At 52.5% G+C, this 103,363-nt stretch overlaps 4 protein-coding genes across 6 annotated transcripts in view; 2 read left to right on the top strand and 2 right to left on the bottom strand.

The window, feature by feature from the left end:
- Positions 1–10,637: 10,637 nt before the first annotated feature.
- LOC121443594 (MORN repeat-containing protein 1-like) lies at positions 10,638–64,987 on the bottom strand. The gene is made up of 14 exons (XM_041645411.1): positions 64,912–64,987; positions 64,104–64,175; positions 59,339–59,437; positions 57,932–58,042; positions 56,899–56,989; positions 56,360–56,447; positions 48,734–48,830; positions 48,007–48,117; positions 43,133–43,256; positions 42,514–42,686; positions 24,614–24,747; positions 24,448–24,527; positions 13,576–13,619; positions 10,638–10,786 (listed from the first exon to the last, which is right to left on the bottom strand). Exons 1-14 carry the CDS (start codon positions 64,985–64,987, stop codon positions 10,638–10,640), a joined length of 1,449 nt encoding a protein of 482 aa, XP_041501345.1.
- A 250-nt stretch (positions 64,988–65,237) lies between these two features.
- LOC121443550 (protein RER1) lies at positions 65,238–78,446 on the top strand. Its single transcript, XM_041645327.1, has 7 exons — positions 65,238–65,403; positions 68,593–68,680; positions 71,245–71,349; positions 73,276–73,375; positions 75,356–75,434; positions 76,882–77,017; positions 77,547–78,446. Exons 2-7 carry the CDS (start codon positions 68,600–68,602, stop codon positions 77,634–77,636), a joined length of 591 nt encoding a protein of 196 aa, XP_041501261.1. The 5' UTR covers positions 65,238–65,403; positions 68,593–68,599; the 3' UTR covers positions 77,637–78,446.
- Positions 78,447–79,763: 1,317 nt separating this feature from the next.
- LOC121443549 (peroxisome biogenesis factor 10) lies at positions 79,764–85,211 on the bottom strand. Its single transcript, XM_041645326.1, has 6 exons — positions 85,106–85,211; positions 84,442–84,522; positions 82,714–83,105; positions 81,433–81,608; positions 81,214–81,349; positions 79,764–80,413 (listed from the first exon to the last, which is right to left on the bottom strand). Exons 1-6 carry the CDS (start codon positions 85,209–85,211, stop codon positions 80,345–80,347), a joined length of 960 nt encoding a protein of 319 aa, XP_041501260.1. The 3' UTR covers positions 79,764–80,344.
- A 4,145-nt stretch (positions 85,212–89,356) lies between these two features.
- LOC121443544 (1-phosphatidylinositol 4,5-bisphosphate phosphodiesterase eta-2) overlaps positions 89,357–103,363 on the top strand; it is a 77,262-nt gene continuing 63,255 nt past the window's right edge. For all 3 annotated transcript variants that reach the window (XM_041645315.1, XM_041645319.1, XM_041645318.1), the window contains exons 1-2: positions 89,357–89,427; positions 98,671–98,937. In XM_041645315.1, the coding sequence (XP_041501249.1) occupies positions 98,829–98,937 (109 nt within the window). In that variant the 5' untranslated portion in view covers positions 89,357–89,427; positions 98,671–98,828. The remainder of the gene's footprint in view (positions 89,428–98,670; positions 98,938–103,363) is intronic.

Raw genomic sequence — 103,363 nt, 5'->3', positions numbered from 1 at the left:
GAGACTGGGTCATCCGGCTGCTTCTGTCCTGGGTGAAGCTGGCGAAGCACTGGGTACTTTTTGCTGCTGCCATGGAAGGCAGCCCTGCTCTCTGCAGGACCTGCTGTGGACTGAGGGCGACCAGGCACTGCACGCCTGGCTCCCTACTAGGAAGGCTGCAAATTTCTTTTCAGAGAAAGGGAGGAGAGGTTTCCATCATCTTGGCTGTCGACTCTCCCTGTGTGTTAAACCCTTTATCAGTTTACTCATCATTTCCATCCTGAAAGATTTTTAACGAAGGGAAAAACCAACAGCAATAACTCACTGGTGAGCAGCTAACTCCTACCCACGACACCCTGCTTTTCATACAGAACTAGCCAATGTTAAACAACTCACATGTAAATACTTTCCCATTTCACACCGCTGTATTATACGTGTAAACTTTTCTTACCTGCTGGTTGTCTTGCTTTCTGGGTTGTTTTTAACTAAGGACAAAGTGCTCATCTGCCAGAGGGGACAGAGCGTCTTGTGGCATTTCCCATGTGGTGTCCTCTGTGGCACTCATTAACCCCAATTGCTATGCAGAGTATCCTCTGTGGTCCCTCCCCACGTGCCCACCCTGGGGCTGGGGAGGGGGCTCTTGCGTTAAAGTCAGGATTCTCAAATGACATTTTCATCAATTAAAGAAAAATAAGCCCACCTCTCCCTTCATAACTGCCCAAGCCCTTGCACCCTCTAGTCCTGCGCTGCTGCTAATGACAATATGATGGCTTACTCTGCTACTCGAGAACTATTTTTATGTAATTAATGTATGCTTTCTTGTTTATAAATGCCTGATTTTCAAAAGGAAAAAAGAAAAAGCTTGGCATATTTATCTATTTCTCTGTGTACCTGTTAGTCCTTTTGCCCCCCTCCCCCCCAAACAGATGACATTGTACAATAAAGGACTTTGAGAGTACTGTGGGCGCTGGCAGCCCCCATAGGAAATGGGGGAGGGCATCTCTACAGGTTAGACCTGGGGCTGTGGTCAATGCTTCCAGGAACTCTGGACTGAGAACCTTGACCAGGTTTGGACAGGACTCACAGTGGGCAGTGCTGGGCAGATGGACCGGACATGACCCTTCCTAGCAGGGCTTCCACAAAGATACACTGGCTCAAAACTCCCTGGAGCCAAATAAGAGTACAGCTCCCCAGGGGCATTACCCACACCTGTACTGTGGGGAACGCTTGGCCGTCCCTGCCTCTTGTTCATAGAGCCAGAATCTTGCCCCAAGGTCTGCAGCCTTCATCACAGGAGCCTGTCCCTGTGCCTCCATGGTGGGGGGAGGGGTCCCCTCCATCTGACTTGGCCTCCTGTCCTGCTTCAGGTTCTCCTGGGAACTGCAGAAGCATGCTTAGCTTGGAAAAGGCCACCATCCTAGCTGGACTTCTTATCCACCAGACCCAGGGGTTCAGAAGAATACAGTTGGACCCTGGTGTGGTGGCTCACATCTAATTCCAGCACTGGAGAGGCCAATGGAGTTGAATTACCAGAGGTTCAAGACCAGACAGGTCTACATACTTCCAGAACAGCCCGGTCTGTCTGCCTTTTGAACTTTGTCTCGCAGGGCGGGGAGGGGGGGCAGTTAGCTCATCTGTCACTGAGGCCCTGGCAGCTTAGCCATGTACTGGAGGGAGGGCCCACTCAGCCTGGGGTCTGACTTGTGTTCTTACCAGTGACTATGGATGGCTGTTTGGAGCCATCTTTATAGCCGGTGGCAGCCTGAGAGAAGGAATACGGCCAGAGGGAGGCCTGGTTGTGAACAACCTTGGCACCAGGAGGCAGGGGAAAGGCTTTCTCCAAGGCTCCAAACCCGGTCTCCTGCCTCCAGGGTTGCCCTAGACTTCATCTCTAGGTATGAACTTAAGAGGATTATAGGTACTCATGGCCCAGAATCCAAAAGGAACCAGGACCCCTGGAAGTGTTCAGAAAGGGGAGGCCCGGGTGGAAAACCACCATCCCAGGTTTGGCTGAGGTCTCCTTTATCAGCCAAGGCCTCTGGACATGGCTGCCCCTTCAGACTCAGCTGCAGCTCTTGATCACCCTTCTTGGCTGGTACCTGTTTCCAACTTTCCCAAGACCAGGGGAACCCCTGAGTAGAACTGGCAACTCCCAGGTGGCCCTAGTTCCTATCTGTGTTCTGTGCCTTGCTCACCCTCATTTCAATTGTACCTCTTTGTCTCCTGACTCCTACCTGTCGCCCTAGAATTCAGGAGGCCAGCCCCAGGCCAAGCCATCATGCTGTTATCTGGAAAGACCGATCCCAGGCTTCTTCATGGAAAACCTAAGCCAATGGCCTGTTACCATGAAAGTCAGTCACCGTGCCCATTCCCACTGTGGTGAGAGCCTGTACCTTCTAGATGTCCTCCCTCGGGCCATCCAGCCTAGACTGTGGCCTAGGTCTGCCACCCCTATCTATCCCTGCCTGGTACCTTCTCTGAAGCCCCTCTGACCATTTTGGGGTAACAGACTTCTCCCTGGCCAGGATGAGGTAGAACCAGGCCCCACCATGGAGGCCTGAGTTGGAGGAGGACTCTGCCTGCTCGGCAAGAATTTTGGTTCTGTTTTTGGTGGCCTGGGTGTTGGAATCCTTGGAGTCCAGTCCATACAAGTTCTCCAAAAGCAAAGGGTAGATTTGGGCATGGAAGCCCTCCCCACAGACACCCAACATGTGTTCAGAACTCACCCCACCCCAGCCAGGCGACCCTGGGGAGGGAGTGAGGATGGGGAGATTTGAGATCTGGATGCCTGTCCACCCCTACCACCCCATGTTCTTGGTTGGTGACGCATACAGCCATCTGCGATCATGCCTGTGCCAGGTTGGTAGGAGTCTTGGCGTCAGGGGCACTAAGCCCTGGGACAGGTGGCCCACTGCAGGTGGGCACAGGCAGGAGGACTTGGCTAGCCTCGCTTGTCTTCACGGCATCCTGTGCTGAGCCAGGTGTCCAGCCAGTCTGGGATGGGCCTTCCTCTCCCTGAGATGGACCTGGCAGCCCTCCCTGGTAGGAAGCTGAGCCCAGGCTCTGGTCCACATTGATTTTTATACATAGAGGCCTATTTGGGAAACCAGGGAAGCCGGGGGGAACTCAAGGTGGGGACCCTTTCTAAAGTCTCGAGCAAGGACCTACCTGAGGGTGCCCCCTCAGCCCTCCCTGTAGCTGTTTGGTGGCAGCTCTCAAATGTCAGGGGCCATGTGTTCAACTCCATAGCTAAAAAGGGAGCTGCCTTGCTTAGCCAGACCCAGGCCACTAGCCCAGCCTGACTTAGGCAAGCCAGGTTTCTCATCCATGGCTAGCTGACCGTCTGTCCCAAACACTCAAGTTTTACCCTCTTTCTTTTCTAGTCTCCAATTCTGACTCCCTCCTCATCTTGGCTCCTCCTGGGTGTGGACCCTGATCCAGCAGCAGCTGCTCCTCACAAGGGACCATTCCACACTGGTGGCACTCTGCCTGCCTGTTGAACTGGGAGGGAGCTAGTTGTCCCAGGCTTTTGAGAAACCAGAGGAAGTGGTGGCTGACCCTAGAACGGGGAAACAAGGGGTATCTTCACCCCAGTCCTGTCCCGTGCAGCTGCTACTGCCAAACTGAGACTGACCAGGAACACTGCTGTGGGGACATCCAAACCTACATAGCTTGTCTATGTTAGGATGCAGAGGTTTCTTGATCTTGGACACCTGTCTGTGCTCTGGTATGTGTATGTGTGTGCACTGTGTGCAGGGCAGTGGATTGGAGAAGGGACCAAGGATATCTGCAGATCCTGGGACAGTCTTTTGTGCCCACCCCCTACCCCTGGGGAGAGAACCGGAGCCAGATGGATTTGTCAGACAGGGCAATAGGGCCTCGAGCATCTGGGAAGGCCAGGCCACAAAATTCAGAGGGAGGTCTTGTGTGCTGTACCCGCCTCTGGCTTTGGGAACATGGGGTTTCTGCTTGAGCCATGGTTCATGGATCACTGCAGCAAGAACCTCCTCACCCTGCCGTCTTTATGGGATGGACATGTGGTCCGCATCGCGATTTCCTGTTTCTATGGAATAATGGCTCCAATAGAAGGCTCTGGTGGGCTGGGCAGCGGTGACGCACACCTTTAATCCCAGCACTAGAGAAGCAGAGACAGGCGACTCTCGGAGTTCGAGGCCAGCCTAGTCTATAGAGCTAGTTCCAGGACAACCAGGGCTACACAGAGAAACCCTGAATGGGGTTGCGGGGAGCTCTGGTGGTTGTTGAGGAAGTTGCTCCCTCGATTACTGGAAGCACCATCGTCCTTCCCCATAGGGTTGGTTCCCCTGCGGTCCAATTTACCGAGGCCCCAATGGTAGCCCGGCTATAACTAATAGTGCTTGGTGTCCTGAGCTGGACAGACAAGGGGTCGTCTTCCACCCCGGCATCAAAGGACGGAAAGCCCCGTAGTTCACAACCTCTCCAGTGCGGTGTTCACCTACAAAACAGGTTTCTGGCTTCGTGCGGCCGCCTCCAACACCGCCCCCCCCCCCGGAGGGAACCATCGCGCCCTTCAACTTCCCACGTTCCCCGCTCTCCTTGGGACACGCGGGGACGGCCGTGGGCTGTACGGCTCCCGCTGGCCCAGGATGAACGGGCCCGGGAGGCGCCTGCTGCGGGGAAGCGCGATCGCGCCGGACTTCCTGCTGTCCGACCGCGGTCTCAGACTGCGGGATCATTTCTGGACTGTCCCCAAGTCCCGGCAGCTCCCGAAGCCTGAGGCCAGCAGCCCGGGCAGGGCAGGCACCGCCCACCAGCCGCGCGGCCTCCGCCCCGCCCCGCCTGCGCTTCCCTTCCCCCGCCCGCCTCGGATTCCGACGGGCTGGGCCTGGGGCTTCCGGCTGCAATGAGGGAACCCGGCCCTGCGGGACCAGTCCGGCGCCGCCCGGCGCGCAACCCGACTTCCTGCAGCGTCGAGCCCTAGGCACCCCCGACCAGAGTCCAGGCCGGCAGTCGGACGTTCATGATCGGCCTCGGGCAGAGAGGGTCGCGCCCTTTCCGGAAAGTTCCCTCCAACCGTGCCATGGAGTGTAGCCTATATGTTACCTAAGATGGGGTCTGGTCGCTTTTAGCGACTCGCTTCTGCCGTCCCGGGTCTCATCACTGCAGCCCCATTGAGGCTCCTTCCCAAAGCCTCCCGTCCAAGCCAGCAGGATCCCACTGCTGGCGCCCATAGAGGTTTTGTTGCCTCCTTGCCGTCGGAATCCTCCCAGCACATGACCAGTGTACACCCCACCCTGGGATCCTTGATGCCTTCCCACTCCTCAAAGGGAGCCTGTAGTGCTCTACCCAGCGTAGAGCCAGATCCCTGTCTCCAGCTCCGGGTCTCTCCTTTCAAAACCACTGCCCTGTACTGTCCGTTCCCCCACCCAGAAGCGGAGAGCACTTGCCGAAAGTGGTCTCCGAGGTCCCAGGCCGGGGGCGCAGGGCTTCTTCTGCCAGCACCTGCTTCCACAGAAACTGATCCTCTGCAGGTTCTCACAAAGAATTGTCTCGTGAAACTCTTGGAAGATCGAGTATGCCTCGAGTTGCTGAGGGCCCTCGGAGGTGGCCCTGGGTGTCTGGCCGGGAGTGGGGAACAACAGCTGACTTAAGGTGTGATTCTTAAAGTTTATCCTTGGAGGGCCTCTGGCTGCTGACAGCTGGGAACAGGACACCCCGAACTGGTTCAACCCTACCCCTAATCCCACCTCCACCCAGCACAAAGACACCTATAGCCCAGGATCCCCCTTCCAGTAGGGGTGGTATGGCCGCTCCATGCTTGGGCCCCGCACTGGGTTTAGGAGCCTGGAGTGGGTCTGTCCACCCGTGTCCCCTAGCTTGCCATTGTACTAAGTCACTCCACCAGGGAGGACCTCTCAGACTCAGGCTGTCCTACTGGGGGTCCAGCGGCAAACCTGAGGCCTCCAGTCATCACTGTGTAAAGGACAAAGTTGGGGAAGTGGCACCATCGCTATCTATGGGGATGGATACAGCGGGCAGCAGGGCCTGCGGCTAAGGGGCCTTACGACTGAGGTCTAACAAGGTTGGCCAAATCCTCCCAAAGCTGTGGTGGGCATAGGCAGACTTGGTGAGAGTCTTCATGTATCTGGCGTGGCAACAGGGCAGCCTGTCTGCTCCTTAGAGAGACAGGCTTCATTTTATGTCAAAAGGGACCTGGGCAGGGTCACCCATACACTCTGCTGTTCCCCCACTGCACTGCCTGGTTCCTGAGTCCCTCAGTCCCTTCCTCACCTTGCCTCCTTAGGACACTTGAACCTCCCCAAACTTCCCAGGGTCTCTTCCCTCTGACTCAGAGGCTGTTTGAGGCTGTCTTGCCCTGAGGAAATCTAAGCAGAAAGGAGCAGGCTTGCCAGCCGCCACCGCTGAAAATTATCTCCTGGGTCAAGGGTCTTGTTGGGATAGGCCTGGGGGCTACCATCACACTATCCAGGATCAAGGGCTCCCAATGAACTGGCAGGACTAGCCAGGCTGTGTAGGAACCGGTCTGGCAGGCTTGGCCTTGGAACCTCCAGGAAGCCTTAGCTGGGAGGGGCCCAAGTTGAGCACAGCTGGCCTCACACCCGTCTGGCACTGGCACCAAGACCAGGCAACCTGCCCGGGCTGTAGACAGGGCTTGGGGAGGCCTCCTCACAGTGTCCTGAGTGACCAGTCTGGCCAGTGAAAGAGGCTGGGAGGAGCTGGGAGATGGCAGCACAGACCAGGCAGGCCAGCCTCGTTCCAGGCTATGTCCCGATCATGCTGTCCTCTGCTGACCCCAGATGTGTCCCAGGTGGCTTGGAGAGCCAGCTCTCTGAGGTGCCTCTGCATGCTTGGAGAGCCAGCTCTCTGAGGTGCCTCTGCATGCTTGGAGAGCCGGCTCTCTGAGGTGCCTCTGCATGCTTGGAGAGCCAGCTCTCTGAGGTGCCTCTGCATGCTTGGGCCTCAGGGACAGGGAGTTCTCTGTCCCCAGTCTTCTCCTTCCTCTTTTTTCTCAGACCCTGTCTCCTTGCCCCCTTTCCTTCCTTGAATGTCTCCTTCCTCTCCTACTTCCCATCCCTGTCTCTCTCTGTGTCTTACACAAGCACACGCATGACAGTGCCTGCCTTGATGCTCTCCTTATCTGCCAAGTGAATGAGGAGCAGACTATAGTCTCCTCCCTTGAGGGTCAGGGATTTGAAGGTATTACAGGGGAGAAAGACCTTGTCTGTGTTGGGGTAGGGAGGGTGGTTCATGCCCTCTAACTTGTCATGCCCCCCGAGTCTCCAAGTGAGGACAGCATGTTTGAAGAGTTCACAGGGAGGAACCCAGAGGATCTGTCCCACTCCCACAGGGTCTCCGGCCAGTCCGAAGATTTCTGACTGGATCCTCACCTTTGTCAGTCAGAGAGGGAGCTGACTCAGCACGGTTCCTGCCAGGCAGTGCACAGGAACGCACAGATCACAAAGCTGTGGAGACCACCCACCTGGTCCCTCCCACCCTAGAAGGGAGCCTACCCAGGAAGGACAGAAGCTGTAGCTGCTACTGGACTAGGCATCAGGCCTCTGGATAGACCTGAGGCCACCATATTCAGAGTTAGGGTATAGAGCCACCCTCTGGACATGTGCTCCTGCTGGGCTGCCACCCCAGTCTGGGTATCAGAAGAAGGGATCTCACAGGGGTTAGTGGCTGGCAGAGCCTGAGTCATGGGAGCTGCACCCTTAGCCACCCCGGGATAGTGAGGGACCCTCAGGATGGAATCCCCAGGCTTCAATACTGCCCAAGAAGTCAGCTTGACCATGTTGCTGCCAGTGAAGTCCTGGGGCCTGAATGACCTGTGGGCTGGAGGTCAGTCTTTCACGTGGCAGGCACTAAAGGGTTGCAAGCTGGGTCGCCTGCAGTTCTTGCACAGGACTGGGCTGGCTGCCCAGTCCCCTCAAGCAGATGTCCATCTCTAAGACCTGGCCCACTGAACTCGTTTTTATGTATGCTTATCTGTGTGGGTGCACATGTGTGCATGTGTGTGTGTGTGTGTGTGTGAGTGTGTGCATGTGCATGCATGCGTGTGCATGTGTGTGCGTGTGCGTGCTTGTGTGTGTGTGTGTGTGTGTGTGTAGGTCAGAGGACAATCCTGAGTGTCATTGCTAAGGTGCTGGCCCTCAGGCGCCATCCACATTATTTGTTTATTTAGAGGCATGATCTCTCACTGGGCTGGAGTGTGCCAAGTAGGCAAGCCTAGCTGGGCATGGAGTCCCAGGAATCCACCCACCTCCACCTCCCAGAGCTGGCTGGGATTATACGTGTGTACCACTACACACTGGCTTTTTTTTTTTTTTAGGGGGGTGGCATTTCTATAGTTTTGATTTTTTTGAGACAGGGTTTCTTTATGTAACCTTGGCTGTCCTGGAACAAGCTCTGTAGACCAGGCTGGTCAAACTCAGAGATCTGGCTGCCTTCGCCTTCCTGGTGCTGGGATTAAAGATGTGTGCCATAACAGCCCAGTGGGGGCTTTTTATTTTTTGTGAGTTCTGGAGAACAAACTCAGGTCTTCTCCATCCTGAATTTGGTTTTTGCTATTCTCGTTTAGAGATAGGGTTTGTCTGTCTGTCTGTATAGCCGAGGCTGGGCTTAAGTGCACGATGATCCTCCAAGGGCTAGGATTTCATACCACAGGCCTGGCTCTAGAGCTTGTCTTGGGTATTCAAATTTCATATGCTTGGACCACTCAGCAGGGGGGAGGAAGGGGTGGAGCGATAGACAAAAGCATCTGCTCCTGTTCCTGTCCTGTCCAGGCCAGTGCCAGGGACCACAGTTCTCAGGAGACCAGCCTTTGCTGATGCAGATGCTCTTGGCCAGAAGAGGCAGTGTCATGGCTATCTCTGACGTCCGGATCCTCAGTGGTCCCATTGGGAAGCTAGAGCAGGGCAGGCAGGGGTCTTGCTGATGACTGTGTAGGTGGGCAGGCCAGAGCTGTTTCTGTTTGCAGAGGTGATGTGAGGGGAAGCAGTCCCGCCTGGCACCCTTGCTGGGACAGGCCTGCTGTCTGCGGAGACGCCACTGTGGCACAAGCCCTGTCTGCCATAGCCCACACGGGGTAGTGACTGCAAGTTTCCTGACAAGGGTTTTGTGACTTTAAAAGCTGAGCATGCTTTTGGGGAATTAAATGCTGAAGGACGCCTGACGATGGGCTGGAAAACGGCCCCTGCTTCAGTTGGTTCCCGGCGATTTGCCTTCCTAAATTGAAACATCATTTTCTTTGTTTTTCTTTTGACAGACATGTGGTTTCCTCTTGAGGAGGAGGAAGGAGCTACAGAATGTTGTGCTGTGTCTGAAGGGCACTCAGGAAGAGATGCTCAGAAGCAGGTTGGGAGGTAGGCTGTCAGGGTCTGCCCCATGGGAAGGAGGACAGAGGGTGACGGGTGCTTGTGGCTGATCCAGGGGGCTGGGATGGAGTCAGAACTGGGGCACCTTTGGGTCACTGGTCACCTCAGTCTCTGGCTCTAGACGGTGGACAGCAGGGCGGAGAACGGTGGCTTCAGCTCTGAGGCCCATAGCTGCATCCAAGCCTAGGCCACTGACTTTGACTGGTGCCCTGGCGAAGCAGAGAGTGAAGTCACCTTGCTCCTACGACTCCCTGGAGAGTCGCTGGCTTGGTGTCCCGCATCCCAGGGCTTTAGAGACACAGGTCTCTCTAGCCAGGCTGTAGTGTCACAGGGGCAGGGCAAAGGAGGGCATGGGGGGGGGGGTCTGTGGAGCAGTGATCTGCTTACTGTATCCAGTAAATCACTGGGCAGCGTGCAGCGGCGGTTTCTGTGGGTGTTGCTGGTGTACTGGGCACAGACTTGGCATGCGTCGTCAGGGCAGGAGTTGAGCTCTGATGCCCCTTCCTGTGGCTTGATTTCTTCAGGAAAGAGGGAGCAGTTGGCCAGGTGAGAAGGTAGGCTGTGCTAGCAAAGGACTGGGGTAACCCAGGAGGAGACAGACCAGGATGAGGCCGTGCCATGTTCCACATACGGAGCCGGGGGCCCAGCCGCTAAGGACGGACAGCCACAGTTCTGAAGCCAGGAGGTGGGGGTTTCTGTAATGGAGTAATCCCTCCTAGGGATGCCTTCCTTCCATGTGAGCCAATGGTCAGCTGCTCTGGGCCTCCTCAGCAGCCAGTGTACCCCTTAGTGGCAATTGTGAAATTCCCTCCAACTACCCTACCTTTCCAATGCTGGGGAGGACTAGACAAGAAGGCCCTCTTCACTTTGCAATGCCATGAGAATCTGACCTGAGGTTGGCCATGCTGGGTGACATAGTTGCCCCCAGTTCCTGCCTTCACAGAAATCTAACTCAGGCTTCCATGGGCCTGAGAATAGTATGGACAGAGCAGAGGGTTCTCGAAGAGCATTTGAGCACTGAGTCCCTTCCTGGGTCCCACAGGACTCCACCTCAACTCAGGGCTAAGTCCCAGGGCCTGCTGGGAGGGGCCCCATGAACAAGCTACTCAGAGTTGGCATGGAGAGTTTTATTGATGTCAGTAGCTATAGGGCTCACACAGACCGTTCCCAGCTCCAGGCTGTCTAGGAACAGAGGATGTGGTCCCTAGGTGAGGCAGCGTGAACTTCCATTCAGGGGAGGGTGGCCTTCCCTCCTTTATGTCCACCGGCCAGGAGTGGCCTCTAGCTTAGAGCTTCTGGGTGAGCTTCAGGAACATGGGGCCATTGGCTGTCCCCCTTCGCCAAGACTCGCAGGTGTTTGAAGGTGGTGGGCAACCTGTGGCCCAGGAATGGAGGCGTGGTCACGTCACAGATCATGGCCACATACTCCCCTGTGAGAGACAGGGAAGATTGTCCTCAGGAGAGTGTGGCCACTGTGTCCTCACTGTCCCCTGGGCATCTCAGCCCCGTCATCTCTTACTGCCACTGTTCTCTTCGGGTCCCTACACTAGGCCGCTAGGCTGGACTGCCGTCCTGAGGGTGGGTATTTGGAGCAGGGCAGCCAACTTTTCAGACCCAGGCATCCCGGAGAGTGAACTAAGTGGTGGTGTTGGGAGAGACCAGATGTGTGGACAGCCCTGGGGGGAGGGTGTGTGTCAAACCACAGAGACCCCAGCTCCCAACTGCTAATTAGGCCACGTGGCTGATTTTTGTAAATCCTGGCTGACATTGTTTGTGGAGAAAACACATTGACTTTTCTCTAAATGTTTAAGAAATAGCTGGACCTCTAAAGGTTTGAGGTGCCTGGTGGGGTCCTGAGGCCCTGGGTGGAGGCTGGGGGAGGGAAAGTCTGGGGGGAACCAGAGGAGGGAAAGGCTGGGGGGCTGGGGGAGGGAAAGGCTGGGGGAAACCAGAGAAGGGAAAGTCTGGGGGATGGAGGGGGGGGAGGAAAGACTTGGGGCTGGGAGAGGGAAAGGCTGGGGGGCTGGGGGAGGGAAAGGCTGGGAGGAACCAGAGGAGGGAAAGGCTGGGGGGCTGGGGGAGGGAAAGTCTAGGGGGCTGGGGGAGGGAAAGGCTGGGGGGCTGGGGGAGGGAAAGTCTAGGGGGCTGGGGGAGGGAAAGGCTGGGGGGCTGGGGGAGGGAAAGGCTGGGGGGCTGGGGGAGGGAAAGGCTGGGTGGCTGGGGGAGGGAAAGGCTGGGGGGCTGGGGAGGAAAAGCACTTTTCCTTTCCATAGTCTGTAAACTGTCTGGAGAGCTTCAAAGTTGGAGAAACCATAAAAAAGAAAATAAGAAATAACAAAAAAGGAAGTTGCCATAGAAACGGCCCTCTCTCCTTCCCCTGAGCCCGCTGGGGCTGGCACCAGAGTGTGGAAAAAGCTCCTTGGCTGGCCCAGGCTCACACCAGGAATGTGGCCGCAGCTGAAACCAGGCTGGAGCAGGCTCCCACCACCGGGTACAGCAGAGCCCAGCCGAGTGACATTCCAGCCACTGAGCAGAGTAGTTTCCCCTCCATTCCGGCTAGGCTGAGGCTGTGCCTTCCTGGACAGGATGAGATTGGGCCTGGGGGCTGGAGGAATTTGCTTGACCGTGGGTCAGTTTCTTTAGAGAAACTGGCTCTAAGAGGCCCACGAGCTGGGGCTAGGGTACTTGGGGAGGGGGACGCACATCCTACCAGTAAAGCACCGGCAGCGGGCCAGGCTCTCTGGCAGCTGGAAGAAAAGCCCTGCATAGCGACGCCAGAGTGTTCCCAAGCAGCCCATCTCTAGGCGTTCCCAGGAACACACAGCTGCACCAGCCTCGGCCAAGGGTGCTGGCCTGGGGAGCCAGTGTGAGCTCACGGCCGTGGCTGCAGAACCAGGCCACAGGCCTGATCTGACCCTGTTCCTGGGGCCTGTCCCCATCAGATGCAAGAGACTGGCCTGAGAATTGCTGGCCGGTGCGTGCGCTGAAGGCCTGGCCCTGACCCCACATTGTTCATCTGTGGGCTCTTGCTGAGGGGCTTGGCTCTCACCTGGCCTTACCCAGTGTGGAACCCTCAGTCCCCAGAGCTACCACACAACTACAAATCAGGCCTGGAGTTCTGCTGGCAGAGGCCCTGGAACTAAAAGGTTCTTCTCACTCACTGTCCAGAGATGAGGAGATGGGGGTGGGGGCTTACCCCAGGGGTCAACCTACAGGCTCCGCAGGGGCTGCATGAGTGAGGGTGCTCAATTCACTCCTCCCCGTTCCAGACTCTTTTTTTGAGACAAGGTTTCTCTGTGTATTTCTAACTGTCTTGGAACTCGGTCTGTTGACCAGGCTAGCCTTGAACTCAAGAGGTCCACCTGCCTCTGCCTTCCAAGTGCTGGGATTAAAAGCATGCACCGCCACCACCACCAGTCATCACCGCCACCACCGCCGCCCAACTCGAGGCTCTTTTTAGTAGCGCCCACCAGCAGAGCTGCAAGCCCAGGCTCACTGTGACCTCAAGGCCCTGCCAGAGCTGTGAGTGCCGGATTTCTTAGGTTTCCCATGACCCTCTGTGAGATGGGTCTGGACCACGCAGCCTATTGGCTTCCCACCAGGATCCCAGAGATGCTGGAACAAGGGTAAGTTTTGGGGGCAGGCAGACAAGCATGCATGTCGGCTGCAAGAGCCTGGGCAGTTTTAGGGGATGGAACTTGTCTAGAGAAGTCACCTCTGTCCTATGTTCTGATGAAGTAAAGGCCTTGGCTTCTCTGGCTCTCTGGCATGGAAAGGAGGATCCAGGTTTGACTGCTTCCCCAAGGCTGAGAGCAACTTTACAAGAGGGGCCCTGGTCCAAAGGCCTCCTACCCAGGCCCAGCTTCGGTACTGCCTGGTCCCTGGGAATCACAACTCTTAAGAAGCCCTGGACCAATGACCCTTTTCCCAAGCCTTGGGCTCTGCTGGCTGAGACCCTAGAGTCACAGATTCCTCTTGCTGTCCTAAGAGGATGCTGGGTAGACCAACAGGCAGGGATTCTGTGCTAGGACACATGAGGGCCTGGAAGAGGCTTGTCATTTTCCCCCTTCCGGTCCACACACCTCCACCCACCTCTGGGATGCCTGGGCATATGCCTTCCCTGGACCCCCCATACACAAGGCCTGTCTGTCCCCCAGTTTGCCTCTGCCTTTGTAAGTACAGTGATGGGCTTCTTTGAGGGTCACATCAAAATGCCTACCTAGATACGCAGCTGTCGATGGCTCTACTGTGGTCCCGTCAGGCCTGTGGGGAGAAGAGGAGGAGCCCTTGAGTGTTCTGCCCAGGCCTCTCTGTGTGTTCATTTCACCCCAACCAAAGCCAGCAGTTCTGGGGCAGAAGCTGGGCCCCAGGTCATCAGAGCCTCTGGTGCCTACCCATGGGTGTCATGCCTTCTCTGAGGCTCCCCTCTATCTTCCACAGCTGTGTCTGGCTATGGTGTCTACTCTTGGAGGGCTATCCCAAGCAGCCCGTTCCTGACTCTTTGCCCTGTAGGTCCCCACTGATAGAGCTCTGTCTGATGCCTCATAATCCCAGAATTGCTGGGCAGGTGTGTAGCAACCACCCTGTGACCCTGGCCAGTCTTGCCTCCTCAGAACCATGGTCTGGCTCTTGGGATGCGAGAGGCTCCTATACTCAGCCGAGCACAGGATGGAGGAGTTAGGAGCTGGTCGGAGAACAGCTGGAGGTTGCGGAGGAACACACCCATCTTTCAGGGAGAAGTGACTCAAGGGGCTGGGGAGGAGATGGCTCAGGTAGTAAAGCCCTTGCTTTGTAAACACAAGGACCCGAGTTCAATCCCCAGGACCCATGTAAAAATATCAGACATGGTGGCCTGTGTTTGTAACCCCAGCTCTGGTGAGGTGGAAGCAGAAGAATCCTGGGGGCCATCCAGTCTGGCCTGATTGGTGAGCTCCAGACCAACGTTGTCCTCTGGTTTACACATACTTACATACACACACACACACACACACACACGCACGCACGCACGCACGCACACACGCACACACACACACACACACGCACGCACACACGCACACACACACACACACACGGGGGTGGGGGGTAACAAGGCTGAGGCACCCATGTGATTCCTCAGGGTGGGAGAAAAAGGGACAGACCAAGACAAAGGTAGGAAAGAGGTCCCAGTCTGGAGCCCCTTTCCCAGAGACTCTGCTCTGGCTCCTGTGTCTGGGAGATGGAGACCTTCACGGCTATCCACGGGATCCATGAGAACCCTGTGGGATTCCCAGTAGGTGCGGCCCATATGACATATGCTTCAAGCTTAAGTTCAAGTCCTGCATGGGGCCCAGGGCCCACACCCTCAGGATCCGAACACGGCCAACCAGCTTCCCCGGGTGGGTCATCTGAGGAGGACCTCGCAAGGCCCTGCTGAATGTGGCCAGTACATGCGGGAAAATGGGTCCCTCTGGCAATCCTGGTTTGGGGTCTCTGAATGAACTGGGTTTTCAGCCTCTTCTCTTTCCTGATGAGAGGATGAGGATGCTGGCTCCGTGTAGACACCTGGCCTCAATCCCAGATGTGTTGAGCTAGGCTGCATGCTGAATGATGGGTCCCCATGGACGGGGAGGAGCCTCAAAACTCCAGCCGCTTGGGGCTCCTCCCTGACCCTGGCCCTCCATCCGGGGCAGTCTGTTTCCTGTTGCTAGTGGCGCAGGGTGGCCCACGGCCAGTGCAGACCCAGGGACAGCGTGGACAGTCCCTGTCCAGGTGAGGCTGAAGGGACCGGCAGGTTCTGATCCCTTGACAAACTTAAAGACCACATGCCTGGTTTGGGTAATAAAAAATTAAAGACAAAAGATTTTAAAATGACTTCATTTTAAGTAGGGAAAACAGGCCTGGGCTAGGCCCCAAGAGTACCTTAAAGGGGAAGAGATAAATAATTTAGCAGCAGGAATAACTAGAGGCTGTCAGGCTGCCAGCTTTAAGAGAAATAAAGGGGGGTTACAAGAATCTCGAGAGTTCTGAGAGTTTTTAGAGAGCCCTGGGGCTTTAAGGAGGCCAGACAGAGCCAGGCAGGAGCTGGCGTCAGAGCTGGTGGTTCACTGGGCAGTGGAAGACATTTGGTGGTCAGGCCGGAGGCCAAGTCTTAGAGAGACCTGAGAAATGGTCTGAGAGAAGTGGGCCACTGAGCCCGGTGGTGGTGGTGCACACCTTTAATCCCAGCACTCGGGAGGCAGGAAGCAGACAGATAGGATCTCTGTGAGTTAGAGGCCAGCCTGCTCTACAGAGCGGATTTCGGGACAGCCAAGACTACACACACACACACACACACACACACACACACACAAATCCTGTCTTGAAAAACAAAAGAACAAACAAAAAGAATTGGGCCAGTCTATGGTTCCTGGTGGCTATGAGGGAGAGGGCCCACTGGCCCCAAAGTCATGGGTTAGGTAGGATCAGAGTGCACATTGTGGACTCAGCAGGAGGTTTAGACCAGAGATCTGGTAGACATTTCGAGACTTGTGTTGCCAACCTTGGGCAGAGAGGGACCAGAAGCTGGGCTTGCATCCTTGAGTAAACTCACAAGACCCTCCATTCTGCATGACCTACTTAAGAGTTTTTTCCAATTTTCCTTTTACTCTTTTGAGACAGAGTCTCATGTATCCTGGGCTAGCTTCGAACTGGCTATATAGACAGGGATGGTTTTGAACTCCTCATCCTCCTTCCTCCACCTCCAGAGTGCTGGGATTATATGTGTACACCAGCCCAGTTTGTGGGGTAGCAAGCATTGAACCCAGGACTGGGCAAACATGCTACCAACTACATCTCCAGTCCTCTGTTTTGAAATGAGGTCTGTGAAGCCCAAGCTGACCTGGACTACTGAGTGTTGGGATCTTAGCAAAGCATCAGCATACTTGGCTTCTTCGTGTTTTTTTTTTAAATATTTATTTATTTATTTATTTATTATGTATACAATGTTCTGTCTGTGTGTATGTCTTCAGGCCAGAAGAGGGCACCATACCTCATTCCAGATGGTTGTGAGCCACCATGTGGTTGCTGGGAATTGAACTCAGGACCTTTGGAAGAGCAGGCAATGCTCTTAACCACTGAGCCATCTCTCCAGCCCTTCTTCGTGTTTTTGATTGGGACTCCTGGTGTGAATTTTTTATTTCCATTTAAATTTTTTAAATTTTGCTTTAATTAAAAAGTTTGGTGGTGAAGGGAGGGGCGGGGGAAAAAAAAAAAGTTTGGTGGTGGTGGTTCACGCCTTTAATCCCAGCCCTTGGGAAGCAGAGACAGGCAGATCTCAATGAGTTTGAGGCCAGCCTGGTCTACAGAGTGAGTTCCAGGACCGCCAGAAATACACACAGAGAAACCTCTGTCTCGAAAAACCAAAACCAAAAAAAGAAAAAAAAAAGTTTGAATCCCAGCATTTAGAAGGTGAAGGCAAGAGAATTAGGAGTTCAAGCAGCCTGGGCAATCTGAAGCCCTGTCTAAAACAGACAAGGCTGGCAGTGGGCGAAAGCATTTGATCCTGCACAGCCTGACTGACAACCCTTGGACCCCATGATGGAAAGAGAATTGACTGATGGCTACGACTTGTCCCCCACACTCTCACACCACACAACACAATAATAATAATAGTAGTAATGATAACTTTTTTGTTTTTCGGGACAGGGTTTCTCTTTGTAACAGCCCTAGCTGTCCTGGAACTAACTGGCTGTGTAGATCAGGCTGGCCTTGAATTCACAGAGATCCACCTGCCTCTGCCTTCTGAGTGCTGGGATGAAAGCTGTGCACCACCACTGTCCGGCAATAATACATTTTTTTTTAAAGCACAACACAAGAAGCTTGGCCATCACTTCCTGTTCCCGCCCACTCTCTCCTCCTTTGAGGTCCAGCTCCCCGTGTGCTCTCATCTCTCGACTCTCGGGATGATCTGAAGGCCAGCTCTTGGTTGGCACAGCTTCTCTTTTTCAAGGTTCTTCAGCTCCTCTGGAAGGTTTTCACTTTGGATGGGTCAGCTTTATCCCTGCCAGCTTCTGGAGATGAGTGTGGTATCCAGGGCGCCACACGTACGGGGTCTGTGTTCCTGACCGAACTAAGCCCCACTGGTCCCTGCAAATTTGACTTGACATCTTAACACCTGCCAGGACTCTGCCTGGCCTTTAACCTTTCCTAGAGAGCATGGAGTCCCTGTCAGTGACGCTCCTCTTTCCCACCTCATTTCTTTGGTTTTGATTGAATTTGAAGTTTCTTTTCTTTTTTTCTCTTATGAGACAAGGTTTCTCTGTGCAGCCCTGGCTGTCCTGGAACTTGTGCTGTAGACCAGACTGGCCTCAAACACAGAGATCCACCTACCTCTGCCTCCCAAGTGCTGGTATTAACAGCATTCAACACCGAAACCCAGCTGACCATTTTCCTCATTATGGGCTGTATCCCCATACCCTTTGCTTGGCTGCTGACTTATTTGGTAGCGTGGGGGCAGAGCAGAGAGCCTCCAGAGTGCTAATGCTCCTTGCTGAGCTGCACCCTCAGCTCTTCCCAATCTTTCCTCAGACTCCAGACACTGAATTATGCCCTGTTGAGGTCTTCATGTTGTGTCCATTGAAATGTTTTTGACGGTTACTTGCTTAGAGAAGGTGCCTTCCATCTGAGTTTTGCTTTCAGGACATCTTGGGCGTGGTTTAAGCTCAGGTTAACTATTCTGAACTACTAAGGGAACTCTGCCAGTACCCTGTGTATTTCAAGGTCTCCAGGTGGGAGTCGCTATCCCGCATACGGGTGGCCCTTTCTTGCCCTGCATATACTGACCTTGGCTCAACGGACTGACTCTGAAACTTACTTTTTCTTTCTAGTTTTTCGAGACAGGGTTTCTCTGTGTAGCCCTGGCTGTCCTAGAACTTTCTGTAGACCAGGCTGGCTTCAAATGCAGAGATCCTCCTGCTTCTGCCTCCCTTGTTGTTGGGATTAAAGGTGTGCACCACCAAGCCCAGCTGTGGGGTTCACTCTTTACCCTTCCCAGGCTCTCAGCTCCATCTCCTCCCCCCAGGAGACTCCCACACTTGCCAGGGTTTCCTTCCCAACACCACAGCCGCGAGGCTCACCCTGATCATTTTCCCTCTACCCTTCTATGACTGACTTCCAGTAGCTCTCGTATCTTTTCTGGTTTTCAGCTGCCGCTTCTTTATTTCTGAGGGGACAAGTCCCATCCCACATATTCTGTCTTGGCTGGAAGCAGAATCTGTTCCCAGAGGGATGAGGGAGCCCAGCTAGTACCAATTCATGTTCTGAGAGTTGAGCAGATGGGATGCGTGCCAGCTCCCAGTGAAGCCCAGGCTTGGGAAGCGCCCCAAATACCTGGTATGGTCCAAGGATGAGGATGTATGTCTGAAGGCAGGTGCTTCTCAGCAGAGAGGAGAGCTCTGATGCTTGCTCCCAGAGGGCATTTGGTGGAGACGCTCATGCTTGCCCAGAATTCTACTGCCAGTCAAGCCTGCGAAGCCTGCTACAAGCTACAGGTCACAGATCCAGGGGCCACGGGGTGTCTATGGAGCAGGGTGACTAGTAAGTATTCCTCTGTCTTTCCTCTCAAGACCACGTGGGCTCTGCTGGAGAGCAAAGGCATCACAGGTGCATGGAGGGAGGCTGGTCCCAGGCTGAGCAGACAGACGCATAGCAGAGCCTCCTTCATATTCCTGCTGTCACCTAAGCAGCCTGAGACTCGGCGGGGTCTCTCACAGGCTCCTAGTCCTAGCTACTGCTGAATGCAGGGGACGCGCCCCTGCTACCTACACCATCCTTCACATGTAGCACCGGTCCTGACTGCTCAGGGTGTATTTGTGAAAGGCACTGTAAGAACTAAGGAGCCACAGGTTTGTGTGTTGGACTTGTATGACCAGATCTCACAAAGGAGCAGAGACAGCAGAACACAGTGCAGGTCACACAGCTTCTGATAGCATGCCTCTCTGCCCACTGCTGCATGGGCTTAGCCCTCTGAGGCCACACATCAGGTTTGGCCGGCCCTGCACCTACAGGAGCTCTGGCGGTGCTAGCGTGGGTCTTGCCCTATTGGCCTGTGGTGGTCCAGCTTATGAAACAGATACCTACCACCATCTTTGCTCCTAGCTGGCCTCGTCAGGGGAACTGAAGTAGGGCCTGAACCTAGTGAGCCCCAGGTGCTCCTGATTCCAGGCTAGAGGGAAAGTTGCAGGGGGTGCAAGATGCAGGTTCCTACATCTCTGAGGAACCTATTTGAACCTCAGGGTCAAGGCCAGGTTAAGGCCCGGAACCGGAGTAGATGCTTCATCTTAGGATTCTCAGGGGTTAAGTGCAGCCAAGCCCCTATACTAACTGACCGTGCTGGTTTAAAGAGCTTCAGAGTCAAGAGCCAACCAAGACACAAACTGGGAAAAATTGCCACCCCAGGGCAGCTCTCCAAAAAACCAGGCCAGGCCACCCTTAGCATGAGCCCCCAGTGCTTCTGTAACCCCCTGGGACTCCAAACCAAAGTTCCAAAATTAGAACCATCAGCCAGAGCAGTGTATGTGTGTGTGTGTGTGTACATGCGCACTGACCTGGCCAGTGACATTTGTGCTCCCACAGCCAGGGTGCTGACTCCGGTCCTGTGATCCCTTCTCCTGGACACAGGCCAGGGCAGGAACCTCAGCACATAGGCTAGACTGGCTCTGGGGTCACATTGCCATATGCCACTCCCATGAGGCCCCAAACAGAGGCTCAGCCAGGCTTCTGGGCAGCCATGGGTGGCTGTGGCTGCCCCAGGTGGGAAGCCAAGCTCTTTGACCCTGTTTGGAGAGGGAAGGGTTAAGGTTGCTGTCCTGGGTCTCCTTTCCCCAGCGCTGGCAGGCAGGAAGCAGCCTGCTGTGAGCGGGAGGTTAGGCCTCCAGGACAGGCAAGTCCAGGGCCAGCTGCTCCCTCCAGGCCCTCACACCTGCTCCAGTCTGTTACTCCTGCTAGACAGACAGGGCTCAGTTTTCAGTCCTTGAAACTTTCTAGAGGAAGCTGGAAAGGTGGCTCGGTAGTTAAGAGTAGTTGTGCTGCTCTTTCCTGGGGCTGGAGTCTGGTTCTCAGCATCCACATCAGGTGCCCCACACCTGCCTATAACTCAGCTCCAGAGGATGTGACCCCTTTTCTGGACTATGCTGGCAACCTCACACATGTTCATAGACAGACACACGCGTGTGCGCGCATGCACACACACACACACACACAAATATTTAATCTCCTAATTATTCCTCGCTCTCCTAGAAGGGCTTTCCGCACTCCCTGCTCGGGGTAACAGAAGTCCATAATGGCCCGGCAGCAAGGGCCTTGGGATCCCAGGACACAACTCCTGCTCCATCTTGTCCTTTCACTCTGGTGCCTACACAAGGGTCTAACCATCCTCCAGGCTGCTCAGTCCCTGTCTCTGGAGTTCTGATCTTCCTCCCTGGGGCAGACCTAGCCACAGCACACCCGTGTTTCCTGGAGCTATGCTATGGGGGCCTCAACCCGGTGCTCTGCTCTTGCTGCTCGGCTATGCCCTGTGGTCAGGAGGGAGCTCAGCCCCTAGGAGGGCACAGATGAGCTGCAGCAGAGCTGGGGGAGGGACCAGGTGGTGCCTGTGCTGTTACAACCACAACTTGTGAGTCTCTGAGTCTATTAGAGACTGTTCAAAGTCATTTGCCCCAGAGGCAGGCGTATTTCTGTGAGTTTGAGGCCACCCTGGTTTATGGAGCAAATTCCAGGACAGACAGACAGATAGCCAGGTCTACACAGAGGGAAGCAAAAAGCATTTGCTCGAGGAGTCTCCCAGCATGGCTTGGAAGGGAAGCAGAGGGGAGAAAGGCACCCCCGGAATGAGCCAGGCACGTGGCATTATGGCATCAAGAGGCTGGGGGTGGGGGTGGAGGGGTGGCAAGGTGGGACCGAGGTGGGGAGCGAGGAGATTCCTTGTGTCACCCCGCACCCCACAGCCTGATGTCTCATTGGCTGATGTGAGTCTATGGGCTACAGGCCTGGGGTGTGATGTGTCTCTGTCGGGTGCATGGCTGCCTCACTGGCTTAGACCTTCCTCAGTCTGTCACATGTGCAGGGCTCATGCTACTCTGCCCCATGTTGTTTCGGGCTCCAAGCCAGCGGTTGGCTGGGTTCTTGCCCAAAATATCTCGGTACTCTAGTGGGCTACAGCCAGAAGCTACTCACAGGGTCGCTCTCCTGAGGCAGCTTTGCCTGTGACGTCATTTGGAGCCCCAGGTTCAGGACAGGTGGGAACCTTGGGAGCTGGCATCTCCTTACCACCAGTGGTTGCTGCTTCCTTCAAGTCCAGTGTTAAGGGCACCGTGGCCACCTACCGTCAGCTCAGGAGGCTGGAGGCTGCCAAACAACTCTCTTTTCAAGTATATAAAGAAATTAATTGACTCCATCTGTGTTGGCCTAATGACTGATTAAATGACTAATCATGGAAGTCTTAATTAAAACCGTTTTCCTCGGAATTGAGGAGGGAGGAGAGGCTCTGACAGTCCCCAGCATGTGTCAGGCTTTGGGTGAGCGGGCGAGAGACACCAGTGTGCAGTTAGGCCCAAGGTCATCTGCCGGAACTTTCCACCTCCATCACTGGGTGATGGGACGTGTCGATGTGTCTCGGCACCTTCACTGATGGAGTTTCAGGCAGTTGCGTGCCGTTAGGGATTCTGGGGGAGATGTAACCAGAGTCATTTTCCTATGGCTGGACAAATTCACAGCCACACTTATATAAATCAAGTCCATTTTTCTTTCTTTCTTTCTTTTTTTTTTTTTTGCAGCTGACGCGATTTCACATCGTCCAGGACTGACAGGGCCCTTTGTCATGTAGTGAAATTCCATAACATGCGTGGAATGTCTCTGCAGGAATGCAGCAAGGGGCCCAGGACAGAAGCATGTTCAGTCCCAGGAACGCTGGCAGGAGGAGCCTGCCCAACTGTTCCCACTACTGCCTACCTCTCTCTGCTGCTGGGGTGTACCTATCCATGATCGTGTCCCTCCTTGGAAGAGTGTTAGTCTGGCTTTGGGTATTAAGACAGAGATCAGGCTCTGAGAACATGAAAAGCCTACTTACAGACTAAGAAGGACCCCTTTCCTAGAGCACGGGAACCCTGCCCGGGATCCACCTCTCCCTGTCATTCATCCCTTCCAGGCCTGGACCCCAACCTCTTCTGTGCCACTAGCAGCCTCACTGGAGTCTGGAGGTCAAGGGCTCCTTGCACTCAAAGACTGGACTCTGAAGTTGTCTATCCATGCAGGGCCCTGGGATGTGGGTGCTCTCCTCCCTTACTGCTATGCCTGGTGAGTATCCCACAGGCCCCGTGTCTACCGGAGGGCGGAGGAGTGAGGCGGGCACCAACCTGTGCCCACAGGACCTTGCTCATGCAGAGCCTCCCTTCCCTACCAAAGCAGCTGCTTTGAGGCAGCACAAAGGGACATTTTTGTAGCCAGAGGAGATGTTCCCGCACGATGCCTGCAAACAGGCCCTCCAAGTGCTGTGCTCTTATGTCAATTAGACCCCATGCACCCATGCACTGCTCTGAACTCTCAGTCTTTGCCGGGGTGGAGGAGCGTGTCGTTATTCAGTCCTTTTGTCTGAAGCCTCCGGATGACAATACTGACTGCTGGCTCTGACTCGAGCCAACCTAATCAATGTCAGGTTTCAGGAGTCACCAGCTGATGGCCAGAGTCCGTCTCTCTCCAGAACCTAGAAGCCCAGAGTATTTTCTGCAGGCCGTAGGGATAAGGGTACTGGTCCGGTGTGTGCGGGACAGTTTTACGTCAACTGGCAACAAGCTAGAGTCATCTGGAAAGGTGGGAACTGAGATTGAGAAAACACCTCCATAAGATCCAGTTGTAGGGCATTTTCTTTTTTCTTTTGTCTTTTCAAGACAGGGTTTCTCTGTGTAACCCTGTCTGTCCTGAAACTCACTCTGTAGACCAGGCTGGCCTCGAACTCACAGAGATCCGCCTGCCTCTGCCTCTCAAGTCCTGGTAGTAAAAGTGTGCACCATCACCGCCCAGTGGACACTTTGTAAATTAGTGATTGATAGGGGAGAGCCCAGCCCATTGTGAATTCTATCAGAAAGCAGGTTGAGCAAGCTGTAGGGAGCAAGCCAGGAAACAGCACCCTTCCCTGGCCTCTGCAGTGCCCTCAGGGTGCTCCTGGGCTCCCGCCTTCTACTGAGACCTGGCTGGTAGTGTGTAGGCGCCCTTCACCCGTCCCTCAGGCTTTCTTCTGGCTATCTCAGGGGCAAGGCTCTCCTGTCCTCAGGCTTCCCAGGCCCTTCCCTGCCCTGACTGTCAGGACTTCCTGATCCAGTTAGGTCGAGCGAAGGCCCACACCCCACATGTTCCCCCAGTCAAGCGCCTGGCACGTGGGTGCTGGTTTCTCTGCGAGGCACCTACCATGTCTCCTTGGCTCACAGCTGCTAGAGGAGTGGGGATGGAACTGGCTGCCACATCCTCCTGAGTCAGCAGACAGTGCTGTCTCTTTACCTCCCACCGTACCAACCTTCTGATTTGTCAGACAGAAATCCAGACTTGATTTAGGGGACTCATGGCTGAATGGGTAAGTCCCCGTGCCTCAGTTTCCTCTCCTGAGAAATGGGACTAGTCACAGCACCTGACGGGGTGTGTCTACAGCACAACCTGGCACAGAGTGTTGAGAAACATGTCCATTCTGAGTGCCCCACCCCCACCAGTAATCCCTACCCAACATGGAACTTCTCCCACTGTATCCATTGTTGATGGCTGTCTACCTCTGAGGAGCCCACAGTGCCTCTGTCGCTGCTACCAGGCCTCCTGGGGTTCTACCTGGTGTGTGTGGGGGGGGTGCAGGGTTTGCAGTAAGAGCAGCAGCTGCTCACCTTGGGCCTTGCTGGATAAGCAGGGGTCATCAGCCACAGAGACATGGATGCTGTGCTCAGCGGCTCCTTCTCCGGCGAAAGGCTGTGCACCAGCGTGCTGCCTTCCCAGATGCCCTACGACTCTTTCTGCCCTCACAGACCCCTCGCCATGGTGACATGTATGTGACAGAGGCCGGGGCTTTACTGCAGCAGACCCCATCGGGTGCACTTTTTACCTGGTGTCTCCTGGAGGCTCCTGGACGGTGGACACCACCTCTGGGGGATTCTGGACACCTTTGGGCCTGTTGCCAGTCTTCTAGGTGTCAGGCAGAAGGAGAAAAGAGGTTCAGAGGGGGACACGGTGGTAGTAAGGAAGAGCCCATCCATGGCCTCAGGGCTTACCTCAAGCATGCCGGGGAGGAACAGAAAAGGCTGCATCCCAGGCGGAGGAGGTCCCAGGAAGATGTCCGCAAACTCAGCATGGCCTTGCTCCACTCGCTGACAGGCCGCAGGAGAGCAGGAGTCATGTCTCCTCGCTGAGCAGGTTTGCCCAGGAAAACAAAGCAGAGAGAGGCCCCATGAACTCTGAGCGAAGGGAAGGGTGTCCCTGTCGTCAAAGTGGAGCCTGGCTGGGGATGGACCTTTGTCCTGGGTATTCTGAACCAGTCTGAGAGAGACGAGTACGGACAGGGACATACGGAGAAAGGGTGTGGATAGAGCAGTGGACTGGATCAGGGCAGGGCAGATAGGACGGTGTATGCAAGGGAGTGTGGACACAGCAGTGTGGGAAGGCCACAGTGGACAGTGTGGTCCGAGCGCTATAGACAGTCCACAGGGAGTGTGGATGGAAGAGTATGGCCAGGCAATGTGAACAGAACCACCTAGACATAGCAGTGTAGACAAGGCCACAGACCAAGTGGTATGGACGGGGCAAGCGCAGAGAGGGCCGTGTGAACGCAGCACTGTGGGCGGGGCTGTGTGTCCAGTATAGCGGTTTGTAGCATGGACTCGGGCTTGTCTGGGGTTTACACAGAGTCAGCAGACCTTGCCTGATGACGGGGGGGGGGGGGGGGGGGGGGGGGGGGGGCGCTGGCTCCTTCAGCCAGACCAGCAGAGGCACTTGGCTCTCCAGACCACAGAGACCACACTTTGGCCTCTTTTCAGCTCAGTACAATCTGGGAAACTTCCCATCAGGCCCCAACCACAGCAGGTCGGGATACAGGAACTTCTGGTAACCGTCAGCCCCTGCCTGGGCAACAGCACCAAGAGGCTCAGAGGATGGGCCCCAAAAGATCCTTGTCCACGATGGCTCCTTCTCCTTCCTCTTTCAGGATCCCAAGGTATGGGAGGGGCATTTTCCTCTGCCTCTACTCCACCCACACAGAGCTGCAATCCCAGAACCTTGTCTCTTTTACAGTTAAATGGTTTAGCCCAAATGGTGAGTTCAGGCGCTAGTTGGTTCAGGGTTCCTGGTTCCTATCAAATACAAGCACGCACCACAGTCTACTTTCCTGTAGGACCGAGTTTCAGGGTCCTTCCAATGGCCTTTGACCTGAGGGTCGCTCCTTGGGGAAGAGACACAGCCCCTTGAGAGCCAGAGGATGGGAAGCTCTAAAGGGGGAAGGTCTGACTAGAGCTGCAGAGGGGGTGGGGTGTTCACGGGAGAGCAACACGGCAGAGGGTTGTAGTCGGTGGGGTCCCGAAAGAGGAGGTACAGTCTGGGCCAGCATCATTGGGGATGGTGAGATGTCCCAGGGCAATGCCTCTTCAGGGAAGAGGGGTTTTCAGGTGGGACCACCCCCCATGCTCAGATTTTGGGGCTGGCTCCCTTGGGACTGGGGTGGGTGCAGAAGTTGTTTTTCATCTGTGTGCTAGACAGGGCCCTGGGGCCAGAGGCTTTAATGTCCCTTCCCCAGAGCCCAGGTTTGCAGCAGCTGGGCCTCTGACCTACCTCCAAATTACAGGTGGGAGAATTATTTCTCTCGGAGGTGTATTAATTTTGTCTTATGGTGCATTAATAAAAACCTTTTTCTTATGCAAGGACATTCCTTAGCTAATGTCCTTCCCTGAAGCTCTGCCCTGCACCACTGGCGTCCTGGGCAACGACTGGGAACAGCAATGCTGACAACACGGTTTCCAGCTCTCCGCACACTAACGGCCATGCAGTCCATGGGCACCGGCTCCGCCACCTCCTTTAAGGACAACGTTTGGCATTAAGATGCCAGCTCTGTCTTCGTATCTCAGAGACGTGTGCCAGTCAGGGTGACTGCTGGGTGGCCCCTACCTGGGGACACTGACAACTCGTACTTCAGGCCATGACTTCCCATGTACCAATTCCGGGAAGTGGAGTAGGTAAAGGATCCGGCAGGGATTTCTAATGGGCAAATAAACATATCTAGACCCAGGCTATGGGTGTCTGCCTCCCTCGGGCTGGGAGGTTCTGGCCACGCTGTTAAAGGCCTTCTCCAGACATCACCACAGCTGGCTTCAGTGGAGCATCTGCTTGATGCCACTCCTCTGTGGTCCTATCTGGTGACCCCATCTAATAAAAACGGTCACTGTTACCATGTGGTTGCTGAAAAATGGACGTTCAGACAAGATAAGTGGGAGGCACAGTGACACTGTATGACATTACACCACTTATGTGAACCTCGCCACTTCATGGGGAAAGAAACACAGAACAGTGGGAACCTGGCAGCCTGGTTCCTCGGCCCACACAGAACTGACACTTGAGGCCATCTGGATATGGACCTTCCTCCAGCCCAAGAGTGAGGCTGTAGGGCTGACCACAACCCTTGTCATCTCAAGTAAGAGAAGTCTTCACTTCTCACCTTTGCCTCTTCAATCCCTGTGGCCCAGCAGACTGTTCACCCGGCAGGCTTTCCTCCCTGCAGGCGTAGTGTCCAGACAGGCCACGCAAGGTCGCCAGCTGCCTCTCCTATGCTAACCCTGTGTGTATCTGGACAGAGAGCTTGGGGGAGGGGGGACTCCTGGGGACAGTCTAGAGGCACCCACAGCATGTGGCTTCTCTAGAGGAAAAGGGCCACTTGGAAGGCTCACCAGCTGTCCTGTCCACCACTTCTCCATAGTGGATGAGGATCAGGCTCCACGAGAAGACGGTTAGGACCCTCTAGACCCCAGCTCCAGAGCAACTGTCACATCTTCAACCCCATCATCAGTGGTGATCGCCCACGCCCACACCATGCCAGGTCCTTCTTCTGGTGCCTTGGTGTAGGCTGGCTTCTGTTCTGCTCATACGCCCTCACTTCTCATGGGAGTAGGTAGGTGTCATGTTCATCCAGAGGAGCCCCAGTGTCCGGCTCCTAGGAGAACAGATGCACGGCTTCCTGCTCTACCCATGTGCTGTCCCCAGGATGTCCACACGCTGCAGTCACAATTCCCCTTCTCCTCCGTACAGACAGAAACCCTTTCTCCAACTAGTTACCCGCAGTCCTCTCATTTTTCTACCCTGTCCTTGAGTCCAGGCCACTACTGTCTACAGTGGGATAGCCATGATGCTCCCAGACGTCACCAATCTGTCCTGCAACCTATTCCTCACCCCCAGCATAAAACTGGTTCAGAGCATGGATGGGGCCCCCGTGACGGTTGCCCTAAACTTCCCAGGGCTTTGCCTGCCTTGTGGGGCACGAGTGAAACCTCCAGGCAGAGGACATGGATGGGATCACACCCTGTGTCTCATGCTCTCAGCTCTGCTAGAGTGTCAGAGGGCGAGCCCCTCTGCTCCACACTCTCCGTACTCTGTCTGAGCCCCCTGCACCCTGCTCATCCTTCAGCCACCTCAGAGCCTCCCTCACCAGCTGCCTCCCCTGCCCCAAGGGCTGTTTGTTCCCTTTCTGCAGTCCTGTGTGCTTTGCTGCGGTAGCACCTGGAGATGTCAGGACTAATTTCTGCTCCTGCTGCCATGGATCTCCATGGCTGTGCTTCTGACCTCCTGCTCCACTCACCCTGGGGCACTGTTCTCACTGTGCCCACCCTGTCTGCAAACTTGGTCCTATTAGGACAAACCTAATAGGCAAAAGACTGCCAGAGCTTCCTAAAGGCTTAAGATCTCTCTGCCTCGAAGAGATAAGCCGCAGTGTGGCTATCAGATAGGGCAGCAATGCTGTCAGGAGAAGTGTCTGTCTTCCAGCCACTGCCAGCCAGGGGGTCACTTCCAAAGCTTGAAGAGACACAAGGAAGAGGTATTCCAGCACTACACACGAGCCCACACCATCCCCAGAGGGGGAACCACCCTTGACTGCAGTTCTAGGGCAGGAACTTTGCAGCAGGCAGTTTCTGCGGTAGATACCGAGTGCTCTGTGACGATGCCTGGTGCATTTTTTGGAGGCTCTCCTGCCCAGTAGCTACTTCCCCCCAACCAAGAGGCCCAGGAACGGGATTCTTAATCTCTGGGAACCAACCCTAAGGCCTCTGCCTGTGCTGATGGCAATTATGGCTTTATCAGCAAGATAAAGGTTGCTGGGCCACCTCAGGGAAGGAGGCTCTGGAGAGCTGAGGTTCTGCTAGGGATCAGGACGGGCAGCTTGACCTCCCTGTGAAGGAAATATCAATTAATTATCTTTTTACAGGCAAACCAATTAGACTCCCTAATCGCCTGTGTAGGACATGGAGGCAGAAGGCAGAGAAACTGCAGGAACAAACAACACTGAGAGGGCTTGCCTCACCGTGAAACGGCCGCCCTGGGCCCGGGACTTGCCACGGGGAGCACAGGCTGTGGGCTCAAATATTTTCTTTGTTTAAGTGAATTCAAAAAAAAAAATTAAATGTTACTAGCCCTGAGGGGACAGAATGGACTCGCCTGGAGGTGACCAGACACAGGGCATTAGTCTTCAGTGTGCACTCCATTAGCTAAGGAACGGCACAGTGCCTGGGTAAGTTAGCAGTACAGTTCCCATCAGAAGGACATCCAGGCGTCCAGGTGAGGCTTTCCGTGCTGTCAGTGTGTCTGCCCTGCTCATCTAGGGGTGCTCTTGTTCTTTTGGCCCTGCTGTGGCTAGGACTAACGGGGAAGGTCTGCCATCAGCCGACAGAGGTTCCACCCTATGGCTAAGGGGTGGCAGTGCCTGATCTGTCTCCAGTCTCTGCACAGGCCTCCCCAGCATGTAGCCCTCTAGCTCCGACTCTGCCGTTACAGCCCAGAAGAAATGAGTCAATCGTGTGCAGCTCCCCGAGGCTCCCAGGACCAGAGCCTTGCTAAGCGCTTCAGACACAGCTTGCACACACCCAGTGACCGCCCATTGCCCCCTTCACAAGTAAGGGAATAGACACAGCTATACAGGGTTCTGCAGGTGCCCAGGCCTGGGGGCTGTTCCTGCTTGGTTTGAAATGACTCCCATAAGTCTCTTGGCCTCCAGCTGGTGTGGCACAGTATTTTGGGAGGTTGAAGAAACTTTGAAAGGAATCAGATCACTGGGCTTAGATTTAAAGGTTAAACCAGGTCTTTAATCTTCAGTAGAAGACAGAAGCCAATGAGAGGGTGCAGTGGGGGAAACATCTGCTGAGCAGGCTTGAACCCTGAGTTTGGATCCCCGGTGCATGCACAAAAGCAGGGCACAAAAGCCTCTGGCTCCCCTGCCACTGCACACACCAATATATGTATGTATTGGCTGTGAGTCTAGCCTTTAATGGCTGAGCCATCTGCCCAGCCCATATCACTGTATATAAAGACCCTCCTCCATGTTCTTGTTGCTATGACATCTTGCCCAAGTGCATGGGGTCAAGTGACCATAGATGGAAACCCTGAAAACCTTGAGCCAAAATAAACTCTTGCTCCAGAGCTGGAGAGATGGCTCAGCAATTAAGAGCACTGGCTGTTCTTCCAGAGGACCTGGGTTCAATTCCCAGCACCCGCATGGCAGCTCACAACTGTCTGTAACTCCAATTCCAGGGGATCTGACACCTTCACATCAATGCACATAATATAAGGTTAAATAAATTGGAAACAAAACAAAGACCCTTGCTCCTCTGAGTTGCTGATGGTCAGCGTTCTGTCATAACGCGCCATAGGTAAATAAAACATCGCAAGGGTGGAAAGGCACTGGCCTGCACGCCAGTGACCCCTCTCAGAGAATCAGTTGTGTAAATGGGTTTTTATTGTGCAGGAAAACTGCACAGAGCCTTCAACTTCAGCCTTGTCCTGCTACCCTCCCCTACAGGCCAATTTTTTGGTGTTTCTTTTTTTATTTCTTTGTTTTGAGATTTTTTTTAATTTTTATTTTATGCATTACGGTATTTTGCCTGCATGTATGCCTATGTACTACATGCATGCCAGGTGCTAGAGGAAGGCAGGAGAGGACATTTGATTGATTCCCTGGAACTAGAGGTACAGACAGTTGTGAGCTGCCCTATGGGCGCTAGGTATTGAACCTGAGACCTCTGGAAAAGCAGACAGAGCTCTAAACTGCTGAGCCATCTCTCCAAAAGCTCCACCTCCCCTGATCTAACTCTCTCCGCAGGCCAGGCTGGCCTTGAACTCAGAGATTCACCTGCCTCTAGCCTCTGCTTCTTAGTGTGGAGTGTGTCCCTGGAATCCCAGAACTCAGGAGGTGCAGGTAGGAAAATCAGAAGTTCAAGGTCATCCCTGGCTCCGCCTGTGAAGCCAGCCCAGGTTACAGGAGGCCTTGCCAAAAACTAAAAAAAAAAAAAAAAAGAAAGAAAAAGAAAAAACTCGTTTCCAAATGTTGATTTCTACAACCCTGGACAGGGGTGGCCTGATGAGAAAGGTAACTAACTGTGCCTTCTGTTTTCTGAGCCAAGCTCAGTGACAGGCAGTCTTGGCTGCTGAGCAGAGCCACAAGGTTCTGTGGCAGTGCAAAGCCTGCCGGGGCCCAGTGAGGTCTGCCCTGCTTTCCTGAAACACAGAAAATGGACCTTATGCAAACACTCTTGAGTGTTTTATGGGAGCTTGTCTTGGGATCCAGAGTGAACACCAGAGTGCCATTTCTGTTCGGGTTCCACTGAGTGGCTATTTTAAAATAGAATTTAAGGCGGGGTCTCATTATTTATTTCAGGCTGGTCTAGAACTACGTTGCCCCAGCCAGCCTTGAACTCATGATAATCCTCCTGCTTCACCCTTCTAAGTGCTGAGGTAGCAGGCAAGAGATACTGCTTGCCCCACGTGATTTCTGTAGAGCCCACGCTCTGTGCCACACCTAAGCTGGCTGGAAACTCCTTTGTGAAACTCTGCAGCCTCAGGCACGCGGCTGCTCCATGCCTGCCTTCTGGAGCTCTGTGTCAGAACTGCTTTGGAACAGGGAAGCCAGCTAGCTGCTGCTGGCAGGCTTCCAAGACTGGGCTAATTCGAGGCTCTTTCTGAGTCTGTTTCTGACACCCCCACCCACTCCTCGCCTTCAGGAGGCTCTCCCCAGCCAAGCTGTTTGTGTACAGCAAAACAGCAAGGCTGGGCCACTGGGACAGCCCCAGGCTCTGTAGGGATGCTGGAAGGGCCCCAGGCCAAGGGGAATTGGTATGGAGTCCCTAGGTGTCCTGCTTATGTGGGGTTCCTGATTGCTTTCAGCCTTGAAGGCACCTCTGCTCAGGGGCAACAGCTGTCCAGGGCAAGTCAGGGAGTGAGAGCCAAATAGCAAGCAGCAAAGCCACTCCAGGGACAAGTCTGGGTATCCACCAAGCCTGTAGCCCTTCTGAAATCCTGCCCCGCTCTGAATGGGTGTGGCCTGGAACCTAAGACTCTTGTGTCCTTGGGGAAGGATGGACACACAGTCCTCCAGATTAGGGTACCTCAAGGGAGCAGAAACCCAGGAGAGGAGAGAGCCCTGGGTCAAGGCCACAAGTGGGCAGAGCTAATCATAGACGATCGTGAATGGTTGGGGTTCCCACACGGGCTAAACTCATGCCAGCAAAAAGGCTGGCTGACTGATGGGGTCCTGAGTACAGACAGCAGGGGTCCTGGGTGGGGAGGGCAGGGGTCCTGGGTGGGGAGGGCAGGGGCCCTGGGTGGGGACGGCAGGGATCCTGGGTGGGGAGGGTAGGGGTCCTGGGTGGGGAGGGCAGAGGTCCTGGGTGGGGAGGGCAGAGGTCCTGGGTGGGGACGGCAGGTGAGGTGGGAGATGCCAAGGCTGATTCTTGTTAATGTGGCTTCTCTTTTTCACTTCTGTCCTCAGGGTCCCTGAAGCTGGGTGCGGTGGCGCACACCTTTGATGTCAGCACGGGGGAGGGAGATACAGGAGGATCTCGGTGAGTTCCAGGCCAGCCTGGTCTACATCAGTGAGTCTAGGACAGCCAGGACTTCATGAAGCCTGTTTTTATTTATTTGTTTATTTGTTTTTTTTAGACAGAATTTCTCCGTGTAGACCCCGGCTGTCCTGGAATTCACTCTGTAGACCAGGCTGGCCTTGAACTCACAGAGATCCACCTGCCTCTGCCTCCTGAGTGCTGGGATTTAAGGCGTGCACCACCGCCACCTGGCTCATGGACACAAAATGAAAGAAACAGTAACAACAAAGCTGTCCTCGAGGCTGCTGGTCAAGATGCAGGCAACCTCGCTGCTTGTCTGGCAGAAGGTCTTTAGAATGGCCCAAAGTCACAGGAGAGGTGACCTCAGCATTGAGGGTAACCTGTGAAAGCAGGGGGGACCCTGCAGACCCTAAGGTCTGAGGCACCAGGGAGCTAGTGTTTCCATGGAGGCAGGCCCTAGTCTGGGGATCCGCCTGTCCCTGCTGCCTCTACCAAGGTCCTCCTTAGAGTGCGCCTTGCTTCCTCTCTCTATGCCCCTGAATGGTTTCAGCATTGGCGCCATCCGCACAGAATGACAGCAGAGGAGGCAGAGCCACCAGGCAGTGATGGCACATGTCACCTGCCATTTACGACGCAGTGCATCCTGTGTTGCTCCTGTAGAGCCTGCTGCCACCTCCTTCCTAGCAGTGACAGGGAGGCCTCCTGGTTCTCAGAGCTGGGGGGGACTTAGATGTCCAGCTCCAAAGAGAACAGTGGGGCTGACAGGACAACCATCTATGTTCCGCTGAAGACTGTAGCTGTGGAGGCCAGAGGGGTTGCTGGTACTTGGGAGGATGGGCGCAGAAGGGTGCAAAGGCTGTAGGCTCCATCCTGACATCAGGGTGCTGCTCAAACCTGCCCAGCAACCGCAAACTCTTAGGAAACATCAGGGCAGGAAGGTCTTTTCTTTCTTTACTCATAAAAGCTGTTGGGGAACTAGGGGTGTGGCTCAGTGGTATCTGTGAGCGAGCTGGTATTCGCAAGGCCCTGGCTTCCATCCCTAGGGCTGCCAAGTCCACAGAATAAAACGTCTCAGACCTACGGACACTCAGACACAGTCGGCAGCAGGGCTTGCAGTTCAGACAGACCCAGGGTTTCCTACCAAGTCCCTCTTCACCACAGTTTACAAAACACCTGTCCGTGGCAGGCACACAAGGGCGGAGACCCAGGCTGTTCCCTGGCTGCTGTGACCCTGGGGCCTATGGACCATCCAGACCTCTCTGCCACAGGCCCTACTGTAGTCCTACAGGGTCCACTTGGAGGCCTGGTTACAGTGGCAGCTTCCGGTCCCCCTGAGCACTTCCCCTTGAACTCTGGTGGAATTTATGGGGCTTCAAGGCCACCTAAAATGTCACCTGCCATCAGACTTACAGGACATCCCAGACCTGCTTCTCTGGGTTTTAGGCACACACTCTCAGTGGTCTCTGGTTCAGGGTCATTATTCTTTATTTAAATGCCCCATGTTGTCTAAGGTTGCTGCTGGAGATCCTACCTCCATCAGACACTCTTAGCGGGTCCCCTCCCACCCAGCTCTGCGGGTCCTCATTGCCACACTCTGGTTCTCATGAGGGCAGGGTTGGAGATCCAGCACCAGGTGCTATGCTTGCTCTCTGCTGCAGGGGGGAAGGGGGTGCTCACACCCCTAGCTGTTTGTACACAGGTGTACAGGCACACAGCTTTTATCATTGTCTGTAATACCACACTCAGACACCCTTTCGCTTCTGAGGGTCTTGTTTTCCATATCTGACCTCCTGCCTCGGGGTTCTCAAGGCAGGGACTCACTGGACCTACCCTAGTGTCTGGACTCTTAGCGCTGTGGTCCTCACAGAGCCTCCCCCAACCTCTCAGGCTCAGACCACTCCTTGCCGTGAACCCTCCTCATGCCACTTAGGGCCCCTCTTCCACGCCCTTAGCATCCCTCATGGGCCCCAAGCTACACCCTCATTGTTAAGATGTAATAACTTTAGGATTGATGTTTTTTCAGGACAGGAAGGGAGGAAATAGCAAGACAGAAGCTCAGGACTGGTGGGATTACTCAGTGGGTAGAGATGCTTCGTGTCAAACCTGACCAAAGTTTGATCCCCAGGAACCACAGAGTGGAAGCAGAGAACCGAACTCAGGAGAGCTGGCCTTTGGCGTCCACACAGATGCCACGGCAGGCACATGTCCTCCTCCCATGAGTAAAGTCAAAAATAGAATTAGACCTCTTTTTAATGTATGAAAAGAGAGGACCTGTGGAAATCCAGAAACCTCGAGGGGAAGGGAGGCAGTGAGAGACCCAACTTTACTCAAAGACAAAAGAGCTGAGCCCTGAGGATGGGAGGGGTCCTCTCCCTCGTCCTCCACCCCTTGCTGAGGGCTAATGTGTGGGGACCCCATGGGCACCTCGCAAGACCTCTGTGTGTCTCTGCACAGATACCGACCATCTGAGCCAACTTCTACTCCTATTGCTGTTTTGGCATGGGAAGGAATACATCTTTTCATGCTATATTTTTCTGGGACATTCCCTCTAATAATTCCGCCAAAAGGAAATCATAGAACGAACTTCGCCTTAGAAATATAGCTCTCTCAGGCTATCCTGCCGTAATTAACCACAGAGAATTAATATTAGAATGTAGTGTCACCCCATGAGGCAATGAAATTTCCAGAAATTCTCGCTACACATTCCGCCACTTTATTGGCAAGATTGAATTAGCAGCAAAGGGCACCTTGGTTTTTAAAACTGTCATACAATAACGGTTGATTCTTCATAGATAGAACACGGTGAATACTCAAAACCATTTGTCCGAAACATAAAAAAGAAAACTCATTCGTACCAATTGAAAACATTCACTAGGAGGTTTTGTGTATTACGGGGGTGGGGGTGGGGGAAGAGAAAGAAAGAAAAGAAAAAACCGACCTTCTCTCTCATGGCACTGGCTCCTCTAGGTTCCCAAAGCTAATTTGCAAGGGATTGTCTGAGCCACGGGCCCGGAGCCCACCTTGTCCCTCCTGCAATCACCAGCCGGCGCCCACAGCGTCCACCCGCAATCACCCGCACCTGCCGCATGAGTCAATGGGCCCAAATTGCGGGGCGCGGCAGACGCCCCACCGAGAACAAGGAACACAAAGGACTCTGCTCTTCAAGCTGTGGGTGGGAATTACAAAAGGTTAAGAGACTAAATATAAAAAGCCCTTTGAATATAAAATCAATGTGCTTTGTTGCTAAAATCTGGGTGCTGTAATTTATCCAAAATAGGACTTGCAATATCTGGCAATAGTCCACGCCTAGGAATTGTCGGTGATGCTCATCGAAATGCAAATAGTCTACTGGAAACTTAAAAACAATTAAAACAACTGAAATATTTCATATCAACAGAATAATGAAATACCACACTTCGCAGTTACCTATTACTGACATTAGGCCTCCAGAAACAGAATACATTTTCTCTTTTCTCTTTAGTTCTTTGTGTAAGTAGAAACACAAGTTTTTGAAGGGCTTGTTTTTTGAATTTGAAGGAATCCCAGACCAAGGAAGCCTGAGACCCTAAGTCCCAGTTGAAGGCGAGGTGGGCTGAGGCCAGGGATGCTTGGGAAGAGGGGCAGTATCCTGAGTTGCCTCAATGACCTGGTGGCTGGTACCTGGTGAGCAAACCTCAAGCCATTTCCCTATAGGTGAGGGTAGGGGAGCTGGACTTGGGCAGCAGGCTCTCAGGGGGGTCGGTGGCCTTCAACCAGCAGACAGTGCCTCCTGCAGCCTCTGCTGCCGGCAGTGCCGAGCTCCCCTCACAAGGCTGCTGTGCCACATTCCGGTCCAGAGACACCGGGGTAGGCTGGGGATGCTGAGGATCTGCAGAGGGCAGCGCTGTTTCTATCTTGGGGATGGAGCTCCCTTTGCCTTGGCTATTGGCCGCAAGCTTCAAGAACACGTTGAAACACTGCTGATTAAAGTGTGTCCCACCTCCAGTGCTGCTTTAATTTCAGGTCTGACTCACGAGCACTCCAGAGTCTCCTTTCCACCTCCTCCTCGGGGCAACCTGACTTCTGAGCTGGGTTGTCCAAACGGAAACCCCTCAGTGCTCAAAGGGGCGAAACAGGCTGGGTGAACATGTTGTCCTCTAGTGAGCATACGGTAGGAGTCGGCCTAGGTGGCGCGTCCCCCTCGCTCTCACGTGGCCCTCTCCATACTCCCTGTCGGTCTGGCAGAGGCAGCAGCCTCACTGTTACAGCTGGGAAGCCCCCCACCATAGCCCCACAGGTCTGGGGTGCTAGAGGCTGGGTTGCATGGCTTTGGGGGTCACGGTGGGACAGTCTTTGTCACAGATGTGAAGTGGAGGCGTGATCTGTGCCTGAAGAGGTGCTGGGGACCCTGTCTGATGTCTGTGTGTGGATGGTGTGCCTTGATGGGATTTCTACTTGGCAAAGATGCTTACAGTCCAGTTTCCCCTTCATCGCTGATAATGGAGCTTAATCTTTGTTGGCACATTACACTTATCTCCTCGTGGCCTGGTATGAAGCGGTGTGACCAACTTCTGCCCCTCATATTTTCTTCCTTCCCAGTAAGCACGATATCTGAAGCTTGTTTAGCCTTCTAGGACATGGCTTGGTAAATGCACATCACTAAGGAAGAGACTAAGAGGCAGAAATGGGGATCCCACAACTGGATGTGGATCTGCCCCGCCCCTGGGCGATGTACGGGGGAGAAGCAAACATCAATGGAGCTGAAGTTATTATTGGGTCATTAGCTAAAACCAGTCGTATCTCATCTTCTCACAGTAAAGCCGCAGTTTTCAGGAGCTCAGGTCAGTCCCATCCTTGGCTCTGGCTGTGCTTGGTGACTGGTATGCAAGAGACTCGGCTTCTGGTGGAACCTTCATGCCCCTGCACAGAAGCACCATCCTAGCCGGGCGGTGGTGGCGCACGCCTTTAATCCCAGCACTTGGGAGGCAGAGGAAGGTGGATCTCTGTGAGTTCAAGGCCAGCCTGGTATACAAGAGCTAGTTCCAGGACAGGCTGCAAAGCTACAGAAAAACCAAAAAAGCTACGGAGAAACCCTGTCTCGAAATTAAAAAAAAAAAAAAAGAAGCACCATCCTAAGGTGCCTCAGCAGGAACAAGACCCATGCACCTTTTGGTCCCCGTCATCTCAGGCCTTCTGCTGAGTTAACAGCCATTGATGTGAGCCCCTTGGGCTCTTGTCCCTGCTTTACTCTTTGGTGGCCTGTCTGGATGGTGAGATGAGTGTGCAGTTTCTGAGGTGACCAGACGCCTAATCAGGACGTCCTTGACCTGGCTCCTCCCACCCTGCCAGCCCTCAATTCTTCACCTTCAGAACCACAGACCTGAGAAAGCCTCACAGCCTCGTTAGATCTGCCTAAAAGGGAGGGATGTTGGCACCAGGGACACAGTGAGACAGCAGAGGGACCCTGCCAGGGACAAGAGCAAGATGACCAGGGTTTCTGTCTGTCTGTCTGAAATACTGAAGTCCACTCTAAGGACATACTCCCTGTTCCACTTTCCCCTTACGCAATGAGACTGTTTCGGATTTGTACCCGTCGTTGCTGTCTCTAAGGGACCCAGGACTCCACTCTGGCTGCAGTCTCCAGGCACAGCCTGGCATTTCTTCTGTGCAGGACTTGACTTTTAACTCCTTGTCACAGGTTGAAGCATGCCTCCCCAGGTACCTCCTTCCTGCCGACCCAGAGAGGGACTCCAGGCACAGTCTCAGATGTGGGGAAGCCTCAGCCAGGCTCTTGACAGGGTTGTGTCCTAAGCTGTAGCAGTCAGGCTTCCTAGCTGCAGGGGGTTCATCGCTCTTTGGTTGAGGGTCTTTTTTTTTTATCAGATGTTGCTCTTGCTCAGGACAGAGTTAAGCTTCCTTAGTGACTTAAGGACTCTGCAGAATGCCTAGGGAGGAAAGGCACATGGCCAAGGGCCCCTCCATCCTGCAGAATGAAGGCCAGTGTGAAAACCTGGAGGTGCTGGGTGGGGCCCCTGCGGGCACTGCTGGGATCCCTGGGGCAGAGGAGTCAGGGGTCTTTGTCCTGGGTACAAGGCAGACTAACAGGAGAGAGGAACTAGAAAGGAAAGGCAGCCAGCGTTGGAAGCTGTGCTGAGAGAAGGAAAACTAGTTTAACTGGATCGTGGTTGACAATTAGTAGTACAATAAATCTATCCTAAGTGGGACCACAGCAAGCAAGGGTAAGACAGAGAAATGAGAGAGCTGTAGAAGCATTCATAAGCGTGCTCGCCTTGCCTGCCACTGGCTTGGGCCTTTGCCCGTTCCTGCCAGGGATCTGGGTCTGAAGTGCACTGAATGGAGCAGGAGAGTTACTTCAGGTGGAAGTCATTCTAGGGGCATGTTCCAGTCCTGGAGCCCTGGGGGCTGAAGGCCCTGGAGAAGGAGGGGAATCCGTGTGTCTCTTGCTCAGTGAACAGCTCCCAGTGTGGTCCAAGGGCCTGAAACTGCCTACCCAGAGGTCACTCCTGGGCCCTTCAGTCCACCTGGTAAGACAGATGGGCAGACAGAGCCAATTTTTACTCATTCCCTTGGGCAGGGAAGTTTTAAGAAAGGTAGAAATAGGCAGAAAGCCATTTCTCTGACTGTTGGTCTGCCACCTTGGTTCAGTCTAGATTTAAGTGGGTCCACCCTCACCAGCCCTCCTGCACAGGGAGGGGGATGGGTGGGGTGATCATACATGTGGCCTGCCAGCTCTTAGTTTACAGTCTGGCTAGAAACAACAGGGAAATGGGAGTCCAGGCTCCCACAGTTGGGTTCAGGGGTGCTGGCCAGCCCTCGAGGAGCTCCCAACAAGGATTGATGACCCTGATATAGGTTAGTGATAGTGATATAGAATTTGCCTAGAATGACCAAGGTCAGTGTCAGACTTGAGGTGTCAGACACAAAGCCTCGTGGTTTTTCTGAAAGGAGGGCCATGCTCCTTATGGCCTCCTAAGTGTCCGAGACCCCAAGGTGACACTTCCTAACAGGTCCCAGAAGGAACCTGGGCCTGGCTCCTATGTTAACCACTCGGTGTACTGGGGACCCCTGGGGGCCCTGTGCCCCCTCAGTGACCTCTTCTTGGGCTGTCCTGTGATAAAATCACAAGGACCAGGCTCTGGGCGGCACAGGAGACAGGGCAGGCACCTTCCAGCAGCACAGTGCAGAGCAAGCTCTGAATTCTGGGGCCTGGTTTTCATTGAGACCGCAGCACTTGGCTCGGAAAGTCTCTCAGAGCGGAAGGCGTGGCGCCCAGCGAGTATTTTTATGCAGAAATATGAGAACTATTCTGCCGAGGCAGCATGAAATTACTCCTGTAGCCGAGGTGGAGTCAGACAAAGGGGGAGATGGGCCAGGCTGGCTCCCGGGGTCCTAGGGAGGTGCTGCCCCCCAGGCCAGATCAGCATGGCTTCTGCTCATGGGTGCACGGGGTCTGGTTGTCCTCTGGAGACTACAGCTTGCCCATAAGGAAAGAATATGAGCCCCACCCCAGCCTTTGTGTTCACACTGAAGGACCTGCAGCCTTCGCTGCTCTTATCGAGATGGCTGTTTGGACAGTCATCTTCCTGTCAGAAATGTTGCTGCCCTGGCAAAGACAAGCCTATCACACTCTGGGCTCTGGGCATCTCTGGCCCCTACTGTCAGGATTTCTGGGGCGTCAACAGGCAAGCACCCCAAAGACCTGGGCTGCTGAGACTTGGAACTGCCACCTTTCCACTGTCATTTTTGTCCCTCTTCTGTCATGTGACTAACACAACCACAGAGAGGACAAGTCGGGTGACTGCTGGGAGGGTCTCAGAAGGCTCAGGAGAGCTTAGGCACCACCATCAGGAGAGAGAGCCTGTGAAGAGCCTGAGCTGGAGTCAGAGCGAGACTTGCTGGAAGCCACAGGCTGTACAGCCAGGAGGGGCAGGAGGAGCAGGGTCTATGGAGAGGTTGGGCCATCTGAGGAAAAGAGGAGCCAGGGAGGAGGAACTGTCTCTCCCTAAGGCCAGCCGGAAGGTTTCTGGGTGGAAAGGCTGAGACAGGCAAAAGGGCTCTGGGATGGAGTTGTGTCAGGGCTGCGGAGAATTCCTAAATGGAAGTTTCAGTGTTTTCCTGACTGTACAGACACCTGGTCCTCACTGATGGACTAGCTGCAAGGAAGGGACTCTACCTAGGGCTGTGTGTGGTTTGCAAGGACAAAAGGCATCAAGGTAGGACCCTGGCTCCCACCGGCAGCCACAGTGAAGCAACAGGTGGGACAGACATGTCTGAGGCACATGTGTGATGATCAGGAATGTTCTCTCAAATGCTGGCCTTTGCCAGGAATGGTGGTATAGATCCATAATCCCAGGAGTGGTGGTATAGATCCATAATCCCAGGAATGGTGGTAATATGTCCATAATCCCAGGGATGGTGGCATAGATCCATAATCCCAGAAATGGTGGTAATATATCCATAATCCCAGGAGTGATAGTATAGATCCATAATCCCAGGGATGGTGGTAATATGTCCATAATCCCAGGGATGGTGGCATAGATCCATAATCCCAGAAATGGTGGTAATATATCCATAATCCCAGGAGTGGTAGTATAGATCCATAATCCCAGGAGTGGTAGTATATATCCATATTCCCAGGAATGGTGGTATAGATCCAAACTCCCAGCGCTGGGAAAGGTGAGGCAGGAGGAAGATGACTGTATAAGCTACATAGCAAGACTCTGTCTCAAAAATCTAAGAAATCAACTAAGCAACTGCCTGCCACTATCTAATCCAGGCTTATATACAGGTTGTGCAGAGCTAGGACTTTTACCTCCACGCCACGTCTGCCTTGGTGTCAGGTCTGGGATGTGCACAGCTTCCTACTCCACTTTGCCTTTCTAATCACCTAGAGCAGGGGTTCTCAGAAATCCTGTGGGTCACGACCCTTGAGAGAAGAACCACCCTTTCACAGGACCACCCATAGCGGTAGCCAGATTACAGTTACAAAGGAGCAATGAAAGTAACTTTCGGTTGGTGTCACCACAGCGAGTCGCGGCATCAGGAAGGTGCAGAACCACTGGCCTGGTGCCTGTATCTGTGCCTGGCAGCCAGAAAGCTAGGATCCCAGTCCCAGGGGCCACAGAGTCCACAAAGAACCCCACACATAACATGTGCGGTTTTGCAGGAAGACACCCCCAAACTGAACCTTCTCACTCCAGAAGAACTGACCGGATGCAGGCCCAGAGCAGGGAGGCCACAACAAGGCACATGAGACCATGAGATCCCGAGTGGCCCCTCACCTCCTGCTGGCCTCCAGAGCCCACCTCCATGAGATCCCGAGTGGCCCCTCACCTCCTGCTGGCCTCCAGAGCCCACCCCCATGAGATCCCGAGTGGCCCCTCACCTCCAGTCAGGTGCCTGTATTGATGCACATGCACGGCCAAGACTGCCCCTGTTGCCGTATTAAGATGCAAGCTGAGCCCGGCACGGCAGTGCACACCTTTAGTCCCAGCACCCAAGCAGAGGTAGGCAGATCTCTGTGAGTTTGAGGCCATTCTGTTCTACAGAGTGAGTCCTAGGACAGCCAGAGATATGTAGAAAGACCCTGTCTCAAAGAAAAGATGTGAGCTGAGGATTTATGATGCATCAAAGTATAAGAGAACTTAATATCACCAGACACAACGAACCGCAGTGATTAAACTTCAATTGCATGAATAATTCTCAAATGACTCAAAGTAAATCTGGCTCTGAATTCTTCCAGGATGAAGTTCCACCTGCCTGGCACAGAAATAGGGACCACAACTTTGTGAAATGTGAACCAAACACACATGCGGTAAAATGGCCTGGAGAGCCAGGCAGCTGGTGACCAAATAGGGCCATGGGCCCACTGACCAACCATCTGTACCACTCAGCCTAGGTTGGGTCCTCCAGCTTTGGCTGGGTTTGTGTGGTAAGGATACAGGCCACACAGTCACCCACGATAGGAAGCCCCATTTCCCGGTACATCTGCTCTGTGCTGACAGCGCTTCAGGCCTGGGCCCAGTCCCCACTAGGGTTTTAGGCACTGTCACCTTGCATGCCCTTGGGCTGCTGTGTGGCCCACTCACCTGGAAGGATGCTGGGGGTGTCTCCCTGGCCATGGAAGGCTCCTGAGTCCATCACTGACTCTGAGTCTCTCTTGGGGAGCAGGGTGTCAGCTCTGGCACTTTCCATAGTCGCCCCAGACTCCGGTACCCAGGCCTTGGGGATGGACAGAGGGTAGGAGATACACTGAAACCCACTAGGAGAGAGATGACAGATACCACAGTGTGGGTCAAAGGGGCAGGGCTGGGAATAAAGGGGTAAGGGTGAGGAGCTGGGGCACCCACGCTCTGCGAATGTCCTGGCCCTGACCCTGGGACACTACTTAGTCATACTTGGAAGGTGTGGGGGTCACCCTGAAATGCTTGTGGAGCTAGGCCAACTAAGGTCAAAGGAGAACCAATCAGTGGGTTCCCTCCTGCTCCCTGTGTCTGGTGATCACTAGGCACGTGGCTTCCTCCAGCCCTCCACCCCCTGTCATTTCACCTGTTTCTGTTTCTACCTTTCAAAATCGAGCTGGTCGGCACTGCATCCGGGACTGCACCAGTTAGAGTGCATGGGAAGGCATGGGCAAGGGAACCATGGGGCCATCCCTCTAGTCTTATCTCCTCAGAGGTGCCCCCAGGGAAGATGCGGCATCCTTACAACGGTGTCTGGATGGGTGTCTCCATGTGATCTTCGTCCATCTTGAAGAAGCTGACCTCAGAGTACGCTGGGAGTTGTACATATCTGACCCCTGCTGAGATCTTCAGCATCCGGCCACTTTCGCCTTCCAAAGGAAGAAATGAAGAGACATACCGTTTATACCACGTGAGGAATGAAAGATCCAGGCCAGGGTGGGCTCAGGTGAAGGACGTCTGTGCTGCCCCATCCTAACTGACCATGACTACATTCGTCTTTGGCTAGTCATGCAGAAGGTCCCTGATTTGACGTCCTTGGATGAACGCCTGGCAGGAGTCTCCTGTTGGCCTTGCCCCCTCTAGGCTTCCTCTTTCACCTTGAACCTCTGTCCCTTTCCCTTGAGCCCTGGACACTGGCGCTTCAGCTCTGGATCTATCTCATCCCCCTGAAGGCCATCTTGCCCTGGCCAACTGCCTTCATACTCCGGCAGGGTCTCCTCCTAACCATGTGTGGGTCAACATGCTGCAACTCGCCCTAGGTTGGCCGGCTGCTCGTTCTGCTCATTTACCAGCCTGACCGTGGGAAACAGGCTCAGCCTCCATCACCCACCTCCCCAGTCACTAATACAGGGCCAGGTACAAAACTGATACCTAGAAAGCATTTTCTGAGTGGGCACACATACTGGCAGGCCCGGGGCCCTAGAGCGCAGGGTCTGAGGAGTAGACAGTATCTACTCTGAGCCATAGAGCACAGATCCACTGGGCCCTCCTGGGCAGGCAGAGGTAATGAAGCTAGGCATGTGGCCATATCTGGAGGAATCAGCGAAGAGAAGCGATGGCTAACATATGGGGCGCACCTTGAGTGCTGTGGATGAGGCAAGATGGCTGTGAGGGTGACAGGCAGGGGTGATGGAACAGAGCCACAGTCTTGAGCTCCGGGCCCTGACACAACTCTGAGATGAACCTCCATACTTACAGGGGACTTAAGAAGTGGCCAGATTCTACAAACCGAGGAAAAACCTTAGACCAAGTGGCAGACCCCAGTGGGCTCTGACTTTAGGTGGCAGTGGAGGGGGGCAGCTTAGACCCCTGGTGCTTTCCAGCAAATGCTCTCAACTAAAGAAAAGGGGCTGGAAATCTGGGGAAGGATGGAGGAGAGCCTCCGGAGTCACATGGGGTTCAGGGACATCAGAACACAGCCTTGGGCACACAAGCAAGAAGAGTCCATGAGGCTAAGAGAGAACTAAGGAAAACTAAGGGGTCTGGGGCTCACGAGGCTGGGGATGGCCCACACTCACTAGCCTAGACAGAAAGACTCAGAAGTCACAGGAGACTGGTTGGGGAGGTGCCCAGAAGGCCTTACTCCAGTCCTGGGAACAAGCTGGTACTAGATGGTACTTGCTCCTTCAGCTCTGTTGGACAAATCTTGAAAACAAGGCCAAGAGCATTAAGCCTTTTCCATATAACTTAACTCTGCTTCAGAACACAAGCTCAAGAATATTTATAGGAATGCAAAAATATCTGGCAACCAACAAAGTAAAATTTATAATGCCTGGCATTCACTCAGAGATTACCAGGCATGCAAGGAATGCAGGAAAGTATGGTGTGTAATGAGGAGAAAAATAAGTTAGCTGCGAATGGCCCAGGTGCTAGAATTAACAGCTAGGGACCGAGTTATTCCAGTCCAGGCTATGATGCCAGCACTACAGCGGTGGAGGGAGGAAGAGCAGGAGTTCGGGGCCACCCTCAATTACAGAGTGAGGTAGAGGTAGGGAGGGTCTGCTGCAAGGTCAAGGCCAGCTATGGCGACGTGGAGAGAATCTGTAAACTACGGGTCCTCTGTATGCGATCCACCACAAGGTGTGAGCCTGAAAAACAGCTAGAGAAGTCATCCAAAAAAAAAAAAACCAAACACGGGGGGTGGAGGAAGAAGGAAGAAGGGACCCTGCAAACAGTGGGACCATCTCTGGCAATCTGGAAAGAAGGAAGGAGGGACCCTGCAAACGGTGGGACCATCTCTGGCAATCTGGAAAGAAGGAAGGAGGGACCCTGCAAACGGTGGGACCACCTCTGGCAATCTGGAAAGAAGGAAGGAGGGACCCTGCAAACGGCACCTTTGGCAATCTCCACGTGGGAAATAAAACAGAGCGGGAGAGAAATGGCTGAAGATTTTCCTACTGTGAGGAAACCGGAAGTCCGTGGACGCAAGAAGCTCCAGGCAAGTGGAGGAGATGGAGCAGCAATTCTGTAACATGGAGGGCGAGCCAGCATCCTAAAGCTGGGGGACACTCGAGGTAGCCCTCAGAGGGGAAGGAAATCAAGGTGTTTCTAGACATCAACAGTCAGCCTTTATTACAGGAACTGCGGAGGCCCTGGGAAGACGACACTTGTTAGAGACTCCATCTATAGGAGGCAGGAGAACCAGGAGAGAGTTAATGAGAATTACAACTAATGAGGCAAGGGGTCAGCAGGGTGTATGCAACTGTGGGTGTACGCGACTGTGGGTGTGCGCGGCTGTGGGTGTGTGCGGCTGTGGGTGTGTGCGGCTGTGGGTATACACGACTGTGGGTGTGCGCGACTGTGGGTGTACGCGACTGTGGGTATACACGACTGTGGGTGTGTGCGACTGTGGGTATACACGACTGTGGGTGTGTGCGGCTGTGGGTATACACGACTGTGGGTGTGTGCGACTGTGGGTGTACGCGACTGTGGGTTGTGCAGCTGTGGGTATACGCGACTGTGGGTGTGCGCGGCTGTGGGTATACACGACTGTGGGTTGTGCAGCTGTGGGTATACGCGACTGTGGGTGTGTGCAGCTGTGGGCGTACACGACTGTGGGTGTGTGCGACTGTGGGTGTATGTGACTGTGGGTGTGCGCGACTGTGGGTGTATGCGACTGTGGGTTGTGCGGCTGTGGGTTGCGCGGCTGTGGGTGTGCGCGGCTGTGGGTATACGCAACTGTAGGTGTGCGCGGCTGTGGGTGTACGCGACTGTGGGTGTGCGCGGCTGTGGGTGTACGCGACTGTGGGTGTATGCGACTGTGGGTTGTGCAGCTGTGGGTTGCGCGGCTGTGGGTGTGCGCGGCTGTGGGTATACGCAACTGTAGGTGTGCGCGGCTGTGGGTGTACGCGACTGTGGGTGTGCGCGGCTGTGGGTGTACGCGACTGTGGGTGTGCGCGGCTGTGGGTGTGCGCGGCTGTGGGTGTGCGCGGCTGTGGGTGTGCGCGGCTGTGGGTGTGCGCAGCTGTGGGTGTGCGCGGCTGTGGGTGTGCGCGGCTGTGGGTTGCGCGGCTGTGGGTGTGCGCGGCTGTGGGTGTGCGCGGCTGTGGGTGTGCGCGGCTGTGGGTGTGCGCGGCTGTGGGTGTGCGCGACTGTGGGTGTGCGCGGCTGTTGGTGTATACAACTATAACTGCAGCACCAGAAGGTAGAGAAAGGAGGATTTCAGGAGTTCAAAATCACCTTCAGCTATATATGGAGTTTGGAGACAGCCGGAGCTACATGGGATCCTGTTCTACCTCCATACTCGTCCAAAAAATCTCCAAAAGATATCACAAAATCAACAGTAAATATTAATCATATTGATAAAGCAATTATAGTCGAATATCATGGGAAACATTTATTAATAGGCTTTAAAAAAATTGTAAGACTTATGCATGGAAAATGAACATTGTCAAGAGAAATCAAAGTGTTTTCTGTCTATGAACTGTAGGCTCAGTGCTAAGAGATGGCTCGCTGTGATCCCATTACAATCCCAGCAGGTTTCTGTTGTTAGAGAAATTTATAGGGAAATGTAAGGGACCCAAAGAGCCACACAGTTTTGGGAAAGAGCAAGGCTGGAGAGTAAAGACTAAGATCAAGATGGCAAGGTGTGGCATAGATGAGAGTTACCTGACAAGAGCGGGCATACAGTCAGCTGGCGGAACTGAGACTACACAGAAGCCTAGGTCAATGGGGAAATGACAGTCAGCCTAACAGTCATGGCTGGGGGATGCCCCAGACACTTGTCTTAGTCATGGAAGTTAGCTCAAAATGGAACAACAATCTAAATATGAATGCTAAAATAACATAAAACTTTTAAAATGAGATCATGGAATCATTTAATACTGAAGTTAACGGTATGTAAACAATACCTTCATAAAGTTGCTAAGCCAACTTAATACATATAGTAAAGATTTTATTTTTAATTATATGTTTGAGTGTCTGTGTGCACACAAGGACACGTGGCCATGGAGGCTGGTGGTATCAGACCCCCTAAGCCATCAGCCCTGAGCTGTTACCGGTGGATCTGAGACACCTAGTGTGGGTACTACAAATTGAACTTGGATCTTCTGCAGAAGCAGTCTGCAATCTTAATTGCTGAGCCATCTCTCCTGTCCATGTATGTATTATGACTTTCTCACTGAAGCACTGAACTTGGGTGAATTAATAAATACTAGGAACTAACATGGTAGGAAGGGCTTCATGAAGTCAGTGGCTCATACCTTGTCTTGGTATGAGGTTCAGTTACCTAAAAAAAGAAATCCGATTCCCAAGAGAGGAAATGAGGGGGTGCCTTTGGCCTAGCTGGGTGATGGTCTATGCTGATCTGCTCAGCCAAGCTGACTGTATATTTTCTATCTTCTATGCACAAGTCAGCGAGTCTGCATGTGTCAAAACACACACTCACGTGCGCAATGCACACTCTCAAGGCACACATATATACATGTGCGCGCACACACAAGACTACCCCTACCTGTGTGTCTTACAGGCCTCCCGAGCCTTCTGCTGGCACCAGGCTGCAGGGACTTCTGTAATATTATCTCAGGAGCAACCTGACCACCTTGCCCAGGTTTGCTCTACTTGAAAGCCTGCAGCCCATTCCTCCTGGAAGAGTAGGGTCAGCACCCTGAAGACACTTACTCTTGGCGATTTCCCCATCATCTTGCTGCAGCTGTACACTCAACGTGAAGGGACAGCCTTGGAACACTTCCAGGACCTCTGGGCCCAGGACCACAATCTTCTGAGCCTGTGCTGGGGGCAGAACAGAGCTTTAGTGTTTGTAACAGCTGCACCCAAGGGCTCCAGCCCTTTCTCACCCTGTTGGAGGGTCTGCTGAGATGTCGCTGCTGGGGCTGAGGCAGGCTGATTGAAGGTTTAGATGAAGGACTCACGTCTTGGCTAGGCTCACCCTGGGACAGCGTCTCTGTCCTAAGTCTCAGGAGACGCCACTAGGAACAACACAGGAGCCAATGATGGCCAGGAGGGTACCAAGCCGAGGTAGACATGGGTCACTCTGCAGTCAGGTCAGAGTGTAGAGGTCTCAAGGGAGCCTGATAGAAGCCACACAGGGAGGCAGGGGTGGGGGTGTCAAACCAGCATGGTTTGACCAGGTAACTCCAAAATCCTGTGGCCAAGAGGCCCTATGTCTGGGAGGTATCTGTGGCCGAGAGGTTCTGTGGCTAGGGGGAGCCCGAGGTGTATAGATGGAGCTGGGAGAGCCCGTAAGTGGGAGACCCACCTGGGTCTGCGCAGCCACAAGTCCCTTTGAAATCAACTAGAACATGCTTTTTCTGAAAAGGGGTGGCATGGATCTTATGCTCCCCAGCAGACCCCACCAGGAGACGACGGGAAGCCTGGGAACACCTACCTGCTGGGTGGCCGTTGATAAACATCCCGCAGTAAGTGACTCCCGAGCAGTGCGACAATCTGCCCAGTCCACTGAAGACATCGCTGTGCCACTGTCCCTGCACAGAGGATAAGGTGGCCTTAGAGGATGGCTCCAAGGAGTCCCAGGACCCTTTGTTATAGGAACATCCAAGGCTGTGAGGTTCCTGCAGCCTTTACTTTGGTGGTGAAGCACCGCATTTCGTTAGGAGGGATCCGATTTGCTTTGCTAAGTGTTTTCCCCTTGAATTTTAATGACGCCAGGAAAGAGGGGAACAAAGGCCCAGCGTACACCATGCAAACAAAACACCACCGAACAACAGGCGCACTTGGTGCACAAAGGCCTCCCAATACAAAGATGTGGCACTTAGTTGATCGCGAGGGAACCTGAACCCGCGACTACAATGGGCCAGGACCAAGGTGGGCTGCTCTGATGCCCGGAGCTTTTAAATGAAAAGGCAATTACAACACACAACTTGAGCACACACACCTCGGAGTGGGGCAAGGTGCCGCTCGCCGTGCCCCATTCGCGTTCTCTATAGTACACCTGGGTTCCCAAGCAATTGTGTGAAGCAGCAGGAGGATTACGCCATAGAAAGATTTGAGATCAGAATGGTGCTCTATTTGGTTATGAATTACTCGTATTGGGGAAGTCAACAAAAGGCCTGGTTTGAGACGTTCTTTTGCTGAGGTTAATTGGGCACCAGCTGCCCCACTCTGTCCCGGACTCCTGCAGCCTGGGCTCCTGATGGAGGGGAACACTGCCTAGTGTCTGAGAATGCAGACAGAACAGGAAAGTGGGTGGTAGGGTTCACTCAGGCCTAGAAGGTGGTGAGAAGGTTGAAGCCCTCAGTAGGGTCAGAGTCCCAAGAACCTGTGAGGAAAGCTTTTCATGGGCAGCCGAGAGGAGAGGGCAGCCACCACAAGATGGGCAGCTGGATCTCCCGAGATGAGTACAAAGACAGGCCTCAGGCTAGGTGCTGAGAGTAGGTGCCCACGGGTGCCGACCTTGAGACCCCCATGCCTCTAGGCCTTATTCATAAACAATGTGCTAGGGGCCCCCTTCAGTTCTGGAGAGGTCGGGAGCCAGCTATGGAACATGTGGTTGGGGCCTGGTTGCTCACCCAGGTACAAGTCCCTCTGGGATGTGGATGGGCCTTCATCCTGAGAGTTGCCAAGTTACTCCTGAGCGAGGCTCCATTCCTCCAATCCTGAAATCCCAAACTCTGATCCCAAGGCTATAAATCAGCTGCATTCCTGGAGCGGCTGATGGTGGATGCGCAGTTGACAATGTCCTGACCCTGCAGATGTCACTCACCCTGCCATTTCACTTGATCCACATCTTGTGCTATGAAGAGCGTCTGCTCCGCACTGACCGTGACACTGATCCATGGTCTTGTGCTATGAAGAGTGTCCGCTCTGCACTGACCATGACAGTCCTTTCTCGTCACTGCAGACATGGATGCGCCGGGGTTGGGGAGGAAGGTGTCAGGTCGGCTCTGGAGAGCTCAGGGAGTCTCGGGAGCCCTGCTCGGAGGCCTGGCAGGTGACCCACAGCACAGGGCCTTCCCCTAGCCTGGCTTTCTTCACCGTGAGAATTCGGGTGTCCCATCAAGCAGGCCAGCCTAGCGGCTTTCCCATCCCCTCCTGTCCTTCCTGGTCTGAGTCTCTCAAGGGTGACAACAGCACACAGATGGCTGGCGATTCTGCAGGAGGGACCACTTGGCTCTGGCTGGACTTGCTAATGTCCTGGGCTCTGAGCTCTAGGATAAGGATCAGCAGTTTCTCTTCTCTCTTCACCACTGGACCCACTTGGGCTTCCTGGAAAGCACCAGTGCGGACCTTCAGAAGGAAAGGAGGCCGGGCCTTGGGCGGGCCAGGGCGGGTGGCCAGAAAGGAGTTCCCGGGCACCGACAGAGATAAACACAACGATGTGGAGGTGCCTCCTGGCATGGCCGATGGGCCGGGCAGTGGTGGGTGAGGAGCTGTGGGCGGCACTAGTCTGCCACGGGAGTATCTCAGCCAGTCGCTCCCTGGCATCTCCAGCGCAGCTAACAGTGCTTACCACCCATAACGGTTGCCATTGTCCCCGATGTGGGTGGCCAGTGGGCTGCATGCTAGAATCAGAGCCCACATGGTAAGAGCTGGAGCTTGGTGTTCCTGGCTTCAGGTCAGCACCTATGGACTTGCCTGACTGACATTATAGATTCTATACTGGACATTTGCATCCAAACCACGAACAGACACTGAAACAACTCTGAGAGCGTCAGGCAGCTTCCTGCAGATAACAACACCCTTCCACGGTCTGCCTGTGACACAGCCCAAGGAGGCAGCTGGGCAGGTACTGGTCTGGACTTGAGAGCCAAGAGTTGTGAGCGTCCAGAGAGGCAATACTCAGTCTGCGAGTCTCAGCCATTGGGAGGTGGAGCCGGGCACCACACTGTCACCACAGAACCCCAGGGTATTAGAGACACCTGCTCTCCTCCTCTCTGCCCAGCTGCTGCCTGACATGCAGGGAAGGATGGATACATATGATAGGACCGAAGAGGGTGAAGACAATGACATAGCAAGTTATACAAGTCATTTAGGGCTCAGGTTTGCACCCCAAATCAGGCAAGCACACAGAAAACAGGGAAAGGACACGCGGATAAGAGTCTAGCAGTCTGTTCTGTGACTGCCACAGTGACCCCAGAGAATGGAGCTCAGTCCTCCTCCTGCCCTGGTCTGCCACAGCTGTGGACCACATTTATGACAGTGAGCTGCAGGAAACAAACGCTCGGCCCCTCTCGGTGTGGGAAACATTTTCCAGTTAACTCAAGCTGCTTTCTTCCTACACTTTTACTAGAAGTGGCTCTGTGGTGTCCATACCATAGATGTGGATCTGGGTGCAAGTCCAACCTGGGCACAAGTTCACCTCTTTGTTCTTGCACATCTTGGTCCTTCCTGGGTGAACACGCTGCAGACCTTTTGTGAGTTGGCCTCCACAATGTTATGGCATGGAGGAGACAATTATTACTGATTGCTGCTAAGCCTTGGGACTTCTGCTCCCCTTGGCTGATGTCACCTATGAAGGGTTGGCTCGGCTCTCCTCCTGGGGTTGTGACTGTCGTGGAGCTCGGTTTCCAGCTTGCAGAGATGGCAGGTCCAGTAACAGGAGGCCTGCAGGATGTTGGATTTGACTGGTCTGGACTGCATCCTCCTAGGGTCTCGGCATGTGGAGTGGGAATATTTGTCGGACACGGACTGGCGCTAGTGCACTGCCTGTGGCTGTGATGGTTCCAGGAGGGGCCACTGTGGGGAGCAGCTAACTCCTGAGGAGCTACCCCCGGACATGAGTGTTCCATTGTCCCACATTCCCGGGATCTTCAGTGGTAGAGACGGGCCTGGGTCAATGGTTTTTCCATCCTGGCCTGGAGCTTCTTGGCCCCAGGAAGGCAGGCAAGTGATACAGGAGGTAGCCACAGGCCCTGCCTTCATCTGCCTGGTGACATGCAGGCTCCTGAGACACTCCAGACGTGCCGGCAAAGGGGGAAGCTGGGAACTGCAGCAGATGAAGACACCCATAAGGCTAGCCACCTGTTTCATATGTGCACAGGTGTGCCAAACAGCAGGCTGCCCTCTGGGAAAACCCCTATGGGAAATGCTGATTTTCAGGAAGCCAGAGCTTTAGGTGACATCCACGTCCACGCTGTGGGAGAGGATGGACGGACTCACGTTACCACGACTGCCTTACCAGCTGCCTGACCGTCTCTAGACCCAAGCCCTTTCTCCTAGAACATCTGCTCAGGTCTGGATTTCTGTTCTCTAAGTGGGAATACTGGCTAAAGGTGTAAGTGACTAGGGAACTCTGACGGGCACTAGGAAATGCAGAAATGGAAGCCTCCGTTTGTTTTTGTTGGGAACTTCAAACAGTACAACCACTGTGGAAAAATCTGGCAGCTCCATAAAAACTTAAAAATGCAATTACCACACGATGCAGCTATCCCACTGCTAGGTCTCCTACCCACAGGCTCGCACACAAATGCTCAGAGAAGGGGCAGTTCGAGGGTCTGTTGAGATGAATGAGCAAGGGAAATGGAACATGCATACATATGGCCCCTCGGCCTTCAAAATGAGGCTCCTGTACATGCTTCAGAGAGAATGGGCTTGAGCCATGATGCTCAGTGAAAAATGCCGGTCAGGAAAGGAGTCAAACTAACTGAGACAGAAGAAAGGTGGGGGCCGGGGCTCCAGGGCAATGGGGAGTTGGGTTTAATGGGACAGAATCTGATTACATAGATGAGTTTTGAATAGACAGTGGCAAAGGCCACACAATAATTTAAGCATTTAATGCCACTGAACTATTTTAAATACTTAAAAATGGACAAGCCGGTATACTTCCTGTTTGCGTCTGACTAATGGCAACACAAAGAACACTGTGCCTGCGGGAAGCAAGTCTCATGAGCCCTCCCGCCTCGTGGCCTCTCCTGGTTGACATCTCTGTCCTCCACTCCATGCAGATGGTGGCCCCTAGTGAGGAAAAACCCAGTGCAGAGATGGTCATCAGCTGGAGAGCCTAGTGAAACCCTCTGCCTCTGGCTAACGAGGCTGAAGGACTGGGTAATCACCTTCTCTCACTTAGGCATCATGGGAAACCTTTTTTCCCCTAAGAAGTGCAGGTCAGGGAAGTTGTTTCAGGCTGGCAGTCAGTTCTGAGTTCCAGATGGCACTGGATAGAATGTCCACCTTTCCTCTTGGCCTTGGGTGTCCTCTTCTGGTCAGTGTCCACAAGATCCTTGAAGGTACTTTTCTTTAGCCTTACCAAGGCCACTGGAAAAACGTGGAATTTAGGGCCTGTATGCCCAGACGTGGCTCCTCTGATCACTCCTGAGGACTTGATGGTGGCTGCTTTAGCCCATGTGATTGCCGTTGGTGCAGCCTGTGAGTCAAAGCCAAAGGCCTATATATCCCTTCCTCCAAACACTGTCCAGGTCTCCTGCTGACCAGCCCAGAGTGCTGGGGATGGGGGGGTGGGGTGGGACAATGCTGAGGATTAAGCTGAGGGAGGAAGGCTTTGTGAAGGGTTTTGTGGAGTTCGAAGTCCTGGGCCCGGGAGGAAACGCCACGGCAGTTTCAACAGTTTTAGCCTGTGTGGCAGTCTCAGGGCCTGTGCTCACTGTTTAGGCATTTAGGCCTCTCAACTGCTTGCCTTAAGGCCCAGAGCATTTCCACCCAAACTTGGAACAAGGACCCAAGGCTGGGCTGCCGCTGGTGAGCAGATCTGGGCTGCCCCCTGGTGGACATACTGCACTGTTGGTTGAAAAGTAGGCATTCATGTCTCTTGGCCAAGGCCACACATTTTCAGGTTTCAGAAAGGAAAGGCCTGGGGCTGGGCCCCACAGATCCCAGCCACCGATGGTCAGTGGCCATCAGGGAAGTAGTCATGACTAGCAGTGAAGCCGGGCTGGAGGTCTGAGTACTTGTGGGACAGAACGTTTTCTGGAAAGAGGGCTGGAGGGAGTTCGTAGCCGCCTCTCAACTCCGGCGCAGGTGGCGGTGTGAAGGGGACTTTCTGGGCTGCCCGTGGAAGCTTATCCATTATACCTGAGCAGTGGGGTGGGTTCTGGAGGGACCCAGTGGCACAAGGCCTTTCCCAAATCCCAGGGAGGGAAGGGTCAGGTATATGGACTGGGAAGCAAAGTCTGGGCCCCAGTTTCCCGTTTACAAAATGTAGCAAACAGCTCCTTCGGAGAGATGTAGGGAGTTTCCGTGAACCCTTCAGAGAGGTGTGGGGGGTTTATGTGAACCCACAGGTGGAGGGGTTGGAATAGGGTCTGGCAGGTCTCACTCACTGGAAACTAGACACTGTGTAGTGTGGACTTAGTCATGATGGACTCTGCCGGGATGCAGGACAAGCAGGAGAGAAGTGACCTCTTTGGGTCCTCACTACCACTGCACACTGATCCTGCTTGGGACATATTATAAAAGTCAGGTCCTTTGAGGATGACCCCCTAAAGGGGGAGGGCCCAGACTGGTGACTGGTCATAGCAGCACACACAGTGATGTGCACTGTCTCAGGTCCAGATCAGAGGCAGCTTCTAGGCCAGCAGTGTCCACAGACTCCAACAGCACTGACCAGACCGGTCCTGCTGGCTCGTTTTATGTCAACTTGAGACAAGATAGAATCATCTGAGAGGGAATCTTAATTGAGAAAACGCCTCCGTAGGATCAGCCTGAAGACAAGTCTGTAGGACATTTTCTTGGTTAATGATTGATGTGGGAGGGGCCAGCTCACTGTGGACAGTGGTCCTGGGTGCTGTAAGAAAGCTGAGCAAGCCTTGGGGAACAAGCCAGTAAGTAGCGTTCTTTTAAGACCTTTGCTTCAGCTCCTGCCTCCAGGTTCCTACCCTGACCTTTCTTCAGTGATGGGCTACTACCAGGAAGTACAATATTAAACAAGTCCTTTTCCTTCCCAAGCTGCCTTTGCTCATTGTGTTTTATCACAGCAATAGGAACCCTACTAAGTCATGGGCTGAGATTTACCCAAGCGGAACTCTTCTGTTCTGTAAACAGACATGGGCACCCATGCCAGGCTTCTGTGGCCCCGCAGTTCTGTGGGAGCTGCCCTACACCGTTCCATTTCCATCAGGGAGTCGGGCCCCAAACATTTCTCCCTAGCCAGTGGGCACAATGCCAGCATCGGCAGAGGGAGTGGCGGGCTCTGTGGTAGGAGGGTTTTGTTCCCTAGGGCCAAAGGCCTCTAGGAGTCAGCAGGGACCACTCTGAGAGTCCTGCATCTGGGCAATCTCCTATAGGAGTCCCCCCCCCCCCCCCCCCGCCCCGTAGACCTTCTTCCCTTCTTCCCCGTTCTGTATGAACTGGGTGGGGCTCTTCCTACTTTCAGGGGCCTGTTCCTTCCAGTTGTTACTCTAACTGCCACTTGAAAAATCTGGAAAAAATATGAATCACACTATCCTGGTTCCTGTGACGCAACAAGAAATTAGCAGCTGAAGCAGTTCTGACACTTCGGAGTCTAGAGGCCTAAGCGTGTCCTTCCTTCCTGTTGGAAACCCCCAATAGAGCTCGCCACTATCACAGCAAGCAGCAACACCTGGGCTTTTCGCCTTGGATCCCTCCCGCTGGGGCCTCACCTGTGACAACTGCAGTAGCCAAAAAGCCCGCTTCCAGGGGCCCTAAGCTCCTGCATCCTGCTAGGAGTTGGCATGCAGTCAGCGCAGAGATGGTGGAGCTAGCCCGGCCCTGTCTCAGGACCTCCCTGCGCTGTAATCCGTGTTTCTTCTTGTGCCCCTCCTGGTAGCGTGCCAGTTTTCCTGGCCAATAATTTCACACTTCTCATTAATGGCACTAGTGCAGTCTTGTCTTCTGCCCACAAAACTCACAGTATCTCATTCCTCACATGTGGACAGAGCTCAGGCTTCCTTGTCACCCTGACTCACAGCACAGGGCTCATTCCACACGAGGACTTAATAAACAAGGAAAGACAGCACCCCGGGTGGGGTGTGAGGATGAGCTGAATGTGAGCTCAGTACCTCCACGGCATGGCCAGATGAAGTACAGGCAAACACCACCAAGACTTCCAGTCCTTCCCCCATGGCAGTAAGCGCAGTACCTCGTAAATGGAGCCGTCGGCACAGCACAGCACCCCATGTCCTTGACGCTGGTCTCGAACCCAGTCACCTTCGTACTTGTCTCCATTCCTGAGGGCACAGCACAGGACCCTCAGGTGGGCGCCAGGTGGCTTCAGTGACTCAAACTGACTCCGCTGACCAGGCACAGCAAGCGCACCGGGGCCAAGGCAAAAATAGGCCCTGAGCAGATGGTCTGTGAGCTCCTGACTTGCCAGAGCTGGCTCAGAAGGATTGGTGACAGGCGGGGACATGTCTGCATGTACCCCATCTCCCCTATGACAGGCCCCACTTTCCAGAACATGCTGGGCCCTGTGCAGGAAGGACATGTTTGGCTTCTGCTATTCAAAATAGAAAATGACAGAAAGAAGTGGGAGAGGCGACTTTCTGTTTCAAGGGCAGGTGTGGGGTAACTTCTACAGAATCTACCTACCCAGAGCCCTAAGGCCATCAGTACTCTAGGAGTTATGGGGGCTACTCCCGTTCCCAAGCACCAGCTTGTACCTCCCAGACCCATACTCACTTAAAAATCATCTGCCCACGGCCATGTCTCTTGTTGTCATGGAAGGAACCCTGGTACACCTGCCCATCCTGGTCCTCCAGAAACCCCTGTCCTAATGAAGGAACCAAAACATACCAACTTCACTCCACACTCCCTGCTGGTGATGACCCTTCTGCTTTCCTCCCTTAGCCTCCTGGAGTTAGCTCTGCCTGCTCCGAATCCAGGAAGAAGGCTGAGTACCAGGGTCCCCTGTAGCGGCCAGGCTGCCTCCTAGGCCTGCTGATTAAGCCTGCTCAAACAAGAGAGGTAGATGCATTTAGGGACAGGTAGTGCCAGTGCCCCAGTTAGCAAGGCTGATAAAATTGATCCAGACCAGCTGAGTTCCCCCCGAAAGGCTTGACAACCCAAAAGAGCAGGGAATCATCAATGAAGATGTGGCCTTGTTGAACTGTCAATAGGCTCAGGTTCTGGACAATTCAGAAACTAAGAGATATTTGTTTTTTTGTTTTTGTTTTGGCTTTTTTCGAGACAGGGTTTCTCTGTGGTTTTGGAGCCTGTCCTGGAACTAGCTCTTGTAGACCAGGCTGGTCTCAAACTCACAGAGATCCGCCTGCCTCTGCCTCCCAAGTGCTGGGATTAAAGGTGTGCGCCACCACAGCCCGGCTAAGAGATATTTCTGTTCCCTAACTCAAGCAAACCTGGAGAAAAAAAAAGGAAGTTCCCTCTACACTCATGCACACTGGAGCCTGCGAGGTTTATTTACATGGTATGGCTAACAGGAGGGGCAGGGCACTTGCCACAGTGCCCAAAGGGACAGGTACCCCTTCAATCTGCCTCTTATCCCCCTTAGCTTGCAGACCACAGAGGAAGTGACTGACTCAGGCCCTTGGAGTCACTGGGACCTTGGGAGAGTGGATCTGGACAAACCATGGCTGTAGCACTCTGAAACGGGGAGACCTGTCTTGATGGGGTGCCAATTCCTGTCTTTCTCTAGCCTCTAAATTCAGACAGACTACGTTAGTGGTTCTACCACCCAAGCCCCAGGGCACCAGACCTTCCCTCAGGCCGTGGAGGAGCTCCCCTTCATAGTGACCTCCGGCTTTGTACTTCATGATGCCATGTCCTTGTGGCTCTCCCAAGACAAACTGTCCAGAGTAGGTGTTTCCTGGTGCAGATAGAGGGAGAAGCAGCTGCTTTCTGTTTCTCTGCTATGCCCTAGCCAGTGGCAGTGGAGAAGCCACTTTCTTTTCTTTCCTTCTTCTTCTTCTTCTTCTTCTTTTTAAAGTTATTTTGACACAGGGCTTCTCTGTGTAGCGCTGGCTATCATAGAATTCAATCTATAAACCAGGCTGGCCTCAAACTCAGAAATCTGTCTACCTCTACCCTCCTAGGTGTTGGGATTAAAGGTGTGCACCACCACCACTTGCCTTGAGGTGCCATTTTTTTTTCTTTTCTTTCTTTCTTTCTTTTTTTTTTTTTAAAGATTTATTATGTATACAACATTCTGCCTCCATGTATGCCTGCAGGCCAGAAGAGGGCGCCAGATCTCATTACAGATGGCTGTGAGCCATCATGTGGTTGCTGGGACTCAGGACCTCTGGAAGAACAGTCAGTGCTCTTAACCTCTGAGCCATCTCTCCAGCCCTTGAGGTGCCATTTTCAAATGGAGGATTCTGTCTTTATGTGTAGCTGGCCTCAAACTCACAGAGCTCAGTCTGCCTTTGCCTTGTGAGTGGGGTATTAAAGGTATAGCTACTACACCTGCTTGGTGTCTGTCTCTACCTTAGTCTTTGGACTGTGAGGAAGAAAACGACGCAGTGGGCTAGTTTCCTGTCCTGGCTGAGGTGGCAGACTGTCCTGGGAAACTCCCTGTGGCACTGATGGTTCAGAGTGAAGGATGAGCCTTCTTTCTCAGCTCTTTAAAAACAACTCAGTGCTAAGCCCAAGAGAAAAGTTCCCCTGAGCATCAACAACCCGCTTACTGTGAGGCCTGAAACTAGGAAATCCCCCGGCCACTGGCAAGGAAGCCATGGAGCAGCTTTCCCATCCAAGGGTGCAGCGTGGCCGAAATATCTTTTGTTTGTTTGTTTTGACTGTCGGGATGAAAGGCATGTGTCACCACATCTGGCCTAAAATATCTTTAACACGGAAGAAAATTGTAACTTTGGGATGATAATTCTTTATTCCACTTAGGTGTTAAGGAGAAGACCAAGTTGTCTTTGAGGTAAGTGCAGAGCCCCAGCGAGGAGACCCCAGGGCGCCTTTCACTAGGTGGGCCTTCCACAGGTATGGAGGTCATCCAGGCTGTAGGCTCACACTGCCTTGTCCCCAGCCTGCAGGCTGTTATTCTCTCATTGGTGGAACCTGAGGCGCCCTGTTTACACACAGCACTTTGTGTGTTCATAAACTCTGAGAGCGTTTATGGGAACACAGTCAATGCCCACCTATGTTCAATGCTAACCTGACCAGGCCCAGTGTTGGTAGCCTTCCCCAGTGATTTCTCCATCCACAAATTCACCTTCATAATAACTTCCATCTTTAAACAAGAGCTTCCCGTGACCTGGTAAGAGAAATCAACGTGCAGTCAGCTGGGGAGTGGGAATGACCATAGAGCAACCCAGCCAGTTGGGCTTGTTTTTCAGAGTGAAAACCTCAGTTGCTATGGTAGTGCATATCTGTAACCGGGCTACTCAGGAGTCTGAGCCAACCTGGGCAACATACTGGAAACTCATATAAACAAAACAACCCACCGAAACATTTCTGAATGCCAGCTTCTCAGTTGAAATGACCACAGAGGCATGAGCTGTGCAGATGAGACCTTGCCTCTATCCACACGAGGAGACAGGACGTGTGTGTGTGTGTGTGTGTGTGTGTGCGCGCGCGCGCACGCCGCCATGCATAAGAGTGCCCATGGAGACTGGAGTGGGTGTCAGGTCCCCTGGAGCCAGAGCTATGGGCTGTTATAAGCTACCTGAGATGTAGGTGCTAGGAATTCAACTCAGGTCCTCTGCAAGAGCAGTAAGCACTCTTAACTTTTGAGCCATCTTTCTTAAAATTGGGTGCTTGGGGCTGGAAAGATGGCTCAGTAGTTAAGAGCACTAGCTGCTCTTCCAGAGGACCTAGGTTCAATTCCCAGCACCCAAATGGCAACTCATAATTATCTGTAACTCCAGTTCCAGGGAATCTGGCGCCCTCATACATGCAGGCAAAACACCAATGCGTATAAAGAAAAGTAAATCTTAGGGGGGAAATGTAGATGCTCTTCGGATAGCTCTGACAATAGCTCTAGATGTCTGCTTACCGGAAGGTAATCCTTCGTGGTGGTGCGGGGGTGGGGGTGTCTCCCAACTCCCAAGATTAAAGATGTGCACCACCATTGCCACTGCTGATTATTTCCTTTTTCTTTTCGTTTTTTGTTTGTTTTGAGATAGGGTTTCTTTGTATAGATAGCTTTGAACTCAGAGATCTGCCTGCCTCTGCCTCCTGAGGGCTGGGATTAAAGGCATGCACCACTGTTTCCTGGTGATATGGGATGGCCTTCTGTATATGTGTTGCTTTTATTGGTTAATGAATAAAGCTACTTTGGCCTATGGCAGGGCAGAATATAGCCAGGCTGGAAGAGGTATCTATAGAGAGTAGCTGTGGAAGGAGGAAGACACCAGAACTTTACCTGGTAAGCCACAGCCTCGTGGTGATACACAGTTTAACAGAAATGGGTTAATTCAAGATGTAAGAGCTAGCTAGAAATAGACCTGAGCTATTGGTCAAGCAGTGTTATAAGTGATATAGTTTCATGTGATTATTTGGGTCTGGGCGGCTGGGAAATAAATGAGCAGTCTCTGTTTATAAATGGTGCACCAACGTGGGGCAACCACGTCCACATAAAACCTGAGAGCTTGGGAAGGAATTCTAGACACAAAAGAACAGAGTTAAGCACAGCTTCTTGATAGCAGCATTTTCTTGGGTGGGCTGTTTGCTAGAGGCAAGCACAAACAGCTCTGACTCTTGTAGGAGGCTTGCATTTAAATGGGGTCCATAGACCCGCTGAGTCCCTGGAGCTGGGGTGGTGAGTATGGTCCGCAGAGGCGGTGAACATACCTCTGCCATGTTGGACTGGGTGGAGCGAACAGGCAGGGTAGAGGAGTTGGTCCTGGCCACACCTTCTTAGCATTTAAAATAAAAAAGGTGCTCCTGGTTAGAAAATGATTACAGATATGCAATAAAGACAGACTCAGACAAAAATGAACTTCTGAATGGGTCACAGTGTGTTTAAAAAATATACATAGGCTTGGGAGAGAGAAGAAAAAGAATATAGACAAGAGTATAGGCAGTCATAGATTAAAGGAGAAAAGACAATAAAATAAAATAAATATTAAAAAGTAAGAGTTAAAAAATAAGCCACATAAAGATGGAATATACACAGAGAGTCTGGATTATGTATATTATTGTATTTTCTTTGAACTTTTTACTGTTAATGGGCTAATTGCAGAGAGACATTTGATTGTGGGGGCTGTTAAGCTAAACCAACAAAAAGGGATCTTGACTTCAAAATTTGAGTCTAAGGATATATTGCTTCGCAAAACAGGTTCTGCTTTTGTTTCCAGAGGATGGAACCTGTGGATTCCTTCCAGGCTAATGTGATTTGATGGAACAAGAAGACCCCCATGAAAAGTCTCTGTGAACCCTAAAAATACTTCACCCAACAAACAGCAGGAAGTGGTTTGGAGAAACTATGCACAAATTCCCAAAAGTAATTTTTTATTTTTTTGGTTTTTTGAGACAGGATTTCTCTGTGTTCCTTTGGAGCCTGTCTTGGAACTAGTTCTTGTAGACCAGGCTGGCCTCAAACTCACAGAGATCCGCCTCTCTCTGCCTCCCGAGTGCTGGGATTAAAGGTGTGTGCCACCACCGCCCAGCCCCCAAAATAATTGTTTATAAATGTTTATTTTCATTTTAAAAGGGCTGGTTATAAATGATTAATGGTCAAAGTTAATTTATAAAAATATAAGGGAATATGATACAGAGATGAATACTTTGCATTGGTATTGATCTTGGTCTATTGATACAAATTTAAGGTCAATTTTGCTACATTGTGTATAAGGTATTGTGTTTGAGCAGCTCATTTTAAAATATATAATATATATATATATATAATAAGAAATACAGATTAGTAGTCATCTATGATAATCAAACTTTTAATTGTTAGGTAGGTTTTCTAGATATATAGAGATATATTTCAGTTAGATAGATAATCTTCAACACTTCAAAGACCTACAGAATATGGCATTTAAAGTGTTTTAAGAACTTAGACTTTTCTTGACAGTGAGACACGTCTGCTTCTGGCAGCACTAATTACTTCAAGAGGAAGATGGGCATCAAAGAGTCTTCTTGTGGAGTTTGCTAGCCATTTGGGCCGAAACTGCTCTTGCCTGGACTGCTTAATTGTATGTTTTATGAACTGGACATGCAGGACCTGTAGAAAAATGACTGCTGAACTTGCCAAAAGAGGTGAGAGAGGTAAGACAAGCTGGGCGGTGGTGGCGCATGCCTTTAATCCCAGCACTCAGGAGGCAGAGGCAGGCGGATCTCTGTGAGTTTGAGGCCATCCTGGTCTACAAGAACTAGTTTCTGGACAGGCTCCAAAAAAAAAAAAAAAAAAAAAAAGAAAGAAAGGGAAGGAAGGAATAAAAAAGAAAGAAAGAAAGGAAAGGTGAGACAGTATTTTAGGGTTCTTGCTTCATGAGTCTGCCAGACATTCTGCAGGACACAGAAGAAAGTGACTGACAAACTGCCAAAATAGGCAAAAGTCTTTCAAATTTCCTGCTTCATGGAAAAGTCTGCCAGATACTAAGGGCCTATAGGCTGAATATGGATGCCTCAACATTACAAAAGAACTTTGGATGACTGTCCAGGCAGCAAGATGTCTCTGTCAATTCTAGAACTTTGGAAGTTGCTTACAATGCACTTCCTGTTTACTTAGGTAATATTATATCCTTCTGGAGTCTTTGATGGAGTTGAAGTCAAAGAGTTATTATAGTTTTCCTTAGTTATGATAAAGGACAAATTAGAGATGAAACTTTAAACTCACAAAGATAAAATAGATAGAACATTTTCTTTAATTTTGCCAGAGATACAAATAGACCTAATATTGTAACTGTAATTCTTGCTTGATACAGGTTTGTTATATGTAATTTTACTATGTTAAAGTTAAAACCTTTTTTTATTTAGACAGAAAAGGGGGGATGATGTGGGATGGCCTTCTGTATATGTGTTGCTTTTATTGGTTAATGAATAAAGCTACTATGGCCTATGGCAGGGCGAAATATAGCCAGGCTGGAAGAGATATATATATAGAGAGTAGGTGAAGTCAAGGAGATGCCATATAACTGTTGAAGGAGGAAAATGCCAGAACCTTACCAGTAAGCCACAGCCTCATGGTGACACAGTTTATTAGAAATGGGTTAATTCAAGATGTAAGAGCTAGCTAGAAATACACCTGAGTCATTGGTCAAGCAGTGTTGTAATTGATATAGTTTCCGCATAATTATTCGGATCTGGGGCGATGGGAAATGAATGAGCAGTCTCTGTTTACAACCTGGCCATTTTTATGATCAGAAACAAACCATAATGCCTTGCCTGTATGTAACTCTACTTAGGAAATTATAACAGACCACCCATGCTGCTAAGAGAGGCAACGGGAGGCAGCCTGCTGAGAACACAGTTGCCTTTCCCCAGGAGCCAAGCGATTCAGTCTCATAGCAAAATCTACATATCCTCTGACTTTTGTCTGGTGGTTTTCTATAAACTGTAATGCTGCCACACACATGGTAGAGAGAAAAGGGTTCTTGCTTGCTTACCAATTTTGTTTCTCAATTTCTTTTGGAATACAGAGAAACTCAGGCTGAAAATTAGGAGCCTGGATGTCCAATAACAAACACATAGAATGCCATGATGGCGTGTGTGTGTACTCGTATGGGTGTGCACGACAGAGAGAGAGAGAGAGAGAGAGAGAGAGAGAGAGAGAGAGAGAGAAGCATGTGATCAGCTCCAAGCTTACAGGAACTGGTCTTACACCGACTCCAGCATGATTGGGGCAAAGTGATACCGGCGTGCAGGCACAGTACTATTCTGTGCTTGGTACGAGAACACTGGCCTCCCCAAGCTTCTCAGAAGACTGGCTCCGAATTGCAAGGGTATGTCCTCTGGAATGACTAGAAGCTTCTTACCATGTTTCTTCCCTCCCTTCCATTCTCCTTCATAACGGAAGAAAGAATTTGGGTATACATATACGCCGTAGCCTGTATGTGGAAAAAAGATGAACATAGTGACCGTTTGACAGCAATAAGAGACACTGATGGAGCAGCTCAGAGTCCGGAGTAGCCTGCAGGTCATTTCTAGACTCTCAACCCTTTCAACATGACAGTGTGCTTCACCTTGATTAATTGCTCTAGATGTGCGGGGCTCAATTCTGCTTATCGTTGGCCCAGCCGCTTCTTCTTTGGGTTTTGAACATGTGTTAACGAAAAGGTACGCTCACCAAGAGGAGGGCTAGGACAAGAACTGATTACAGGCTCTCAGGAGGGATTCAAAGGGCGGCGGTGAGGGCGGGGAAACAGTGGAACAGCCTCGGAGAGAATACGGCAAGGAGCCCATCCTGCCAGGCCCTTCACCATCCTCTCGTCCACACGGAACAAAAATCCACACTCACCCCTAAGGACTCCGGGCTAGCATTGCAGCCTGGGGTAGAGAGATAGCGGCACTAGTATGGACTCTGGCCTCACAGTGACCCTATTTCTCCGGTTTTAGGACAATTTCCCATCAGACCGCATGCTCACCCTGCCCAGTCTGACCTCGCCTCTACCCACCCACCTAACAGGGCGGGCTGGCCAAGAGCCTGCAGCCTCGATCCCGCCTGCGGAGTCACCGACCGCGGCCGAGGCCTGTCTGCAGAACAGGCTTCCGCCCTGGGCGGCCCCAAGTACCAGCGCTGCCCTCCAGAGCGACCGAGCTCCAGACGGGGTACGCGGCTCGTACCGTCTCGCGGCGGCCGTCTCGGCAAGTGCCGGTGCTGCTGGAGCGAAGCTGGAGTCTGCTCGCCAGTCGCCGCCATCTTGCCGCCACTGGTTGCCGAGCAACCGTAAAGACGCTTGCCATTGGCCCCCGGTTGCCGCGGGGCGGGGTCAGGCGCTGTCTTGGCGACCATAACATCCGCAGCGCCGGCGTCCGCTCCGGAGCCCCAGAACACTAATGCGCCTGTGCAGCACGGCGCACTTCCTCCGGCCCCGTCCTTCCGGCGGGAAGCACTCCCGCTAACGGCCTCGGCGTCCGTACAGGAAGCGGAAATGGTTGGAGCTTGGGCCCCGCCCCGCGGCCATCTTGGCGGCTGGAGGCGGCGCCGCAGGACGGAACGGAAGTGCTTGGTGCAGCTTCCCGGATCCCGAGCCGAGCTCTGGCGGCCGCCCTGCCCGCCATCCTCCTTCCGCAGCCGTGAGGGAGACCGCGGCTCGGCTGCAGCAGAGCTGCGAGGTGCTGGGGGTGGGCTGGTGGCGCGAACCTGGCCGGGCGGCGCAGCACCGCCTTCCTCTGGACTGTCAAGGCCACGAGCGGGCGGGCGGGGCCGGGCAGTGCCTTTGAGGCTGGCAAGGGCTTGCCAGGGGGCCGGCCGATCCCCGGGAGGGATCCTCGAGGGAGCTGGCGAGCGCTGCCCTCCCCGGCCGTGGGACATTGGAGGAAGGTGGCCTGTTGCTGCCCGCACAGCTCGGAGAGTCTGGGGCGGGCATGTGTTAGGAGTCCTCTTCCTACCCCACCACCGTGTTCGGTTTCGGGGCACACGTGTAGGAATTGAGCCTGAGGGCGAAGACACTACTGAGTGGATTGAAGGGGTGCTGGTTAAATGACTCTAGATTATATGGTGACATTAAGGAAGTAAAACCCCCGGCTGTCTAGGCTGTGAACCTTCGGCATCGCGCTGATAAGACTATATTGTCTTCCTTGGCAAGGATATCAATGCAAGAGGGCTACCCTCCTTCACACTAAGAACTCCCAGTGGCGTTTCTTCCTTGACTCCTAAGAACAGAAAATAATTGAAACTGCCTTTTTGGGTTAAGTTTCAACTCGCAATAATATGGAATTTCCTAAAAAGTCCTCAAAGGAACATCAGTAATCCAGACTCCGTCCCTTGCTTGGATCCTGGTGTGTGTGTTGGGGGATTGATAGAGTGCGAAGGCCTGAGGGAGATCCAAGATGATCATCCTCAAAGGTGGGAGGGGCCCAGCCTTGGAAGAACTCAGACCCGGCCTGGAAGGGCTGTCAAAGAAGGAAAGACTCTTGAAACCTGCAGGTGCTATTCCTTGGCCAGGAGGTAGTGACCACCGATGCTATGCGGAGAACTTTTCTCCTCTCTGCTATATTCCTAACTTCGGAGTGATGGAGTGCAGAAACTAACCAGATAGTAGGCTCTAGAACAAGGCACGGGGAGAATGTTCTGTATGGGTAGTACTTGTCCACTTTAGAACAATTTTTGTGTGTTTGTTGTTTTTTTAGAGTCAGGGTTTCTCTGTATAGCCCTGGCTGTTCTGGAACTCGCTCTGTAGACCAGGCTGGCCTCGAACTCACAGAGATCTGCCTGCCTCTGCCTCCCGAGTGCTGGGATTAAAGGCGACTGCCACCACCACCCAGATCTTAGAACAGTAATTAATCTGGCTTTTGTCGTGACTGAACATAGAGCATTTTCAGTAGGTATGTGGGAAGCACTGCAGGTTGTGAGACCCATCCTGAAAAACCAGACAAGCTCCCCCAAGAAGCTTGCCTTCTAGTGGGAGAAAGTTGAGAGATTACCTGAAAGGAATTGGAAAGCAATTGTTAAAGGAAATAGTAATTGATGTGACCTGGAACTGATGTCAGTTTGGATAGCTTGGAGGGCCTCTCTGACCTTTGAGGGAAGGGATGAGGACTGCAGATAGAACAGCTGGGACAAAGGCCTCCCTTAATCCAGGAACACGTCTGACGTGGTGAATGGCTGGCACTTGCTTGGAGCCAGGCTCTGAGGCTTCAGCACAGGCTGCCACTAGATCCTCATAAGAACCCTTTGAGACAGGCAGAGGGGATCTCATCTCATTTTCCAGATCCAAGCCCCACACATTCTGCAGTAGGAAGTGCAGTGCTGGGATCCGGAGCAGGCAGTGGGACTCCAAAGGTCACATTATTAATCTTGTTATGCTGCCTCTCAGGTTGTTGTTGGCAGTGAGTTTAATCTGATGCAGATCAATGTTTGTTCAATAATCAAAACTTGACTAATGTGTTTTCGGTAGGTTTTCTGCATATCATCTGAACCAGAGTTTTAAGCAGTCAGCTCAGCTTAGAGTACATACTTTAAAGGAATAACCATGTCTTTTTTTCTTTGAAATGGTCTCACTGTATAGATAGGCTGGTCTGGAACTCATTGTGCAGACCAGGTGGACCCCAAACTTACCTGCCTCTGCCTCCTGAGTGCTGGGATTAAAGATGCGCACTACCAGGCCTAGTATTTTCTTTTCGGCATTACTCTCACTTTAAGCAGATGTGTTTTGGTGGTAAACACTTGCATGTACATAGCACAGGGTGAAGAAGATGCTAAGACAGCTCTCTATAGGCTGGGTTTGGCCTAAGTGGGATGGGCATGTACACTCTAGGGAGTGCATTTTCTAATGTGCCTTCTATTAGATGTGGAATCCCCCGTAAAGTGTAAAAATGTACCCCCAGAAAGGGAGAGCCATAACTAGGTTTTTCAGTTAAATTGTGTATGTGTAGTTTATGCAACATACCAGAGACCAAAGGGCATTCTCAGTCTCTTGGATGGCTCTGAGCACTGTGCTTAGTGGATCCAGGAAATGGAGGCTTGAGTTGACTATAGGATTACCTATTTGCCATCCGAGGTCACATTATGAGGCCACTGACGTCTTCCAAAGGATCTCCCCAATGTTCACATAGAGGATAGGCTGGAAGAGTTGGACTTACAGCCTTACTGCCCTACTCTAGCTTTTGTGAACCTGATTTCTTACCTACTTTGGGAGCTGAGACCAAGCTCAAGACTTGCGGAAGACTGAAGTCTGCTTGCATGTCTAGATTTTAAAAGAGCTTCCCTGTGCAAGTGATGCACTTGAGGCCGACTGCAGCCAGGGCGCGACTCTCAGCTGCTCAGCACGGGCACCAGCCATCCTTGAGTCAGTTTCTTCCTGCACTGCACTCTTCATAGCAGAAGGAACTAGGACAGGTTCCACACACAGATGTGAGGACCAGGACCGTACGCTTTTCCCTTCACTGCCAGTTTCCCTGAGTCCATATCTGAAGAGCTGGATATTAGGCTGGGCCCAAGCCACTGCCTGGCCTTGGTCTGCTGGAGATTTGTCCCCTCTGAAATCGAGGGTAATGATGTTCTTCTTAGTTGTGCCTAACTTCTGTAGTGAATTCTACCTGGGATCCCAGCAGCGTGTTGAAACGGACAGGGCAGATAGGGTTACCTTTAGTTGCCAGATAAGAAATGGCCAGGGATAGCGGGACACCTGCTGGTGTAGTTGATAGCGAGGGGACTTGGCTCTGGGAGTATAGATCCAGGGCAGATCCTGGAAAAGACAAATGCTCTGGATCAAGTCTTACATCTTACAGACTGGTCAGTAGAGGGGAATAGTTTCACACCCCCTGAAGACTTATTTTTAAAGTATCTTATGTTTATCTCAGTTACAGAATGTCTGAAGGGGACAGTGTCGGAGACTCTGTCCATGGGAAGCCATCAGTGGTGTACAGATTTTTCACACGGCTTGGACAGGTGAGTGGATTTGTAGATCATTAATAGAAATATTTGGAAGAGAAACTGTGACTCCTGATGAATCCCGAAGGGTGAGCTTGTTGTTTCACAGGGAGGAGCTAAGCTACAGCTTGTACCCCTGTGGAAATTTTCGCTTTCAGGGTTTGGCTCTTTTCTTCACCATGCATGCCTGCATACACGTTCCTCACCGTGTGTGCCTGCGTACACGTTCCTCACCGTGTGTGCCTGCGTACACGTTCCTCACCGTGTGTGCCTGCGTACACGTTCCTCACCGTGTGTGCCTGCGTACACGTTCCTCATTGTGTGTGCCTGCGTACACGTTCCTCACCGCGTGTGCCTGCTTACACGTTCCTCACTGCGTGTGCCTGCCTACACGTTCCTCACCGCGTGTGCCTGCGTACACGTTCCTCACCGCGTGTGCCTGCTTACACGTTCCTCACCGCGTGTGCCTGCGTACACGTTCCTCACCGCGTGTGCCTGCGTACACGTTCCTCACCGCGTGTGCCTGCGTACACGTTCCTCACCGCGTGTGCCTGCGTACACGTTCCTCACCGTGTGTGCCTGCGTACACGTTCCTCACCGTGTGCGTGCGTACACGTTCCTCACCGTGTGTGCCTGCGTACACGTTCCTCACCGTGTGTGCCTGCGTACACGTTCCTCACCGTGTGTGCCTGCGTACACGTTCCTCACCACGAATGCCTGTGTACATGTTTCTCACCGTGAGTACCTGCATACACGTTCCTCACCGTGAGTGCCTGCATACATGTTCCTCACCATGAGTACCTGCGTACATGTTTCTCACCGTGAGTGCCTGCATACGTGTTCCTGGAAAAGGTCAAGTAAAGAGGTCTGGACAGTGGGGACCCCATCCTGTTTTTGTTTTGCTGCTGCTTTGTTGTTTGGTTTTTTGATTTTCTAAGACATGGTTTCTCTGTGTACCTTTGGGGCCTGTCCCAAAACTTGCTTTGTAGACCAGGTTAGTGGTAGTCCTTTATCTCTTTCCACCCTTTTCCTTTAACCTGCCACCTGCATCTGTACACGGAGACACGGAAACTGCCCTTTTGTTTTCTAGCCATCCTAACCTGAATAATCACACAAAAACTATATTAATGATTAATTATAACACTGTTTGGCCGATGGCTCAGATGTATTTCTAGCTAGCTCTTACATCTTAAATTAACCCATTTCTTTTAATCTATCCCCACTGTCTCTTTGACTCTGCCTACTCCTCTCTATATATATCTTTTCAGATCCTGCCTGGCTATAGTCTGCCCTACCATAGGCCAGAGCAGCTTCTTGACTAACCAATGGCAATAAAATATATTCACAGTATACAGAGGGGAATCCCACATCATGCATCCATACATCCTGGCACACCTCATCCTGCCCGAGCGTGTGAGCCTTCCATGTTGGCTCAGGTAGATACAGTTCACTCCATGACTGTCTGAGGCAGCCTCACACTGTATCTGAAAGTCTGACTTAGCTGGGCGGTGGTGGCACACGCCTCAATCCCAGCACTCGCAAGGCAGAGGCAGGCGGATCTCTGTGAGTTCGTGGCCAGCCTGGTCTACAGAGCTAGTGCCAGGACAGGCTCCAAAACTACACAGAGAAACCTTGTCCCGATAAACCAAAAATAAATAAATGAATGAATGAATGAATGTCTGACTCAGTGAGCTGATATGACTCAATTAAAAACTTCAAATTTTTGCTGGGCGGTGGTGGCGCACACCTTTAATCCCATCGCTCGGGAGGCAGAGGCAGGCAGATCTCTGATTTCAAAGCCATCCTGTTCTACAAAGTAAGTTCCAGGATGGCCAGGGCTAGGTACACACATATACGTGTGTGTGTGTGTGTGTGTGTGTGTGTGTGTGTATGTGTGTACATATGTATATGTAACGAATGTTTTAAATGCTATAATTAAAATTTAAAGTTATATTTCAAAATTAAATGTAAGACATATCTATGTATGCATGAAATGTCTGTTGATAGAAAACCCAGAATTTCCTTAGTAATGACTGTAGCTGTTTTGGTATGTCTACTCGCACACTCTGGCTGCCAGCAGTCACGCTATGACCAACCACTTAGCAGTGGGTGCAGGTAGGACCAGGCAGGCCTGCTGGGCAAGTGAGAGGTCCTGGAGTCTGGAGAGCACATCGGGGGCAGCGAGAGACCCTCGGGAAAACAGGTTTTGGGGTAGGGTTTGAGCCATGAGTCTTACAGTGTGGGATGGTGGATTTAAGATGTGTGCTTTTCCCTTTGCAGCCCAAGTCCTCTCTGTGGGGTGAAGTTAGTTTTCCCTGTAATGATGTTTCTGGGCTAATGCTGTAGCACAGTATTTTATACTTGATTATTTTATAATTTTCTTATGAAGTGGTTCTGTTTCAGGAATTATTGTAGGTAAATTTTGGATTAATCGTAGTCAGTGCTTCATGCTGGTGTATATTATATAACCTCTTACATTTTAAACATCTCTTTAAACTGAAGCCCAGCTATACCAGAAAGTGCACTTTGTAGTGTAGTGGGAGTTGTGGGCTGATGTTTTGTCTTTAATTCTTGTCTTACAGATTTATCAGTCCTGGCTGGACAAGTCTACCCCCTACACAGCTGTCCGGTGGGTCGTGACACTGGGCCTGAGTTTTGTGTACATGATTAGAGTTTACCTGTTACAGGTAAGCGTTTGCACATTGTCTAACTGTGCTATTGGTTGGGGTGTGGATTGGATGTATATTAGAGGTGTGGTCTGTAATAATTACTTTCAGAAGTTTCAGGGTAAGCACCTGTCTAAAGAGGATTGGTCACAGTCTGTCCTCACTTTATCATATCCTCTACCTAGAGTTCCGAGCATGCCCAGGCTAGCCTTGCCCTGAGTCCTTTAAACAGACCTGTGGAATCCTTCCGACCTTGCTGTGTCTCTCCATTCTCGAAAGGAGTGTTACAAACTCAGGGTGCCATGAATGACTTTGGCACTCACCTGGGATTAGCAGTTTCTGAGCTGCTACTTTGTGGCTAAGGAACATTAAGAGGGCAATATAATGGATAGGGTAGCTTAGGCAGTCCTGTAGATCCGTAGGCTGGCGGTGGATGCCTTGAACAGGTGGCTTCTCCTCAGACTTGTCTGGAGTTTGTTGCTTCCTAGTTAGACATGTGGTTTCCAAGAAGTCCTTGCAGACCTGTGTTGGATGCTTTTCCAGAAGACGGCAGCTCAGAGACCTCGTCTAGAGTGTATCTCCTCTGCAACCCTGAAAGCTTTACTTCCTCATTTAGAGCTCCTTCCTTTTATTCATCCATGTATTCATCCAGTCTGTAGAAGGACATTAGGACAAGAGGCAACACAGTGATTTACTGGATTCATTGATGCATTCACTACTGTGTGAAATTCATAAAGTGTAGAACTTGTCCTTTATTGTTTTCATTTTTAATTTATCCCTGTGAGCAGACACAGTGTTGGCTTAGCACGACATGATGATGGTAGGCTACTCTCTGGTTTATTCTGGAAGGACTGGATCTGTGCCGCATGTCTGAAATTAGTGTTGAGTTTCTGTTTATTGGAACTTGGTCGATTCACTAGTGGAAAGACTGGACTGGCAGCCTTGGGGTGGGGGTGGGGCACAGCACACAGGTTGGTTGTACTCTGTTCTGGATCAGATTTGTGCCTGACTTGGCATTCCTCATAGCTTGGCTTTTCAACATGATAGCATGCGTGCATAAAACTGACTTTTACATCCAGTTTTTAGTTGTCTGACTTGAAAATTTTTTAGGCAGAAAATTTCTTTTTGTTTTAAAAGTACAGGCCTTTAAGGTGTATGGTTTAGTTCTGGAAATCAACTAGGGAAGCTTGATGCCCTAGTGTGCTAATGTTGGGACTACAGGGATTCCCAGTTCTTTGTCTTCTCTGGAAGCCTGGGGTGGTAGTGCAGGCCTTTAATCCCAGCACTCCTGAGGCAGAAGTAGGCGGATCTCAGTGAGTTCAAGACCACTGGTCTGCAGAGTGAGGTCCAGGACAGCCAGGGCTGTACAGAGAAATTCTGCCTTGAAAAACCAAAAAAGAAAGGAAGGAAAGAATGAATGCATACACTTTTTCTCTTGATTCCTGGTTCTAGTTCTTTTTTTTTTTTTCTGTGAGGCTAGCATTCCAAGTGAAGTATTTTGGTGCTGTCTGCAGAGGACTGCCCCCTCTCGAGTGTGCAGTAACATGGACGTTCTGTTGTAGATGCCTTGTGAACCTGTGTGCTCACAGCAGGTTTTGAGGCCAGGTGCCCAGCCCAGCTAGCCCTATGGGGCAAGAGTGTCTATTGAGGAAAGCTTTCTCTTCTGCTGTAACCAGTTCTGGTAAGGACTGTGCCTGACTGTCATGCACATTTCGCTGAACCCTTAAAGAAGTTTGTTTTCTGGGCCACAGGTTGCCATGGTCATATCAAACCGACAAGGTAAGTTGAGGTAAATGGTCACCGTGGAGCATTCCTCAGTCCTTACCACTTCATCTGGAGTAAACCATGTTCCTAGTGCAGCAGAGCTTTATGGGTATGGGCTCGTGAACTGGTTCCAGCTGGTGGTGGCTGGGCTGCTCATTGATGATGGCTTTCCTTCTCTTCCAGGGTTGGTACATTGTGACCTATGCCTTGGGGATTTACCACCTAAACCTTTTCATAGCGTTCCTTTCTCCCAAAGTGGATCCTTCCTTGATGGAAGACTCAGGTACAGCAGGGGCTGCTGGGGCGCTGTCCAGGCTACTCTATGCATCTGCATTCTTCTGGGATAATCTATGGGTCTGGGAACACTTGGACCTGGGCTTGTGATATTTATATGTGCTGTAATGTCTGCATCAGAATGAGTTTGTCTGTAGGATTACCCCGTAAACCCTGTGCAGCTGTGAAAAGGATCATTCTTTAATCCCCATGTTGTTTAGGAGGAAACTGAAGCCCTGGGGTTAAATAACTAACTCATCCGAGCCACACTGGGGGCAACTCCTCTGCTTTCTGTAATAACTCATCCAAGCCACAAGCATGGACAACACACGCAGGGCAGCTCCTCTGCTTTCTGTCTCAGAATTCACGGTTGACCAGAGGGACCAGGAGCAGTACACAGCAGGAATGCAGTACAGATCAGTGGGACCCTGGTCGCCAGCAGCTGGTCCAGACTGGGGCATTGGGTGCTCCCTGGGTTCTGAGTTGAAATGTTCTTGGTGTGTTTTTGTGCCCAAGTGAGGCCAGCTTTGGGTTGTGGCTGACAGATAGTGAACAGTGGCCTTTGCTTTCTCGGGGGAAATGCTCAGTGCTGATTTCAGATTGGATGATTAGAAGCTTTGATAACCAGGGGCATTTCCTGTGGATTTTAGCTTCTCTGTCTGTCAGTAGGATAGATGAGAAGAGGCCTTGTATCTGGTAGTCCTGGTTGGCCCATTTTATTGGTTAGAGGATAGGTGGGAGGAGTAAACAGAACAAAATGCTGGGAGGAAGAGGAAGTGAGGTCAGAGTCTCGACAGCTCTCCTCTCGAGCAGACGCCTGAGAGAGACACCATGCCCCGCTCCCGGGATGAAGCTCTGACCCAGGATGGACATAGGCTAGAATCTTCCTGGTAAGCGCACCTTGGGGTGCCATACACAGATGATTAGAAATGGGCTAAATTAATATGTGAGAATTAGCCTAGAAGAGAATGGGCCAAGCAGTGTTTAAATGAATACAGTTTGTGTGTTGTTATTTCGGGCATAAGCTAGCCGGGCAGGCGGCTGGGGTGCTGGGGACGCAGCCCCATCGCCCTTATTACTACACTGGTGCATACATACATGGGCTCTCCTCCATAGGTTTGTAGACAAGGATAGGCTTGCCTACATTTCTCCCTTACCCTCTTGTTTTTCCTTTTTGGTTTTTAGAGACAGGATTTCTCTGTGTAGTCCTGGCTGTCCTACAACTTGCTCTGGCCTTGCACTCAGAGAGCCGCCTGCCTTTGCCTCCTGAGTCCTGGGATTAAAGGTGTGCACCACCACTGCCCATCTTTTTATTTATTAAGTGTGTATGTCACATGTGGAAGTCAGAGGACTTGCAGGATTTGTTTTTTTTTTTAAACATTTATTTATTTATTATGCATACAATATTCTGTCGGTGTGTATGCCTGCAGGCCAGAAGAGGGCACCAGACCCCATTACTGATGGTTGTGAGCCACCATGTGGTTGCTGGGAATTGAACTCAGGACCTTTGGAAGAGCAGGCAATGCTCTTAACCTCTGAGCCATCTCTCCAGCCCCCGACTTGCAGGATTTGGTTGTTTTACCATGAGGGTTCCAGGGATTGTCTGTCCCAGCAGCCAAGTGTCTTTGTCCACTGAGCCAGCTCAGTGTCACTTCTTACTTTACTGTGGGAATGGATTTTATGTCATGAACCGCTACATGGCCTGCATTCTCTCTTTACTACTTGTTTATGTACACGTCAGTTTGTCTTTGTCCTAATTTATGTAACTAGATAGTAAAACAAATGGAAAATCTGTGTGAAGTGTATTTTTGTTTGTTGGTTGTCTCTCCGGAGTTGCCTGCAGACCCCATACTTTATCTCTGGTTGACTCAATTTGTTGCCATGTGTGAGGCACAGCAGTTTGGAAGCATCAAGGGAAGACTTACAAGTGGGGCAGAAACCCGAAGGTAGAGGCAGATGCTTCACCTCTAGCTGATGTTGTACATTTCAGATGACGGCCCTTCATTACCAACCAAACAGAATGAGGAGTTTCGTCCCTTCATTAGAAGGCTTCCAGAATTCAAATTTTGGTGAGTGAATTGTTTTCCATTGGACAATAGAGTACATCCATCTCTGTATCTTATTTTAACAAACACATAGTAATTGTCCACACGTGGGGGCTATGGAATGACATTTTTTGGTACACATACATTGTGTAATAGTCTCGTAATGGTCAGGGTTAGGTATTTTGAAGTAAGTCCAGCATTGTTGCCCGCTGCTTACCCTCCTAGCTACATGTGGAAGTCATTTTTCCTGACCAGTCATGCCTTTATTTCTTCAAGGCTTTTGTGGAAGATACTTGAGCTATTAGAGTAGACCAGTTTTTGTCCCAGATAGTTATTGGTTTAACAAAACGAGAATTTTGTTTTGCTTGGATGTGGTATGCATTAATCTAAAAAGTAACAGCTGTATTGGGTATGGGGTGGGTCACAGGGCTGCTCTCTGGGGAGACCATCACTTCACAGTGTTTCCCCTTGGGTTGACACAGTAGTCTAGGGTTAGTGGATAAAGGGTCTTAACAGCTGTTTTCCAGGCCCCGTGCCTCCTGTAGGCACGGCTGTTGACTCAAGGCACCCTGGGAAGGTTAGGCCTTCCCAGAGCGGACATCCTGGAAGTTCTGGGAGACTAGGAAGAGACTGGGAACACATTAGTGTAGCTCCTTTTACGACCTTCTGTCAAAAGGTCAAAGCTATGTATGACCTGCTGGCCTGTCTTTGAGACTATCTGCTCCTGGACCACAAAAGGAGCCAAAGTCTTTGGCTCAGTAAACTGAAGGAGCAGACTGAGTTCTTTGAGTGCTTTAACTGCAGCTCTGGTGCTGTGCATGGAGCAAGTGTGTGAGATAGGATCCGGGAGAGGAAATAGAAAGTGGGCAAGACGCCCCCAGGAGCCTGGATGTTGTTCTGTAGGAAAAGAGGAGCTTGTGTGTGTGTGTATGGGGGGGGGGGGTGAGTACAGAGGCTGACAAGGTGTGTGATGGTGGCAGGGCTGTGTGCTGGACTCAGGCACCCAGTGTCAGGACCAGGGCCTAGGCTCTTCTCCAGATGGCAGTTCTAGGTAGCAAACACAAGGTACATATTACACTTTGTATAAGTTTAAGAAGTCTTAGCTTGGGGGCTGGAGAGATGGATTGGTGGTTAAGAGCACTGGCTGTTCTTCCAGAGGACCTGGGTTCAATTCCCAGCAACCACATGACAGCTCACAACTGTTTATAATCCCAGTTTCAGGGGATCTGACATCCTTACCTCACACCAGTTGCACATAAAAATAAATAAAAATGTGAAAAAAAGAATATATTAAAAAAATAAGAAGTCTTAGTTTTTAAAAGGTTGAGAGGATGTGGTTCAGTGTTACACACAGACTGACTTGATGTATCTCTAGTAGGTACCTCTGAGCAGACAAAGGCAGGAGTGTCAGCGGGTTGACAGGTGCCTGGTGCTACCTAGAGCTCATACTAATTTTTCCCTTTGCTTTAAGGCATGCAGCTACAAAAGGCATTCTTGTGGCTATGGTCTGCACCTTCTTCGAGGCTTTCAACGTCCCCGTGTTCTGGCCGATCCTGGTGATGTACTTCATCATGCTTTTCTGTATCACAATGAAGAGGCAAATAAAGGTAAAGATCACAGCACTGCTGTGCCAGGCGACGGCTCCAGCCTGCGGCCTCAGTGTCCCTGGGAAAGTAGCTTGGGTCTTAGTGCTGGGCATGGCCTCCTGTGTGTCATGACTGACCTGTACTCGGCTTCTGGCTTCTGTGAGAACAGGTGGGCCCTTCCGCAACAGTTGCTGAGTCAGAAAGCCCTGGGTAGGGCAGGGTTGGGCTTGGCCCTGTGGTGCCTCAGTGGCTCTCAGGGTCCTGTGGTAACCTCCTAGAGTGTTACGGCACATCCTTGGATTGGTGGTGTAGCTGCACCCTCTGTGCTCTCTCTAGCTCATTCCAGGGGCTCATGAGATGCTGTCCAAATGTTGGGATTTCAGGCAGGCCTCCAGTGGGTCGAGTCCTATGGAGCACACTGTTGGCTTCTTGACTTCAGTTGTGATAGCACAAACAGTCGAGGGGGTGCCTTTGGCTCTGCAGATCTAGGGAGAGGGTTAAGCAGGAAACTGTTCTCAAGTAACTCAAGTTTGTGTGTTTATTTCCCCAGCACATGATTAAATACCGGTACATACCATTCACACACGGAAAGAGGAGATACAAAGGGAAGGAGGACGTGGGCAAGACATTTGCTAGTTAGAAGCCGGACTGAATCTGTCACGCGTGTTCAAGGACGGTTTTGAGCCATTGTAACAATGCCTTTTCTTCACATAAAGTAGTTGATTATGAGGAAGTTGAATTTTCTTTTTAAGAGGAGCTTCAATGATTTGTATCTGAAATATCAGGTTCTTGAAGAAACTGGCATTTAAACCAAATTGCATTGATTTCTTTTTCAGTGATGTTCATGTGTTTGAAGTGAACAGAATTGTAGTGAACCAGAGGCTTGGGAGGCCAGGAGAGTGGCAGGCCAAGAGAGCGGGAGGGAGGATGGGAGTGTAGCCTTGCCTTCCTGACCACGCTGAGGCCGCTCCTCTGCACCAGAGGGACATGCCAGCCTGCTTCCTACATGTGAAAAAGAATGTAACCCTTTGAGGGTGACTCCCAGCAGCTTCGCGGGGTTCTCATGCCAGTTTCTGAATCTTACTCACTAGAGATGGTTTTCAAGTTGGCCTCTATGACAATGACTCAGAACTTTGTTCCTAACTACCATGATTGCTTTTGAAGGCCTGGAATTATAAATATATATTATATTTTAATTGTTTGAGATTATTTTGACACTTTCCTTTGATACGTAACATTTTCCTTTTGATGAATTTAAACTTGTTCTCATGCAACAGCCTCTCTAAGGAGACAGCAGTAGCCAGAGCACACCAGGTGTGGGGTTTGTCACATGGCCTTTTACTTCCTATGGGAAAACAGAAGCCCTCCGCATGTCGAACTTTTTGATGTGATAAAAATAATACTCTTTAAACATTTTACTAAGTGACTTTTAAATTCCAACTTTATTAAAGAAAGCGTCCCTTGCTTGTATAGTCTTCGTCTACACCACTAGTCATTCACTGAAGTACAGCTTGCTCTTCACAGCTGGAGGAGGGGAACCATGATGCCAGGTCCCACCAGGACAGAGGAAACACCACAGGGATCGGAGGGACTGGGGCTGTGACCTTTTCAGAACCCTACCCAGTCCGTCACCTGGGTTCCTTTTGTTCCTTCTAGAGCCACGCTTTGTGCTCTCAACCCATCACGTCTGCGCCTTTCTTTTCCCTCTCTTTCTTTCTTTCTTTCTTTCTTTCTTTCAACTATGTAAGCACTTGGGGTTCAAATCTGGACATTTTTTGTTTATATTTTCTGCGTTGTTTTCCTCAGCACTGACTAAGCTCAGGTGTGATGGAAAGTTGCAGCCAGAGGAGTGAGTTACAGACAGGGTGCTACAGGTCTGTAGAGCTGTGTTCCAGGTTCCCATGGGGACTCCGTCTTACCATAGGGTCCCTAAAGTTACCCTGGCCAGGTGGTGGTGGCACACGCCTTTAATCCCAGCACTTGGGAGGCAGAGGCAGGCGGATCTCTGGGAGGCCAGCCTGCTCTACAAGAGCTAGTTCTGGGACAGGCACCAAAGCTACAGAGAAACCCTGTCTCGAAAAACCAAAAAAAAAAAAAAAAAAAAAAAAGTAAACAAATAAAGTTACCCTGTGTATGTCTGGGTCCCCTAGAAGGATGGCTCCTGCTCTTGGTAAGGGGACCTTCACAAGGAGCCTTGTGACATCAAAGACCACTACTGGGAACTGGGCTTCTATCCGGACATCTTCACACTGTTTTATGAGGTCTTTCTAGATCTTCTGGGTTTTGGTTTTTGTTTTTTTCGGGACAGGGTTTCTCTGTGTAGCCTTGGCTGTCTTGGAACTAGCTCTGTAGACCAGGTTGGCCTTGAACTCACTGAGATCCACCTACCTCTGACTCCTGAATGCTGGGATTAAAGGTGTGCACCACCATGCCCAGTTAGATCTTGTGTTCTTAGTGTGGCTTTTCTGTGAAATTAGTTTCTCAAAGATGTGCCAGGCTGTCTGACATGAACTCAAGTTAAAAGCTTGGAAATGTCAAATGGAGGCAAGAATCAAGCTAGGGAAAAGTCAGGAGGGGCTGGACACAGGTGACACTGGAAAAGCAAGTCACAGCTGTCCCCTAACTCCTCAGAGAACTGGTATCTGAGGACACATGGAAATCGGTTTATAGGAGAAAACTCACTAAGCCAACTCTGCCAGGTCGGCAAGGTTTCAACAAGATGCTACTGCCCAGCCCAACCTGAGTTTACTCCCGAAATATATGATTAAAAAAAAAAAAATCAGCTCCTGCAAGTTGTTCTCTGATCTCCATACATGTACCATGACATGTGTGCACCTTCATATAATTAAAAAAAATCTGCAACCCAGGGAGCCCCCATTCCTACCCAGAAGGCTACGAGGAAGACCTCTGTTTTCCTAAGGAGTTGGCAACAGTATTAATAAGCACGGGGCAGGAGTGTTAGGAGGGTGCTGACCTCGGTGGGTGTGGAGCCCACAGTGCAGGGCTTCACCCCAGCCTCACCCTCAGCCCTGCCTCTCACACAGACCTGAATAAAATACCCTGAGCTTCCGAAGCAGCTCTCAGCTGTGTGACCTAGGGAGGGAGGGGGAACCCACTACTCCAGAGGGTCAGAAGAAGCCATAATAAGTAAGGGGCAACAAACTCTCCTACCCCCTATGGAGTATTGCCTGTTTGCCCCCAACCCTTTCTCTTCCCAGGTAGCTATGTAGCTTAAATGACAAAGAACAGTGCATGAGGACTTTATATTTCTGTGCAGACACAGTTCTGAGGATAAGCTGTCAACTTGCATCCACTTCTCAGAGCTGTTTGGTGACGATCTGGTCCCGGTCAGCGGTAGTGCCTCAGGTAGACCAGCTTCTGCGGTGGGAACTTTTCCCTGCACAAGGGACACTCTGTCTGTGGGGTGAGGTGTGTGTCACGATGGCCATGTACTGTATCTGGCCCCGATCCCCACCGTATCTCTTCTGTTCCACACATGCACAGCTGTGAGTCAGCCAGAAAACAGCCTCTCCCAGCGTCTGCATCCTAGGGGCACGGGACTGTGTTGATTCACCACAGCTGTGCCCACCTCCTTCAGTACCTAGGAACCCTGGATTTCTGGGGCCTCTCCTGGGCTTTTCCTTCTGACTGAGCCTCTGCCATGGCTTCCCAGCAACCCTGGGCCAAGAGCTGTGGAGGGGAGGGCTTCAGACCCCGTCAGTGAGAGACATCGGGCTGTGTGTGCTGTTCTAGTCTTCCAGCTCGGATGCACCCTGGTACTTCCTCTCAAGAGACAGGACTCTGCACATTTCACACTTACACATGCTGGCACTTGAGCAACTATGCGGACTGCTGACCTTGCAGTGTGAACGCTCGTGTTTTCTATACTGTAGCCCAGGATGCCCACCTCTTACCAGCAGGGCAGCAGCTCACTGGCTAGACATGCCAGCCAGGGCCCTGCTGCTTACAGGAAGCAGTGGCTTTGGGTACCTGTCCTGCTGGAAACAGTTCAGTGGCACAGAGGACAGCTTGGTGTGTGCTAGCATCCTAAGTGTCCTGAGCGTACCAGGAAGCAAGACAAGCCTATGGTTAAGTGTGGCCTGATCTGTACACCTGTCACCTACCATTCACCTGCATACTCAGTCAGACCTCAGAAGGGGAGTTCCCCAAGTCAGGAGAGGGTTGGGAGGTGGGGTCGAAGGCCGGGGAGCACATACCTTAGTGTTGCACCATTCAGTGATGCACTCCCAACAGAAGAGATGGCCACAAGGTGTCGCTGTGGAGTGTCTTCGCTCTTCCAAGCATAGGGTGCATAGTGGGGTTCTGCAAACAGCCCTGTCTTCCAGGGAACTCCTGTGGGGGTGAGGACACAGCTTAGGTAAGTGCACCGTTCACAATCTTAGAGCATGCCAAAGTCCCTCCAACCCCCTGTACACCTGCGGTGGGACAGGTTGCGGTGCAGCCTCCACTCCTTCCTGGCTCTCTGCTTCTGCCTGAAGCTGTACACCTGCAGCCCCATGGACAGTGCCAGATGCAACAGGGAGATGAGGCCCAGCAGTCGGTAGCTTGTGCGAGCCCTCAGGTCCTCTCCAGCCAGGCGGCGAGCACGGAGCTGTTGAGACAGGTGACCCCACCCCACTGCCATCAGGATCCCCCTAGGACCTGGCCTCTTGTCTGCTGGAGGTGTTATGTTCAGCCAGGCCTCCCCTTGGCACTGGGAGTGTCCAGAGAACAAGAATCAACCAGGGAGATGGGCTCAAGTATTGTTGTGAGGGAGAACCCTGGCTACAGGTTGACCTTTAGGCATTAGATGCAAACTGAGCCAGGAGGCTAGATGGACCAGGAAAATGGGTACGGATTCTGGAGCTGTTTGGGGACCACTTCAGAGGACGAGTAGGGTGGGAAATAGCAAGGGGAACCTAGACAGGCAGATGCTGTTCCCTTTACCGCATCCTCTAGGGACACTTTGACCCCCCCGGATACTGTCCTCGCCGCTGCTGTAGCTGGTGATGTAACTCCCATCCACATCACAAGAACCACAGTCTTCTACTCCGTACTCCTTCCTACTGGCAGGGAGATGAAGACAGCAGGGCAGCTATGCCTTTGGGCTGGAGCAGGAAAACAGGATGGCAGGCCCTACAGCAAACCCAGTGTCCAACGTTCAGTAGCCATTAGGGAAGGAGGCTGCTCCATTAAATGATTGCTGGGGTGGGGGGTTTGCTGGACAACCCCTTGTCTGGCAGTACGGAGGTTATCCTGAGGCCAGACTGTGGTTCTATGATGAGACTGGAGGGAGAGATGGCAGCTCTGGTGGGTGGTGGGCATGGGTGTGAAGAGGTGGGGGTTTAGTACAGACCGTAATGAGAGATGTACTTACTGTGGGCTACTGTAGGAATATTTGTTATATCAAGCCCTAAGACCTTGCCTTTCTGGGAGGGCTGCTATAGGCAGGGATGGACATGCTAGAACCTGCACTTGACACCTTCTGGAATAGGTGCTCATCCCCTAAGCAGTGAAATGGACACAGCCACAGGCCAGTGGGGAGAAAACCCAAGTCCACTCAGTGCCCGGCTCTGGTTGTAGGAAGGAAAGGATTTACTCCACTCTGTTTGTGGAAACTGACTGAATAAACTCAACAACATGTGGCTGTGACCATGCCATCAGCGTGGGCCCCAAAGAGGCCCCAGCCATCAGTCCCCCTTGGCATTGCTACTTACATAACGGATCCCTGCTAGCCTCTTGGCCAGGTGGTAGAAGGCACCATGGATGTAAAACCAAGCAACATGGAACCGGTGGAGGCAGGCAAGGCCCTGTCTGAGGATAAAGACTGCCCGCTGGAGTGTTCTCCTCTGCTGCTCAGTCAGGCTGGCTGCATGCTGACGCACCCAGCGCCTTGCCCCTGATCGGCTGCGTCCTCCAGACGGCAGACGCGTACTATCACCATCGGCTTGCAGCTCCTGCTCCAGAGGCAGCAGAGCCTTGTCCAGCAGGTAGGGCAAGACAGCATGCACTGCGACCAGCACTCCACGGCGGAGCCTGGAGGGCACACGCTGCTGGGAGGGGTCCACCTGAATGATCCCAACATACTCCTCTCCAAGCGTCTGGTAGCCTGGGGATCAATGCACAATGATGAGGATCCAATGCAGGGATGTCACACCCCTCCCCGTCCGCATCCTGGAACCTGCCCTTCCAGCTGTCACCTGTGAGACCTAGCCAAGATCAACATGGCTTCTTACTAGACCCACTGTGGGCTTGCTGTGATTTCATGATGTGACACAGATTTCCACTCTGGGATAGGTCCTTGTTTCCCTGGTCAGCTCTTGCTGTCTTCAGTCTTAATTTGTTCCCAGTTTCCCAGTCCCTCCTCTGCCTAAGCCCTACCCACCCGTTGTTCAAGAGTCTCGTGGCTGCTTCCAGGTTATGGCTCAGTCTGGATCTGGTCCAGTCCTAAGTATGAGATGTAAGGTCAGCTGCTTACTTGACAGTATCATATAGAGTCAGAATAAGCACCCTCAAGCCTGCCCCTGCCAACTAGCTAGCTTAGAGTTGTCCAACCTGGGAAAGCCTTGTCTTCTTACACCCTGCAGAAGCCAAAGCCAGACCTCTTATTCCCGAGGCCAAACCTGAGGTGCACCCTGAACTACGCTCTCCATGTGTCTATGACCCTGTCTGTAGCAACCTCTGTCCCCAGCATGTCTGGTCATGGCCTGCAGTTAGCTTCCTTGTATCTGGCAATGCCTCATGCCTCATAAAAGGGATAGACACTTCCTGAGAGAGGCTCCTTGCTTTGCCCCACCCCAGACTTGGTGTTTTTCCCTGAGGAGATCAACACTTCTCAGGGTGCCTTACAGTGTGGTTACCTGGTGCTTGCTGTTTCTCCCACCACCCAGAGTCTAGTGTGTGGGGGCAGGTCACCCGCAGCAATCTCTCCTGGCGTCTCTGAGGTGCTCTGCATTCCTTGTTGGATGCTGAGCTGGCTCTGGTGATCTGAGGCCCCTACCATGGCTTTTCTGTCAAGGACTATCAGCTTCTCTTCGTCCACCTCATGCAGGTTTAATGGCCAGTATGTGAGGGGTCAGGACTGATTTGCCTTTGGCCACTGACAAGTGGGTCCTGGGGTTGGGGATTTAGCTCAGTGGTAGAGCTTGCCTTGTCCAGTGAGCGCAAGGCCCTGGGTTGGGTCCTTAGCTCTGGGGTGGGGATAGGTCCCAATAGCACCCTTGGGAAGGTTCTGGATGAAGTCTTCAGGGATATACAAATGCAAGGAGACCCCCTGGCTGAGGGCTAGTGCTAGGCTTGCCTCTAGAGAGAATCTAGGCAGCACCTCCTCCTCTGGTCAGTGTCTTTCTTCCCCGAGGCTACAAGCAGGTGAATCCCAGGAGCTGCCCAGTGGGTTGGGTGGGCCGTGGGCCCGTCAGTGCCACGGACTGGCTAAGTGCTGCTACCTGCAACTGTGGTGAGGCCAAAGTAGGCTATGTCCGAGAGTAGCTCAATCTCTTTCCTCCATTCCAGCCATTTCTTTGCACCTGAGAGGAGAAAAATGTTACCTCTGAGCAAGTGACGTGGGTTCACTGAAATCCTCCCCCCCCCCCCGGGTGTGTGGGGCGTTAAAGTCCAGGTCCCATCCCTTCTCTGCTAGGGCGATCCTCAACTACTTCTTTTTTCTGCCGGGCTCCTCTGCTTCCCTGCCCTGTCCTCTCTCCACCTGGTTGACACGAATGACTCTGAGGGAAGGCTACTTCCTAAAAACCTCTCAGCTGTAACTTTCTTGAGTCAGGAACTGTTCTAGGACTTAGGAGGGCCCAGAAAAGTCTAGGTAGTGCCAAGAACACAAGCCAGAGATCACCTGTTTAGTATCAAATCTCGGCTCTCCCAAATCCCTGCCTGGGAAATCTGCCTGGAAACCTCCACGTGCCTCCCTGTAAGAGTAATAATGTCAGGTCCAACCTGTAGGGGCGTATGAGAAATAAACGGGCAAATGTTTGAGAACACTAAGCAGGCACTGTCCGGCGCAGAGACCTGCAAAGTGTTCTGCACGAAGTCTGTTTTGATCCTCACTTTTCTAAGGAGCTTCGGAGCTGCAGCCTGTCTGGGTGCCCGGGCGCTCACCCGCTAGGCTGTGCAGGGCGCCCCCCGCCGCGCTCCGCAGGCCTCCCAGGTAGTAATCGTCCTTCTGCGCTGCTCGGATCACTTCGGGTGCACCTGCCAGCGCCATGGCCCGAGTCGGTGAGCTCACACCGCGCCGGCGCGCCTCACGGGCGGGGCCTGTGACGCTCGACGTGCGCGGCGCAGACTGTAAGCATCACGCGGACGAAGGCGGGGCCTAGGCGTGACATCCTGAGAGGCGGGGATCTAAGGGCGGAGCTACGTGGAGGCCGGGGTGTGGGTGGGGCCGCGAGGGAGGGGTGGAGTCACGAGGGAGAGGGGGCGGAGCCACGTAGTGGAGTCGCGAAAGTCTTGATTCTCGGCCGGCAGGGCCCTGAGATAGCTCTGCTTCTCAGGTGTAATTTTTTTGGCAGGAGTTACATGTCTCTGGGACTGTAGGAGTGGACCCTTTATGTGGTCTCCCCAGTTCTGTTTTGAAGTTTCTCCGGCTGCCTTGGCTTGGGTTGGACAGCCCCAGACAGTACCTTTGACCGCTGCCGGAAGGCAGTCACGTCTCAAGCAGAGGCACAAGCTTCTCGCCAAATCATATCTAACAGTTTGAAATGCCGGTTCTTTGAAAGCCCAAGGCTGCATGTGTTCCTAGGAAACTTTTTTCTCTTCAAATTCAGAAGCTCGACTCTAGCGCAACTATGAGGAATAGCCTGCTCCTTTTACGGGACCGCATTTCCTGGATTCTCTTCTCTCAACCACGGGGAGCAAGATCAGAAACATTCCAAGGGGGGGGGCGCTTAAGTGTCTCTCTCCATAAGCTCAAATCCTAGCCACAGACCTTGCCTCCGCCGTTGACCGGTGTCTTGACCCTTAGGTTCCTCCTTTGTAGGTTGTGGATCTTAAGGCTCTCCTCGCCCCCTTCTCTCAAAGGTTCTTCCTAAGGGACAAACCACGGGATGACCAGCAGGTGGCGCCATCACTCCATCTATTCTACTAGCTTGGGCAGCTAGGGATAGTACCCCAAAGAAATCCTGCACGTGCCCCCCAAAAAATGGTTATGGTGTGTACTCATTCATAAGTGTATATTAGCCATAAACAAAGGACATTGAGCCTATAGTTCACGATCCTAGAGAAGCTAAGTAATAAGGTGAACCCAAAGAAAAACATATATAGAGCCACCTGGAAATTGGAAACAGACAAGATTGCCTGACAAAATCTGGGAGCTTGGGGGCGGGGGAGGAGGGGAGAAGGGAGGAGGTGAGGAGGAATGAGATAGTCGAGATGGAGGAAGGACAGATATGAGAGCAAGGAAAGAGGTATCTTTTTTTAAAATATTTATTTATTTATTTATTTGTTATATATACAATATTCTGCCTGTGTGTATGTCTCAGGCCAGAAGAGGGCACCAGGTCTCATCACATATGGTTGTGAGCCACCATGTGGTTGCCAGGAATTGAACTCAGGACCTTTGGAAGAGCAGCAGGCAATGCTCTTAACCACTAAGCCATCTCTCCAGCCCCCAGGAAAGAGGTATCTTGATTGAGGGAGCCATTATGGGGTTAGCAAGAAACCTGGCTCTAGAAAAATTCCCAGGAATCCACGAGGATGACCCCAGCTAAGACCCTAAGCAATAGAGGAGAGGGTGTCTGAACTGGCCTTGCCCTGTAGTCAGATTGATGATTATCTTAAATATCGCCATAGAACCTTCGTCCAACAACAGATGGAAACAGAGGCAGAGACCCACATCTGAGCACTGGACTGAGCTCCCAAGGTCCAGTTGAACAGTAGAGGAATGAGAATGTGAGCAGGGAGGTCAAGACCATGAGGGGTTCACCCACTGAGACAGTTTGCCTGAGCTAATGGGAGCTCACCAACTCTAGCTGGACTGGGAGTGAACGAACAAGGGATAAAACTAGCCCCTCTGAATGTGGTTGACAGTTGGGGCAGACTGAGGGGCCACCGGCAGTGGCACTGGGATTTGTCTCTACTGCCTGTACTGGCTTTTTGGGATCCTATTCTCTTTGGATGTGTACCTTGCTCAACCTAGATGTAGTAGGGAGGGCCTTGGACTTTCCACAGGGCAGGGTGCCTTGCCCTCTCTTAGGATTGGAGAGGGGTGGGGTGGGAGGGTGTGTGGAGGGAGTGGAGTGGGAGGAGGGGAGGCTGTGGGAATTTGGATTGATATTTTTTAAAGTAATAATAATAATATCCTGCACAGGTTGGGAAATAAGAGGCCCTTCAGCAAGGAGAGAAAGTGGTGGACAGGATGAGTAGTGACATCATTGCAAATCAATTCTCTGAGTTCCCAGGTGACCATCTGACCTGGAGTCTGTCTTTGCTTCTCAGTGTTCCGGGGTTCCAGGGCTCTGAGGTGGTGGCAGAGTGAGAATTCTTGCTGGGGGACAGGACATATGCCCCTGGTCACCTCCCTTTGACCACTCTTTCCTGAACCACAGGGGTCCTGGGCCTGAGCCTGTGACTAACTCCCTTGTAAACTTTTCCCTCTGCTCCAAAGAGGGAGGATAGGAAGGCCAGGCTCCTGAGGATTTCAGGGAAGGCACCAGAAGTGTGGGTCATCGTGGTTGACAGCCCTGGCCCTGGCTGTGACTCGTCCATTCCCACCTCCTGGGCTCCTTGAGAGTCACCCAATCTGTGAGCTAAGTGTGTTTCCCTGTTATCAATTGTAGTGGGATTTCCTGGGGACCCTGCATTGGAGCATCTCTGGGCTGGTCTTTGACTGCCCCCTTGGGGCGCTCAATAGCCGTGTGCCATCGAAAAGGGACAAGGTGTGTCCTGCACATTCCTTCATTTGGTGGGCCTCAGCTTTCTGGCCTGTGGGTCAGGAATGATGATGGCATTGGTTGGTGCTTATTGAGAGCCCACCACGCCAGCAATGAGCACATGGATTGTCTGGGCACACACAGAGATGCAGGTGGGCGGAAGATCCGGGACAGGATGAAATTCTGCATGTCCGACACAGGAGCTTCTGGGGCAAAGGTCAGTCATCCTGGAAGCAGTGTTCACACCTTTACCTCTCAACAACTGCTTCTGTGTTCTTCATACGCTGGGTATTTTATTGTCCTGCCTATTGGAATACTGGCTCCGGCCACTTCGTTTTCTAATTTTATTAAATAATTAAATTTATCGTGTGTGTTATATGTGTGTGAGCATGTTTGCACACGTGTGGGTATATGTGGTGTGTGTGTGTGTATGTATGTGGGGGTGTAAGGATGATCTGTGGCGTCATCCTGAATGGCTCATCCGCTTTATTCATCGGAACAGGGTCTTTCAACCAAACCCAGAACTCGCCCATATGGCTGGTGTTCTTAGCTAACTTGCTCTGGGGATCCCCAGTGTCTGCCATACAAGGCTAAAATTACAGGCAGTCCATCTCGCCCATTGGATGAGCTCTGGGATCCGAGCTGCGGTCCTGGTGCTGGGACAACAAGCACTTTATCCACTGAGTCCTAGACCCAGCCCTCTCCGATCATTTATACCATAGTTCTGTTGATAGGGAGGCCAGGAATAGGGTAGGCAAGGACTGGGAGGCCAGGGAACTGGGTGGGGGGGGGGAGGGCGCTCAGCAGGTGGTGTCCCTATTACAGGTGGTGTCCGCTCTGTGTCCCCCCACAGCCCCAGGTTATCCTTCCCAATACCACCTAGCAGACTGGTAAAAGAGATGGGAAGTCAGCGCACAGAAGCTGCCCTTTGCCTGGGTCTGTTTGGTTCCTTGGGAACTCTTGCCTCTGCCCCTAGCAGGGGTTACTGTTTGGGTGGTTGCTGTAGACACTGAACCTGGTATGGGACTTGCCACGCAGCTGCCACTCGGGAAGACAAGGAAAAGCGCAGTGAGCCCATTTCCCTGCCTGATCTAGCCCTGGGGTTGTACTATTGGGTCCACATCTGCTCTGAGACCTTCACTGGACTTCTGGTCACTGGACACTGGTCAGCTGGCCCCCTGGGAATCAGATGAGGAACTAGACAATGCTTTCTCTGCAGGACTGGAGAGAAGGTTGCCCTAGTCTGATGGGTTTTAGGAGGCCTACTCACCACTTGGGGCTTGGAGCAGGGGTGAGTCCTGGGGCTCTTTAAATTTTCCATTATACGCTCATTTTCGCTGTAGAGGGGCAGAGGGACTGGGTAACAACCCGCCCAGGTGTAGCTCCTGTATGAGGACGTGACTGTTAGGGTGGGGCCTGCCCTAGGTACGAGGCCCCTCTACACAGGACTGTAAACCTGGAAAACAGGTTCCTCCACCCAGGGCGGGCACGCGGGAGGCTCTGTGAGCTCACCACAGCCAGCTGCCTTCGTTGCTGCAGATTGGAGCCCTGGAGGTACTGTGGGCACCAAGAAATGGTGGGGGTTTTGGAGGGAATGTGTGGCCCCAGAACCAAGCCCGGGAGGCTCTGTCTGGTAGGCAGAGGCCTCTGAGAGCCTCCCTCCCTGCTCCTGTGGGCTTCCTAGTGAGGGTAGGACCAGGAGCAGGAAAGTTAGCCCTTCTTGGAGACCGTGTACCCTGGGAAGGGACTCTGGGTAGTTCTGGGGGCACAGGCAGGTGACTGGGATGTTACCCTTAGCCAGAACCCAGGGTAGAAGTGGTTATGTTCCTTTGTGGGCCCCAGAGACAGGAAAATTTGAATTCTCAATGCTGAGCCAGCGTGGGCCTCTGGGGCTTTGTGCATTCTCAGAACTTGGAGCTGAGATGGACACAGAGCCCTGGGGCTGGGGAGGAAGGAGCTTGGTTCTGGTGGCATTACCTCAGGTTAGTGGTTAGCATAGGACTGAACTCAAGTCTGGCTGGTCCCACTTCTCTTTATCTGCCGATGGAATGAGTGTCTAGCACTGGGCAGCAAGACTTTATCGGTGGGGTGAGGGGTCCTGACACGGTGGCCATCATCCTGAACCTCGCTGGATAGCAAGGGGTTTACATAAAGGTTCCCAGGAAGCTGGGTGTCGGTGGCACACAGGAGGCAGAGGCAGGGGTATCTCTGTAAATTGGAGGCCAGCCTGGTCTACAGAGCAAGTTCCAGGACAGGCTCCAAAGCCACACAGAGAAACCCTCCCTCGAAAATTTAAAAAAAAAAATTAATTAAAGTTCCCAAGGAGTGGAGATCTGGGAAGGGGGGGGGGGGCTCTGTCCACGAGGAAAATTTGGCCATACAGGATAGAGATGATGGGCAAATTGTGACTGAGCAGGGATACAGGCCTTTCTATCCCCTTCCATAGAGCTGCTCACCCCAGGGCAATACCTGAAGAGTAATCCCTGGCCAGTGAAGCTTGAGGGAAGCCTAGGCTGGGAGCAATGGGCCTAGAAGGTCAGCTCTTCATGGACAGGGCTAGGGACTGTATAGCTAGCTGTCGGAGACCGGGGGCTAGAGGCCGTGAAGCTCCGTGGCACTCACCAGGCAGCCCTCCGTACAGGGGGAGAACCTGGAGCAGGAGGCTGTGGGGAGCATGGGTAGGGAAGGCACCTGCGCCTCAGCCGCCTTCATGTCTTTACCCTTCCTAGGCCCCAGCTCCTGTCTCAGGGTCTGCTGGGAGATGGTGGTTGGGCAGTGGAGGCTTTAACTGTAGGCAGAGGTCTGCCAGTCTTTATCAGCATAGATTCTATGAGGCAAGCCTGGGATCTAGGACATCTCCGTGTCCCCCTCTGCTTTAAGCCAGGGCCAAGCTTAGAGCTTGGCACATGCAGAATGCGGGACAAGCAAGAAGCTGCCAGATGGTAGTGTTGAAGCTTGTAGTTGGGTGAGGAGAAAAACCAAAAATTTCCTTCTCTTCTTCTTTTTCCTTTCGTGTGTGTGTGTGTGTTTTTCGAGACAGGGTTTCTCTGTGTATCTTTGGAGCCCATCTGTTCTGGAACTCACTCTGTAGACCAGGCTGGCCTTGAACTCACAGAGATCCACCTGTCTCTGCCTCCCGAGTGCTGGGATTAAAGGGGTGCTCCACCACTGCCCGGTGAGAACCATAATTTCTGATCTCTGATGATCCCTGGACTCCCAGAGATGTTGTGATGCTTTCTTGGCCTTAGATGTGAGAGTTAAGAATGGCCAAGGCTGGTGAGCAGCGGCTGCCTGCGGGTTGTGATGGCCTTGAAGGACAGATGTGAGGCGGGTTTAGGACCACAGAGTGTATTTGAGGCCAGCCACAGGGATTCCAGTGGGAGCAGAGTGGCTCAGACCTAGGAAACCGTGTCCTTGGGTTTGTTGAAGGTCAGAGTCACAGGCAAAGGTCTATTAATGTGAGCTCTCCAGTGTTTATATCCATGGCGTTCTAGAATAAGAGGACTTTTGGGGCATCACAGTCTCAAGACCAGGTCTCTGTCAATGCCTGTCACCCTGGTTCCTGAAGCAGTCCTAGATGGTATTTGGCTTTATCACCCCCTGCTCTCCTGTGCTGGAACCTTCAGGGGATCCCCAGCTCTACCGAGAATCTGGTATTCAGTGTCCCTATGGGGAATCAAGGGATCTAAGAAGCCGTTGTTTGGGGCAGAATTCTCAGTAAAACAAACATTGCTCCAGCTCTTAGGAGCCACACGCTGTCTTGTCCTTGGACCCTGTTAAAACATCAGCTTGCCTCCTTGCCATGTCTCCGCCGGCATGTCCCTGTGTAACTCATGTATGTCTCAAGGGGCGCTCCCTGCTTTCCGGGCCTTTCCAGACCTAGTCTTGACAAACAGGTGGAAGAGAAATGATTTCTGGAGCTCTGCCTCCTCGGAAACAGCTGCTCCGAGGGATGGCAGGGTCTGAGATGTCCAGCTGCCCGTGCCACATTCCCAGTTGAGTTCCTAGGGGCATGGGACTGTCCATCTGATAATGGCTAAGCAGCCCACCCGGCAGTGGAGTCCAGGGTGTTGCAGTTGGTATCCTCGGGTGGCAGAAAGAGAGTAAAGGAGGAAGGAAAGAAGGAAGAGAACTAGATCTGACTCCATAGTGCTGCAGTTCCCCCAGATGACTCGGGTGCAGGGCTGCTGGCTCCAGGTTTTACGGAAGTGACAATCTTTCTGAACACTCCTTCTCCTGAGGACTACTTGGACGAAGCCTAAGCCTAGGCAGCCCTGAGTCCCCTCTGAGTCCCCTCAGAGCCCCTTCGTGCTCTCCGCTGAGCTGGCGCCTTCTCCCTATTAGCCTAGGTTCTGCTCCAGGGTGGGAGCAGAGAGTCTCTGATTACTGGGGAAGAAGAGCTTAGCAGGGGACCCAGACGAGTCTTGCCTCCCTGTGCTGGCCTCTGTCTCTGTCGACCCTTGTGACTCTATACTGGAATTCCATTTAGCCTGCTCCAATAAGCAAGCCTGTAGAAGCCAGAACCAAGCAGGGACTGAGCAAGTTCTGTGGCAGCCCCTTCAGCCCCTCTGAGAATCTTTATCAGGGCTCCACCGAGTCCATGTTCCTGTGTCTCCATCTCACACTGAGGATGGGATGGGGTCCCAGGAGGGCCAGGGTTTAGGGTTGTCACTGAGGTGTGGGCTTCTGTTTGCAGTAATGTTCATCATAGCCTATTCTGAGAGAAGTGTCCTCGGGGCAGAGGAAGGAGCTGAGTGGGATTCCAGAGTGTGACCACATAGAAAGATGTGTCAATCATCAGGTCTGGCTTCATGGCATCCCTGGGAGGGAGGACAGTGTCCCTGTGACCGCCTGTGGAAGGCGTGTTCTGCACCCTCCTTTAAAGAGGGAAAACCTAGGCTCTGGGATTTTCTTAGCCACACTGGGCAGGCTTCAGGCTGAGCTCTGACCCAGAGACTCCAACCCTCCAAGTTTGTTCTTCAGACTTCAGGTAACCGTCAGAGCACCACAGGGTTCCTCTCTTGACTGGCTCAGACCAATAGATTGAGTACGGTGGCTGTTTAGTGGTGTCCTGCTCTCTTCCCCCAGGACCTGTCCGAAGAGCCGGATCTTAATAGACATCTTTTAGGATTTTGTATTTTTCAAATGCAAGGTATTGTTCTGTTGTGACTAATTTACATAAATATTACCGGGGTACAAAGGTTGTCATCTTGGGACCCCCCTTTGCATAAATTGCTGATGATCCCAAATAGCTTTGGCTTGGAAGGGTTATATCTAGGAGTGTGTTGGAGCCTGCGAGGACTAGCTTGTACAAGTCAGCTGTTAAATCTCCAGTAATTCTGAGAGCTGGATGCTGAACACAACCATTATTAAAATCAAATTAAACTAATTACATATGTAAGACATATAAATTACATAAAACACAAAGGTAATAAACACTTAAAGCATATCACTTCCTAATTACACCCTGCTGTTATCTCTGCTCTTGTCTAGATAGGATTTGATGGTGTCTACGTAGTAGGGATGCTGTAAACACGTGTGTCTCTCCTCAGCCCCATGTTCAGTGACAGCGCCATCAGTGACGTAAGATCAACCCTGGTGGGGATGTTTGCTTCACGGAAATGATGGCACACTCCCCATGTTCAGTGATACCGCCATCGGTGACATAAGATCAACCCTGGTGGGGATGTTTGCTTCACGGAAATGGTCAGATGTCACACTTCCAGGCTTCTCCTGGGACTCGTTCTAAGTCTTGGCCAGCACATTCTAGTTCTTGCATTTGATACAATCCACATTAAAATCTAAAGTGTTTCAGGCCTGGTGCACGGGCCTATAATCCCAGCAGAAGGGAAGCCGGGGCAGAACAATCGCCAAGGTTAGCCTGGTCTACGTGTCTAGAGAACCCACTCCTGAAAATTATTCTCTGACTTCTACATGCACACTGTGGCACATGTGTGTCCATATTCTCACACTGACATCACACACACACACACACACACACACACACACACACACACACACATGCACACATAAAACCAAAGTGCCCAGCATGGTGGAACACTCCTTTAATCCCAGCACTCAGGAGGAAGCAAAGGCAATCAGAACCCCATGTGCTGGAGGTCAGCCTGGTCTACTAAAAAGTTTCAGGTCCACCAGTGTGAAACCCTGTCTCTAAACTAACAACTCACAAAATAATCACTTAAGAATACTTATTTATGAAGTCTCATTAAGAATAACAATGGTAAGCCAATTATATGCTAACATAAATAACATTTTATGACAAACTACTTTTTTGAGGCAAAAAAGCACCCCCAAACAAACAAAAACAAAAAAATACCAGAAGAGTGACATGTTTTGCAGCTTTGCAAATCCCTCCACTGTCTGTCGTGTGAAGGACAGCTGGATCGTCCTCCCTCTCCTGCACCCCATCTGTCACAATGTGTTGTTTTGGTTGACGGAACTGAAGAAACCTGGCCTCACACAGATCTGCTGCCTCTCTCATAACTGCGGACATCCTTCCCGGATGCTGCGCCCTGAGATTCCTCAGTGTCTTAAAGGCGGCTGCAGTGCGGATCTGACCACACGTAGGGGCTGGGGGCTGTCACTACAGGGATGCCCCTTGGTGTGGTGGACCTCGCAGGGATCTTTTCCTGTGAATGTCCTGGAACCTGTGTCTGGTCCCCTGGAAGAGTCCAGTTCACTGAATTATGTAGATTTCCCCCACTGTCGACACATTCCACGATGTTACCCAGCTCTTGAGGGTATCACAACTGCTCTGGTGGTGTTTGGGGCGCTGACTGGCTCACAGCGGTAGATACAGGTTGTACAAAGCACTAATTTTCACTTAATTTTGATTCTATTATTGGTGAGAAAGCCTGTGGATTCCCCTTTTTAAGTAGCAAGCTTACTTTGTTCTTTATTGTGAGAGAGGCTGGCATTTATTTGCTAAGCTTGGGTCTGCTTCTGGCCCTTCTGTTTTGAGAAAACATCTGTCAGATGCCCCGCTGGCACGCCTTGGCTCACCTGCCAGCTGCCTTTCAGATACAGTGATGTTCCAAGAAGCATCACTCACAGCTCGCAGCTCCATCCTTTCTAGGACACCGCACCTCCTTTGTTCAGAGGGAGTCCTGAGTCTATGGTTGAGATGCAGTGCAAGCCCCCAATCCTGCTTCATTAAACCCCCCCTAAGGGAAATAGCTACTCGTTTACATTTTGAGTTCAAGATTGTGGGGTACACAGTGCTAAGGCCCACAGCGTCACCACCATCCATGCCAATCTCGTTACAGGGTAGGGAACACTCTTAAGAGGTGTATCAGACTCTTGGGTTCTTAAAGCATTTGGGGAGCCCAGGTTTTTGTGAAGCGGCACTCTGTAGCCTGCCCCCTACGGCACACTTGGTTCTGATCTGTGTTTGTTCTGAACTGCGCCTTCAAGATCTGCCTTCTTCTTAAAATGCCACCCTCTTCTTGCTTCCAATACTGAATGCCATATGTATGCCCTTGCCAGGGCTTCAATGAATGTATTCCCTTAGAGACTGGGACTTCTTTCCTGTAGAGGGCCTGTTCCCAGGGCTGTTTAGGCTGTTCAACCCAGTGACCTCCTGGGACCTGCTTCCCTTGACAGATATTATTCCTTGTTACTGGAGCTCGAGTGAGCAAGGCAGGCTCTGCTCTCTGTATAAAGCCAGACCCCGAACCTGCCCCCTTCCCAGCTGAGGGCAGGGGCAGGGTTCTGAGATCTTCGCTGGCCATCACTGTGTAGTTGGTCTCTGGCTGGCTAGACCGGCTCTGTTACAATGGCTGAGCTTGCCTGGACCTGTGGCTTTACTGGGGCTAGCCTCAGTTCTGTGTTCTCTACACGTAGTGAATCCAGGAGTAGGCAGCAGGAACTCAGAGAAAAGCCTCAGACCGGAAGAGGCAGAAGTGACTCCCCAAAGGGCCTAGCTAAAAGTTCACCTGCCATGCCACAAGGCCCTGGCCTGCCTCTCGTCACCAACATGTCTAGGCCCATAGGTCATGTCTCCTCACCTTGAGACCACCTCTCAGTTTTAACAATCGCCAGGTCAGAGTGGTGCAGGAATCAGTGCGGTCTGTGTAAGTGCGTATCCAGGGGTCTACCTGAGTTGTCCCAGCAGGGGGATGCTGGCTGCCAGGACTGAGATGAGGAGGGGATCTGGGGCAGGTAGGGTGAGTGGACACCTCTTTAACTCTCTAGGAACTGAAGATGGTCAGCCTTAGAGGGGTTAGGGCAGCGAGAATATGGTGAGCCAGCTGTTGGGCAGGAGTAGATGAGGGTTATTTCTCTCTCAGGGCCTTTTCCCTCACAGGGAGCAGGCTTCAATTACTCCTTTAGGAAACTGGAAAGATGACCCCTGCGTTCTGACATCTTAGAGACCAGGGCTTCCCCCTTCCCCCAAAGGGGCTTCCTGAGCCAGATTACGCCAGGCAAGGGTGTGGCTGCTCCGTTTCCTGGGCTCTGGCACAGAGAGTGGGAGGCACAGGGGGAGGATGTGCAGAGGGACAGGCTGGGGCTTGTGGTGGGCCTTCCTTGTGTTTCCAGGCAGACTAGCACTGCTCAAGACACTCACGGGTCGCCACAAACAGCAGAAACGGGAGCAGTCAGCAACCTCAGAGGATGAGGAGCAGCCCTGAGTGGGCCCTCTGGAGGCTCCCGGAGGTGGGAGCCTAGTACTAAGCCCAGAGGAGTGGGAGCTGCTTGGTCCTTAAAGAATCTGGGAACAGAGGATGCTCACTTCAGAGGGAAGTGTTGACATTCTGCCCTGGGTACTGGACAGCCTCTAGGGACCTGAATTAGATTTACTCACTAATCAGGGACAGGGTCATGTAGACTTCCTTGCCTTGTGTGCAGCCCGGCCCTGCGTGAGGCCACCAATGAGCAGTTATTCGTGGCAGCTGACAGTTCCCAAGGGCTTGAGGTTGGCATACAGGCAAGAGTCTGTGTGACACCCTAGGATAAGGTGTAGGGTGTAGGCCCCAGGATTAGTTAGGTCCTGTGGCCAGTGTGAAGAGGAGTAGCCTGGTCAAGATAAGCCCCAAGCAAGATCAGCCAAGGATCCCGTCACCCCTAGCTGTCTATTCTGCTGTCTCCAGAACTGAAGATCCTGCATGGCTGGGAGGAAGGGGTGCCATGGAGGGTAGACATAGTGTACAGTGCAGGGATGGGAGGGGTCCTGGCTCCAGGTGTAGCAGAGCCATTGCCAGTAGCCGACCTCATTTCATGGTCCTCTGCGGCTACGCCTTGGCTCTAGGCAGTCAGCATGGTACTGTTACCTAATTAGGCTTCACGATGCCAGTCTAGGGGAGCCCCATGCCTGGCCTGCGCTCCAACAAGGCGTGTTGAGGCAGAGCTCCGACTCCCTCTGCTACAGGAAGCTGACTCCCAGAGGGCCCCGGCTGGGACGGGAGCCGGAGCTGGGGCTAGCAGCCCCATGGGCTGGTGTCTGAGGGGCTGCTCAGTTCAGCTGCCTTAGGAGGACCTGGGCTGGGAGACCCTATGTCTGTGGTTGAACCTGGAACCGGGCCCAGAGGTGAGGAGCACCGGGTGGGGAGAGGGAAGCTGAGGGTGAGCCCGGGGCTAGTGCACTGTTGGCTGCCCACTGCCCACACTGCTCGGAGCCCAGAACTTTAGGAACCTAGTTAATCTTAGCTAATCTCGAAGGGGGTGAGTCAGGCCGCAGGGCCTGGGGTCTGGGCACGTGGAAGAGGGACGACTCAGAGGCCTGGAAGAAACCAAGCTCTGCCTCAAGGAAGGGCTGAGGTGGAGGCAGGAGACTTCCCATCTTCCCGCCTGGACAGAGTCGAGCTGAGGAAGGTCTTGGCATGCTGGTGTTCACCATAAGTCAGGGCGAGAAGCTCCATCCAGGGCAAATCCAGACTTCAGGTGACCAAGTCCCGCCGATTTCTCTACATCTCCTAAGGAGATGCCGAGGGGGAACCGAAGCCGCTGGAGGGAGTTGGCCCAGATAGCAAATGCCGGATGTGTAGTGAGAGGCGGAAGGGAAAGTTCCAGGCAGGGACTGAACGGAGACTGGGAGATGGGCTCCAGGGCAGAACAAGGAGGTTCGTCAGAACCTGGGGTGCCTTGAAAACCAGGGGCTTGGAGCTCAGCCAAGCAGGGCTGCCCTGGGCAGACGGTTGCCTGGGAGACCACAGAGGCCAGCCTCCACTCGGTGCATGGCAGAACAGGTGATGAGAGGGCCGAGCCTCTGGACCTAGACTGATGCTCCATTGAGGGTCTGGAGCAGGGATGAGGGATGCCCACACAGGCTCCCTAGTTCGTCCTAGGCCCCAGCGTGCCTAAACGTTGGTGAGGAGCTTGGTATGGCCATGGGGCTACCTGTTCTGAGGTGTCCCAGGTACTCTGTCTTGCAAAGTTTGTTTCTATGAGGCTTGCTGGTTTCTGTCATGTCTCTGATGGAGCTCTGTAGAATGTCCTCCGGCAAGCAAGCATTTTGTACACTTCCGAGGGAGTTGGCAGCTTGGTCACAGTATTCTGCCTCCACCTGCTACTTACCAAAGGTGTGGGGCTTTGCAGACACCCTGTGCCCTTCTTGCTCCAACACCTCGGCTTTGGCTCCCCTGCTACCTGGCTCTGCACCAGCCCTGGTGACCTATTTATTCACAAGTTCTTGAGGTACTGGACTACAACCCAGAACCCTCCAACAGGGGGAGCTGTGGTGCACACTGCCTTCCCTAGGTGGAGGTAGCCGGACACACATCCCCCCCCAACCCCCTCCCCAACCCCGCCTTACAGTCTCTGCTCCTTTGCCTTCTCTAGGTGTGTAATGAACTACAGTCCTACACTCCGTCTCACCAGGGGACACTGGTGACCCTGAGAGCAGAGGGACCTCAGATAAGTCTCCTGCTGATGACCAGACCCCTCTGCTGATCCAGGCTGGCTGCACCCAAATCCCAGAGAGTCCCCATCCCTCCAGGATGGCTCCCCCGCTGGATAGCGCTGTTGGTCCTGCTTCATTGCCTGAGGACCTGGGGCCTGATCTGGACAGTAGGCGGCTCTTCCTGGATGCCAACGTTCTGCCTGTGGGTGAGTAAGGCCTCCTTCATGCCTGATGCTTTTCCTGCTGAGCGAGTCTGTCCCCTGAGCCGTGTGTGTGTGTGTGTGTGTGTGTGTGTGTGTGTGTGTGTGTGTATGTATGTATGAATCCTCTCATGTCACCTGGGGAGGAGAGTCTGCCAGCTTCCCCCAAATGGGTTCTCCCATACCTGGGAAGGCAGCTAATATACACTGATCCTACGTATAAGCAAATTCTCTCTGGCTGGACACAGTGAACTGTATGTCTTACCCGGAACGAAGATTGCATTAACTCCTGGGTGCCAGCTGTCAGGACAGCACAGCTATCTGATGAGGGAAGGACTCCAGGTCAAGCGTTGAGGTCTAAAGGAGTGTGGGGGATTCTCTGCTCACCTGTTTATAGTTTGCTGGATGCTCTGTCAAGGGGCGGGCCTGCCTCTGCTTGTGGGTGTGCGTGTGCCTGCGTGTGCTGCGTGTGTTCACGCCACACACTCTTCTGCCCATGGAGCCACATTCTCCAGATGTGCCCGGACAGGCCTCCCCACCTGAGGGTGGGGATCTGTCTGCTCAGTTGTGCGAAGTCCCTGCTCTATCTGAAATGGACACCAGGAAAGGGGGTGACTAGCTGGAGGAAGAGAGGTGAATGGAGCTCTAGCAGGCCCCCAGGTTCCTCCCACAGCCCTGACCCCAGCCTGAGTTGTTAGGTGCACAAACAGGCATGGATCCAGGCGTGACCGTCCCAGGAAGGAGGATCCTGCTCTGTGGCCTTGGGCTTAAGGTACCCTTGTCACTGAGTGCCCCACAGCCCCTCCCCACGCCTGGTTTGCAGGTCTTAGGTCTAGACTGAGTCTGCAGGTAGGGGCTGAAGGCTTTTCTGGAAGGCCTGACTTTCTGAAGCAGCCCTATGAAGCAATGGGAAGTCACCCACTGAGTGGGTAGGACGTGAATGGTACTTAGATATTAGCCACGTGTGGATTGTTCTTAGTTTAACTAAAGCGGGTCTCGGTTCTTTGGGCTAGCACCTGCTCTGGCTAATGTCAGCTCAGCTTCCAGTGTGTGTGTGAGGCGGGGAGGGAGAGAGGGAGGGGTTAGCCAGGTGCACCAGCTGCGTGTACTTGGGGTCTGTTCTGGGGCTGATCCCGGCCCACTGTGCTCTGGATCCTGGGTCAGGTAGCTTTCACAGTGCCCAGTCATAGTTGCTGTTACCGCTCTTCGCTGCGTCTTGACCTCTTAGCTTTAGCAAATCACAGGAGATTAGACTTCATTTTCTGACAATCTAAGATGCTGAGGCTGTGGCCAGGGCAGATGGTCAGCGTAGGCTCAAGCTCAGAGCTCTGGACAGTGGAGCAATGTCGAATTCCCTTCACGGCCAACATTTTCCCCATGCAGTCTGTCCTATCCCACTCTGGTGTATCCGTGGTAACAGGTTTCATTTAGAGCAATTCACTCCACAGGCTGAGGGATGGGGGTGCATAAGAACTAAGAACTACTGTCTTGTAGGCCAGAGGCTTGCAGTGTTGGGGTGTGGTACCAGCTCCCCATGTCCATAGCCCCAAAGCATAAGGGTGCAGTCGGGAGCTCTGAGGCTATTCAGGCCCTGACAGAGTACATCTCAGGCTCTGTGGGCAGCTGCTTCCTGGTTCCTGCACCCCTTCTTCTCCCCATGCCACTAGGGTCATGGTGAAAATCAGAACTTGGGGGTGACTGGTGGGAGAGACACCATGGCACTCCTAGAAGGGACAAAAAGTTCCTAGATCACCTGGGAAACTGTCTTGGCAATCATCCGGAGAGGCGCAGTCCTGTAGACTGGACCAGAGAGGTTGACGGGGCTGCTGCTTTTACTTCGGGGGCTGCAGGCAAAAGTCTCATTTCTCTCCCAGTGTGGTTGGGGTTGAGATGGGAGACCCCAAGGGTCAGTCACCCACCTTCCTGTGGCCGTCTCTGCCATTTTCAGTAGATAGGTCCTTTGAGGTATGGGGGGTATTTGGAGTGACCCCCAGTGCTGAGCTAGTGATGCCAAGGGAGCCCCTGCTTCCACCTAGAATCCAGTCACAGCTGTTTGTGTGCTCAGGTGTTGATGAAACAGAAGAGCCCTCAGAGACCGCCTGTCCCCTGCTCACCCAGGTACAGAGCTGGGCTTCTACTTCATTCGAGTAGAGACGGCCCAGCTGATCCAGGAAGGGGTTGGCTTGCTGAGCGATTGAAGCTGGGATGCTCTCCAGGGATAGAGGGTGTGTGTGCGCAAGTGCGTGCGTGCGTGTGTGTGTGTGTGTGTGCACGCATGCATGTGTGTATGTGTGCGTGCATGTGCGTGTATCCCAGGAATGCTTGCCAACTCCCGCCCATCACCTGAAGTGCCAGGAGAATGAGATCCTGGTCACTGGGGATGCAGGCCAGCTGGAGCATGTCTCCCTGTGGCAGTTAGGCTGGGGTAGGGAAGAATCACAAGTGTTTGTGTGCAGGATGTGTACTCCAAGGGGCTTTCCCACTTCAAAGAGTGCTCAGATCCCAGCTCTCCCCCACCCCGGGGACTTCTCCAGCGCTGTGTCAGCCTCTCATGTTTTTTTTTTCTCTTGGCTATGAAAGCAAGTCTTGCTCAGAGGAGCCGCTCTGGAAAGCACAGTGTGAACTGTAAAGAAGCCAGTGAGACTCACCGGCGCCATGCATGTCTCCTTTAGGGGGTTTGTGCATGGATTTCTGACTATGGCTCGGTGGAGTTTCTCCCACATCAACTCACCCGAATTTTCAGTGTGAACCCATCCTGGGGCTCAGGACACAGCGCTTCATTTTCCCCATCTTGGAGCTGTCTCCTGGCGCCTGATTGTGTGTGTGTGTATGCATGTGTGTGTGTGCGTGCGTGTGTGTGTGCACATATGTGCTTGTGTGTGGAGGTCGGGATTGGCTTCAGTGTCAGACTAAAGAGTTAGTCACTTTCCATCTTATTCTTTGAGACGGGGTCTGCCACTTGCTATGGCAGCTGGCTGGTGAGCTCCTGGGATCTGCCTGTCTTCGCCTCCTGCCCGCTGGGATTATGGATGTTTGCTGTAGACCCTGCCTTTTTATGTGGGTGCTGAACTCCTCAGGCATGGCAAGTACTTTCCCAAGTGAGTCACTTGCCTAGCCCCTAATTTGTTTTGAGTATACCAGACAAATGCTCTACCACTGATCTACACTCCTATACTTTTTATTATCTTTTGCTTTGAGACAGGGTCTCGCTGAGTAGCCCAGGCTATCCTTAAATGCTGCCTGTAGCCCAAGCAGGTCTTGGGCTCAAGGTCCTTCTCCCTCAGTCTCCTGAGTCCCAGAACCCTGGATTTTGATGGCTGCCTTCGGCACCCATGGGTCATCAGCCAGTGTCTAGTACATTTTGAAGTGAAACTACCACCAGTGTTGCTGCAGGGGAGTCTGGCAGCTTGTCCAGTTTGGAAACTCGTTTCCAGGAGGCTGTGGGTATGAGGCAGCATTTGATGTCCTCTGGGTTCTTTGAAGTTCAGCTTACTGAGCAACCGGAGGAGGGGCCTGGCTGTGTGAGTGCCAATGAAGCTGTATGCTGGCCTGGCCTGGCCTGGAACCTGTGGGGTGCCCCATTGCCGGTCCAGCATTAGCCCTGCCGGGTGCAGAAGCAGAGTCTTTTCTTTTTATAAAAGAAATCGCATCTGTCTGTCTGCACGTGCGAGCATGCAGCATGGGTGTGGGGGTCAGAGGACAGCTTTCCTTCCACCAGGTGGGTCCTGGGGACTGAACTCTGCCTGACAGACTTAGCAGTTAGCATCTTTAGCTTCTGAACCATCTCGCTGGCCCTGGAACCTTTTCTCAAAGGCGGAAGGATGCATGGACTGTCCTGGAAGACATCTGTGACTAGGAACGTGACCTAATAGCAGCCGCTTAGGAGCTCCTTGGGGCTGGAGGTGTGTGTGAGTTGGGGTGGAAGGTGGAGAAAACCTTGTCAAGAGAACCCGGAGCCGCTGTGGGATCCTCTGGGAGCAGCTGCTGGGCACTGGAGCCCAGGTGCAGTACTTCCTCTTTCTGATCTAAAGTGATTGGCTGGTAGCCCCAGCTATCCTTCTAAGGATGAGAGACTGGGATTCAGAGGAACCGCTGACGAAGGATTGGTGGCAGGGGAGACCATAAGCCATTAAAGAGCTGGTTCAGAGACTATACTGCAGGAAGCCCGAGGCGTCCTGGCAAGGTTCTAGCTCGGGGTGGACTCAGTTTGGGATACCCGGCCAGAGGGGTTGGGAACTAGCTGGCCACCCGGGACTTTCACTTTCAGAGTCTCTCACTGTGGCTAGGTATAGGGCGCTGGAGCCTCCTCTCTCTCAGGGCACGCCACTGGGCCGAGCCTTGTCCCTGGGAGGAGGGAGAGCTCCTGGCATGTGTGGCCAGGTACTAGGCTATTCTTGTCTCCTTGTCACTGGCCCTGGGTATGTGCAGGAGA

Source organism: Microtus oregoni, unplaced genomic scaffold, assembly GCF_018167655.1.
Source record: "Microtus oregoni isolate MIOR12 unplaced genomic scaffold, Mior012 000109F_ref0000275, whole genome shotgun sequence".
Lineage (NCBI taxonomy): Eukaryota > Metazoa > Chordata > Mammalia > Rodentia > Cricetidae > Microtus > Microtus oregoni.
Note: the sequence above shows the minus strand (reverse complement) of the source record. Positions and strands in the feature narration are given on the sequence as shown.

Coding starts and splice junctions, on each gene's coding strand:
- LOC121443549 (XM_041645326.1), bottom strand. CDS start 85,211: ATGGCGCTGGCAGGTGCACCCGAAGTGATCCGAGCAGCGCAGAAGGAC. Junction 81,350..81,432: donor CGCAACCTGTCCCACCGCAG/GTGTACAGGGGG, acceptor TCACCCCCACAG/GAGTTCCCTGGAAGACAGGG. Junction 80,414..81,213: donor CTGAATGGTGCAACACTAAG/GTATGTGCTCCC, acceptor CTCACCCCACAG/ACAGAGTGTCCCTTGTGCAG.
- LOC121443550 (XM_041645327.1), top strand. CDS start 68,600: ATGTCTGAAGGGGACAGTGTCGGAGACTCTGTCCATGGGAAGCCATCA. Junction 73,376..75,355: donor TTCCTTGATGGAAGACTCAG/GTACAGCAGGGG, acceptor TGTACATTTCAG/ATGACGGCCCTTCATTACCA. Junction 75,435..76,881: donor CTTCCAGAATTCAAATTTTG/GTGAGTGAATTG, acceptor CTTTGCTTTAAG/GCATGCAGCTACAAAAGGCA.
- LOC121443594 (XM_041645411.1), bottom strand. CDS start 64,987: ATGGCGGCGACTGGCGAGCAGACTCCAGCTTCGCTCCAGCAGCACCGG. Junction 24,528..24,613: donor TCCTCCCCGGCATGCTTGAG/GTAAGCCCTGAG, acceptor CCTGACACCTAG/AAGACTGGCAACAGGCCCAA. Junction 13,620..24,447: donor GAGCCTCCAGGAGACACCAG/GTAAAAAGTGCA, acceptor TTCTCCCCACAG/GCCTGACGGGACCACAGTAG.